This window comes from Podarcis muralis, chromosome 10 (assembly GCF_964188315.1).
Source record: "Podarcis muralis chromosome 10, rPodMur119.hap1.1, whole genome shotgun sequence".
NCBI classification, from domain to species: domain Eukaryota; kingdom Metazoa; phylum Chordata; class Lepidosauria; order Squamata; family Lacertidae; genus Podarcis; species Podarcis muralis.
This window is the reverse complement of record NC_135664.1, coordinates 73,159,092-73,285,828: the sequence shown is the minus strand read 5'-3', so window position 1 is coordinate 73,285,828 and position 126,737 is coordinate 73,159,092. Positions and strand designations below refer to the sequence as shown.

At 47.3% G+C, this 126,737-nt stretch overlaps 7 protein-coding genes and 1 long non-coding RNA gene across 10 annotated transcripts in view; 5 read left to right on the top strand and 3 right to left on the bottom strand.

The window, feature by feature from the left end:
- The window catches only part of LOC114605290 (lithostathine-like), a 10,075-nt gene extending 6,493 nt beyond the window's left edge, over positions 1 to 3,582 (top strand). The window contains exons 2-4 of the mRNA XM_077935406.1: positions 649 to 727; positions 1,910 to 2,022; positions 3,406 to 3,582. Of these exons, the coding sequence (XP_077791532.1) occupies positions 649 to 727; positions 1,910 to 2,022; positions 3,406 to 3,567 (354 nt within the window). The 3' untranslated portion in view covers positions 3,568 to 3,582. The remainder of the gene's footprint in view (positions 1 to 648; positions 728 to 1,909; positions 2,023 to 3,405) is intronic.
- Positions 3,583 to 5,825: 2,243 nt separating this feature from the next.
- On the top strand, positions 5,826 to 7,938 carry LOC144329077 (regenerating islet-derived protein 3-alpha-like). Its single transcript, XM_077935585.1, has 2 exons — positions 5,826 to 5,953; positions 7,363 to 7,938. Exons 1-2 carry the CDS (start codon positions 5,845 to 5,847, stop codon positions 7,434 to 7,436), a joined length of 183 nt encoding a protein of 60 aa, XP_077791711.1. The 5' UTR covers positions 5,826 to 5,844; the 3' UTR covers positions 7,437 to 7,938.
- A 2,165-nt stretch (positions 7,939 to 10,103) lies between these two features.
- HDAC8 (histone deacetylase 8) lies at positions 10,104 to 33,313 on the bottom strand. 2 transcript variants are annotated; one of them, XR_003708545.2, is made up of 11 exons: positions 33,160 to 33,313; positions 31,267 to 31,319; positions 30,219 to 30,349; positions 28,374 to 28,515; positions 25,694 to 25,806; positions 22,959 to 23,036; positions 21,085 to 21,193; positions 19,885 to 20,057; positions 18,962 to 19,060; positions 17,816 to 17,921; positions 10,104 to 10,486 (listed from the first exon to the last, which is right to left on the bottom strand). XR_003708545.2 is itself a non-coding variant. In XM_028746335.2 (11 exons), the coding sequence occupies exons 1-11, from the start codon at positions 33,262 to 33,264 to the stop codon at positions 10,464 to 10,466; spliced, it is 1,128 nt and encodes a 375-aa protein (XP_028602168.2). In that variant the 5' UTR covers positions 33,265 to 33,313; the 3' UTR covers positions 10,104 to 10,463. The 2 variants fall into 2 exon arrangements, 1 of the variants encoding a protein (XP_028602168.2); XM_028746335.2 differs by having other exon boundaries at positions 18,962 to 19,056.
- Positions 33,314 to 37,621: 4,308 nt separating this feature from the next.
- Positions 37,622 to 50,841, top strand: LOC114605845 (ciliary microtubule associated protein 1A-like). 2 transcript variants are annotated; one of them, XM_077935405.1, is made up of 8 exons: positions 37,622 to 37,867; positions 38,525 to 38,667; positions 41,189 to 41,305; positions 42,526 to 42,729; positions 44,573 to 44,674; positions 46,432 to 46,553; positions 48,757 to 48,897; positions 50,660 to 50,841. In XM_077935405.1, the coding sequence occupies exons 3-8, from the start codon at positions 41,197 to 41,199 to the stop codon at positions 50,738 to 50,740; spliced, it is 759 nt and encodes a 252-aa protein (XP_077791531.1). In that variant the 5' UTR covers positions 37,622 to 37,867; positions 38,525 to 38,667; positions 41,189 to 41,196; the 3' UTR covers positions 50,741 to 50,841. The 2 variants fall into 2 exon arrangements, with proteins under 2 accessions (XP_077791531.1, XP_028603319.2); XM_028747486.2 differs by lacking the exons at positions 37,622 to 37,867; positions 38,525 to 38,667 and having other exon boundaries at positions 41,071 to 41,305.
- A 3,490-nt stretch (positions 50,842 to 54,331) lies between these two features.
- On the top strand, positions 54,332 to 80,458 carry TYMP (thymidine phosphorylase). The gene is made up of 10 exons (XM_077935460.1): positions 54,332 to 56,349; positions 61,307 to 61,474; positions 65,007 to 65,209; positions 65,418 to 65,516; positions 65,656 to 65,785; positions 66,553 to 66,671; positions 68,417 to 68,579; positions 69,351 to 69,581; positions 71,768 to 71,908; positions 80,102 to 80,458. Exons 2-10 carry the CDS (start codon positions 61,357 to 61,359, stop codon positions 80,269 to 80,271), a joined length of 1,374 nt encoding a protein of 457 aa, XP_077791586.1. The 5' UTR covers positions 54,332 to 56,349; positions 61,307 to 61,356; the 3' UTR covers positions 80,272 to 80,458.
- A 4,081-nt stretch (positions 80,459 to 84,539) lies between these two features.
- On the bottom strand, positions 84,540 to 90,470 carry LOC114606061 (ciliary microtubule associated protein 1A-like). The gene is made up of 6 exons (XM_028747835.2): positions 90,359 to 90,470; positions 89,202 to 89,405; positions 88,753 to 88,854; positions 88,033 to 88,154; positions 86,346 to 86,486; positions 84,540 to 84,722 (listed from the first exon to the last, which is right to left on the bottom strand). Exons 1-6 carry the CDS (start codon positions 90,465 to 90,467, stop codon positions 84,642 to 84,644), a joined length of 759 nt encoding a protein of 252 aa, XP_028603668.1. The 5' UTR covers positions 90,468 to 90,470; the 3' UTR covers positions 84,540 to 84,641.
- A 19,499-nt stretch (positions 90,471 to 109,969) lies between these two features.
- Positions 109,970 to 113,384, bottom strand: LOC114605643 (uncharacterized). Its single transcript, XR_013394457.1, has 3 exons — positions 111,550 to 113,384; positions 111,129 to 111,240; positions 109,970 to 110,656 (listed from the first exon to the last, which is right to left on the bottom strand). It is a non-coding gene; the product is annotated as an uncharacterized LOC114605643 (long non-coding RNA).
- A 10,006-nt stretch (positions 113,385 to 123,390) lies between these two features.
- LOC144329095 (uncharacterized) overlaps positions 123,391 to 126,737 on the top strand; it is a 5,058-nt gene continuing 1,711 nt past the window's right edge. Inside the window, exon 1 of the mRNA XM_077935615.1 lies at positions 123,391 to 126,606. Within this exon, the coding sequence (XP_077791741.1) occupies positions 126,123 to 126,606 (484 nt within the window). The 5' untranslated portion in view covers positions 123,391 to 126,122. The remainder of the gene's footprint in view (positions 126,607 to 126,737) is intronic.

Below are 126,737 nucleotides of genomic sequence, written 5' to 3'. Positions count from 1 at the left end.
CGCGCGCGCCCAACCTTCCACCTTCCGTCTAACCGTCTCTTCGCTCCCAGATGGAGGTGTGGCCACTCCTGACTCGTGCCCTCCCTCCTGTTGTGAGCTGCCAGCACTTGCCCCCTGGCTCCCTTCCTCTTCCCTGTTCTCTGGCGGTGACGCTGGTCCCGATCTCCAACTGCTCTCCTCTGAGTCCCCTCTGGCTCTATCTTCCTGGGGTGCCCCCCTAAACTCCCCCCTTGCCCTGGCCACTGGTGCTCCTTTCTGTGAATCCTCCGATTCACTGGAAAGGCTCGGAGATCTCGGGTCGTCGTCATCGCTCATCTTTTCTTCTGCCTCCTCCCCTTCGCTCTCTGTTTCCTCCCTTGCCCTTGCCTCTGCTCCTGAACCCCTGACAGCAGCTAACTTTGATTTTCATATGACTTGGAAAATACTGGACCTGGCTGCTGTGCTTCTGCAATATTTGATGTCGTCAAAGCAGATGAGATAGTCTGGGTCTTATAAGCAACTTAGCATTGCCTGTTTCTTGAATTTTCCCTACAATGATCACAAGCTCAAAGCCCAAAACACACACAGACACACACCCTGTGCCACACAATGGATCCATCATTTCTGCCCTTCGCTGGGATGAATGTTGCTGACACTTTCTTTTCCCAGGAGAACCAGAAGATGGGGCAAGTGGTCTACCTTGGACTCTGCCTCTTGGGCTGCCTGATCCTTAACCCTTTGGCGGAAGGTGAGCATTAGGAGAAGGGGCAGATCCAGCTGCTGCAGCTGTTGGTTTTGGAACTTTGCTGTGCGGTGCAACGGGTCAGTGCTTCTGGCTCTTAAGCAGGAGGTTGGGGGTTCGAGCCCAACTGTGGACAGGATCCTGCAGCGCAGGGAGTAGGGGGGTCTCTTCCAACTCTACAATTCTGTGGTTCTGTTTCTAATCGGTTCATTAGATCTGTGTAGGTTTGCCTATGTAAAGCTGGCAGCTTTTTCCTGGCCTTGCTGCTCTCGGTAGTGGCTCCCCATCTGTGGAATCTCCTCCCAGAGGGGGGATTTATTGGTCCCCGCTGTGGAAATTAAAAACATTCTTGCTTTATGCTTTAAGACTTTGCAGCATGTTTATTTTAAAGAGGCAGTTCTATATATTGTAAATTTTTAGAAGGTATGAGTTACCACTTTTGCTTGGATGAATAAATAAAGAGAATGATTGTTCCTAACTGGGAAAAGCACTGAGTCTCTTCCAATAAGCTGTCTGTCCGGAGCTGCTCTCTGCCCCTTTTTAAAATGATGGAAGAGCAGCACTCAAAGGCTGGGGGGGGGGGCCTGCACCAGCCTCCCATTCTCCTGAAATCCGTCCCCTTCTGGCATAAGTTTTGGGTCTTCCCTTTCGTCCTGTGCCTGTTTGTTAAATCACCGGTGCGCTTCTTTCATCACCATCACTAAGTAAATCATTCCCTCCCCTTCTTTCCATTAATCCAGAAAGAGTGCTCTTTTGCAATAATAGAAATCTTTCAGCTTGATATAACCATTTTACACTTAAGTGTATATGTCTGTGTTGTTGTTGTTGTTTTTTTAAAAAAATGTTTACTTTTTGAAAAATTGAAAAGAATATATAGATAAAGAAGTATAACAATTTTATTTGAAAGCACCAGCGGCGTCTTATCTTGCCACGCTAGTTGGACGGCTGTCACAATTGCACTGGACATTGGCTCCCAGTACATTTCTGAGCACAATTCAAAGTGTTGGTGCTGACCTTTAAAGCCCTAAGTGGCCTTGGTCCAGTATACCTGAAGGAGCGTCTCCACCCCCATTGCCAGAAGGAACCTCCCAATTCCTAACGCCAGGGCTTCCTCGAGGGGCTCCATCTGTCAAGGAAAGGGTTGGTGGTTTGGGGGATCTATTCCAGTCTCAATCCAATTCCTCACAGGTGCCGCCAATCGCACCCAGAGCGCTCGCACTCACTGCCCTGCAGAAGCCCTCTTCTACAGAAAGTACTGCTACCAGTATTTTAGCTCCTGCCTCTCGTGGGATGATGCCGAGGTAAGTTGGGGGAATGAGAAGAAATAAATGAAGAAATAAACAAGTTACTAAGAACTTCACATAGCAAAAGACCAGAAACATACCTTTTGGGAATATTGAATAGTGATATTTCTAGAGAAAATACTAAATTCTTTCTGTGGCGAGAATCCTGGTGGCTAAGTACTGGAAGGGTAACCAGGTACTGACCAAAGAGGAATGGTTATTTAAATTATGTGGATATTTGGAACTGGCCAAATTGTCGGACATAATAAGACTAAAGCCAGTGATTACAGTCAAGAAGGAATGGAAGTGTTTGAATGATTATTTAGAAAGACAAGGTTCTAATGTGAAAACTTGGATGTGTCTAGAATGACCTTGTGAATGGAAAAGGGGAAACATACATATATCATAGCTGCCAACTTTCTCTTTTTCTTGCGAGGAATCCTATTCGGAATAAGGGAATTTCCCTTTTAAAAGGAGAAAAGTTGACAGCTATGACATATATACATATCCATATATTAAGATGAAAATAATACTTAAATATAGATAAAATATGAAATGTGAAAGGACGTGTTGTGAGAGTGATGGAAGTCTATTACTACTATTATTTTGTAAAATAGTATTATTGTATTGAAATATTATACTTTTCTTTATTCTTTTACTGTCTACTTTTCTTTGCATTCCCCCCCCCCTTTTCTTATCCCCCCCCCCCTCTTTATATTACAGTTCAGTTGCTCGGGTTGCGCATGTGATCCATGCGGGATGCACATTCACAACCCACAGCACCCGCAACCTGCAGCGGTGCATTTGCACTCATGCAGGTTGTGATTATTGTTTCTGTGCATGCGCAAAGTGCGATTTAGCACTTCTGTGCATGCGCGACTGCTGAAACCTGGAAGTAACCCGTTCTAGTACTTCCAGGTTTCAGCAGTCTGTAACCTGAAAAAACGCAACCTGAAGCGTCTGTAACCCGAGGTTTGACTGTATTCTTTATGTATGGTTTAGTATTGATGTATTTGCCGTATTTTTTGCTCTATAAGACTCACTTTTTCCCTCCTAAAAAGTAAGGGGAAATGTGTGTGCGTCTTATGGAGCGAATGCAGGCTGCGCAGCTATCCCAGAAGCCAGAACAGCAAGAGGGATTGCTGCTTTCACTGCGCAGCGATCCCTCTTGCTGTTCTGGCTTCTGAGATTCAGAATATTTTTTTTCTTGTTTTCCTCCTCCAAAAACTAGGTGCGTCTTGTGGTCTGGTGCGTCTTGTAGAGTGAAAAATATGGTACTTTGCAATAACAAAAAAAGAGTTGTAAAAAAGAGAGAGCGAGAGAGAGAAGAGCAAGGGCCGACTCCTTGGGAATCCTGGCTGGGGGCAGCATCACTGGTTTCCCCCTTTCTTCTCCCTGCAGGTCAGCTGCCAGAGGAGACATGGGTCCCAGCTGGCCTCCATTCTTTCTGCAAGGGAAGCAAATGTGATTTACAGTTACCTGCGACAATATGGCTCCAGCAACGTCTGGATCGGCCTGGCAGCTGACCGTGGTACTTCGGTAGGTGCCTTTAGGACTCTCTGAAGATGCTGACTGTACGAGCTCCTCAGCTCCCTTGAGGTCCTTCAGATGTAGCTCACCGGCTCTCACTTCACTCTGAAGCCACTTCCTTCCCCAAACGTCAAACTTTGAAGTCCTCATTTGGAGATGGGATTATTTCTCAGAGTGGCTCTGTGGGAGGTTCTGGAACTCCAGCTTCGGATCCTCATTGTCTTTCCTCCTTGCCAACTCTCATTGCGCTATCTATAAAGTCACAGATTCTGTGACATCTCCCCAACTCCGTACAAATTGTCATTCACCTTTATGGCTCCAGCAAAAATAAATTAACACTGAAATCCTATGCATGTCCTGAGTGAAGCCCAGTTGAGTCCAGTGTTACTTACTCCCGGGTAAGTATACATGGGATTGCAGGTTCTGATCATGAAAATAAAAATATATGTAAATTCAGATGAATGGAAGGAGTGTTGGATGAGACCTTTTCTATCATCTTTGTGGTCTTTTATATCAATGTGGGACAATATAACTCTACTATAATTCACATTGCAATTTATAGCTTGCTCCATTTAATACATTTGCTTCTTCTATGATGCACACATTGAAGGGGGCCACCAGGGGGCGCATTGGAAGATGTCCGACAATAACATCTCTCTGACCCACACGAGGTATTTAAGAGGCTGATATGGGAGTATGCAGCCTCCCAAGCCCCCCAAGGGAATGGGGGGGGGACTGCCTTGCCTGCTGTGTCCATAATTCACCCCCAGATTCGAAAGAAGGGGGTGAGGGCACTAGGCACAAAGCCCTCAAGTGGAGTCCGGCTCTCCCTGACGCTGTCTCTGATCGTGCACTGGTTTGCATTACTTTGAAATATATATAATTGGAAAAAGAAGCAAATGCACATACTTCAAGTGAAGATTGGGAGTAAAGACTGCTGATTAATGGGATCTCTGTGATGCGGAGTGACAGGCTGGATAATAAATCAAGTGAAGACTCATCATTAAAAGACTGGTATGGCGGAGCGAAACGGAAAGGGGGGGAGGAAAAAACTTTTCTTTTTTTGTCTTATGTGAGTACCCAATAACCCTCCCCCCCCCCAGAGAGAAAGAATCGTTGCAAATTACTAATCACAAGCAGGAGATTAAGAACTGTGTGGAAATGAATTACTGAACAAAGAGAGGACTGGTGGGAACATTGGGAACGGAAAGAAAGTTTTGTGACACAGTTACAAATGGAGATTCGTTAAGACAGGCCTGCCCACAGGAGGACGAGGGGGAGGAGGACCATGGTCATTGGAATGTGAATGTATGTTTATCAGAATGTGAATTTGACCTGGCAGGGCCCCCTGAGATACAGATTGGCAGGCCTGTGGAAATCTACGGACAGACTATGGGAATGTTCTTTACGGAGGTGTGGAAATGGCGTCTGTCCTTTATGTGATATGGCTCTTGGAGAGTGTAAAATCCACACAGAATATGTTTGTTTTCAACCCGCTTGTGAAGATTATCAGAGATCACAAAGAAAGGAATATATGATAACAACAAGAAGATGAGGAAAATAACAAAGAGACTATCTGGACAGAACTGTATAATTAAGGCAGTAGCAAGAATGATCTTTGGACCCCTTTCGGAGCTTGAAGTATGGGTACCCCCAACAAAATTTTAAAAATTTGGCTGTATAACTTGGAATTAATGTGATTTGGAATTAATGTGATTTGATTGGCCTGTTAATAAAAATGATTAAAAAAAAATGATGCACACATTGAAGTATGCCCAATATCCCAATCAGGTACTGACCAGACCCAGATCCTTTTAGCAGCAGCAATGTGGGTCTTCTTAGCACGCCCTTAGACCTTATCCTGGGCAAAAGGTGTAATTCTGCTGACTTGTAGTTCATAGCCATATGAGAGCTGGTGTGGTGTAGGGACTACACCATAAATCTTTGTGGATATTCAAAACTTCCTGACTATAAAGCTAACTAGTTGGCCTTGGACAAGTCACTTCTTCCAGCCTACCTAACCAAGCGCTTGTCAAGCTAAAATGCTGCTCTGACCTCCTGCAGTGGAGGCCAGGACAGAAATAACAACATATAAAGTTTAAATAACTCTAGGCTCTGAGAGGAAGTGTGGTGGTTCAACAATATGTTCTGAAGGATGCAGCAACCTTCCTGAAACTAAGATGGGAACCCCTTGGCCTTGTCAGTTGCGCTGATTCCCCAGCTGTGTCCTCTCTGGGGATGTGGGGATCAACGGGCTTGCATTCCCCTTTTATCACAAGATGTTCTTTTCTCCTTCTCTCTCTCCAGTATATGATCTGGGAATGGAGCGATGGATCTGTCTTCACTCAACCCCTCTGGGATGGCCGGAGCATCAGCAACTCAATCTCTTCAAGTGAATGTGTCTCTCTTTCTTATTCAGGTATGCAGGAGGAGAGACTGGGGAAGGAGGAGGAAACCCCATTCTGTTCAAGGAATTGAGGGAAACTAAAACAAATCCATCCTCAGACACTCTGGATGTTGCAATGCAGTTCTCCAACCAAGTGTGAGCAAAAACATATACTTGGGTAAAGGACCCCTGACAGTTAAGTCCAGTGACAAACGACTCTGGGGTTGCAGCGCTCATCTTGCTCTATAGACCGATGGAGCTGGTGTTTGTCCACAGACAGTTTTTCCGGGTCATGTGGCCAGCATGACCAAGCTGCTTCTGGCGAACCAGAGCAGAGTATCGAAACGTTGTTTACCTTCCCACCAGAGCGGTATCTATTTATCTACTTGTACTTGATGTGCTTTCGAGCTGCTAGGTTGGCAGGAGCTGGGACCGAGAAACGGTAGCTCACTCCGTCGCAGGGAATTGAACCGCTGACCTTCTGATCGGCAAGCCTAAGGCTCAGTGGTTTAGACCAGTGTGCTTTAAAATGCTAAGGTCTGCAAAAGTATCATGCAAAGGTCTGTTGTATATCGGGAAATTGCCCTGCAAAAGTGTGTTGACTGGTTGATAATAAAGGTAAAGGGACCCCTGACAGTGAGGTCCAGTCATGGACGATTCAGGGGTTGCGGCGCTCTTCTTGCTTTACTGGCCGAGGGAGCCGGCATACAGCTTCCGGGTCATGTGGCCTTAAAATGCTGGTGAATGATCAGGAGGAGATAAAATATGGTAACCAAACCCACCAAGAATCCCAAACTGATGTGGAAATATAGAGAACTCAAGAATGGGGAAATGGGAAACTGGCAAAAAATGAAAAGGACAGACTTACTTATTCCTGTGTGGAAAGGACTTGGCAAGGAAACTGAGGACAGGGAGAGATGGGGCTCCAGAGAGAGAAGCCCCCCCCCCCTTGTTTCCTCTTTATACTTGGCACTTCGTATTACCTGGGCTGCATTTTTGTTTTTGAACTGTCACCTCCATTGGGGTCGGTGGGCAAAGTCTAGAGTGGTTCTTTGGCTCAGAATAGGGCACAGGGAACTCTGCCCTATGGAAAAAGTTGGAACTTAATTTAAATGCAGAATTCAGCTTTTTGATGGGTGGCTTCAGTGAAGTTTCATTCATGCAGGCATGGGGAATGCTAGAAAACATCTCAACTATCACAAAGATCTCACAAACCAAGGGTTCCGTACGACACACAAACACACCCTACTGGCAAAAGCAGAATGGCTTGTTCAAAATACTTCTGCTTACGTATTTATCAAATCTCTTCGTTGCTTTTGCTCGTAATTGTCTCCCTCTCCAAAACAGGGAAGGAAATACTTGATTTACTCAAAAGGAAGTCTACATTCTCTCCCAATTTCTGGACACTCCCTAACATTCTCTCTCAACCTTCTGCTCTGCAGGTTACCAGAAATGGATCCAGCATTCCTGTACGACTTCCTTGCCATTCCTTTGCAAATACAAGGCCACCTATTAGGCCTGAAACCCTGGGCCTGAGAGGAACACCCAAAGACCTCCAGCTTCCCAACAGGTCCAAGGGCAGCCCGCTTTCATAACTACTCTGTCCACCTGCAGGAAATCTATTCTCTCCCCTCCTCTATTGGCCTGGAGCAGAAAAAACAAGAGGGGCTTCCCCAAGTAAATCCAGTTTGGACTCTTGATTCCACTAAGACCTAGCCAAATCCAGAGTTGAGGGTGTGAGCAACAGTACATCCCCCCCAACTGGGAAGTTTGCCCCATGAGATATGAAACCTGTCTCCCTTTTCTGCAAAGAGATGAGATGCTTTTGTGGACTGGTTAGCTGAGTAAACGAAGCTTTCCTTGTGCTTTGCAAAGTGATGGGGCCGACTTTGGAACCCCCTTTCCCAGACCACATCATGGAAATGCAAACCTTTGCAAGCTGTCTGCCCCCCCCCCCTCTCTCTGGCCAGCTCCCGTCTTCCTCCGTAGTGACAATAAACCTCCTTCTGTGCATGCAATTCTGCGTCCATGTCCTCTGTATTCTTGAAATAGTTGTTTATTGTGACATTCAGATCCCACCTCTCCCCCCTCCAAAGGTCCATGTGGCAGGCATGGTTCTCCCCAACCCTAGTTTGGAGAGTCACTCCAGAAGGATATCACAGTTGATGGTATTGAAAGCCACTGAGAAGCTGAGGAGAATTAACAGGGACATGTTTCCCTTCTCTCTCTCTCGACGGAGGTCATCATACAGGGAGACCAAAGCAGTTTCTGTGCTGAAACGGGGCCTAAACCCCAATTGAAATAAATCCAGAAAACCAGTTTCTTCCGAAAGTGCCTGGATCTGGTCTGTGAACATTTGCTCCAGAACCTTGCCCAAGAAAGGGAGATTAGCAAGTGGCCAGCAGTTGGTTAGGTTTTCTGAATCCAGGGAAGGTTTCTTAAGGAATACAGTGGAACCTTGGTTCTCAAACCATTTTACTATCTAACGAGACCAGATCCATAAAAAGAAATCAATAAGCAATGTACTGCAGTCACACAATCAATCAATCAATCAATCAATCAATCAGTAGCTGAATTGGGTTCCACTAAGTCACAAAACAAAACAAAAAGAACCATAAAAACTCAAAATAAATAGCAAAAACAGACAGACCTCAGCGTAACACTCAAATCGGAAGCGTAACACTCAAAACGGAGGATGTTCGGCTACCGAAAACAGTTCGCAAACCGGAACACTTACTTCCGGGTTTGCAGTGTTTGGGTTCCAAGTTGTTTGAATACCAAGGCGTTTGAGAACCAAGGTGCCACTGTAGTTTTACCACTGCCTCCTTCAAACAGGCAGGGACCTAGTACTTACAGGAATTACCGTATTTTTCGCTCTATTGGATGCACCGGACCACAGGACGCACCTAGTTTTTAGAGCGGGAAATCAAGGAAAAAAATATTATCCCCCCCCAGCCCCGAAGAGCAATGGACAGGCTGCGCGCTTCCTCTTTAGCCTTGAGCAGCATCTTTAGCCTTGCACAACGGGATGGATCGTGACCGCTGTCCACCGGGGCTGGACTAGATGACTCCTGGGGTTCCCTTCCAACCCTGCAATTCTGTGACCTCGGAAGTTGTTGGGGGTCTCCACCACTGGAGGTTTTTAAGCAGCAGTTGGGGGACCATCTGCCTGGCGTTCTTTAGCTGTGATTCCTACATTGTGAGGGGGCTGGGCTAGATGACCCTCAGGTGGCCCTCCCAACTCTATACAGTCCTACACTTCTGCGGCAAGAGATCCACAGCCACTTCACACAATGCCCACTCCCAATTTTCATTGGAGAGACATGTGTCTTCACTGTCTAGGTAGGTACCCCCCTACCTGCCACTCTTCCCTCACCCCACTTAAGCCGACGGAATTCCTGCCCAGAGAAGCTCCCAGGTGAGGCAAGGGTTAAGATCTACCTCTGGTAAATGGCTTTGTATCCTCCCTCTTTCCCTTTTCTCTTCTTCTTCTATGCTAGTTCCTTCTCTTGGGTTTTGTTTAATCTGTTTTTATTGTATACTAAAATAAAAGCTGCAAAGTTTCCTTTTTTATAATATTCCCCCCCTCCAAACTAAAAAGTTAATCTAGATAAAAACACTGATCCAGAGGAAAATAAGGGGGTGGAGAAAGGACGAAAAAAGAAAAAGAGGTAGAGATAGATTTTTTAAAAGTTGGCTTCTTTAGCCTTGTGCAGCCTCCCGCGGCTGGAGAGGCGTGCTAGGCAAAAGAGGAAGCCCAGGCAGCGAGCAGGATGGATCGCACTCGCTGCCCGGGCTTCCTCTTTAGTCTTGCGTAGCCTCCCGCGGCTGGAGAGATTACGCAAGGCTTTTCTAGAGGAGGGAGAAGGGACTGAGGTTTTTTGGGCAGGAGTTTGAGGCTCAAAAGGGTTTGAGAGACAAAATGTTTAGAAAACAACAACAAAAAAACCTTAAGAGTAATCCAACCTCTTTTTATCAGCGCATTATTCATATTCTAAACCTAAATCACTTAGGTCTAAACTGTTGGAGGCAAGCATGTAACTGTAGCCTTCCTTAAAAGTTGAAAATTCACTTTGGGATGAAGAGAGTAGAGACAGGAGATGCTTAGACTTTTCGCTGCTGCAAATCATTTCCCCAACCAACTGGGGAAACGGCAGAGAACCGAGGAAGAACGAAAAGGAAATATATCAAACACTTTTATTTTCAGAGCAGAAAACCAACAAGAAGACACAACCCACCTCGGCTGCGCAGGACATTTTAGTTAGCTGAGGGGGAGAGAACGCTTTTCTAACAGCCAAACCAGGCCATGGAAGGAAATGACCCCTCTGTTAAAAAAAAGAACCAGCTCCAACCCCATCGAACTCCTACCAAGAACCAGCCGCTTTATAAAAGGGGGCAATGAGTCGGAGCCGTGATGGGTTGGTGGCCAGGGGGCTTCCTGAGACCCCCAGAGGATTTCTTCAAGGATCTGACAGCGGCAACCAGCGAATTTGCTCTCCCAGGAGGCCTTGGCAGGAGCGAAGGCAGGATCCATCCTCTTCCGCTACACAACATTCTTCAGGTTGCCTGCAAACATTATTATTATTATTATTATTATTATTATTATTATTATTATTATTATTATTAATTCAACATATACACCGCCGCATACCCGGAGGTCTCAGGGCGGTTCACAACAAGACCACAACATATAAAATCAAACCAAAAGTAATAACCCAATAACCCCCATAAAGCCACATTCTAAAAGGGTGTTGGATGTCAGTAAGATCTGTTGGTTTCTGCTTTCCTTCACTGTGCAGCGAAAGGGCTTGTCACGAGACAGGTGTTTACATTCCACAGTCTGTACTGTTGGAGTTTCTCACGGGAAAGGGAGACTGGATGTGACGTACACTGGTTTCCTGTTTTTCACTGTGTGATTCTCTCCAAGCTGTCGAGGAGAGAGGATGCATTATCTGCTCCGGCAGAGGCAAGATGTCTTTCTGTAATATATCAGCTTTGAACTGTAAATAAAGCAATATAGAGTATGTAGTACGTACTCCTCATCCTTCCGCTGGGCACGGAACTCTGCTTTACACCAACACGTGGTTATGGGCCCAGGAGTCGAATCGGAGTGCCGGCAAAGGATCGGAATGCGGAGGGACAGATCGGATCGGAATCTGCTCTGCGCGTAAACATGATTGATGAGGTATGTACTACTGCTCCGGGCAGCCTGCCAGCTTCCAGTTAATGGCTTTATGGCTGGACTTTGAACTTTTAAAGCCGTTTTGCCGGGAATACGCAAAGGGCTCCCAGGCACAAGTTACTATGCTGGGGAAATCGAAAGTAACTTTTAAAAGCGCCTTTGGAATGAAGGCAGCTGCAGCAGTGACGCAGCAAGATTTAAAGCAGCATATATGACGCTGAAGGCTAATGCCAGAGTCATGATGGCCCTTCAGTATGCTTGTGGGATTCCTAAGCTCAACAAGAAAAATTATGCGGACTGGGTTTTGTATGCAGAGGCAATTCTGCGGAAAGAGGGTTTGTTTGAGGTGATTACAGAAACCCCCCCAGCTCCAGTTACAGATGCATGGAAAGCTAAGGATTCCAAAGCACGGGGAACACTTACATTGATAGTATCCCCAGAAGAGCTCTGTCTATTGCGTGATAAGACCTCAGCCAGAGAGATTTGGGAATCTTTGAGAGAGGCTCACTTAAGGACAGAAGCTGGATCTACTATGTTTTACTTTAACAAGCTGCATAATATGGCTCTTGCTGAAGGTGGAGATGTGCGTTTACATCTGATGGAGATGCAAAATCTGAGACATGAGCTGCAACAGAGAGGACTCAACTTTCCAGAGGCTGTGTATTCTTTCATGATACTACAATCTTTGGGTTCAGGTTGGGAGTCTGTTGCAACCCAGATTGCTGTGCAGCCAACAGCTCAGCTGACAGTGGACTTTGTTACTGCCGTGATTCAGAATGAAGCAGATCGCCGGGGTGCTAGCTGCATGGGCAAGGGGGAGTCTTCACAGACGTCATCCCATAGTGCAGTGGAACCACCAGATGGCGCCAAAGCTTTGAAGGCAGTGAAATGCTACTCATGTGGACGTCTAGGCCATATGAAGAGGGAATGCAGATATCCCAGGGCCAAGACAGAGCAGCGCAGCGAAAGCTCATCGCGTGGAAAAGGCCGAGGCAAAGGCAAAGGTCCGGTGTCTAGGACAACGCAGCACAAGGCTATGGTTTCACGCTTCACTCCAAAGGTTGCAGAGGTCCAGAAGAAGTCTAGATCTTTCTTCGTTGTTGATTCGGCGGCGACCCACCACATGTGCAATGATAAGAGACTGTTTGTGTCTTTTACACCGCAGGAAGGTGCGATTCACCAGGTGGATGACCACACTATTCCCAGTAAAGGCTACGGAACTGTTGTTCTTCACAGTTTGGACTTATCGATACAGAATGTCCTATACGTGCCAGACGCCAAACATAATTTGCTCAGCGTTGGACAGCTAATTGAGCGGAACATTGACGTGTCCTTCAAGAACAAGAAGTGCATCATCACAAAGAAAAATGACTATGAATTGCATGCTGAATATGTTGATCGTTTGTTTGTTTTGTATTATGATGATGTTGTGCAGGATGACACTTGTTGCATTGCAGGTTCTAACAAAAGTTTGCATGCAGAATGTATTCATGATTTTCATCGAAAATTTGGTCATTTGCATTTTGAGGCAGTATCTAAAATGCCTGCCTTGGTTGAAGGTATGACTATTAAACCCTGCAAGTACCACATGAAGTGCAAAGCATGCGCAGCAAACAAGGTGAAAATGGCTGCGAAAGGTAAGGTGTCTAGTAGGCAAGCTACGGAACCATACCAAATTGTTCTTGCTGATTTGGTTGGACCACTATTGCCCTCTTTGGGTGGAAATAGGTACTTCATGGTTCTCATTGATGCATTTTCTAGATATATTTTTGTGTACAATCTCAAGCAGAAATCAGAGGCTTTTCCTAGGTTCAAGGAATTCTGTGCTTGGTTGGAAAATGTGCATGGTAAGAAGATAAAGACTCTTTTCAGTGATCGCGGGGGAGAATTCACTTCTCAGCAGTTTGAAGCTTTTCTGACTGAGAAAGGAATTCAACACGATTTGTCTAGTCCTCGCTCGCCATGGCAGAATGGACTTGCGGAACGGGCAAATCAGACATTGCTTCAAGGGTTAAAAACCTTGCTGCATGATGCCAATCTTCCAGAGAGTTATTGGGCCGAATCTCTCTCGTGTTTTGTTTACAGTTACAATCGCAGGTTATCTTCAGCGATTGGTTGTACCCCCTATGAGAAGATGTTTGGCAAGAAGCCATACATCAAACACATGAAAATTTTTGGTTCTGACATGTGGGTTCATTCACCACAAAACTCCAAGTTAGACAAGCGTGGATTGCATGGTATCTTTCTAGGTTATCAGAAAGGGTCTTACAGAATAATGATGACTGACTCTAAGACAATTAAGCTCACGAGAAGTGTTGAGTACAATGCAAAGTGGGGGGAGAATGTGGGAATTTTCCAATGTTATCCTGATGACAGTGATGAGACTGAGGATAGTCAAAAGCAACCACAACAACCCACACCCACTGATGAAGGTTCTGAGTCTGAATCTGAAACTGAATCAGGTGATTCAGAGGATTTCAAGAGTGCGAAAGCCTCTATGCGACCCTCTGAATGCTCTGATCGAGAAGAATTGGAGGAACCATTGTTCACAATAGGTCGTTTTTCTCCTAAGAAGGAAGAGGAGAATGTTGAAGACTTAAGGCTAATTCGTAGGTCACAGAGAGCCACAAAAGGCAGACCTCCAAAGAGATTTGCTGATGAGTTTGCTACGATAGCAGTAACAGCTGTTAAAAGCTCCAAGAAGGTATTTGAACCTTCAAGTTTCCAAGAAATCCAGGATTTGGATTCAAAGGAAGCTGAGCCATGGTTAAATGCCATGAAGGCTGAGCTTGATTCCTTAGAAAGGAACAAAACATGGGAGCTAGTTCCAGTAGTTCCAGGAATGAAACTGCTTGGAAGCAAATGGGTCTTCAAAGCGAAGACAGATCAAAATGGCAAGATAGTCAGACACAAAGCCAGATTGGTAGCCAGAGGTTTTGCACAGGTACCAGGTGAAGACTATCACGAGACCTACTCACCCACAGTGAGGTATGAAAGCATTAGGCTTATGCTCAAGCTAGCTGCAGAGGAAAATCTACACATTAGTCACCATGATATTAATACAGCTTTTCTGTACGGATCTCTAGATGAATCACTTTATATGCTTCCACCTGATGGCGTACAGGTAAAACAGGGATTTGTTTGTGCTCTGAAGAAATCCCTTTATGGTCTCAAACAAAGTGCACGGTGTTGGCACACAAAACTCACTGAAGTATTGTTTTCTCTAGGTTTTCAGCAAGGGAAAGCTGATCCATGTGTGTTTGTCAAAGAGGAGGGGCAAAAGAAACTGTACTGTTTGTTTTATGTTGATGATTTATTATTCTTTTGGAAAGATGTCGCAATGTACAATAACGCCCTAGCTCAACTGAAAGAGCACTTTGACATGAAAGATCTTGGTGAGGTAAACAACTACCTATCTCTGGAAATAGAGAGAGATCAAGATGGTAACATTCTAGTACACCAGTCACGGAAAATTGCTGATGTGTTAAGCAAACTAAACCTGATGGATGCTAACCCTGTAGACACACCGATGACAACAGGTTATCAGGTAGATGACACTGAAGAAGCATTTTCTGACACTACACTGTACAGAAGTGTGCTAGGCAAGCTAAACTTCATTGCCAGATGTTCAAGACCAGACATTGCTGTTAGCTGTAATTTGCTAAGCAGACAAGTCAACAATCCTAGTGTCAAGGATTGGAAAGCTCTGAAACGCATAGCGCGGTATTTGAAAGGCACTATGCATTACAGACTGAGATTTAACAATCAGAAGTCTGGTGGTCTTGAAATATTTGCAGATGCAAGTTTTGGAAGTGACACTACAGACAGGAAAAGTACGTCTGGAGTTTGCTACATGTACAATCAGGGTCTGTTTGATTGGTCATGCAAGAAGCAAACAACAGTTAGCTTAAGTACTTGTGAAGCTGAACTGAATGCACTGTCATATTCACTTAAGGATTGTGAATGGTTAATACAATTGTGCAAAGATATGAAAATTCCTGTCAAATGTCCAATCCAGGTTTACCAGGACAACAAAGCATGTTTGGCTTTGCTGAAGTCTGAAGGTTGTAAGCAAAGCACGAAGCACTTGCAATTAAAGTTGCAGCATGCTAGGGAATGTATTCAGAAGGGACTCGTAACGGTGTCCTATATGCCAGGTAATGAAATTCCTGCTGATGTATTGTCCAAGATTGTATCAAGGGATCAACACTGTACCTATGTGCAGAAGTTGGGTTTGTACTGATATTGTACGAACACGCTGCCCAGTGATGTTCACAGAAAGGGGGAGGATGTTGGTTTCTGCTTTCCTTCACTGTGCAGCGAAAGGGCTTGTCACGAGACAGGTGTTTACATTCCACAGTCTGTACTGTTGGAGTTTCTCACGGGAAAGGGAGACTGGATGTGACGTACACTGGTTTCCTGTTTTTCACTGTGTGATTCTCTCCAAGCTGTCGAGGAGAGAGGATGCATTATCTGCTCCGGCAGAGGCAAGATGTCTTTCTGTAATATATCAGCTTTGAACTGTAAATAAAGCAATATAGAGTATGTAGTACGTACTCCTCATCCTTCCGCTGGGCACGGAACTCTGCTTTACACCAACAAGATCAACCAAAGGCCTGGTTTAAAAGGAACCTTTTTGCCTGGCGCCTCAAGGTGTATAATGAAGGCACCAGGCAAACTTCCTTGGCGAGAGCATCCCAGAGACGGGGAGCCACTGCAGAGAAGGCCCCGTTCTCGTGTTGCCACCCTCAGGACCTCTCAAGGAGGAGGCACAGGAAGAAGGGCCTCACAAGATGACCTTAGGTTCCGGGTAGGTTCATATGGAAAGAGGCGGTCCTTGAGGTATTGCGGTCCTGAGCCATTTAAGACTTTATATGTCAAAACCAGCACTTTGAATTGGGCCCAGAAACTAATCGGTAGTCAGTGCAGCCAAACCAGGATCGGTGTAATATGCTCAAACCGTCTTGCTCCAGTGAACAACCTGGCTGCTGAATTCTGCACCTGCTGAGGATTCCAAATCATCTTCAAAGGCAGCCCCACGTATAATGCATTGCAGTAATCTAACCTTAAGGTTACTAGAGCATGTTGTTGTTGTTTAGTCGTTTAGTTGTGTCCGACTCTTCATGACCCCCTGGACCAGAGCACGCCAGGCCCTCCTGTCTTCCACTGCCTCCCGCAGTTTGGTCAGACTCACGTTTGTAGCTTTGAGAACACTGTCCCACCATCTCGTCCTCTGTCATCCCCTTCTCCTTGTGCCCTCCATCTTTCCCAACATCAGGGTCTTTTCCAGGGAGTCTTCTCTTCTCATGAGGTGGCCAAAGTCTTGGCGCCTCAGCTTCAGGATCTGTCCTTCCAGTGATCACTCAGGGCTGATTTCCTTAAGAATGGATGCGTTTGATCTTCTCGCAGTCCATGGGACTCTCAAGTCTCCTCCAGCACCATGATTCAAAAGCATCAATTCTTCGGCGATCAGCCTTCTTTATGGTCCAGCTCTCACTTCCATACATCACTACTGGGAAAACCAGAGCTTTAACTATACGGACCAGAGCATAGACAACAGTAATTTGGCTATCCCTGTCCAGATAGGGCAGGGATAGCCAAATTGGGCCCAGAAACTAATCGGTAGCCAGTGCAGTCGGATCAGGATCAGTGAAACCGTCGGGTAAGCAACTTGGCTGCTGAATTCTGCACTAGCTGGAGTTTCCGAACCGTCTTCAGAGGCAGCCTGGCATTTAAGGCATTGCAGTGATCTAACCTTGAAGTCACCGGAGCATAGACAACAGTAGTTAGGCTATCCCTGTCCAGATAGGGGCGTAGCTGGGCCACCAGCCGAAGCTGATGGAAGGCACTCCGGGCCACTGAGGCCACCTGGGCAACATTCGCAAAGCCCTCCCTTTTACCTGGGGAAGAAAGGCGGGAGGTTTTTTAAAGGAGGGGCTGGAGCAATTCTTTAGCTGAGACTCCTGCACTGCAGGGGATTGGACTAGATGGCCCCAGGGACCCCTTCCACCTCTACAATCCCATCTGGAGACACTGGTGTCAGGAGTGCGTGCAGGAGCCAGGCCCTGTGACCAGTAGGGCTTCGCAGGACTGGGGCTTTCCTAAGTTTGTTCTGAAGAGGCAAGGCGCAACTGCACAGGTGAGGCTGCTTGGTAACTCACAGCACCTTGTGGCAAGAGCCGGGAAGAGCTATAAGGTCAGTATTTCCCTTCGGCTTTTTGCCACAGCAACACGTTCCCTGCGTTGTTGTGTTTAGTCCTTTACTCCTTGATCCTCAGACCCCTGCCTTCGGCCTTCGTGACTCCTTGCCCCTTGATCCTCGGACCCTTGACTTCGTGACTCCTTGCTTCTTGATCCTCGGACCCTTGACTTCGTGACTCCTTGCTTCTTGATCCTCGGACCCTTGACTTCGTGACTCCTTGCTTCCTGACCCTTGGCTTCCTGACTCCTTGCCTTCTGACCCTCGGACTTTTGGCTTCCTGACTCCTGGCTTCTAGCTCCCCGTTCCTGCTCCCTCCCCACCATCTTGCCCCCGGTCCCGACGTCCCCAGCCAGGACTTCGATCACCCATGAACTGGACTGTGACAACTGGGACTTGATCCCTTCTGCGCACAATTGAGGTGCTCTGCCAGGGGGCGGCGCCCCTGTGCTGGAAGCCAAGCTCGTTGGCAACCGGCAACCTCCTTCTCCCAGGAGAGGAGGGCAGGACTCACCTTTAATGCAGCCCAGGATTTCTTGGATTCTCTGCGGCTCGTTACGGTCCAGCCTGCAGCTTGGTGTAACTTCCAAGACGTAATCAGGGCCGTATTCCGTGAAGTACTGCCAGAGGAGGAAGGAAAGGGTGAAGGAAGGAAACAGGAGCCGCTCCTGGCAGATCTAAGTGAGGCAAGGCGCACCCAGGGTGGTAACCCATGTTGCATGCGAGCCTCTGACTTCACAAGCAAAGGGCTGTTTCCTCTCCCTGGGAAAAGAAACATACCCTCTTGCCCTAATCATCCACCGACCTTACATATGGCAAACTCTTATACAATAATAATAATAATAATAATAATAATAATAATAATAATAATAATAAATTTATTTACACCCCGCCCATCTGGCTGGGTTCCCCAGCCACTCTGTGCGGCTTCCAACCAAATATTCAAAACATTACGGCATCAAACATTAAAAACTTCCCTAAACAGGGCAGCCTTCAGTTGTCTTTTAAAAGTAAAATAGCTGCTTATTGCCTTGACATCTGCTGGAAGAGCGTTCCACAGGGCAGGCGCCACCACCGAGAAGGCCCTCTGCCTGGTTCCCTGTAACCTCACTTCTTGCAGGAAGGGAACGGATTAATTCATTTTGCATTACTTTCTATGGGAAAGCGGGCCTCGGTTTTGGAACGCTTTGGTTTTTGAATGGTGTTCCGTAACGGATTAAGTTTGAGAACCAAGCTACCACTGTATTCTTACTGAGGTCCACTTCCAAGAGCCTTCTGGCAGTTCCCCTAATGTGAGAAGCGAAGTCACAGCGAAACAGGCAGAGGGCCTTCTCGGTAGTGGCACCTGTGTTCTGGAATGCCCTCCCATCAGATGCCAAGCAAATAAGCAGCTGTGTTACATTCTGAAGCCATCTGAAAGCTGCCCTGTATTGGGAAGTGTTCAATGCCTGACACTTCACTATTTTTATATATGTTCTGTTGGAAGCCACCCAGAGTGGCAGGGGCAACCCAGCCAGATAGGCGGGGTATAAATAATAAGATTATAATATTATTATTGTTACTAGAAGGACTCTTAGCAAAAGGCTGGGAGGGGTTTCTGCCCAAGAGGAACGGGTCGGTTCTTCTGCGCAGCGAAGGGACCGGCTAGCCAAGGCCTCACCTTGTGATCCGGGATTTCGGAGGGCAGCGTTTTCCCTAAGATGACCGCCGTCAAATACGCCCAGCAGCGAGCCGTGTTGGCGAGATGGTAGCCTCCTGCCTCCAGGAGCGAAGCAGCAGGAAGTCCAGAAAGGGAAGAAAGAGGAGTTAAAGAATGAGTTAAAGAAATTGTATAAAAGCACATTTGTTAAAAAAGCCAGAGGCATTTCTATTAGGTATAGCAGTAGGGGAAGAAATTTCAAAGTGAGACCAAAAACTGTTCATGTATGCAAGAACGGCAGCAAGGACTCTTTTAGTCCCAAACTGGAAGCAACGGGAATTATTGACGATAAAAGACTGGCAGGTGAAGATGACGGAATATGCAGAACTGGCGAAACTGACGGGAAAATCCAAAACCAGCGCGATCAAGCTTTCCAAAAAGACGGGGGTAAATTTGTACAATATTTGTTTTTGGTGTTTTTTATAAATCTTTTTTATTAGTTTTCTAATAAGAACATCCAATTAACAAATCCATCAAATCAAAATCCGATTAAAAAGAATAAAATAAAATAAACAGCCAAATTATTAATTAAAAAAAATGTACAATATTTGAAGGACAATTGCAAACAATTAACAACATCAGCAGGGTTGAGCTAAGACGACTTGTGATGTTAAGGATTCTTACCTTTTTATATTTAATTAGAAACGTGATAATTGGAAGGAATGAAATGTAAATAAGAAGAGGTACAAATGCTATGACAAAGAAAGGAATTATGAAAACCACGAGGCAGGAGGGAGGGAAGTCGACCAGCTCGTACGAGCAAAAACCAATGTGATTAACAAGGATGTATTCAACTATCATGAAATGGAAGCCTGATAAAAATATTATTAAAAAGGTTTTTTCATGTGTGCTAAAACTCAGCCCTCCTGGCCTCCTCCACTCACCTCCTCCCAGGACGAGGGTTGGACGCTGCCATTGCAACACATACTTCAGGCACCGGCCGACCCCTTCGGGGGTCAAGTTGAAGGAGCACATGGGGTCACCAGCGATGGTGTCCGCCCCCAACTGCAGGACGATGGCCTCAGGGCTGAACGCTGCGTAGACCTCCTTCAGGACACTGCAGGGAAAGGAACGAAGGCCCCTGTTACATGGAGAACAGCCAGGCAGGGAGCCACTGGCAGCAGAGGTTAATGTTTATTATTATTATTAATTATTATTTATACCCCGCCCATCTGGCAGGGCTTCCCCAGCCACTCTGGGCAGCTTCCAACAAAACACTAAAATACAATAACCTATTAAACATTAAAAGCTTCCCTGAACAGGGCTGCCTTCAGATGTCTTCTAAAAGTCTGGTAGCTGTTTTTCTCTTTGACATCTCCTGGGAGGGCGTTCCACAGGGTGGGAGCCACCACCAAGAAGGTCCTCTGCCTGGCTCCCTGTAACTTGGCTTCTTGCAGGGAGGGAACCACCAGAAGGCCCTCGGAGCTGGACCTCAGTGTCCAGGCTGGATGATGGGAATGGAGACGCTCCTTCAGGTCTACTGGGCTGAGACCATTTAGGGCTTTCAAGGTCAGCACCAACACTTTGAATTGTGCTCGGAAACGTACTGGGAGCCAGTGTAGGTCTTTCAAGACCGGTGTTATATGGTCTTGGCGGCCGCTCCCAGTCACCATTCTGAAGCTGACCGGACACGGGTTAGAGCTCAATGTTGAGCCTACCAAGTGGCGGTAGCGACGGCGAGTAAGATGTGAAGGAAATAAGCAGCTATCTTATCTTTAAAAGACATCTGAAGGCAGCCCTGTTTAGGGAAGTTTTTAATATTTAATGCTGTATTGTTTTTAACACTTGATTGGGAGCCGCCCAGAGTGACTGGGGAAACTCAGCCAGATGGGCGGGGTAAAAAATAATAAATTACTATTATTAGTTATTATTATTTATGCTAAATATGGCCCTGCTTCCTCGTGGAGCCCGGACGTGTTTCAAAAGCCACAGGGCCGATTCCAGCAGCTCGGCTAGAACAATCTGATTGAGAGACAGAGCGAGTCCCAAGTGTGAGTTATGCCAGGTGGGGCAGAAAAGAGGAACTGCAGGAGAACCACCGAAAACCTTTGCTCCCAAAGGGCCACCGGGTGGTGGGTTCTTACGTCTCGCAGATCTGGAAGTATCTGTCGTCCTGGATGCCGTCTTGAATGGGGACGTTGACGCTGTAGTAACGCCCCTTCCCCAGGCCCACGTCCGTCACATCGCCTGTTCCTGAGCAAGAGGCAGAAGAGAGGGTTTTTTTACTGACTTGGGACCAGGAAGCAGGACTGTGAAGGATGCTTTGTGCCTCAGTGTAGTGATCAGGTGGGAGTGCTATGAGGAATTATGAAACTATGGAGCAAGCCATTTTGTCCGCAATGAAAGCATTGCGTTGACTGGGCTTCAGCCATTGACAATAATTTCTGATCAAATCCCACAAGCCTCTACATTTCTGCCATTTTCTCTGCTGCCCATTTCTCTATACCTGACAGGCACGTATAAGCATTCTAAAACACAGAACAGTTGCTTCACCAGGCATCCTCAGTACATAAAGGTAGTAGTTAGCTTTGATGTACCTTTCCTTGGTTTTGTTAATCTTAGGGCCAGGAAATAGTTTCACATAGAGGTGATAATGCTTTTGAATTCTGGTGCTGGAGGAGACTCTTGAGAGTCCCATGGACTGCAAGAAGATCAAACCTCTCCATTCTGAAGGAAATCAGCCCTGAGTGCTCACTGGAAGGACAGATCCTGAAGCTGAGGCTCCAAGACTTTGGCCACCTCATGAGAAGAGAAGATTCCCTGGAAAAGACCCTGATGTTGGGCAAGATTGAGGGCACCAGGAGAAGGGGACGACAGAGGAAGAGATGGTTGGACAGTGTTCTCGAAGCTACCAGCATGAGTTTGACCAAACTGCAGGAGGCAGGGGAAGACAGGAGTGCCTGGCGTGCTCTGGTCCAGGGGGTCACGAAGTGTCGGACACGACTAAACAACAACAACAATCTTTCCTTGCCATCCTTCCTCTCCTGTTTACGGCCTCTGGGGTTCGCTAAAAGCATTCCTCACGGATTCCTATTTTATTTACTCTGAACTACGTATGCATGCTCAAGTAGGAAATAGTTTCTTTGTAGTTAAAAGGATTTCTTTGATCAACTTTGTACCCACATGGTAGGTTTTTTGAAACGCCCAGAGGACATCTGATTGGTTCTTACAAGCACTGTGTTAAAAGTTCTTTTGTTAATAAAAGGGACCTTGGCCAGAGTGTGACAGATTATTATTGGCACTCCTCCCAGAGTCTTGCTGGTCAAGCCTCGTGTGTATTTTATTAATCAGGGTCCAATCCTTCCTTACTTTTGGAACGCAACACCTCAGGTGGTGCCTGTGGACTGCCCATCGAGGGGCCTCCAGTTGGCCATTACGATAGCAGGATGCTGGCCATCTGGCTTTTCAGGTTCTTATGCCTCTCGGGATTCAGAGAATGATATGAACAGAGAACAGGGGAAATAAACAGTGGGTACTGTTTGTGTATTTACATACACAAAATATAAATATACAAGGTGTATAAAAAACTAATAAGGTAAAAAGGTAAAGGGGGACGCAGGTGGCGCTGTGGGTTAAACCACAGAGCCTAGGACTTGCCGATTAGAAGGTCGGCGGTTCGAATCCCCACAATGGGGTGAGCTCTCATTGCTCAGTCCCTGCTCCTGCCGACCTAGCAGTTCGAAAGCACGTCAAAGTGCAAGTAGATAAATAGGTACCGCTCCAGTGGGAAGGTAAACGGCATTTCCGTGCGCTGCTCTGGTTCGCGAGAAGCGGCTTAGTCATGCTGGCCACATGACCCGGAAGCTGTACACCGGCTCCCTCGGCCAGTAAAGTGAGATGAGCGCCACAACCCCAGAGTCGGTCACGACTGGACCTAATGGTCAGGGGTCCCTTTACCTTTACCTTTAAGGGAAGCAATACTCAAGCACAGTAAAAGAAATAAATAATAATCACTTGCCTGGGAAAAACCCTGGAGAGAACTTATGCAGAGACACCGTCATCACTTTGGAGGTGAAGATGAAGGCATCTTCTACACCTGGGTGGGTGGAAAGAAAGAGAGAGAGAGAAGTGAAATAATTGTGACAGGCTCCTTGCCCATCAGCCGCAGAGTCTAGTCCTGGAGGCCAGAGACCCTATAGCCAGAACAGAAGGGAAGGAAGCTGAAAGACAACACAATCTCATAGCTTTTTTTTGACAGATTTGCAAGCTTGATGGATCAGGGGAATGCTGCGGGGACATAGTGTATCTTGATTTCAGTAAGTCTCTGGACAAAACCCCCCATGATATTATAATAATAATAAATTTTTATTTATACCCCGGCCAAGACCGGGCTCAGGGTGGCTAACAAGAACTAACTTAGTTGGTCTTTAAGGTGCTACTGGAAGGAATTTTTTTTGTTTTGACTATGGCAGACCAACACGGCTACCCATCTGTAATCGAATATAAATACAGTAAAAACATTAAAAACAAAACATCCCCCCCCAAAAAAACCCAAACAAACAGTTGATTAAAATATAATGATGATACAGATGATACAACGGTGGTTGGTTTAAGAGGGGGAGGCGGCGTATAGGAAGGAAGTTGAGCAGTTCGGGGAGTGGTGCAGGAAAAACAACTTACTCCTTAACTTAAATAAAACAAAAGAGATTATTGTGGACTTTAGGAAATGTAAATTGAATATTCAGCCACTCATTATTGAGGGGAAGTGTGTGGAACAGGTCTCAGTGTTTCGTTTTCTGGGAATGGTGTTGAGAGATCGCTTGACCTGGGGAGAAAACAGTAACCTATACCATATGTCTTGGATGTGACACACGGATATTTGCCTTTGCGGGGAGAAACCGAAAGTGGCGTCACTGAGGACTTTGGATTACAATAGGAAAATAAAGAAGAAGAAAAGTAAACATATTTCACACAGAACTACAAACCTGCTTGCTAAATCAATTCAGTGACTGTTAAAAATAAATGAAGGATCAACATCGGAAATGTTTTATTTGGACTATTTGGAATAATTAAGAAATGAAGTATGATATTAGATCATCACTCCCCAAACTTCAGAGCATGGGAAGTTACCCAAAAGATATATAATTTGGCATTGAATATTTGGCTTTTTTATTGTATTATAATTTGGAATGTTTGATTGTGTTTTTATTGGATTGTTAAAATGGAAATTTTTAAACTATATATTATTTAAAATAATAATAATAATACCACCCTTAGTCAATGTATAACCTGTGTACAATGAAATTAACTGAGCCTCCCTCCCCATACACTCAATCTCATTGCACTCTGTGTGCTTGTCGCACAACACACCAACCCTGAAAGTCAGTTGCACTATATTATTTTCCGTTCAGCAGCCTAACAGCCCACAGATAGAAACTGTTTTTTAGCCTATTGATACAGCTGATTAAACTTCTATATCTCCTGCCCAAGGGTAGAAGATTAAAGAGGTGCTGGCCGGGGTGTGAATTGTCCCTGAGAATTTCCCTTGCTCTCCTAAGGCAACGATCCCTTGCGATGTCATCTAGTGGGCTCAGGGGACAGCCCATGATATCATGTGCTGTGTTCACCACCCGCTGTAAATACTTTCTGTCCGTGGCTGTCAAGCCAACGTACCACCCTGTGATACAATATGAGAGGGCACTTTCTATTGTGGACTGGTAGAAGGAGGTCATCAATTGTCGTTTAACGTTGTTCTTTCGCAAGACCCAGAGAAAATGGAGTCTCGGTTGGGCCTTCCTAACCACCTGAGTTACCGTGTTTTTCACTCCATAAGGTGCACCTGACCATAAGATGCACCTAGTTTTTAGAGGGGGAATTCAAGAAAAACAAAATTATTTAAAGGGAGCGCTGAGCAGAGCCTGTATGCATCCCAGGCTCTGCTCAGCGCTCCCTTTCATGAGCCGCGTGGTGTGTGTGTGTGGCTCTTGGGGGCTTTTCCCCAAGGAGGGAGAAGGGAGGCCCTCCCACACTCCGCGCAGCTCTTTAAAGGAGGCGCGGCTCTTGGGGGCTTTTGCGGGAGGTGGGGGAAGGGAGAGAGCCTTGCTCTCTCCCTTCCCCCACCTCCCGCAAAAGCCAGGGATAGCCGCGCGAAGCCTCCGCAGGGCAGCGGGATGAGTGCGGAGGCTTTGTGCCACTAAGGCAGAAGCTAAAACTGCTAGAGGGAGCACTGCGCAGCACTCTCTCTAGCTGTTCTGGCTTCTGGGGCAGCCCGCGAAGCCTCCGCAGGGCAGTGGGGAGCCTTCATCCCGCTGCCCTACGGAGGCTTCGCGGGCTACCCCAGAGCTGCTCAGGAGCTTGTCGGGGCTGGCGGGGGAAGCCCGGGTCCGTCCCCCCCCCAGCCCCAGGGACCACACATTCACTCCATAAAACGCACAGACATTTCCCCTTAGTTTTTAAGAGGAAAAATGTGCGTCTTATGGAGCGAAAAATACAGTGTACTCTTTCTCCAAGTAAGGTCTTCGCTAAGGTAAACTCCCAGGAATTTAAAGGGAGAGACTCTCTCCACACAACACCCCCTGATATACAATGGGGCTAGTTCCCCTCTCTCCCTCCGAACGTCCAACACCATCTCCTTTGTCTTGCTAATATTTAGGTGCAAGTTATTCTCTAAGCACCACGTAGAAAAAACACAACAAACCAAAGCAGCAGGGACAAGTCAAGCCAGGTCAACCCGTGTGTAGGAAGGAACCTTACCATCCCCGTGATGCAGATCTAAGTCCACATAGAGAACGCGGCCAAATTTCTGCCGGAGCCGCAAGATGCCCAGGACGGCGTCGTTCAGGTAGCAGAAGCCGGAAGCTTCGTCCCTGCAAACAAAGCATGATAGGTGAAATGTGAAGGTTCAGAAGCTGCCAAACAAAGCTGGCCTCAAGCCAAGAACGTGGCGCTCTTCGCCGCTCCGGCAGATTTTGTAGAGGAAAATTAGGCATAGGGAGAGGAAGAAGTTATAGTGACATTAATCTTATAGTGATATAAGATTTCGGATAAAATATCCAGTTAGAATCCTGGGAAAGGTTGTGGAAGGAAGGTATCAATTTTACTGCAGGCAGCGCACTTGAAGAAAATGTTATGAAAATGATGTACTGATGGTATTTAACACCAGCTAAATCGGCTAAAAGGGACGCGGGTGGCGCTGTGGGTAAAAGCCTCAGTGCCTAGGGCTTGCCGATCGAAAGGTCGGCGGTTCGAATCCCCGCGGCGGGGTGCGCTCCCGTTGCTCGGTCCCAGCGCCTGCCAACCTAGCAGTTCGAAAGCACTCCCGGGTGCAAGTAGATAAATAGGGACCGCTTACTAGCGGGAAGGTAAACGGCGTTTCCGTGTGCTGCGCTGGCTCGCCAGATGCAGCTTTGTCACGCTGGCCACGTGACCCGGAAGTGTCTCCGGACAGCGCTGGCCCCCGGCCTATAGAGTGAGATGGGCGCACAACCCTAGAGTCTGGCAAGACTGGCCCGTACGGGAAGGGGTACCTTTACCTTTTAAATTGGCTAAAATGTACAAGACAACTAATGCGTACTGGAAATGTAAAGAAAAGGAAGGTATCTTCTACCACATGTGGTGGTCTTGCAAAGAGGTAAAGGCTTTCTGGGAAATGGTATATAATGAGTTAAGGAAAATGTTTAAAAATACTTTTGTTACAAAACCTGAAGTCTTTTTACTGGGTAAAGTGTATGAAGAGATACCAAGGGAAGATAAAAGACTATTTAGGTATGTGACAACTGCTGCGTGAATTATTTTAGCCCAAAAATGAAAACAACAAGAAGTACCAATGAAAGAAGAGGGGCAGATGAAGACGATGGACTTTGCAGAACTGGCGAAGCTGGCAGGAAAAATCCGAAACCAGCACGATCAAGTATTCCAGAAGTACTGGAGTAAATTTATACGGTATTTGAAAGATTATTGCAAGCAATTAAACATCAGCAGCAGGGTTGCCCGATGACTTGCAAGGAGAAGTTTTCTACCTTCCTATATTTATTTAAATTTTTAGCCATTTTGTAACGAGTGTCATTAGAATTGGAAAATGCATAAAATGCTATGATGTAAAGGTTAAATTTGAAAGCCGTGAGACGGGAGGGAAGGAAGTCGACAGGCTCTAGACAGCTAAAGTGGATAATAATGATGTGATTAAAAGGTAAAGTTAAAGGGACCCCTGACAATTAGGTCCAGCCATGGCCAACTCTGGGGTTGCGGCACTCATCTCGCTTTACTGGCCGAGGGAGCCGGCGTACAGCTTCTGGGTCATGTGGCCAGCATGACTAAACCGCTTCTGGCGAACCAGAGCAGCGCACGGAAACACCGTTTGCCTTCCCACTAGAGTGGTACCTATTTATCTACTTGCACTTTTGAGGTGCTTTCAAACTGCTAGGTTGGCAGGAGCAGGGACCGAGCAACGGGAGCTCACCCCGTCGCGGGGATTTGAACCGCCGACCTTCTGATCGGCAAATCCTAGGCTCTGTGGTTTAACCCACAGCGCCACCTGCGTCCCAATGATGTGATTAGATATCGATAAATGGAAATCTCATAAAAATTATAAATATATATAGTGACAAACCAGAAGACGGAACATTTTTGATGGCAAGTCTCCTCCTCTGGTAGGCAAGAGGAACATTCCCAGAGCTGTTTAGCTAGCTGAGAGGAAATATGATAGACATCTTCAGGTATCTCAAGGGGGCTGCCCCATGGAAGATGGAGCAAGCTTGCTTTTCTCTGTTGAGATTCTGACTCAACATCAGGAAGAACTTTCCGACATTAGGAGCCCTTCGACCGCAGAACAACCTCCCTCGGACGCTGGTGGGAGTTTTAAAAATTATTATTAGGTTTTTACATTAGCAGGATTATTGTAGTAACCTGTAGTTTTATAAGAGTATCTATTTACAGTCAATAAATCAAACGAGCAAGTCAAATGAATTTGGATATGCGGAAGGTATTAAAAAATAAATTTAAGGAACTGTAGAAAGAGGGGGAAGGAAGTCAAGTTTTGAAATGTTAAATGGATTGTAAAACAAATGAAATGTATAAATTTGAAAAGCATAAATAAAAAATTATTAAGTTTTTACAAAAGGTTTAAGGTGTGTGAAAGTGAAACGGACAGAACGACAAACAACCAAAACAGGCAAATGAAGGACAATCAAATTTTGAATCAATGGCAAGTAGGTTCCAAATCTATGTCAAATTTAGAGGTTGGAGGGACACCTGTCATGGATGCTTGAGATTCCTGCCTTGCAGGCGGGTTGGAATAGATGACCACTGGGATTCCTTCCAACTCTACAGTCCTGTGATTTTGTGATTCCTCTCCCCGCAGGCCTGACGGATGGCAAGGTAGAATAGGCCTAACAGGCTCTGGGAGAATCAACAAGACAAGGCAGAACTTCCTTACTTCTTAGCGTGATGCCAGCCTCCGGGCCAGTTGATGGCAATCTGGCAGTCGCCATTCACCAAACACTGGGCAGCTGTGATGGTGGCTCCTCCCACGGCGGCCGCGTAGTCAAAGATCCCTTCAGAGGTCGGGCAGTCGTAACCTGGAGGGAGCAGGAGAAAGGGGTGAGCACGATAGAAGACTCAGAGACACCAGGTGTATATTTTTATTATTTGGACCATTTTCCCATTTTAATTGCGTTTAACCTTTTACAGTGGGGCCTTGGTTCTCAAACGCCTTGGTACTCAAACAACTTGGAACCCAAACACTGCAAACCCGGAAGTAAGTGTTCCGGTTTGCGAACTTTTTTTGGAAGCTGAACTTGCTCTGCTTTGAGTGTTACGCTGAGGCCTGTCTGGTTTTGCTATTTATTTTGCGTTCTTGTGGCTCTTTTTTTTTTTTTTCGTTTTTGTGACCGTGTAGAACCCAGTTGTTTCCAGCTGTAATGCTTTAAGAGAATATGAAAAAAGGGTTATAAATAGGTAAAAACTTAATGGTAAGGATTTGCTGAACCAATAATTTGAAGTGGAATACAAAAAAGGGAGGTATGACGAGGTCTGGGAAACAAGCTAAAGGAAAATAAGCAATGGAAAATCTGTGTGTTTTTAACTATTTTTATTTTGTATTTTTGTTTTTTTTTTCATTTTTATTGTAATACTTTAAAAAATCTTAATATCTTATAAAAAAAATAGAACCCAGTTCCACTCCTGATTGATTGATTGTGTGACTGCAGTAACATCGTTTATTCCAGAGGGATACGTAAGCAGAGGTACGATTGTACTTCTTAATTGTATTTCAGTTCGACAATTACTTTGATAAAATACGTATTTTGTTATGCGCAAATGGCTTTATTATTATTATAAACTCCATCTCCTCAGAGTCTTGCAGAAGAACAATGTCAATCAACATCTGATGATCTCCTTCTACCAGTCCACAATAGAAAGTGTCCTTTCCTACTGCATCACGGTGTGGTACGCTGGTTTGACATCATCTGATAGGAAGTGCCTACAGAGGGTGGTGAATACAGCACAAGATATTATGGGCTGTCCCGTGAATCCGCTGGATGAAATAGCAGAAGAACGTGGCCTCAGGAGAGCGAGGAAAATTCTCAGGGATGATTCACACCCTGGCCGGCACTTTCTTGATCTCCTGCCCTCAGGCAGTAGATACAGAAGCAGGATTAGTTGCGCCAACAGGGTAAAGAACAGCTTCTATCTGTGGGCTGTTAGGCTCTGAATGAAAAGATAACAACAGGGCAACGGACTTTCGGGTTTGGTGGGTGTGCGTCAGTAAACGAGGGGAATTAAGACTTAGAGAGTTGAGTGGGGGGTGCTCGTGTAATCTCACTGTATACAAGTTGTACAAGTGACAATAAAGTATTTCAATTCAATTTAGATACCTGTTAGGTCCATAAATTTCCATAGAGCATATATTCCACACAAAAAACAGTGACCATTTGTTGTTGACAAAGGACAGATGGACATATAAAGGGCCCCATGACCTCCAGTAGATTAAGGGAAGGCATCCCCAACCTTCGGCCCTCCAGATGTTTTGGACTACAATTCCCATCATCCCATCATTCCCATCATCCCTGACCACTGGTCCTGTTAGCTAGGGATCATGGGAGTTATAGGCCAAATCATCTGGAGGGCCGCAGGTTGGGGATGCCTGGCTTAGGGCCTCATCAAACCTAAATCCGGTCCTGGCTGTGGGCCAGATCTTGGCACCCCAAGCCTGGCAGCAGATCTTCCCTGGCCCCTTGTCTGGAGTTCTCCAGGAAAAAAACCCAAACGGCCACCTCCTCACCTAGTCCGAATCCCACCGATTCCGGATGGTCATCGTCGCCTTCCTCGCTCACTTTCTGCAGGTGCTGCAGGTAGGCATCAGTGTGGAAGCCAGCCATCTCCTCCATGGAAGCTACTTTGGGCGGGACAATCCTACGGAAATGAAGAACTTGGTGGGTGGGGCAGACCCAGAATATGGAAGGCAGCACCTCAACCGCTCCAAGGACTCGCCCAAACATCCCCTTGCCTTCCTCCTCTGCAAGGAAAACCTGCTCTTTGGCTATAAATTGGAATAAACGGCAATCCATTAAAAAACCCCTAACAGCTGTTTGCTCTGATTGAGCGCCAAAGAGCAGTTTTTTGCTCCGATTAAGCACCAAAGAGCAGTTTTTTGCTCCAACTGAGCACCAAAGAACATTTTTTTGCCCCGATTAAGCACCAAAGAGCGCTTTTTTGCTCCGACTGAGCACCAAAGAGCGCTTTTTTGCTCCGATTGAGCACCAAAGAGTGATTTTTTGCTCCGATTGAGAGCCAAAGAGCGGGGTTTTTTGCTCCAATTGAGCACCAAAGAGCGGTTTTTTGCTCCGATTGAGCACCAAAGAACAGTTTTCCCAGGAGGAAAACCATGGGACAAGAAGAAGGATGGATAATTCTCAAACCGAAAAGGTGTTGGTGCTATGGGATGGGTTAGGAGCAGAAGAGAAGTCCTCTGAGGCTGCCCCTCTGTATCTCCTGGACTACAGCAAAGTTCCCCCCAAGGCAACGTCCCCCTGTTGTTAGTCAAAGAGATCTCAGCTGCTTAGCAAGCATTCTTCCAGAGTTCTGAGAAATGTGGCCTAAAGGAAATATTTTTATCATCAATTTCATTTCTACACCGCTTTATATTTTTCAGGAAAAAATCCAAGAGGTTTGCAACCGGCCTTAAAGCATCAAACAAAACAAAATGCCTCTTTCCAGAACAGGTGAAAGCTGCAGGAGCCCCTGGCAGAGACACCCCTCCTTGCCCAAAAGACCCCCTTGCCCAAGAGACCCCCACCTGCCCCATGGCAAGATGTGCCGCTTGCGCCTACCTCATGTGATCAAGCAGCGAGTAGGATTCGATCAAGGAATGCACCATGCTGGCCTGCAGGGAAAGGGAGGGAGGAAGTAAGCAAGCCAAACCAAACCATCCTCACGGAATCAGAGACCTGAAGCGCTGGAAGGGACACCCGGTGGTCATCTAGCCCAACCCCTTGCAAGGCAGGAATCTCTACCATAGCATCCCTTGTGGGCAGCCACTGGACTTCTGCTTAAAACCCTCTAGGAAGGAGAGGCCATAGAATCGTAGAGTTGGGAGGTATCCTCCCCCCAGGGGTCATCTAGTCCAACCCCCTGCAAGGCAGGAATTCTGTTTTAATTTTTTGTTTTCTTTTCATTTTTTATTTTCAAAACTTCCACAGAAAAGCATAAATATAAGTTGATTTTACATGAGATATTCTTGAGACTGAAACAAATGTTACATTGTACATAAAATTAATTAAAAATCTAAGATACAGTGGATGCTCGGGTTGCGAACGTGATTCGTGCGGGAGGCACGTTCACAACCCGCAGCACCGCGTCTGTGCACGCATGGGTCACGATTTAGTGCTTCTGCGCAATGCCGAAACCCGGAAGTATCCCGATCAGGAATTCGCTTAGGAATTCTGTTTTTAATGTTCTGTTGAAAGCCACCCAGAGTGGCTGAGGAAACCCAGATGGGTGGGGTAGAAAAAGTAAATTATTATTATTATTACTATTATTATTATTATTATTATTGCAGCAAAGGGATCCCTGACGAAGCCCCCCCCCCCCCGCCAAACCCTCTGCTTTAAAACCATCCCACTGTCAAAAGCCTCTTGCCCTGAGGAACTCGCTGAGGACTAGCGCCTGGGGGGGGGGTTGTCTCCCCTTTCCCCATTCATATCCCCCTCCCAGCCCCCGCAGGACTGCCCTCTCCCCCTTCTTTGCTGGCCCAAAGGATCCCGCTGAGGACTAGCGCCTTGGGTGGGGGGGTTGTCACCCCTTTCCTCATGCATACCCCCCCTTTCCAGCCCCCCCCCAGGGACTGCCCTCTGCTCCCCTCCCTTCCAGGCCCAAAGGATCTCGCTGAGGACTAGCGCCTTGGGTGGGTGGGTTGTGTCCCCCCGCCCATGCATATCCTCCCCTTTCCAGCCAACCCCAGGGGCTGCCCTCTAACCCCCCCCCTTGCTGGTCCAAAGGATCCCGCTGAGGACTAGCGCCTTCGGTGTGGGGGTGGGTTGTCTCCTCCCTCAGGTTCCCCTCCCCGCCCCCTTCCTTCCTGGCCCAAAGGATCTCGCTGAGGACTAGCGCCTTGGGTGGGGGGATTGTCCCCCCTTCCTCATGCATACCCCCCCTTTCCAGCCCCCCCCCAGGGACTGCCCTCTGCTCCCCTCCCTTCTCTGGCCCAAAGGATCCCGCTGAGGACTAGCGCCTTGGGTGGGGGGGTTGTCCCCCCTTCCTCATGCATACCCCCCCTTTCCAGCCCCCCCCAGGGACTGCCCTCTGCTCCCCTCCCTTCCTGGCCCAAAGGATCTTGCTGAGGACTAGCGCCTTGGGTGGGGGGGTGGGTTGTGTCCCCCCCCCATGCATATCCCCCCTCTCTCAGGGACTGCCCTCTGCTCCCCCCCTTCTCTGGCCCAAAGGATCCCGCTGAGGACTAGCGCCTTGGGTGGGGGGTTGTCCCCCCCTTCCTCATGCATACCCCCCCCTTTCCAGTCACCCCCAGGGGCTGCCCTCTAACCCCCCCCCCTTGCTGGTCCAAAGGATCCCGCTGAGGACTAGCGCCTTCGGTGTGGGGGTGGGTTGTCTCCCCCCTCAGGTTCCCCTCCCCGCCCCCCCCCCTTCGCTGGCCCAAAGGATCCCGCTGAGGACTAGCGCCTTGGCCCGTGCGCCTCCCCCCCTCGCCCCCCCCCTCGGCCGCGCACCCGCTCGGGGACTTTGCAGAGGGCGTCGCATCGCGCCAGGTACTGGGCGCTGTGCACGTAGACCGGCGGCGGCGGCGGAGGCGGAGGGGCCGCCTGCTCGGCCATGGGCGCCACGGGAACCGCGCTTCCGGGCGCCGGTTGCAGCCCGGGCGCACTTCCGGGACGGGCTTCCTGCCGCCGCGCGGCATGACGGGAGTGGTAGTTCCCCAGGGGAGAAAGGACGCAAGCGAGCGGGGCGAGGGGAGGGGAGGGCGGAGCTGCTGCAAGAGAGGCGGGGCTTCCCCCCCGCTGTTTCTGGCGCAATGATAAAAGAAAGTAAAGTGAAATAATAAAATGAAATAAATACTGTAAGCGAAGCGATGCTCTCCCCGCTCTTTCTGGAGAAATAAAATAAAATAATAAAAAAAGAAAAATAAATGAAATATAAAATATAAAATAAAATATAAAATAAAATAAATAAAATAAAATAAAATAAATCCTGAAAGCAAAGCGATGCTCTCCCTACTCTTTCTGGAGAAATGAAATAAAATAAAATAAAATAAATCCTGCAAGCGAAGCGATGCTCTCCCCGCTCTTTCTGGAGACATAAAATAAAATAAAATAAAATAAATACTACAAGCGAAGCAATGCTCTCCATAGTTTTCAGTTTAGTGATAAATTGTAATTCAGCTCAATCTAGCCCAGCATCCTGTTCTTTCCGTGGTCTACCAGATGCTCGTGAGAAGCCCATAAGCAGGAATGGAGCCTGAGTGGCCTCTCCTCTCCTGTTGCTCCAGAGCTCATCCTGAGGTCAACATCCCTACAGAGAAAAATGCAGGCAGCTGCATTGTTGAGTCTCTATATTGCTGCAAGCTTGGTGTGTGTGTGTGTGTTAGTCTAGATGCCATCCTTTCTCACCCCATACGATGGGAATTCTGCTAGGAAAAATCTATAGTAGAATCTTGGTTCTCGAACGTCTTAGTTGACGAACAAATCGGCTCCCAAACTTCGAAAACCCAGAAATAAGTGTTCTTCCAGAAGTCGAACGTCCAATGCGACTGTCGGCTATTGTTTCTGGGGCACCTGAGCCAATTGGAAGCCGTGCCTTGGTTTTTGAACGTTTCAAAAGTCAAACGGACTTCCGGAACGGATTACGTTCGAGAACCAAGGTACCACTGTGCTTCTAAAATGGTATAATCAACACCAGGGCTTTTTTTTCAGCCAGAATGAGCTAGAACTCTCAAGTTGGCGCCATTGCCGTTTGAAGAGAATGAGGGGGGGTATTCACGATAAGTTCCGGCACCTCTTTTTCTGGAAAAATAGCACTGATTATTGTTATTTTGAACATATGTTTTGCTCCTCCCATCCAGAGGGAACAGGGTTGGGGAAAGCTGTCCAAATTCTTCCAAAATCAAGACACACCCCTAGCCAGGGCATGTTTCAATGCCAAGTTGTGGCAAGTTCTGTGGCATTTATCTGCAATAAACAAGCCCTGGCGTGAAGCCTCTGTTCCAGGAACATGGATTGAGAATCAGCACCCGACATGCACCTTGGGGATTTCCTTGTTCCTGGTCCTTTATTCCCTGTGCCCAGGTGCATAATCTGAGAACAACAGAGTGCTAAAACAGAGTGCCCACAGGTGCTAAAAACTGATACCATAATTGCCTGGTCCTCCATTCTTTCCACTGTGCTGTGTGCTTCTAAAGGCTCAGTTCAGGTAAAATCAGTATACATTCCAGCTGACCTGCCCTCAAGGCCGTGTCCCAACATGACCCAGTAGATGGCTCCCGGCCAACTGTTCTATAAAGTGGCAGAGGCATAAATCAATCAAGGCCATGATTTGATTCCGAAACCACCTGTCGTATAAAAGCCATTGCAAGAAACTGTACTAAAAATCAATAATATTAACTCACAGAATCGCCTAAAAATCAATCATATCAACTTACAGAATCACCTAAAAATCAATCATATCAACTTACAGAATCACCTAAAAATCAATCATATCAACTTGCAGAATCACCAGGCAGTGGTATGCATCACAATACATTGGCAGGCTTATTGCAATCACCTGAAGTTTTATAAGGTGTCAGTCCAGTATACCTGAAGGAGTGTCTCCACCCCCATCGTTCTGCCCAGACACTGAGGTCCAGCACCAAGGGCCTTCTGGTGGTTCCCTCCCTGCGTGAAGTGAGGCTACAGAGAACCAGGCAGAGGGCCTTCTCGGTGGTGGCACCTGCCCTGTGGAACGCCCTCCCACCAGATGTCAAAGAGAAAAACAGCTACCAGACTTTTGGAAGACATCTGAAGGCAGCCCTGTTTAGGAAAGCTTTTAATGTTTGATGCATTACTGTATTTTAATATTTTATTGGAAGCTGCCCAGAGTGGCTGGGGAAACCCAGCCAGATGGGCGGGGTATAAATAATAAATTATTATTATTATTATTATTATTATTATTATTATTAGGGTATATATTTAAAATAGATAGATAAATAAATAAATAAGCAAATTATATTCATTTGAATATACAGAAGACATTAAAAATAAATTTAAGGAGCTGCAGAAAGAGACGGAAGGAAGTCAAGTTTTGAAATGATAAAATGATTGTAAAATTAATGAAATGTATAAAGCCAAAAAGCATATATATATATATATATATATATGGAATGCAGTAGTTTTAATGACACAATGGGACTCACTTCTGAGCAGACGCATAGAGGGTTGGGCTTGAGTCTGCCTGTTGTTTCCCCAGAAGGTGCGTGTAGCACAGGCACAGGCAAACTCGGCCCTCCAGATGTTTTGTGACTACAACTCCCATCATCCATAGCTAACAGGACCAGTGGTCAGGGATGATGGGAATTGTAGTCCCAACACATCTGGAGGGCCAAGTTTGCCTATGCCTTGTGTAGCATAAGCCAGTTGTGGGATTGGGTGGGACCCCATGGGTCATCTAGACTAGCCCCCTGCAAGGCAGGGATCTCAGCTCTCGAATCCAGGACAGGTGGCCATCCAACCGCTGCTTAAAAACCTCCAAGGAAGGAGAGTTCGCCACCTCCCAAGGGAGACCGTCCCGCTGTCCGACGGCTCTTGCTGTCAACTGGGATGTGAGTTCATTAGCAAAGAAAACGGAAAAGGCAGTTCTCTGACCATGTGTAGAATGCCCTTCCCTCTCTGGGTAACTCCAGCCAGCGGATTTCGTTTCTTTAAATTCATATAGCGTTATTCACAGTGCTTTTCTTGGGGGGGGGGGGCCGCAGGGGGAAGCATTCCTCTAAACATTTTGTGAATCTTTGTACTTTTGTCCACTTACTGTATTTATTTCCCCCAATTTGAACCATAAAATGGTGGTTTTCTTGAGTCAAAAGGAGAGTTGTTGTTGTTGTTTAGTCGTTTAGTCGTGCCCGACTCTTCGTGACCCCCTGGACCAGAGCACGCCAGGCACTCCTGTCTTCCACTGCCTCCCACAGTTTGGTCAAACTCATGCTGGTAACTTCGAGAACACTGTCCAACCATCTCGTCCTCTGTCGTCCCCTTCTCCTTGTGCCCTCCATCTTTCCCAACATCAGGGTCTTTTCCAGGGAGTCTTCTCATGAGGTGGCCAAAGTTTTGGAGCCTCAGCTTCAGGATCTGTCCTTCCAGTGAGCACTCAGGGCTGATTTCCTTCACAATGGAGAGGTTGGATCTTCTTGCAGTCCATGGGACTCTCAAGAGTCTCCTCCAGCACCAGAATTCAAAAGCATCAATTCTTCAGCGATCAGCCTTCTTTATGGTCCAGCTCTCACTTCCATACATCACGACTGGGAAAACCATGGCTTTAACAATACGGACCTTTGTCGGCAAGGTGATGTCTCTACTTCTCAAGATGCTGTCTAGGTTTATCATTCCTTTTCTCCCAAGAACCAGGCGTCGTTTAATTTCGTGGCTGCTGTCACCATCTGCAGTGATCATGGAGCCCAAGAAAGTAAAATCCCCCACTGCCTCCATTTCTTCCCCTTCTACATTTTTAAAAAAGAAATAAAGTACAGTGGTACCTCGGGTTACACACGCTTCAGGTTACATACGCTTCAGGTTACAGATTCCGCTAACCCAGAAATAGTGCTTCAGGTTAAGAACTTTGCTTCAGGATGAGAACAGAAATCGCGCGGCAGCCGCGGGAGGCCCCATTAGCTAAAGTGGTGCTTCAGGTTAAGAACATTTTCAGGTTAAGAACGGACCTCCGGAACGAATTAAGTACTTAACCCGAGGTACCACTGTACTGAGTTATTCATAAAACCAAACTAAACCAGAGCCGCTTGCAACAATTGTTCATAAAACCATTCGATGGGGAAACCTTTTAAAAAGTTGGAAACTCAATTGCAATCACATTGCAACAAAAGAGAAACCCCGTAAAAATGTTACAATAAGAAACCCGAGACTTACTAGGAGCCCGCCTGACACCTCCCCTCCCCGCCCGCTCTCTTGAACCCAGGACAGACTTTACGCGGGCAGACCAGAGGCGCTGGTTAGGGACGCAGCGGGCGCTGCGCTGGAGCCGCCCGACGGAGCCGCCCCGGGACCGGGGAAAGGAGGAGGCGCCGTTGCCGGGAAACAGCGTACACACTGCGGGCCGGAGGGACGGAGGTTGGGGCAGCTCCGGGCCGGCTCAGTCCGGCTGCCTCTCTCTCTCTCCGGGGTCCGCCTTGCGCCGAGCGGGGGTCCAGCAGCTCTCCCTGCCGTCCGCTCCCAGCCTCAGGTCGGTGCTCCGGGATCCCAGCCCCGTCTCCCGCAGGATCCATCCCTTCTCCGCCTCTTCAGTGGCTGGGGATGAGACCTTTAAGTGCTGGGGATCCCACACCCCGTCGGGGATCGCTTTTCTGAAAGGCTCCCTTTCTCCTTCCAAGATCTCCCCACCCCCGCTGGATCTCCTGGGATCTGTCTTCCCCTGGCTGGAAAGGTGGTGGGGCCGTGTCTGGCCGGGATGAGTGGCAGAATATTGGGGGAGAAACTGGGGGGTGGAATCGAGGCAACTGTGTTGCCAGGGGTTCTTTAGCCGATATTCCTTCATGGCGCGTAGGGTGTGTGTGTGGACTAGATCAGGCATCCCCAAACTCGGCCCCTCCAGCTGTTTTGGGACTACAATTCCCATCATCCCTGACCACTGGTCCTATTAGCTAGGGATGATGGGATTTGTAGTCCCAAAGCAGCTGGAGGGGCCGAGTTTGGGGATGCCTGGACTAGATGGTTCTTGCGGGTCTCTTCCAACTCCACGATTCCCTGATTCTAGCGATTCATCGGAGGTTTTCCAGCAGAGGCTGGGGTTTTTAAGCTGTCGTTCCCGCATCTGCAAAGAGGTTGGGTTCCCTTCCGACGTTACAGTTCTACCATTCCTTGGAATGACTCTCCCTTGCAGGGACCTCCTCGCCTGGACCGTCCACGGAAGGGACTCATCCAAACCGCTAGGCGAGTCTAGCTCAGGCTGCCCCGGCGCCAACGCTTCCCTGCTTACTCCTGAAGACCTGGCCAGGTGATCCTCCAATAGCCTCAAGAGATCAGGTGAGGGGTCTTTCCGAAACACCGCCTTAGAACTAAATTGCAATAAGATCTATCTGCACTACATAGGGGTTTATCATGTTCCCTGCCTCTCTCTCTAGCCGTGATTCCTGCATTACAGGGTGGGAGGTGTGTGTGTGTGTGGACACTTTGGGTTCCTTATAACCAGTGCTTTTTTCCTGGGGGTACGCATACCCCTAAATAACTTGCAAATCTAAGTTTGGCCTCATTGAGGGGCAGCGTTTCAATATGAGTAGGAAAATGAGAGTACCCCTAAACATTTGTTTAGAGAGGAAGAAAGCACTGCTTAGAACTACTATGGTCTTTCTCTCATTGAAACATTTCCCTCTCTCACACACATGCATGAAGATGATTAGGAGTTTCTCATGGCCTCAGGCAAGGCCACCGTCTCAAACAGGAACCTGGTGCCCTCCATTTTTAAATTTATTTCCTACAGCTCTTTTTTTTTTTGTATTCCAGCTCCAAGAGCTAGGCTGGCTGGGTCTCTCTCTCTCTCTCTGTTTGATGAATTAAAATAAGATAGCACAAAATACTTTGAAGCAACAGAAAATCCAAGGACTTAAAAATGTGAAATAATTATTTTAATAATCACACTTGTCATTATTATTATTATTACTATTATTACCAGATAGGATCCTGGGGATTCCTCATTGCCTGGTATCCAAACAACTCACTTGTCCAGGACAGATCTGACTTTGGCTAAAAAAAAGACCTAATTTAGAGGCAGGAGAAGCCAAGTTGGGTCACGTCTTGCTTAGACTGCCTTTTTATTATTATTTTAAAAATAATAGATTCCTGCATTTCTGGATGGGTTAGACTGGATGGCCTTCGTGGCCCCTTCCAACTCTACAGTCCTGCGATTCCAGGAAGTTTTAAAGGGCAGGGCTTGGGTGGTCATCTGCCAGGCATTCTTTAGCTGTGTATGTGGGTGCTTTTGTGCAAAGAAGGACACTGCCCCCGCCTGCCACCAGCGCATGGTCAATCTCTGTTTTGCTGTCCCCGCTGGCATGGCAACTGGGCTAGAGAGAGGAGGGAGAGAGAGAGACCCAGACAATGGCGTGTGTTTGCTAGTTTTGTTTGGAAACCATGCGGGAGACTAACCTGGCAGGCACAGCGAAAGAAGCAAATACAAAGCGCATTAAGGAATATCACACTGATTATGGCACAGGCTTCTGTCCACTTCATCAGATGCCTGGAATTATCTTAGGGTCCCGGGCCCTAAGGAAGTCAGACTATCCTCCACCAGGGCCAGGGCCTTCTCAGTGATGGCTCCGACCTGGTGGAATGCTCTGTCCCAGGAGACCAGGGCCCTGCAGGATTTAACCTCCTTCCGCAGGGCCTGTAAGACAGAACTATTCTGTCTGGCTTTTAATTTGAACTTAGCCTGATCTTTTATTCCCCTTCCTTCCCTCCCCCTCCCGTTTTATGAAGATCACCTGCTCTGGGATCCCACAGCTAATTCTCCCCTGGTCTCCTCGCTGGCCCAAGTAGGACTAACTTAGCCAGCTAGCCCTGGTGATCATCTAATGTTTATTGGATGGATTTCCCCCCTAAATTGATTTTGAATTTATTGTTATTCATGTTCTATACTGTATTATATGATGTTTTTTCTTGCATCAATTGTTTTAAATTTGTTGTTAGCTGCCCTGAGCCCAGTTTTCTGAACCGGGAAGGACGGGGTATAAATAAAAAAATATTAAATTATTATTATCATTATGCATGCATAGAATCGTAGAGTTGGAAGGGACCCCATGGGGTCATCTAGTCCAGCCCCCTGCAATGCAGGAATCTCAACTAAAGCATCCAGGACAGATGGCATTTGTGTGTGTGTGTGTTACTATCTGTAGTGGGAAATTGTCGCCTGCTCTGGGACTGCTTCTGGGTCACGGCCTGATCTGACCCCACAACTAAGAGGCGAGGGAGCTGGGAGTGTCAATGAACAGCTGGAGCCAATTCATCAGATTTGTTGCATTAATTGAAATAAATAGTTGGATTTTGCAGCGTTGTTTGTTGGCAGCCATATTTCTCGGGAGGCAACAGAAGAGTGCGCCTTTGGGGGGTGAAGTCAAACTGAATGTAGTTTGTAGAGACCAATGCGGGAGAGACATGTTTTGTTGCAGCTGGGGCAGAGGAAGGTGTCTGATGTATAGCTGTGGGTGCACCATGACATTTCTTATCTTTGCGCTCCTCCCAGCAGTCATTCCTCCCCTGGTCACTGCTGTGGATGCATGACTTTGTGGGAATGTTGTGAGTCACAGGAGAGGATATATTGATTAGTATTATCCTTCCTAACTCACGCTAGCAAGTTTCTTCACTTAGCAGAGTGCATTCCCCTATTATACAGCAGGAAGAAGAAGAAGAAGAGGAGGAGGAGGAGGAGGAGGAGGAGGAGGAGGAGGAGGAGGAGGAGGAGGAGGAGGAGTTTGGATTTGATATCTCGCTTTATCACTACCCAAAGGAGTCTCAAAGCAGCTCACAATCTCCTTTCCCTTCCTCTCCCAAGATCGGAACATGTCGACAGATGTTTGGGTGGGGTCCTGGCGCCCCCACCGGCCCAGAGGGCCAATCGCTGCCCTCTACAGCAGCCCCGGGCCCAAATATGCTCTCCCATCAAACGTAGGTGAGTGAATTTGGGGTGGGGACAAAGTCCAGCTTTCAGACCCTAGAATGGGCCAAACCAGAGCAGTCTACCCAGCACAGAAATGACTTGTGGAACTCCTTGCCACTGGATGTTGCGACGGGCATGGGAATAAAAGGCTGAAAAAGGACAGGAGGTGTCAGCTCAGGAAGGAAATGTCAACCACTTGCAGAAAACAAAAATCAGTTCTCCAAGACAGCGTCGCTCTTGGGACAAGCAAGAGGGGGCGGCCAGTTGTCATTTCTCTCCCTGCTTTTGAGCTTTGCTGTGATTGCTCACAGGATTTAAAAAACTGGTTCTTGAAAAGTGGTGGCTGGGAAGAAACTGTACCAAAACAATATTTTATGCTAAAAATTCCCTTCCCCCATATATTTTCATTAGGGAGAATGCGTAAAAATATTTCTCATGCAATATCTCGTATCAAACTTAATTTTTTTTGAATTGACTAAATGCTTTCAATTCGATTTTGAGCAAATGTGCAATTAATTGTTACTGTTTTGAATTCTGTTGGGTTATTTATTATTTATAAATTATTATTTGTATCCTGCCCATCTGGCTGGGCTTCCCCAGCCACTCTGGGCAGCTTCCAACAAAACATTAAAATACAGTAATGTATCGAACATTAAACGTTTCCCTAAACAGGGCTGCCTTCAGATATCTTCTAAAAGTCTGGTAGTTGTTGTTCTCTTTGACATCTGGTGGGAGGGCGTTCCACGGGGCGGGCACCACCACCGAGAAGGCCCTCTGCCTGGTTCCCTGTAGCTTTGCTTCTCGCAGCGAGGGAACCACCAGAACGCGCTCGGAGCTGGACCTTAGTGCCCCTGCTGAATGGTGGGGGTGGAGACACTCCTTCAGGTATACTGGACCGAGGCCGTTTAGGGCTTTCAAGGTCAGCACCAACACTTTGGATTGTGCTCGGAAACATAATGGGAGCCAACGTAGGTCTTTCAAGACCGGTGTTATGTGGTCTTGGCAGCCACTCCCAGTTACCAGTCTAGCTGCCGCATTCTGGATTAGTTGCAGTTTCTGGGTCACCTTCATAGGGTTTGGGAGGGGGCCCTGGGGTGTGTTTATGGAACCTAGCGGGCAATGGCCCCAAAATGTTTGGAAACCAATGGGGTAGAGCATCACCCGCCCACCCCCGCCATGTCTCTCTGGCCCAACGTCTAACCTTCCTTCCCTGCTGCTGTTTCTCCTTGCAGGCTACCAACTGCATGACCCTTCTCGCACCCGGGCCCCGGCCTACAGCTTTGGCACTCGCCACTCCCAGGACCAAGAGAACTGCTCCCCCGGCCCGGGCTACCTCATCCCAACCAACATGACCATGAGGGGCAGGGCTGGGATTCCTGCTTATTCCATCTACGGACGCCCCAAGGACGTGCCGCCTTTTAGGACCCCGGGGCCAGGTCTGTCTTGAAATCTGGGCCTGAGGCATCCCATTTGTGCTGGTCCTGGGGGGGGGGGGGGTTACAGTGCGGCGTGGTCTAAGTCTGGTCCTAGGTTGAGGGTATGGAGGCTGTCCGTCAAGGGCGAAGCGAGGTCCAAAGCGAGGAGTCGGGCATGGTCAGGAACTCTGGCAGAAGAGCAGGACAGGGTGCAGGAAGGAACAGGCTACAAACAATGTTGCTCCCACAACCTGGGACTGGGTGGGCTGGCCTTTATCTCCTCTGAGGCCTAGGGCGGTCCCAGCCCACAGGTGACTCGCCTCTCCTGGCCTGGAGGCGAGCACTTCTCCTGCGAGAACTTAGTTCCCTCCGCCTCTCTGCCCTGAGCCTCTGCAGCTCAGGAGAGGCTGGAGGGTTACTGGACCCAGAGACAACCTCAGCTTCCTCTGACGGGGCTGAGAGAGGCACACCTGCAGGCAATGGGTCCTCCATCACCTCCCGAGACAGAGCGGATTCAGCTGGTGCCTGCTCTTGAGGATCCGGCACAGGTGAGGGCGCTTCAGGTTCAAGCCCCAGCCCAAGCTCAGCCGGCCCTGGAGGCGGGGACTACTGTGCAGGCTGGGATTCCTCAGGTTCAGCCTCTGAATCCGATTCCCAGGGCATCACACCACTGTAGGAATGACTAGGACGACGGGAGTTTGAATGCAAGTGAGCTGTGCAGAAGTGAAGGAATGGGTTTCCCAAAACCCAAAACTGACTGTGCAAGCAGTTTTAAACTGCACCAAAATCCCTATTTTCCCTTAGCTAAAATGCATAAACTTGAGCCGTTGAGCAAATGCTTAACAAGAACACAGCTCTCTCCTTTATCAGTTTGTGACGTCAAGGATGACCCTGACTGCACCAGTAGAACAGAGAAAACACGTTTGTGCCTTATCTTATGTTTTGACCACAAAGACGAACAGACCCAAGTCTGGGAAAAACACCAGAAGCGTGTTCCCGGAGATGATGGGGTCTTCCTCCAAGATAAGAGTAGGAAGAGGAATATCCTTTTATGGTCAGGAGTGCAGGAAGGAAATCCCTTTTATGGTTAAGAGTGCCGGAACAGGAACATCTGTGATGTCAACCTGCGTATACAAGCTGACGTGGCTGGATTCCTGGGGAAGGGGGAGAGGGTGCCTGGGGGATATATATACTGCATGAAACTTCTCATTTCTTTGGACTTGCTGTGGACTTGATCACGCAAGTACCTTCTGCTTTCCGGAGGGCAGAATAAACTCTTTCTTTGAACCAACCTCGGTGTCATTTGACTTCCTTCCTCCTGTCCCGGAGCAATGCAGACCCAATCGGTGAACTCCAATAAGGCTACAGAAGCACTCCGGCAAGCATGCTCCAAGCAAGCTGCCGACTAGCTCTGCAGAGGCTCCTTTTATTAGCAGAAGTCAACAATTGGAATTAGCAGTGAGACAGGGGGTTAGAGTTAGTGAAGAGGCACTTCCCATTTTCCTTTTGGGAAGAAAGGGAGCAGCCGCAAGACCAAAACTCCCCTTTCTAACTCAGCCGTATTCCAATGTTCTTCCATTGGGGAAGATGGAGCAAACTTGCTTTTCTGCGGCTCCATAGGAGATGCATTCAAGTTACAAGAAGGGAGATTGTGACTGAAGCTTAGGAATAACTTCCTGGTGGTAAAGAACTGTTCATCAATGGAACGGATTCCTTCAGAAGGTGGTGGACTCTCCATCAGAGGTTTATTAACAGGGGTTCGTACAGAGAATCATAGAGTTAAAGAGCTGGAAGGGACTGAATGTCAACCCTCCTCCGTGCCCTTCTGCATCCTGATCAGATTGTGGGTCTCTGCTTCCAACAGGCTGCTATTCCCCGGAGAAAGCAGGGAGATGGGCTTACCGCTCTGCCCCCATGTATTCCCTTGCCTACCGGACGAAGGAATTCCAGAACGACCAGACACCAGGTGAGAGAGAGGACGCCAGGTGGGAAGAGTGTTTGCAGACAAAGGTAAAAATGACATTTATTGGTTATAAGAAAAAAAATTGCTCCTTTTCCCTTATGGGGTATCCAAGAGCCCGTACAGAGTCCTTAAGCGGGCTCCCTATTGGTAAGAGAAAATAACAGAGGCCAACCAGAGAATATTGAGAAGAAAAGCGGCTGTTGTTGTTGTTTAGTCGTTTAGTCGTGTCCGCCTCTTTGTGACCCCCTGGACCAGAGCACGCCAGACACCCCTGTCTTCCACTGCCTTCCGCAGTTTGGTCAAACTCATGTGGTAGCTTCGAGAACACTGTCCAACCATCTCGTCCTCTGTCGTCCCCTTCACCTTGTGCCCTCCATCTTTCCCAACATCAGGGTCTTTTCCAGGGAGTCTTCTCTTCTCATGAGGTGGCCAAAGTCTTGGAGCCTCAGCTTCAGGATCTGTCCTTCCAGTGAGCACTCAGGGCTGATTTCCTTCAGAATGGAGAGGTTTGATCTTCTTGCAGTCCATGGGACTCTCAGGAGTCTCCTCCAGCACCAGAGTTCAAAAGCTTTGGCGATCAGCCTTCTTTATGGTCCAGCTCTCACTTCCATACATCACTACTGGGAAAACCATAGCTAGTAAGCCTGATTTTATTCAAGAAACTGTTGTAACAGGGTCCCCACTCACCACATGCAGAAGGGAGGAGAACCCTGAACAATGGTGTGCAAGCACCCTGTAGCCCAAGACCACCCCCAGAAACATCATATATGCATCACAGAAGGATGCAGTCTAAAGCGGAAATCCTGTTTGCCAGGATACCTGATAATGGTCACCGATTGCATTACCTGGGCAGCCTGGCCATTCTTTTGTGATGGTAAATACTTTAGTTCCTGAAACCAGGTCACAGGCTCACCTTATTCATACACAAATACACTCTTGAGACAGGTAAGCAAAAGACTTCCCCCATTTCCTACCTCCTTGCAGAGAAATATTTGAGGTCAATTTGGGGGAGTCCAAATGGCTTCAGGATTGCTCTCCTGTACTATTTCAAACACATGGTTTATATACAGTGGTACTTTGGTTTACGAACTTCATCCATTCTGGAAGTCCATTCTTAAACCAAAGCGTTCTTAAACCAAGGTGTGCTTTCCCATAGCAGCAGGGGACTCAATTTACAAATGGAACACACTCAACATATTCTGCTTCCAAGGCAAAGTTCACAAACCAAAACACCTACTTCCGGGTTTGCAGTGTTCTTAATCCAAGTTGTTCATAAACTAAGCTGCTCTTAAACCAAGGTACCACTGTACTTACATATGTATTTGCCTTGTACATTCATGAACATTTAATTTATATCTAAGACCTTAGAATTCTTATAACACCACTTTGGCCTGAGTTACATGGACCCAGTGGCGGACTATGGGCTCTCAAATTTCAGTGGTGCCCTGTGCAATGTGATAATTCAGTGCCCCCCCGCTTTCGCTCTCCGTTCTATAGCATTATGGTGGCGCCCCCAGCAGCACGGCGCCCAGTGCTGTTAAACTGGCCGCACTACCCTTAAAATACCTCTGTTGGACTTGGACCGGTGGTTTGGCTCAGTATGGGGTAGTTTCATACGTCTCTATTTTGGAAAGGCCATTGCAGCTTAGCAATAGAAGGTTTGCTTTGAGTGCAGAAGGTTCCAGGTTCTCACATGCTTCTATACATTCCCATATGCCCCACTGAATCTCTTCTTTCCACTTCCTGCCCCCCACCTCTAGGGCCTGCAGCCTACTGGCTCCCCCCCATGATGGGGCCCAATGTGGTTGGCAAGACCTCAGCCCCCAATTTCTCCATTTATGGGCGCAAGTCAATCGGCAGCTTCTATGAGGACCTCAGCAAGGTGAGTAGCCGAACGGACAGGTTTTGAAGACCCTGGAGTGAGAGATTTAGGAAATCCTCTTCCCCCTTGCAGGTGACCTTGACATTGTCTGAGGAACGCACAACCAAGAAATCCAGGGTACTTATTTTACTACATGCATCGATCTGGTTCTTAAACAAAAGAGTAACAATATTTTCAAATAGGAGATTATTTTCAAACACTTAAGTCAGAGGTCGGCAACCTAAGGCCCATGGGCCAGAAGTGGTCCATGGGGTCACTTAACCAGCCCATGAGTCGCCCCCGAACCATGCCCATCGTGGGGATTCGAACCGCCAACCTTCTGATCGGCAAGTCCTAGGCTCTGTGGTTTAACCCACAGCACCACCCGCGTCCCTTATGCTGTACATTAAAGCTTCTTTAGATTAGGAAGAAGCCGTGTACGGACTGTTATTTTTGCACCCACATAAGGCACACACTGAGGGACGCGGGTAGCGCTGTGGGTAAAACCTCAGTGCCTAGGACTTGCTGATCGTAAGGTCAGCGGTTCGAATCCCCGCGGCGGGGTGAGCTCCTGTCATTCGGTCCCAGCTCCTGCCCACCTAGCAGTTCAAAAGCACCCCTAAGTGCAAGTAGATAAATAGGTACCGCTTTATAGCGGGAAGGTAAACAGCGTTTCCGTGTGCTGCACTGGCTCGCCAGTTGCAGCTTTGTCACGCTGGCCACGTGACCCGGAAGTGTCTTCGGACAGCGCTGGCTCCCGGCCTCTTGAGCGAGATGAGCGCGCAACCCTAGAGTCGGTCACGACTGGCCCGTACGGGCAGGGGTACCTTTACCTTTACCTTTAAGGCACACACCGTTGCTGTGATGCTCTGCTTGCAGCTGGGAGAAGCACAAAGGCACAGAGGAAGCGTGCCGGATGCCAGAAAACTTCATAGGTCACGACAGTTGCCTGCGGAACCCAACAGAGTCTTCCCATCCCTTTGGTAACTTCACAGATAAGAATTAACAAGCAGCTGATAGATTTATAGTCCTTTTATTACAGCAACCATGCTGCAAGCACAAATGCACAGCTCTCTGCAAGAAGGGCAGTTGGCTAGTCTAATCCTCCTTCTGGCTTCCACAGCATTTGGAGCACCAATGGGAATTTCCTCCCTCCCTCTGACTCCTGTGCTCTCTGATACGTTTGGACCTCCGTGTCCTTGATAAGGGGGTGTTCCCCACGCTCTCAAGTGATGTCCTAGCTAGCTGCTCCCTCCCTTCTGGTTCTGTCTTCATTATCTCGTAACTGGGCAACTCCCCTATAAGCTGTTCAGCTTCTGCCTCTCTCTCTGTTTCTCAACACGCTGTGGACAAGGGGTGGGAGTGACTCTTCCCCCTCCAGCTCTCCATCGGAGAGAAGCTGGTCTGCTGTAATAAACCAAAATCTGCCCGTATTCCCTTATGGGGAACACAAGAGCCCTTATAGAGTCCTTTGTAGGTTCTCCATCGGTCGGAGAAAAGAACAGAGGCCAACCAGAGAATATTGAGAAGCAAAGCAGCTCGTAAGCCTGATCTTTATTGAACTGTTGCAACAGGGTGCCCCCTTCACATGCAGGAAAGGAGGAGGACCCAGAACAAAGGTGTGCCCCCCCCTTATATAGACATTTTAAATTGCCCACCCTGGAGTCCAAGACCACCCCCAGAAACACCATACATACATCACAGAAGGGGTGTAGCTCAAGACCACCCCCCAGACACATCATACCTACATCACAGAAAAGGCGGTCTACAACAGAAATCTGAGTGCGTTGTTTACCGCCTGTCTGGCAGACCTGTTAATGGTCACTTGATTGGATACCATGGGGAGCCTAGCCAGTCTTTTGTAATGATAAATACTTAGTTCTTGAGCCACAGGCTCACCCTATTCATACACAGACATACCCTAAAGACAGGATTTGTGAAGGAAAAGACATTGGGGAGGCTTTTCCATTTTCCCTCGACCTTGCAGAGAAAACATTTGGTCAGTTTGGGAGTCAAAATGGTTCCAGGGTTGTTTTCCTGTGCTGCTTCAGACATTTGGTTTGTATATTTATGTACGTATTTCCTTGGTACATTTATGAACATTTATTTTATATATAAAACCTTAATTTTTTTATTTCACTGCCATAGAAGGCATTCCCCAGTCCTTGTCTCCCGACCATTCCCTGACACCTAGTGACCCTTTCCCCCCCTCCTTGAACGACAGACGCCAGGGCCCTGCAACTACCGCCTGGTGGATCCCAGCGTCTACAAGAAACGGCCACCACAGTTCAGCATGCTAGCGCGCAACATGCCCCCAGGAGACAACACTCTGAAGCCGGGTCCAGGAGCCTACAGCCCCGAGAAGGTGAGGGCAGGTGGCAGCAGAAGGCATTAGGGGGGGGCTTTTTGGGGGGTGCAGCTGTCCTGCAGCAAAGATGTGGGTCTTATGGGTAGTGGGAAAGGGGGCTACCACAGCAGGAGAACTGGAGTCGTCAAGGTGAGCTTCATCAGCCTCTCCCTCCTCTGAGGAACCAACCTCTGCAAGCAGGAGCAGGTCCGCAGATGACCTGGCCAGGAACATGACACTTCATGTATTTATTAAATTTATATCCTGTATGGTAGGGGGTTGGACTAGATGACCCATGGGGGTGTTGTAAACAAAAGGGGTACCTTCCAACTCTACAATTCCATGATTCTATGATATCCCACATTCCCTCCAACAAGCTCAAGGTGGCACGCATAGTTCTCCTCTTTTTAAAATCTGAGATGCTGAGGTGAGTCTGAGATGCTGTGATTGAACTTAGATCGTACAATCGTAGCATTGTAGAGTTAGAAGGGACCCCCAGCGCTCATCTAGCCAACCCTCTGCAGTGCAGGTCACACCCCTGTGAGCTTCATGGTCAAGCAGGGGCAATTTGAAGCCTGGTTTCCAAGGTCCTAGTCTGATGCTTTAACTGTTAGGATATTGATGTTCCGTTCCACCTTAAAACAGATCTGTGGATTGTTGTATGTCACATGCCTGTTTACACTCCAGCACAGCTTGCTGGGAACTTCCATTTGTGTGTATAGCTTTTGCTGCTTGCTCTTGGACATGAAAGGGGGAAGACATGTTTTTCCTTTGTCCTGATATACGCGGAACAAACTGCCTGTAAATATGGTCTCTCAGCCATCTCCTGCTTGTGCAGTGTTATTTACTCTGCTGATTAGAGCGTGCTCCAGCTTCTGAAGCTGTGGGTCACTGTTTCATGCTGAGCCAATGACTGGAGATCACCCAGCTACCCTCATCTCCACCAAGCTAAGCAGTTGGCTCCTTACCTCTCTCGCCCTGACCTCGCCACTGTGATCCACGCGACGGTCACCACCAGACTGGATTATTGTAACTCACTCTACGTGGGGCTGCCCTTGAGACTGACCCAGAAACTCCAGTGGGTGCAGAATGCCGCGGCGAGGCTCCTTACAGGGTCCTCGCCGCAAGATCACATTCACCCAGTGCTATACCAGCTGCACTGGCTCCTGGTGGAGTACAGGATCAGGTTTAAGGTGCTGGTTTTAACCTTTAAAGCCCAATACGGTTAGGCTGGCCTCAACCAGAGCCAGGGCTTTTTCGGCTGTGGCTCCAATCTGGTGGAACGCTGTGTCACAAGAGACTAGGGCCCTGTGGGACTTGACATCTTTCCGCAGGGCCTGCAAGACAGAGCTGTTCCGCCAGGCCTTTGGCCAGGGCACAGCCTGACCCCCTCCTTTGGCAATCCTCACAGAACTCTAGCCCAATGGTTTCCATTAATTTGATTTTGAATTGATTTTAAAATGATTTGATTTTAGAATGATGTATCATTTTACTGTTGTTAGCCGCTCTGAGCCCGGCTTCGGCTGGGGAGGGCGGGATATAAATAAAATTTTATTATTATTATTATTATTATTATTATTATTATTATTATTATTATTATTACTGCCCGGTGGGCTGGAGCCAGCTGGGTGCTTGCAAATTGCCCCCTTTCCCTTGGAAGCATCCCAACACTAACCACTGCACCAGCTTTCCAGCTACTCTCCATTGTTCGGTGTCCCCACCCCTTCCTTTCCGCTGGCGGTGCCTAACCCTGCCCCTCCATCTCTCCTTCCTCCTGCAGCACACCCCGCAACGTGGCTTGACCTTCGGGATCCGCCACTCGGACTACGTGGCTCCTCTCATTGTGGAGGTGGCAGATTAAGCAGGCTCCATTGGCGAAGACGGTCTGGACAAGAAAGATTCCTTTGGAAATATATGGTTCTCTCAGTGCTTTGTGTTGCTGCTGGGGATTGGGGCCTGGGGAGGGAAGTAGGGTGGGCAGCATCCAAGGCCTGGGGGGGGGGTCCTCAGAGCTGGGGGGCCTGGGTTCAGCGAGGCTCATAGCCTACCCTCTCAGTTCCTTTGGGAAACTGTTGTAGCTTTGATTCTCCCTGTTCCCAGATCCTTTGACTGCATTGCTCTGATCCATTCACCCCTTAGTCACCCCAGTTTTCTCTAAGGATGTGTGAGCTGAGGAAGGTCCAGGAAGGCTGTGCAGTGAGATGGGGGCAGGAGGGAAATATCTTCCTATTTGTACCTCACAGCTATTACAGCAGAACCTCGGTTTTCAAACGTAATCCATTCCAGAAGACCATTCGACTTGCGAAATGTTCGAAAACCAAGGATCAATGGGTGGTTCCATTGAAAAAATGGAGAAACACACACCGGAAGCCGTTTGACTTCCGAGGCATGTTCAAAAACGGAAGCAATCACTTATGGGTTTTTGGCGTTCGGCTTCTGAGATGAGACGCTCGAAAACCAAGGTTCCACTGTACAGTCATACCTCATGTTACGTTTGCTTCATGTTACGTCTTTTCAGGTTGTGTCCTGTGGCGACCCAGAAGTACTGGAAAGGGTTACTTCCGGGTTTCGCTGCTCGTGCATGCTCAGCACTAAATCGCGCTTCGTGCATGTGCACAAGTACCAGATCATGCCACACACCTGCACAGATACGGCGCTTCAGGTTGCAGGCTTTTCATGTTGTGAACAGGCCTCCAGAACGGATCCTGTTCACAACCAGAGGTTCCACTGTATCTTGGTTTTGTGTGCTTGAATCCAAATTCTGTGCCCAGAAAGGCTGAATTCTGCAATCTGTATGAATTACATAGTTAGAAAACATTACGATCTTCCCCAGTTTGCATCCTCTGCTTTCCTTCTGCCAGTCAAGGGATCCCACCTCAGTTTTGTGCCAAACTGGCCTCTCCAGACTCCATGCCTCCGAGGTAGACTCACATCCCAGAAGTGAAATGACCTTTCCTTGGCTCTGACTCCCTGCATTCATCACCTCTAAGCCCAGTTGCCGGGTGCCAGCCCTGCAGCTGGCGAACTCTTCCTCCTGAGACTCTGCAAAGTTTGCTGCTTGTACAGTCCTCAGTTCATCGATTAAAAAGAAACAGTGCCAACAAAATTCTTTGCAAGACGATTGCGATGATACACATGGTGTGTGACTCTTTCTTGTCTTGGGCTTGTTGTATGAAAATCCTTGGGCTCACTTGGATTTGCCAAACAACGACACCAGCTGAGTCGAGAGTGGATTTCATGTTCTTTATTCAGCTCATAGTGGTGAGGAGGAATGGAAGTTCCCCTGAAATGTCTGCTTTATATACAACACCCCCAAGCTTTATAAAAATTCCGATAACAGTCATCACTCACATACTTGTTTGTTTCACAGATAACGATTTCTCTTCAACATGTTGATCCTAAAAGTGCCACAGCCACAGGGTTGCCCAGGGCCCATTGCGAAGGATGGGGCTGCCGAGGCTATGTGGGGAAAGTCCTTTTCCATGGGGGGGGGGGGGAAATGGTGTCCATCCTGCCTCAATTTTGTTCCTACAACATAGCAAACAAACCCAACAGTGGAGCAAGCCAATTGGGCACCTAGGGCGGCATGTGTGCCTTGCATGTTTTGCATCTCAAGATCTGATGAAATGTAATTTATGGATCTGAAGTGAGGTTTTCCTTCAGTAGGCCTTGGGCAACCAGCTCAGTTTATCAGTTTATCTTTCTTCTCAGATTCAGATGAGGCTGAGGAAGCTCAGGACCCCATTGCCTGGAACCACTAGGGGGCTGGATGAGGGCCACCAGGCTGAAACTCAATCCTGGAAAGAGGCAGGTTGTGTGGGATAGTGATTGGATAGATATGCTGTTCATAGGCTGGAAGTAGGCAAGCCCTCTTTAAGATGGCTTGAGATGGTGGGCTCATCATCCCAGAAAAGACCCGTTGGCCCCAAAGGTTGGAGTACTTACTCAGGTTTGATGAAGGCTCCAACATGTTCTGCTTTCAGTGAGCCCCCAGGGACAGATAGGTTCATAAGCAACATCATTTTATCAGGAACAACTTGGAGTACCCACCATACCTTAGAGACGAAGTGAGCAAGATCTCCAACACCCATTGAACACACATTTGTCAATTAACTTCCCTTAAGAATCCTGGGAACTGTAGATTGCTGTCCGCAGGGCTACAGTCCCCATGGTTCTTGGGTAAAACCTACATGCTCTGAATGTTTACTGAAGGTGCTTGAAATGTATGTTGTGTGGGTCACTGAAGCCCACCAGGAAAATAACAGCCGTGTCAGCACCCTAAGGGATGCTATCTGATGCACACAGCTAGTCTGCTTGCACTCCTCTGAACTCGAGCCTGTCCTGTCGCGACATAATTTTATCAGGGGCCAGCTGCCCATGGGGCAGGGCCAGCTGGGGCAGGATGCTCCACGGGGCCTCCGAGGAGTCTGCCTATCTCCTCCCACTCAGCTGCCCTACAGCTGGGGGGAGGCAGGGGGCAGACCATTTGAGGCAACGCAGAGCCCGTGGACACCCAAGCCACTGCATCACTCCCAGGAGAGACATGTGGCTGGGGCACGCTGCAGGGTCCGCAGTGATTGCCGCCTGGCATTTTGTCACTCCCCTCAGTGGTGAAACCCAGGGCGGCCCGCCCCCCCTTCCTTTGCCTGTGGACAAACCACCCCAGCCCTTTCCCTGCAAACTAACATTGCCAGTTTGGGAGGGCCGGCACGTGTGTTGAGCAGCTGTTGCTCTATCTTAAAGGTAAAGGGACCCCTGACCATTAGGTCCAGTCGCGGACGACTCTGGGGTTGCGTTGCTCATCTTGCTTTACTGGCTGAGGGAGCCGGCGTACTGCTTCCAGGTCATGTGGCCAGCAGAACTAAGCTGCTTCTGGTGCACCAGAGCAGTGCACGGAAACGCCGTTTACCTTCCCGTTGGAGCGGTACCTATTTATCTACTTGCATTTTGATGTGCTTTCGAACTGCTAGGTTGGCAGGAGCAGGGCCCGCCAACGGGAGCTCACTCTGTCATGGGGATTCGAACCGCTGACCTTCTGATCGGCAAGTTCTAGGCTCTGTGGTTTAACCCACAGTGCCACCCGCGTCCCTGCTCTATCTTAGAATCAGAGAATTGCAGAGTTGTCCACAAGGCTCCCCAGACATTCATTTTCTCCTTTCATGAAATGCTTGAGCAACGATAGCCAAGACCAGTGCAATGATTGATTGCGGTTGGTTAATCGACAGCCCAACCTCCTGGGAGCCAATGAGAAAAGGAGAAAGCAAGAGGTGGACTCCTGGCCACAGATGACCTTTGCTTTGTAAGTGACAGGACGGAACGAAGGCACTCTCGGGGGGTCGGTGCTGCAAGAGAAACTGTTGCCTTTTGCACTTTGCAACAGTGGCGTAGCGTGGGGGGTGCAGGGGGGCCGGCCGCACCGGGCGCAACATCTGGGGGTTAGGGGGCGCAAATCCACGGGTTAGGGGGCACAAATTACTTGCCTTGCCCCGGGTGCTGACAACCCACGCTGCGCCACTGCTTTGCAAGCAGACCAACTTGCAACCTTCTTTCCAGGTTGATGACCAGCTTGTGGGAGAGGGAATCTGGGGCTCAGAGAGGCTGAGAGAGCTGCAATGGGCCCCGGAAGGTCCTGGTGGGCAGTGCACTTAGGGCTGCTGCAGACTTAAAGCAACACCCTCTCCTTCCGTTGAACTTTGTGACCTCCCCAAATGAGCTGTTATCTCAGAGGGCTTGCAATGGCTGGGATTGTCATTGTTTAGTTGTTTAGTCGTGTCCGACTCTTCGTGACCCCCTGGACCAGAGCACGCCAGGCACTCCTGTCTTCCACTGCCTCCCGCAGTTGGGTCAAACTCATGCTGGTAGTTTCGAGAACACTGTCCCACCATCTCGTCCTCTGTTGTCCCCTTCTCCTTGTGCCCTCCATCTGTTGTCTTCTCTTCTCATGAGGTGGCCAAAGTCTTGGAGCCTCAGCTTCAGGATCTGTCCTTCCAGTGAGCGCTCAGCACTCAGAGGCTGGGATTAGCCTCTGGGAGAATTTGCCCTCATCAGAACATAAGAAGAGCTTGCTGGATCAGGGCAATAGACCATCATCTAGTTCAGCATCCTGTGTTCACAGTGGTAAGCCAGACGTCTGGGGTAAATCCACAAGCAGGGTCCAAGCACAAGAGTAACACTCATTCAGAGTGCTGGTGCTGTCCTTCAAAGCCCTAAATGGCCTCAGCCCAGTAGACCCGAAGGAGCGTCTCTACCCCCATCGTTCAGCCCAGACACCGAGGTCCAGCTCCGTGGGCCTTCTGGCGGTTTCCTCCCTGCGAGAAGTGAGGTTGCAGGGAACCAGGCAGAGGGCCTTCTCGGTGGTGGCTCCCTCCCTATGGAACGCCCTCCCATCAGATGTCAAGGAAATAAACAACTATCTGGCTTTTAGAATACAATCCTGGCAGCCGTTACTGCATGTGGAAAGACTCTTTTATTATCCTTTGGGATGTCTGTTGTGAATATACCTAACAAGAAAAACTCTTAAGACACACCTTTCTACTCCCATTTCTGGTCCCAAATCTTGTTTGGGCCTCGAATCTCATTCTGTTCGGACTCTAGCATTTTGCGGCGCAAGGGGAGAACCTGCTGCTGAGTGGACAAGCTTGGCGCAGAGCCAGCCACAAGTCACTGACCTGCCTTGGCTGCGTGTGGAACGAGCAGCTTGTTGCTTGAACAAGTAGGTGGGATCAAGTGCAAAGAGCAATCTGTTCAAGAGCCGTCATCTCCATGTCCTGGCAGGGGAACGGACTCTTTCAGAAGGTGATGGACTTGCCTTCATTGGGGGTGTTCTAAACCGAGGTCAAATGGCCCGCCACTGAGGATGCTTCAGCTGTGATTCCTGCATTGCTAGATGGTCCTTGGAAGTCCCTTCTGACTCTACAGCTCTATGATTCTAGGCTGTGTGCCTAGTCCTGAATGGGTACCAGGCCTGGAGACCTCGGAGGATGACAGCAGGTCAACAGCCTTGAGGAGGAAGCAGGGCCCTCTGAATCGAGTGCTGTGGAGCCCTCTGGGCTGACGTCTGGTGAAGAACCTATGGAGGTGGAGCTGCTGGAGAAGGTGGAGTCCCCACCACCCAGTCCTTGAGAGGGTGCCAGAAGCTTCAGGTCGGCGCTGAAGGGCGACCGCACAGCATGCGCCAACAGACCCAGGGTTCTGCACAAGGGAGATACTCCCGAGGAAGCAATCTCTGCCAGAACTTGTGACCAGGGTGTGGTTCAGGATGACAGAAGATATATGGTCTGCCTTTCGAGACTTCTAATTCTTGGAAATGCTACTGAGTCAAGGCGCCCAGGCACTTTTGCCTGAATTCCCCCAGGTTCTAGGTCTTGGACGGTTGTCTCTGGCTTCATCTCTGTTTGGACCTGGTCAGATTCTCTGTGCTTGACCACGCTGGGCTTGGATTGGGCTTCAGTGGCAACTCTGCCCTTGTTGGTGAGTACTTTAGGGAAGCATTGTATCCTCAGTGCCTGGAACTTTATCCCTGGGGGTATCCAAGTGGTCGATCGCGATCTACTGGTTGATCTCTGAGTGATCGCTGTCGATTGCGGGCTCCCTTCCCACCGCTGGCTCCCTTCTGATTGCTTGTTGGAAAAAGCATTGTGCTTAAAGTCTCCGTCACACCTCTGTCCTTGCTCTGCCTGTCTGTTATGTGAAATGGGCGGTCGTTATTGCTAGTATAGTTTCCTGTATTGCTGCATTCGCCTGTTATCGTCTGTGTTGGTTTTGTGCCTAAAAAAGCTAGACAACTTTGTCACCCCCTCAAAAAAGCTCAACAACTTTAAAGGCAAAGGTAAAGGGACCCCTGACCATTAGGTCCAGTTGTGACTGACTCTGGGGTTGCGGCGCTCATCTCGCTTTATTGGCCGAGGGAGCCGGCGTACAGCTTCCGGGTCATGCGGCCAGCATGACTAAGCCGCTTCTGGCGAACCAGAGCAGCGCACGGAAACGCCATTTACCTTCCCGCCGGAGCGGTACCTATTTATCTACTTGCACTTTGACGTGCTTTTATCTATTTATCTACTTGCACTTTGCTATTTATCTACTTGCACTTTGACTGCTAGGTGGGCAGGAGCAGGGACTGAGCAATGGGAGCTTATCCCGTCGCGGGGATTTAAACCGCCAACCTTCTGATCGGCAAGCCCTAGGCTGTACGCTGGCTCCCTCGGCCAATAGAGCGAAATGAGCGCCGCAACCCCAGAGTCGGCCACGACTGGACCTAATGGTCAGGGGTCCCTTTACCTTTTTATATCTGTATTGTCCCTGTTATACCTAATTGCAAATTCAAATGTATCCCTATCGTGTTTTATGACTTCCTTGATATTGTATGTGGGCTGGAACTGGTCTGTGACCGAAATAATAAAATTCATTCATTCACACCTCATCAAAATACCTGTAAAGGCTTATCACCCCAGGAGCAACCCCAAAATCTATTGCTGTGCATAACACTTCAGGGACAGCACCCCTGTTTCTCTGTGGGTCTCTTAGTGCTGGCAAATTGGGGAGACAGCTTCTAGAATGCTGCACCTTTCGAGCTCCCAAGCCGTGATATCTTGCTATTCTTTGGCTGTTGTTCTTTGAGGACGTTACGCTAGCATTTACGGCAGCAAAACCACATGTGTGACACAACAGCCCACAATTTTAACATATCTATTACTACACATTCTGGGCAAGACCTTCAGACTTCTGCAAGTCACTTCAGTATTGCTAACACAGCAGTTTATTTTCACCCAAATTATTTTTATTAATTTTCCATATTATTACAAAATAAACCAAATTATATGAATATAATTTCTTAAAATCAGGTTCCCCGCTCCTGTTCCGAACATACGATCATAATCATTCCCTCGCTTAGCTGCATCATTTCTTATTTAGAGTCCTGTTGACATCCTTCACTTGCCATTAAACATTTTTCCAGATCAGCCACTGTTGCCTTGCTTCCTTGGTAGCCTCCATTTCTATCTTTGACTGCTAGTGGACTTCAGGGGATCCTAAGTCCCTTGATGGGGAGTTGGGCTGTAAAGGTAAAGGTAAAGGTAAAGGGACCTCTGACAGTTAGGTCCAGTTGTGACCGACTCTGGGGTTGCGGCGCTCATCTCGCTTTATTGGCCGAGGGAGCCGGCGTACAGCTTCCAGGTCATGTGGCCAGCATGACTAAGCCGCTTCTGCCGAACCAGAGCAGCGCACGGAAACGCCGTTTACCTTCCCGCCAGAGCGGTACCTATTTATCTACTTGCACTTTGACGTGCTCTTGGACTGCTAGGTTGGCAGGAGCAGGGACCGAGCAACGGGAGCTCACCCCGTCGTCACGGGGATTCGAACCGCCGACCTTCTGATCGGCAAGTCCTAGGCCCTGTGGTTTAACCCACAGCGCCACCCGCGTCCCTTTTGGACTGTAAAAGCCAACGCCAATTTTCTTAGGACATCACTGTGACGTTAACATATATGAGAGAGTGCTGGAGGGGAAATAGTTAAATGGGTTGCACAGACGGGACCCAGGGGGGTGGAGTCAGTGGGTCTATAAAACTGGTTCTGGGAGGAGTTGTGGAAGTTAGTTCGTTGGGAGTTGTGGGTGGGTAGTTGGTTGGTTTGAGTGGGTTGGCTGGTTGGGAAAGGCAGTTGGTAACAGAGAGACAGTTAGGGCAGTTGGTCCGTGAGTGTGGGGAGGTAGCAGAGAGAGAGAGAGGAACATAAGACTAAGAAAGTAAAGAGGAACACCCTTTGGAATGCTGTACAAGTTTTGTTTTAAGTCTGAAAAAAAAAAATACACTCTTCTTTATGAACTGAAAAGCTGACTGAAGTGATTTTACCAGGGAGGACCTGGTTGGTGGCAGCGGATTAGTGGTGTACGGGTCAATAGTCTGTGAGACGACCAGATTTCCCTGACAGGGACTCAAGGCGGATATCTATCCAGACACACACACACACACACACACACACACACACACACACACACTATAGAATCTACTGGAGTTAAACTCAGGAAACAGACAAGGGGACCAGTTAGTCATTATTCACTAGGTTTATACTCTTTCCACTCCTCAAAGCAGAGCAAACATAATGAGAAACAAGCAGGAAGAAACAACAGAACAACAGAAAAGAGGTTTTATAAGAAATTAGTCATCCCAAAGACTAACTTCTCCTCCTCGTAACCTCTGAATAGTGTAAAATCCCTAGATTAGTGGTGGTGGGGGGGGAGAGGGGAAGTCATGAGTGGAAGCCAGGCTTCAGAAGAAGAAGAAGAGTTTGGATATGATATCCCGCTTTATCACTACCCGAAGGAGTCTCAAAGTGGCTAATGTTCTCCTTTCCCTTCCTCCCCCACAACAAACACTCTGTGAGGTGAGTGGGGCTGAGAGACTTCAGAGAAGTGTGACTGGCCCAAGGTCACCCAGCAGCTGCATGTGGAGGAGTGGGGAAGCGAACCCAGATTACGAGTCCACCGCTCTTAACCACTACACCACACTGGCTCTCCCAGCTGCAAAGAAGCTGGTGGTGGAGAGAACTTGTTGGTATTTTGTATTTTTATATTTTTAAATGGCAATAAGAATAAGCAGAGGGGAGGACTGTTCGGGCTCCTGGATGAGGAACAGTAAGAGGGGCAGCAAGCTCATAATAATAATATAATAATTTATTATTTGTACCCTGCCCATCTGGCTGGGTCTCCCCAGCCACTCTGGGCGGCTTCCAACAAAGATGAAAAATACATTAAAATGTCACACATTAAAAACTTCCCTGAACAGGGCTGCCTTCAGATGTCTTCTAAATGTCAGGTAGTTGTTTATCTTTTTGACATCTGATGGGAAGGTGTGCCAGAGGGCGGGCGCCACTACCGAGAAGGCCCTCTGCCTGGTTCCCTGTAGCTTTGCTTCTCACAATGAGGGAACCACCAGAAGGCCCTCGGAGCTGGACCTCAGTGTCCAGGCAGAACGATGGGGGTGGAGACGCTCCTTCAGGTATACTGGGCTGAGGCCGTTTATGGCTTTAAAGGTCAACACCAACACTTTGAATTGTGCTCGGAAACGTACTGGGAGCCAATGTAGACCTTTCAAGACCGGTGTTATGTGGTCTCGGCTGCCACTCCCAGTCACCAGTCTAGCTCAGTGACTGCCCCAGGCAGCAAAAACCCAGCTATGCCACTGGCAAGAACTTAGGTTTAGCTTGGAAAAGGGAAATAGAGGGGCGATATGAGAGCCATCTTCAAATATCTGCATGGCTGTCCCATGGAAGATGGAGCATACTTTTTTTCTCCTGTTCTGGAGGGTAGGACTCAAACCAATGACTTCAAGTGACAAGAAAGGAGATTCCGACTAAATGTTAGGAAGAACTTTCTGACGGTAAGAGCTGTTCAACCATGGAATGGTCTCCATCGGGAGGTTGGATGGCCCTCTATCAGGGATTCTTTAGTTGGGATTCCTGCGTTGTAGAGGGTTGGACTAGATGACCATTGGGAGTAATTTCCAGCTCTATGATTCTATGAATCCTTGCAGGGCACGTCCACTATAAGGACTTCTACCAGGGTCTACAATATCCTTTTTGACCCAAGGCAACCAGAACTGGACACAGTACTCCCGATGTGGTTGCACCATAGATTTGAAGAATGGCACTGAGATTTTCAATTCCTTTCCTAATAATCCCTAGCATGGAATTTGCCCTTTTCACAGCTGCCACACAATGGAAAAATGTCTTCATTGAGCTATTCACTACAACCACCTTGAGTCCCCGACAGGAAAGAATGCATAAAAAAAATATAAATTAAATGAAAGCCTAAGGTCTCATGTTAGAATATCTGCAATTAGCAAAACTGACGGGATCAGTTACAGGAATATCAAAACAAAAAACAACTAGAGAATGGATTATATTTAAGAATTATGTAAAACTTTATTGTACAAATAACTCCATATTAGCAGAAATTGAGTGATATTTGTAAAGAAAAAGATCAAAGGAACGTATACAAAGCAGAAAGAAATGATATTATACAATGTAAACCTGTGAAAAAAAGAATGTTATATCAAACAGTATAATGAGAAGAATGGGAAGGATTGTGCTGATGAGTACTTTTACTATGTAAATAACTTTGTCTCTTTTTAAAAAATTTGATTTCTGTTTCTTATCTTTGCTACTTCTTTATAAATTTTCTATTTTATATAATATACTTTTTTTTACCTGTTAAGAGATAGTACATCATGTTTGTATAGACATGCAAATCTTTTAATCAATAAAGAATTGATAGTTAAAAAAGAAAAGAAAAAGTAAAGCCCAAGGTCTCGTTCCTGGTCCACCAATTCCAGTTCGGGACCCACAAGCATATATGTGAAATTAAGATTTTTAAAATCCTCGCTTTACACTTGTTTCCATTGAATTGCATATGCCATTGCATATACCCCTGCAGTTTCTGGACGCACCACCAGCTCCGGCTCTGGAGCCCCCAATTCTGGCAGCATGCTCAGCATCCCAGAAATAATCCGGAAGAAGCGGGATAGGGAGAAGCTGCAGCAGGAGGAGATCGTCTTCTTTGTCCAGGCTGTGTCCAGGAAGGCCTTGCAGGAAGGGCAAATTGGTAAGGAAGGTTCTGGGGCTGGGGAATCAAGGGGGTGGGATTGTGGGTGGGGGAAAGAGGAGGGTGCATTCAAGAATGAGGAGGAAACTCTGCAAACAGGCACAGCCAAGGCAACCCTTCCCATGACTTCCTATGTGGGGATTTAGCCAGAACTTATTTTTACTGCTCTCCAAGAATAATGCTACAGGGTTCAAATGAGGAAGCACTGGAGACTTAAGATGCCTTCATAGGGTTTGCTTAACTTATAAGGAGGCCCTAGTGGAAGCAGACTCACATTCCTGCAGCAGAAAACACAACCACTGGTCCTGCCTTCTTGTCTCTCCTTGCTATTTTTTGGAAATCTGCATTCAATTTCCTGTATCTTTCACTATTGTTTCACTATGGTTTCACTATGGTTGAGAGCCAGTGTGGTGTAGTGGTTAAGAGCGGTGGACTCGTAATCTGGTGAACTGGGTTCCCGTCTCCGCTCCTCCACATGCAGCTGCTGGGTGACCTTGGGCCAGTCACACTTCTTTGAAGTCTCTCAGCCCCACTCACCTCACAGAGTGTTTGTTGTGGGGGAGGAAGGGAAAGGAGATTGTTAGCCACTTTGAGACTCCCTAGGGTAGTGGGACTTCCGGGTTAGCGCGATCTGGAAATGGCGGATTCCCTCCGAGCTGCGGAGGGAATCGGCTCCACGGAGGACGGGTCTTGCCGCGCCAGCGACGCGGGGACCCTCAGAAACCGCAGGCGCTGAAGCCTGCGGACGGGAAGACTCGGTGGGCGCCCTAAGCACCCCCCGACCCTCGAAAAGGGTACGGAGGGCGGTGTGGCGCTGAGAGTCGATCGACACCTCGGTGGAGCGAAGCCGTGAGCCACGACCGGAGAGCGCTGACTTCCTTCCTGGAAATTTGGACTGAAAGAACTAACCCGTGAGTAAACGGAATTTGGCTTTAAGAAATTCTTCCTTCGAATTCGAGACGACCGGAGGGTGTGCTAAAAGGGAGTCCGCACCCCCCCTAATTACAGACAATTTTTAAGCAAGGTCCAGAGAACTAAGGCAGAAAAGATACCCTTATACATTATAAAAGAAACTATCTTCCACGATTTAACAAAAGAAGTGTTGTGCTGGAGAGTGAGGAGAAATTTTTTGTGAAATCCCCCCCCCCCCCGGACCAGGGAGAGTCCCGTGTTTGAGTCTGGTGAAGAAGAATAAGGAGTTTGACAGCTGTCAAAAGAGCTGTCAAATGGACAGATTAAAAGTTTGTTAACTGATATCTCTCTGAACTAAAAGTTAAACTGAAACAAAGTTGTTGGAGACTTGATAGAAAGAAACAAAAAAAGATTTGGACTGTTGGAAAAAGTTTACAAAGTAACCAGAATCCCTCTAGGGGGATTCCAAAGTTACCACAATGGCTGCAGAAGGAAAATTACAGGCAGAGATAGACAGGATGTTCTTTCTCGTGGGAATATTGCAAGAGCAGAGTCTGAGTATGAACAAACAATTAATGACCTTGACTTCAGGAACAAGCAACTCTGCTGAATGCATGAAGGATCTGACAGGAAAGGAATCTGCAGCCGAAACAGAAGCGACATCTCAAGAATCGAAGGAAAGAGAGCAAGGAGAGGAGAAAGAACAAATGGAAAATACCAACAAAAAGTCTATAATGGTGGAATGCAAGGGAAAAGATCCTTGGATTACATGGATTACAACTCTGCAAAAGATGTTAAAGATGAAAGAGGGGGCCCCTGAAGTATCTGGAATACAGGAACTTAAAGGACATAAGAAATATGATTGGGGCTTCCCTTTTGAACATGAAAGACTGGTTGACTTTTGGCAGCAGTTGTTACCAAGTATCCTGGTGGGAAGAAAAATTGGAGTGATGGAGAATGGATTGCTTCGAGATTGGATGACCGATATAAGAGACCTCCAACAAAACCGACGGAGAGGAACTGAAAGAGATTTAAAGGCCTCGGACGTAAGGAATCCAGGCTAAAAACTATGGCTGACTTTTATCTGAAAAGGGACCAGAACCTGGGAAGGGGGGAGGGGGAAGCAGAAGGATAAGAATGATGATGAACTTTGGGTTGGGTGAAAAGGGCCTACATTCAAAAATGGGAAATCTGTGGAAGGGAACTTAGGCCGACCTTAGGAAAGAATATAAATGTTTATAAGAGATGGGGATAAGAGAAATGGGGTTAATCAGGAAGAGATATATTAAAAATATCAATTACAGGTTAAGGAGAAGAAACTAAAACTTGCTGAGCTAATTATGGGAATAGGGATGTATGAAGAGGGGGTGGGGGGGACTCCGGGGAATAAGGTTAAGAAAATAAGGCTTTGAGATTACATTTGTTTTGTTTTTGTTGTATTTTTGTGTGTTTGTCTTTAAAAAATGTGAAAACCCAATAAAAATTATTTTTTTAAAAAAAGAGACTCCCTAGGGTAGTGATAAAGCGGGATATCAAATCCAAACTCTTCTTCTTCTCTTCTTACCTCCCTCGCATTTTGCTTGCCTTCTCTCCCCCGCTATTTGTAAGGCCTCATTGGACAGCCACTTTGCTTTCTTGCATTTCCTTTTCATGGGGATGGTTTTCGTTGCTGCCTCCTGTATAATGTTGCGAGCCTCCATCCATAGTTCTTCAGGCACTCTGTCCACCAAGGAAATAATTAATTCAAAGGAATTATGGAAACCAAGAGCTGGTTGATTTCATCTTGAGCAGCTGGATTGCATTCTCCTGAAATCTTGCATGCTTTTCCTTATTATATAGTTGTAAGTAGAATATACGATGATTTCTTTAAAACTAAAAAAAGGGGGAAACTACCTAAAACTTGTGCAATCATATCTGTACAAATATCTCTTTTTAGCCATGTCTTTACAAATAGAGCTTTGGGTGAGCAGCCACAACAGAAGACTCTCTTGTGGCCTAGAATAATCACCTTGCTAGTGATCAAAAGAATGGATGCTTTTGAATTCTGGTGCTGGAGGAGACTCTTGAGAGTCCCATGGACTGCAAGAAGATCAAACCTCTCCATTCTTAAGGGAATCAGCCCTGAATGCTCACTGGAAAGACAGATCGTGGAGCTGAGGCGCCAAGACTTTGGCCACCTCATGAGAAGAGAAGACTCCCTGGAAAAGACCCTGATGTTGGGAAAGATGGAGGGCACAAGGAGAAGGGGACGACAGAGGGCGAGATGGTTGTACAGTGTTCTTGAAGCTACCAACATGAGTTTGACCAAACTGTGGGAGGCAGTGGAAGACAGGAGTGCCTGGCGTGCTCTGGTCCATGGGGTCATGAAGAGTTGGACATGACTAAATGACTAAACAACAACAACAAAGTGATCCAACACTTCGCTGTTCTCAGAATCAGAATGGTCAAGGTTCCACAGTATGGGCAGGTTCTTAAAACAATACAAAAACCTGCACAACCTGCTGTCCAAACCAAATCCAGCATGTGTGACATGCCAGGCCATGTCTGTGGCTTGTGCTAGCCCCTCTCAGAATATCTCTCTGGCTTAAGCACCTCACCCTCATCACCTGTTGTCTTCTAGGAGCGATGCTGATGGCCATCCGACTACAGGGCATGGAGCCTGACGAGACTCTGGTGCTGACGCAGGCAATGGCTACATCAGGGAGGGTCCTTGAGTGGCCGGAGAAATGGCAAGGGCTCCTGGTGGACAAGCACTCCACTGGGGGAGTGGGCGACAAAGTCAGCCTGCCTCTGGCACCAGCCTTGGCTGCCTGTGGCTGTAAGGTGAGTTGAGAAGGTTCTTCCAACCTCTCTGGTTCCCGGGCAAAAATGAAAGAGGCCCACAGCCCGTTCTCAAGCCAGGATGCTGAACTAGGTCAGCCATTCAGCAGACTCCTCTGAGCTTCTTAAAGAAACACCTTCCCCCCTACCCAACTTCCTATGCTGCTCATAACCTAAGACAACCCAGACTTTCCTCCTTTCCTTTCAACAGGTGCCCATGATCAGTGGCCGAGGTCTGGGCCACACCGGAGGCACGCTGGACAAGCTGGAGTCCATACCTGGCTTCATGGTCTCCCAGAGCCCAGAACAGGTGAGGTGTCCCAGGTTGTGATGGAGACAAAGGGGCTTATGTGGTATGTGTTGAGGGTATGTGGCTGCCTGTTTCTGTCGGCCGAGAACTCTGATGACGAGTGGCCCATGCAGACCGCCCAGGACTTGTTCCCTTGCAGATGAAGCAGATTCTGGAACAGGTTGGTTGCTGCATTGTGGAGCAGAGTTCAGAGCTGGTCCCAGCAGACAAGGTCCTCTATGCCCTGAGAGATGTAACAGCCACAGTGGACAGCTTGCCCCTCATCACAGGTATGGGGTGAGATCCAGTTGCAGGAGAAATCCCGGGTGGTGAGGCCCTGGCTATGGGCTTCTTCCAATCATGCAGCTGTCAGGGAACTGTGGGCTGAGAAGGGGGAAACGCTTGGGAAATATAGAGAGCAGCCTCCGATAATGAGTAGCTGCACCTCGTCAGAGAGGGAAGATGAGGAGGGGCTGTCAGGAAACAATGAATCAGGGAGGGAGGGGCAACTTCCAAAGCTTCGCTCTTTACATAAGGGAGGAAGGAAGAGGGGAGGTTTCAGGAAGTTGTTATGCTGGAGAGGAAGAAAGGAGGGGCCAGTCTTGGCAACTGACACCGAATGAGTAGGACATGCTTTTAAGAGCTCCATATTGTAAATAGTATAATGGACTTAATAAATCCTGTAAAGCTGGCTGGAGTCCCGAGCTGTTATCTCTTCTAGCACCCACCAATCATCCTGGCAGCAGCAGTTATGTGCCTGTAGCATAACTGACTTCATTATTCTTCATAATTGAAGAATTCATTACTTTGTCTAGCGTTTACCCCCCAATTGCACCCAAGGCTACTACCGCCCCCCTGGATTGTTCCAGCGCCATCGCCCCCTCCCCCAGGAGACGGTATTGCCCACTTTGGGAAACACTGGCCTAGATGAACCCAACAGTTTTTAATTTTGTGAATAAAAGCTGATAGCACTTCATGTCTCGAGTCCTCTTCCTGACCTGCGGATGTACCTGCTTGCCTGACAGCCCCTTGACACTGCCTCTCTCTTGCCTCACAGGCTCCATCCTGAGCAAGAAGGCTTCGGAGAACATCTCTGCCCTGGTTCTGGATGTGAAGTTTGGCAGCGCAGCCCTTTACCCCACCCTGGAGAGCGCCCAGCAGCTGGCTGAGAGCCTGGTGAGTCCTCAGAGAAGGGCCACTGGCTTCTGGGGGCTTTCAGCTCCTTCATGGAGGAGAGGGCTATCGGGGGGCTACCAGCCAGGACAGCTCTGCCCTGCCGCCATAGTCGGGGGCAGCAGTGATTCTGAAACCCAGTTGCTCTTGAATCCTGCTTGTGGGCTTGCCACAGGTATCTGGTGAGAAGAAGAACAACAGGATGCTGGTCTAGATGGGCCATTGGCCTGATCTAGAAAGCCCTCCTTATGTTCTGCTTCTTGGGATGGGGATTTGGAGACTGAATGTTCTCCTTAAATCCTTCCAGTGGCAGACAAAGATAATGGACTATGCGGAATTAGCCAAGTTGACTGGTAGAATCCGGAACCAAGATGACCAAAAAGTTTCAAAGATACTGGAGTAAATTTATTGGGTATATGAATAATTATTGCAAAAATGGGAAGACACTAGTGGGATTGAAATAAATCCTGAAATGAAATTCAAAACATTTTATAACTTTCTAGATCAAAGAGACAGCGTTGACTATAAGGACATAAAAGTCATAAGTGGAGGTTTTAAAGTGCAATATAAAGTCTTGAAAACAAAAAACCAGTTGAAGGGATGGAGGGACGTGGGTGGCACTGTGGGTTAAACCACAGGGCCTAGGGCTTGCAGATCAGAAGGTTGGCGGTTCGAATCCCTGTGGTGGGGTGAGCTCCCATTGTTCGGTCCCTGCTCCTGCCAACCTAGCAGTTGGGAAGGTAAATGGAGTTTCCGTGCGCTGCTCTGGTTTTGCCAGAAGTGGCTTAGTCATGCTGGCCACATGACCCGGAAGCTGTACGCCGGCTCCCTCTGCTAGTAAAGCGAGATGAGCACCACAACCCCAGAGACGGCCACAACTGGACCTTTACTTTTATCTTTATAAAGTCTTGAAAACAAAAAACCAGTTGAAGGGATGGAGGGAAGTAATTTTATTTGCTATTGTAATGTTGGAAATATTGTGTTAAAAAAGAAATTAATAAAAATTATATGTAATAATAATAATAATAATAATAATAATAATAATAATAATAAAAAAAAAAATAGGGGACGCGGGTGGCGCTGTGGGTAAAAGCCACTTGCTGATCGAAAGGTCGGTGGTTCGAATCCCCGCGGCGGGGTGCGCTCCCGTCGTTCGGTCCCAGCGCCTGCCAACCTAGAAGTTCGAAAGCACCTTCAGGTGCAAGTAGATAAATAGGGACCGCTTACTAGCGGAAAGGTAAACGGCGTTCCGTGTGCTGCGCTGGCTCGCCAGATGCAGCTTGTCACGCTGGCCACGTGACCCGGAAGTGTCTCCGGACAGCGCTGGCCCCCGGCCTATAGAGTGAGATGGGCGCACAACCCTAGAGTCTGTCAAGACTGGCCCGTAAGGGCAGGGGTACCTTTACCTTTAATAATAATAATAATCCCACAGAGGGAAGGCAGACAGAAAATGCCTCTTGCTGAGGGGAGTTTTGGCATAAGTGGCATCCAGGGACACCTTTGTGCCACATTCTCCCCTGGCAGCCCATTGAGGAGAGACAACATTTTCATAGAAGCAAAAGAATAATTCTGGGCGGTCGTGTCTGCGTTAACTTCCCATTAGTGCAAAGGAGTTTAACAATTTTAGGGATGTCTTTTCTTTATCTAAAGAGGGAGCAGTGCTTTCTTTCCTGGGTGTAAATCATAGAACACTTTATCCTTTACCATGTTCCGGTCTCATTCATTCATTCATTCTCTCTCTCTCAAAGGTGTGTGTTGGGACCCAGCTAGGGATATGCACATCGGCGGTGCTCAGCAAGATGGACGGACCTTTGGGGTCTCGAGTGGGTCACTCCTTGGAGGTCCTTGAATCCTTGGAGTGCTTGGAAGGACAAGGACCTGGGGATCTCCGTGAGCTGGTGACCACGCTAGGTCTGCACTGGGGGGGGGGCACCCGAGTGGGATTATAAAACGTTTCACTATGTTGTGTTGGGAGGGAGAGAGGGAACTTTTCTGCTGAATGTCCATCAAGGCTGTGAACAGCGGACCTGTTGTGGCGTCCAGTCCACTTCCATTGCGCCAATCTGCTTCTCCCAGCTACAGCAGAGTAGTTTGCGCAGTGGTGCCTGTGTGGAAGGAATATCAGCCATGCAGTAAAACTCTCGTACAACAGCTTCTTCTATTCTGTTGTTGTTGTTGTTGAGTTGTTTAGTCATGTCCGCCTCTTCGTGACCCCCTGGACCAGAGCACGCCAGGCACCCCTGTCTTCCACTGCCTCCTGCAGTTTGGACAAACTCATGCTGGTATCTTCGAGAACACTGTCCCACCATCTCGTCCTCTGTCGTCCCCTTCTCCTTGTGCCCTCCATCTCTCCCAACATCAGGGAGTCTTCTCTTCTCCTGAGGTGGCCAAAGTCTTGGAGCCTCAGCTTCAGGATCTGTCCTTCCAGTGAGCACTCAGGGCTGATTTCCTTCAGAATGGAGAGGTTTGATCTTCTTGCAGTCCATGGGACTCTCAAGAGTCTCCTCCAGCACTAGCAAATAACAAATCAGCCAGGAGCAAGTGAAGGCATGATGCTTCCATAGCTGTCACCGTTTCCCTTTTCTTATGAGGAGGGCATGAGGGTGTGAGTTGGGGCTGGGGAAAGGAAGCCTCTCTCTCCATGGACCACCCAACTCATCCATTTTTCTTCCATCTCTCCAGGAGGAACCTTACTGTGGCAGTGTGGGAGAGCCAGTTCTGTTTCCCAAGGCGCTGCCCGCATTGCCAAAGCCCTGGACAACGGCTCTGCCCTGAGGACTTTCCAGGCCATGCTGGAAGCGCAAGGGGTGGAAGCCAATGTGGCCCATGCCCTATGTGCCGGGGGTCAGGAAGAGCGATTCCGGGTGCTGGGGCAAGCCTCGGCACAGGAGGAACTGGTGGCTCTGTGTGATGGTAAGGATGGGGGTGAGCTGTTAGGATTTTTAACCACCTGTGCTGCTCCAGCAAGTAGCACTATGTTTGTTTATATCATGTGAGTGCCTGAGAGCGTGAGACAGAAAGTCTCAGCACCATTAAAAAGTTACCGTATTTTTCGCTCCATAAGGCGCACCTAGATTTTAGAGGGGGAAATCAAAGGGAAAAAAATCTTATTCCCCCCCCCCCCAGCCCCAAAGAGCAGAGGACAGGCATCAATAACATCAAATATTCTCAGACGCACAAGCACGGCCTCCATCTTGAGTGCCCAGCACCTGACACAAATTCAGATATAGGTCCTCCTTCAACTTCTCTGACTAGGGTATTTAGCCATTAAACAAGGGAGCAGGGCCTTTTCTGTGGTGGCTCCCCGTTCACAGAATGCTCTCCCCAGAGAGGCCCACCTGGCACCATCATTACATTATTACATGTCAGGCACCAGGCAAAAGCATTCCTCTTTACCCAGGCCTATGGCTCTTAAATAATCTATGGCCTGTGAAAGTGTGGGGGAGAGGACTGCTATTGTGGAGGAGTTTGGATTTGATACCCCGCCTTTCAGTCCCTTTAAGGAGTCTCAAAGCGGCTAACATTCTCCTTTCCCTTCCTCCCCCACAACAAACACTCTGTGAGGTGAGTGGGGCTGAGAGACTTCAGAGAAGTGTGACTGGCACAAGGTCACCCAGCAGCCTGCATGTGGAGGAGTGGAGATGCGAACCCGGTTCCCCAGATTATGAGTCTACCGCTCTTAACCACTACACCACACTGGCTCTCTGATGATTGTTTTATTTTTATGCTGTATTTTATTATGCTTTTTATTATGTTTTTATTATTAATGCTCTGTAATGTGTTCACACACACACACACACACACACACACACACACACACAGCTGGTCACCCAACCTCTACTTAAAAACCTCCAAGGAAGGAGAGCCCACTAAACATAAGTCAGGCTTCGTCAAACTCTGCCCTTCAGAATATGTTGGCCTACAACTCCCATGATCCCTAGCTAGCAGGACCTGTGGTAAGGGATGATGGGAATTGTAGTCTTAAAGCACCTGGAGGGCTGAGTTTGAGGAATCCACTGTCAAATGGCTCTCACTCTTAGAATGTTCTTCCCAATGTTCAGTTGGAATCTCCTATCTTGGAATCTGAGGCCATCGGTTCAGGCCCTACCTTTCAGAGCAGGAGAAAACAAGCTCGCTCCTTCTTCCATGCTAACCTAAGGTTACCAGATTTTCCCCCCAATAGATTCGGGGACACAATCAATCAATCAATCAATCAATCTACATGTTCGGGATGTTGATGTTGCAGCGATGCGGTGGCAGAGGCGCGGCTGCCGCCGTGACCTCAACCGCCACATTTCCCCTTCCTCCGAGGCTTCTATCTCCTTTCTCCATGAGCCTCGGCAGCCCCTGAGTTGTTGGTCCTTTGGTGGTGGTGGGGAAGCGGTGCGTGGCGGGTCAGGCATGGAAGGCGGAGAAGGAGGGCTAAGAGTGGTGGTGGCAAGGCTCGGGCAGCGCGATGCCTCCCTTCCCATCAGAGCAACCCCAATCCAGTGGCGTAGCGTGGGTTGTCAGCACCCGGGGCAAGGCAAGTAATTTGCGGGCCCCCTAACCCGTGGATTTGCGCCCCCTAACCCGTGGATTTGCACCCCCTAACCCATTGATTTGCCCTAACTCCAGATGTTGCGCCCGGTGCGGCCGGCCCCCCTGCACCCCCCACGCTACGCCACTGCCCCAATCCCATTCTCACTTTCGTGCAAGCAGGAGGGAGCAGGGATCCCTCAGCTGGGAGGGAGGCTTCCCGTTGCCTAACTGAGAGATCCCTGCCCCCTTCCTGCTTGCATGCAAGTTCTGATAGGCAGCATGAAGCCTCCCTTCTCAGCTTAGTTGCCGGGGTCAGGGAAGGTGGAGGCAACCCGGACGCTGCACCTTAGAACCCCTGCACCATCATCATATGGGGACTTCCGAGCAGCTCCTGAAGCCAGCCGGAGCCAACTGCTCTGGGATGCTGAGACTGCCACTGCTGCGTTTCCCGGGGACATTAGATGAAATCCAGGGACGGAATTTGTCCGGGGACTTATTTGCAAATCTGGGGACTATCCCCAGAAAATGGGGACGCCTGGTGACCCTATGCTAACCGCCGTCCTGACTTTCCTCCACAGGGACAGTTCAGCAGATCCTTGGCCTCCCCATTGCCCGGGTAATACATGGTCTGGGAGGCGGCCGCAGCCAGAAGGGGCAAATGATCAATCACAGAGTGGGAGCTGAGGTGCTGGTCTCTGTGGGGCAGAAAGTGAGGAAAGGTAAGAACTTCAAGTGGGGGGTATGTGTGTGTGTTTGTGTGTGTGAGAGAGCGTTCATCTTCTCGTACATGGGATGAGGCAGTCAGGTGTTATAAGAATTCTAAGGTCCCAAATATAAAATAAATGTTCCTAAATGTACAAGGCAAACACATACATAAGTATATAAACCTCATGTCTGAAACAGTACAGGAGAGCAATCCTAAAGTCATTTTGACTCTCCCAAACCATTTTGAGTCTCCCAAATTGACCTCAAATATTTCTCTGCAAGGAGGAAGGAAATGGGGAAAGTCTTTTGCTTACCTGTCTTAAGGGCATATTTGCGTATGAATAAGGTGAGCCTATGACCTGGACTCGGGGACGCAGGTGGCGCTGTGGGTTAAAGCGTCAGCACCTAGGACTTGCTGATTGAAAGGTCGGCGGTTCGAATCCCTGCGGCGGGGTGCGCTCCTGTCGTTCGGTCCCAGCGCCTGCCAACCTAGCAGTTCGAAAGCACCTTCGGGTGCAAGTAGATAAATAGGGACCGCTTACTAGCGGGAAGGTAAACGGTGTTCCGTGTGCTGCGCTGGCTTGCCAGAGCAGCGATGTCACGCTGGCCACGTGACCCGGAAGTGTCTGCGGACAGCACTGGCTCCCGGCCTATAGAGTGAGATGAGCGCACAACCCTAGAGCCTGGCAAGACTGGCCCGTACGGGCAGGGGTACCTTTACCTTTACCTTATGACCTGGACTCAGGAACTAAAATATTAACCATTACAAAAGAATGGCCAAGCTGCCCAGGTAAAGGAATCAGTGACCATTAACAGATATCCTGGCAAACATGATTTCTGCTGTAGAGCTTTTGAGATGTATGCATGATATTTTGGGGGGTGGTCTTGGGCTACAGGGTGGGCAATTTCAAAAGTCTATATAAGGGCTTGTGCACCATTATTCTGAGTGGAATGAGTGGGGGACCCTGTTGCAACATTTTAATAAAGATCAGGCTTACTAGCTGCTTTGCTTTTCATTATTCTCTGATTGGCCTCTGTTATTTTCTCCTTCCGATAGGGGACCCACTTAAGGACTCTATACGGGCTCTTGGGTACCCCATAAGGGAAAAGGAGCAGCTTTTTTCTTACAACACAGGGGAGGCACAATCTTGATTCAGACAGCAGAGTTTCTTGGTCCAGCCCTGCCAATAGGGTGTCCTCCAAGTGTTTTGCATCACAACTTCCATCAGCCCTAGCCAGTGTGCATAGGGGTCATGGTGTTAGAATTCCTGCTCCATGATTGCAGTCATGGGATTGTTGTCTTTCACATGACAGTATATGTTTTGACTCCACAGAGTGGGAAGTGATGGAAACAGGATGTTTGTGTTACTGTGTTCCATGAAGTGGGACTATTGTCCTTTGTTCTTTCTCTTTGCTGTCTGATGCTAGAGAGAGAGGGAGCCATGTTGCAGTGCTCTGGGTGTGTTTATATGTAAATAAAGTAGATTAGCCAAAATGCTGAGTTAGTGAGGTCCAAAGTCTGTTGGCATCGGTCGCTGTGATGTTAGGGCTGAAGAAAGCTTTTGAAGTTCCTGAATGATCGACCAGGAGGGAGAGAACATGCCAGTTGGGCATGTGTCTCTGTCAGGGTCCTACTCGAGTGTAGGCTGAGCTCTTGATACATGGATGATGGGATTTGTAGTCCATAACATCTATAGCATACCCACATTAGCTAGATCTAGGGAATGGAACTTGTGGCCCTCCAGACATTGCTGAACTACAGCTCCCATGAGTCTCAGCAAGCAGAGGACCAGCTCCTGTGACATCAGCCTCCCTTTTCTTTCTTGGCCATAGTTTCCATACAACTCCTCCGGTACGGGATCTGTGACTCACAGAACCTGTGAGCCACGCATTAGCAGAGATACGCAGAAAGCGAGGCTGTGCAGATATGTGGCGTCACAATTTTTTTATTTACAGCAAATCAAAACAACAAAACATGGCAGGTGTGAGCAGCGTCTCTCGCACACGTCTTCTCTGTCAGAACAAAGAGCAGAAAACAAAATCACAAAGAACAGAAGTTCTGTATCTGAGTTTCCATCCCCAGACTTCCAGCAGTGTGGAATGTAAATAAGGATCACATGATCCAAGCAATGGGAGAATCGAATCCTAACACATAGGACCAGGATGCCGAGTCAAAAAGCACCAACTTAGAAGGTTTTAAAACAGGATTGGACGAATCCATGGAGGAGAGGGATATCAATGCTATTAGAACCACAATCACTATTCTCTGCCACCCGTTGCTAGAAACCTTAGGATAGGAGATTTGCTCTTGTGCTTGAATCCTGCTTGAGGCATCTGTTTGGCCCCAGTGAGAACAGGATGCTGAGCTGGGTGGGCCATTGGCCTGATCCAGCAGGCTCTTCTTATGTCCTTACTGTGGGAATGTTTAGGGATGCGAGGGAGGATATATTGTCTAAGCTCTCCTATCCCAACTTATCTCTACAAGTTCAACAAAATCAGCAGAGGTAACTCATGGAACTTTGGAGTGTCAGGCATAGCCCTACTGGCTTTAGCCCAAACGTAGCAGAGTTTTCCTGCACAGCGAAGAAGCTAGTTGCGGCAGTAATGACAAGTCAGCTAGACTCAGAATAACTATTTACAGGATTTATTAAAAGGAAAAATAAAACCAGCAGAGTTTCTGCATACAAATCAAAGCAAAATAAACCCTCTCTTTCTCTCTCTCAAAACCATACACAGCACTTCTACTCCTAACACACCTCACATCAAACTGAGCTAGCAATCCCTTGATAACAGAGCAGAGTGCTGGTCGTTAACCAATCAGAGTGAGTAGTTTCTAGGTCAAGCAGACCTGGGCTTTCTGCCAAGAGTAAATTGACACCAGCCTGAGTTAATTGTGCGAAGCTAGAATCTGCAAGTTTCCCACGAGAACCAATTAACAGAAACTGAACACCCCCTCACAGATTCTGCTGAACAATTAACACCAAATGTAGGAGATCATTTTTCCAGCAAACCTAAACCCTTGCACATTCGCTTGTTCTTTATCTTTGCCAATGGTTTAGTTAACACATCTGCTACATTTTCTTCACTTGATACATAAGTACAGGTGATTATATTGTCTTGTACACAGCAACGTACATTTTGGTATTTTACAGAGATATGTTTGGAACGCGATTTGAAACCCTCTGTTTTACTTAAGGTTATACAAGCTTGATTATCAATGTAAACTTGTACTGGTTCTCCACAATTTACATTTAAATCTGCTAACAAATGCTTGAAATAAATCACCTCGTTGCACAATTCACTCAATGCGGCGTACTCTGATTCCGTTGATGACACACTTACAACGTCTTGCTTGCGTGACCGCCAGCTGATTAAAGCTCCACCGACCATTATGACTAGTCCTGTGACAGATTTTCTATCCGGCAAATTTCCCCAGTCACTATCACAGTAGCAACTCAACATTTCATCCTCTGAAGAATTTAATTGTAACATATAGCCAATTGTCTGTTTGAGATACCTCAGAACTTGTTTTACCCCTTTCCAGGCATTTAGTGTGGGTTTTGAGACCAATCTACTTAATATGCCTACTGCATAGCTAATATCAGGTCTGGACCACTGTGCTAGATACAATAAACTTCCAATTACAGAGTGATATACATCAGGATGTTCAAATTCAGGACTCTCATCTACATGAAGTGTTTTTATGAAACCTGGATCCATAGGCACCACTGCCCCTTTGCAATCCTGCATCCTGTATGTAGTCAGTAGTTGTTTAACTTTGTTCTGCTGACTAATTAGGCAGCTGCCATCTTGGGCCCAGCACACTTCCAACCCTAGATATGTCCTAACCGGGCCTAAGTCTTTCACTTTGAACTTACTGGACAATTGTTTGGCAAACCTTTTAGTTTGTTTATCTGTTTTGCATGCATACAAAACATCATCTACATAAATCAGACAAAACTCTTGATCACTGCCTGTACCACGTACATAAACACAATTGTCAGCTGTACTCTGCTTGAAACCAAATGACACTAAGGCCTCATGGAAACATTTGTTCCAAGATCTTACAGCCTGTTTGAGACCGTATAGAGCTTTGTTTAATTTCAACACTCTATTGGAACCTGTCTCATAACCAGGCGGTTCGGCTAGATACAGGTCTTCTGATATTGATGCATGTAAATATGCAGTTTGGATGTCAAAATGGTTTAACAGGAGTTTTCTCTTTGCTCCAAGCGTTAAAATCAGCCTTACACTGTCCCCCTTAGCAGTAGGGGGAAAAGTCTCGTCATAATCTTTTCCAGGCCTCTGAGAGTATCCTTGAGCCACTAAACGAGCTTTGTATTTGTACTCTCCTGTCACCAGAGGTTTAAGTTTGTACACCCACCTGCAGCCTACAATCTTTGCCCCCTCAGGCGCTGCTGCTGGTGTAAAAACCTTGTGCTCATTCAGAGAGGACATCTCTTCCTCCATTGCCTGTTTCCAGAGCTCTGCCTCCTCTTTTGGTAACTTTAACACCTCCTGAAAACTCTTGGGTTCTGCACTTACACTAAACACATTTGCAGTATCTGGAGAAAAACGCACCGGAGGCACTCCTTTGTTTTGTCTTTTAGATCTTCTGGGAGAAAATTTTTCTTCTGACCCACTTTCCTCCTCAGAACTACGACCTCTCTTTTGTTGCTTAGCAACTGGTCTTTGGCTAACTCCACTTTCTTGAGAGCTCTTATCTGAACTTTCCTCCCCCTCAGACTCTGATTCCCAGTGTCTACCTTCAGAGTCATGAAGCTCCTGGGAAGGTTCAAACCAAACCTCAGTATTGGCATGTAGTCTCTCCCAGCCACTATGTTCACAAAAACTGGCATTCCTGGAGATCACAATGCCATTTGTCCCTTCAGCAAAGCGGAAACCTTTTCCCAGCTCCTGGTAACCCACAAACACTAACTGTTTGGTCTTAGGATCTCCCTTCTTCCTCATTTGTTTCGGAATTAATACCCAGGCTTTTGATCCAAACACATGCAAATGGTCAATTTTGGGTTTTTTCTGAAACAATTTAAAGTACGGGGTTGTACCTATTGTTTGATGAAAGAGCCTGTTTTGGAGATAACACGCGGTGAGCATGCTCTCCCCCCAATAAGACATGGGCAAATCAGCATCGTCAAGCATGGCAAACATCATGTCTTGTAAAGATCTGTTTTTTCGTTCTGCAACGCCATTCTCCTCTGGGGAAAAAACGTTCGTTTTTCTATGCCCAATGCCACGCTTTTGTAACCAATCTTTAAAAGCATTTGACATAAATTCGCCACCTCTGTCCGTCTGAATCCTTTTGAGTTTAATGGACAGAAATCTTTCCACAGATGCCACCCAGCCTTTAAACTTAGTGAACACGTCACCCTTATTCTTCATGGGAAAAACCCAGGAGTAACGCGTGGCGTCATCCACAATTGTTAATGAAAAGCGCAATCCACCCCTGCTTACAGCAAATGGACCAATTACGTCCATGTGAACCAGCTGTAGCGGTGCCTCACTAACTCTGTCACTTCTGGGGTAAGAGACTTTGTGGGTTTTAACCTTTTTACAAATATTACAATCAAGGTACTTGTTACAACGCTTTAAATTACCCCCATCAGCCAATTCAGACATTTTTAGTACACTTTTCCAGCAAGCATGCCCCATTTTCCTATGCAATAAGTGCACACAGTTGTCATGTATAGCTTTGTTATTCACTGCAGGCTGAGATTTACTGACTACTGCTGCAACTTGAGATCCTGCTTTAAGCCAAAACAAGCCTCCCTCTGACTTAGCAGTGCCTAAAATCTCACCAGCCTTCTTAATAATGCAACTGTCTCCTTCAAAATGCACTTTAAACCCAGCTTTTAGCAAACAATCTACAGACATCAGATTGCTCCTTAATGAAGGCACACAAAGTACATTTTGCAGGCATTCACGAAGACAAGGAACAAAAACTGCACCCCCCGAAATCACTTCGGAAGTACTTCCGTCTGCTAGAGCCACCTGGCTGCGCTGTGCTGAGTTCTTGGAAACAAACAATTCATCTGAATTTACGATGTGGCGAGATGCTCCCGAATCGACCACCCAGACCGCTTGTTTCTCATCAGCAATCTTGACCTCGCCGGTCACCAGCTGAGCCGACTGTTTTTGTTTGAAGAATTTCTTTTTACGCTGCTGCTGCTGCTGATCTCGTCTCTGCTCCTGCACCGGCAACTGAGACTTGACCAACTCCGGACATTGTCGTTTTAGATGCGCTGAAGACCCACATCGGAAACAACGCCTAACAGCAAACGCTGACTCCTCACCGGTACGCTGCTTTTGCGTCACCTCTGGCTCGGCATGAGAACTCCTTCCAAACCGCCCGCCTGTAGAAGCCTCTGCAGCCAACGACCTTTCTTGCCTCTTCTGCCATTCTTCAATCAAGCGCCCAGTAACGTAACTGACTGATAAATCACGCTCCTGTATGCCTTCTAGAGACAAAACTAAATTATCCCAGCTTTCCGGGAGAGAACTCAAAATAATAGCCACCTTCTCCTGCTGGTCTAACGCACAGTCTCTTTCCTGTAGCGCTGCAAACTTTGACTGTAAACTGTGTAGGTGTTCCTGCATTGTAACCCCAGGCTGTAACATTGCCTTGTACAATGCCTTGCGAATGAACAGCTTGGAAACCGCTGTCTCACGCACATGGAGTTCTTTAAGTGCTTGCCACACACCTCTAGCTGTCTTGATTCCCCTCACATACGGCAACTGGGAATCTTCCAGCCCCAAGACAATTGTGGCCCTTGCTCTTTGGTCTTTATCGAGGTCTTCATCATCAGGCTTCGCAGGAAACTTACTCACCACTTGCCAGAGACGATCCCTCTGCAGCACTGCCTGCATGCGTTCCGACCACAGCAAGTAATTGGAGTCATTCAGACGCTCAAAAGCCATCTGAACTGGTTGTGAGGTCATCTTGAGAGCGATGTCCCTGGAACCCGGAACCAGCTACTCACGACCACCGAGAGAGAAAACAGGAACCACAGCACCCAGCACTCACACGCTGCAGCTGTTGTCCTTGTGTCCACTGCGTCACCAGCTCACCACGGTCAGGAACCAGCCAGGAACAACAACCTCTGGAACTACTGGAACCAACGCCGTTGATGCTGACACCACCGCAACTCAGGCTGGCAGCACAATGCCCATAACCTCATGGAACTTTGGAGTGTCAGGCATAGCCCTACTGGCTTTAGCCCAAACGTAGCAGAGTTTTCCTGCACAGCGAAGAAGCTAGTTGCGGCAGTAATGACAAGTCAGCTAGACTCAGAATAACTATTTACAGGATTTATTAAAAGGAAAAATAAAACCAGCAGAGTTTCTGCATACAAATCAAAGCAAAATAAACCCTCTCTTTCTCTCTCTCAAAACCATACACAGCACTTCTACTCCTAACACACCTCACATCAAACTGAGCTAGCAATCCCTTGATAACAGAGCAGAGTGCTGGTCGTTAACCAATCAGAGTGAGTAGTTTCTAGGTCAAGCAGACCTGGGCTTTCTGCCAAGAGTAAATTGACACCAGCCTGAGTTAATTGTGCGAAGCTAGAATCTGCAAGTTTCCCACGAGAACCAATTAACAGAAACTGAACAGTAACATTCCCCTTTTAAAACCACACACACAGCACACACACAACCACACACACAGCAGATAGCTTCCTCAGACTCGTTAGAGTCTCTGTAAACATTTCCTGGTATTTTCCCTGTTTAATCCCTCCTAAAATAAGATGATACGTAGTCTTCTGTAAAGTTCAAAATGTTTACTCTCAAGTAATCATCTGTTCACACAAAGTTTCCCAGAAGGCAGACTTAAAAGGTTAGAACATAGTTTAAATGTGGTGACTATCTCCTTATGGGAGAAAGCCCCCTTTTTCTTCTCTTGGCCTGGAGCCAAGGGTGCATCTTAGTAGTGCTGTTGTTAAGATGGCGTCGATAGAGACAAGAGAGACAAGATGGTCGCCAGCCTGTGGTTCTGCTTCATTTCTACATCAGGAGAGGCCGTGTCTATCTCAAGTTACACGTAGGAAGTTTAGTCTCAGTCTTGGAAAGCAGGAAGTTCTAGCTGGAGGACTGAGACAACCTTCATGTCTACTCTAGCAATGTTGTGTTCGACTGCACCTGATTCTTACACCCCACACTTACAACTGCTTCTTTCCCCTCCCTTCCAGGGGATCCGTGGATCCGGATCCATTATGAGAATCCAGAGTTGGGTGACACTGGCCGGCGTGAGTTGCAGGAGGCATTGATCCTGGAAGACTCTGAGCCCTTCGTTCCTGGCTCAAAGGTGGCAAGGACTATTCTCCCACAGGGCCAGTGGGCCAGGCCAGAGAAAGATTAGCAGGACTTAAGAGGGCTGAACAAAGTCAGCCCCCTGTCGACTGTCCACAGGATGCGGGACGAGATGGGCCATGCGACTGATCATGTTAGGATCACTGCGCTTAGCTCTTGAATCACCTACAGCCTTGGAATGGGGAGCTTCTTCTATTTTTTACTGAACCCATGGCAGGATGAGAGAATGTGAGTTTTGATTTCTGGGTAGCGACTCTCAGCACCGCGCTCACTCCCGATGCCGCTTCGGAGCCTTTAAAAAGGCTCTTTCACAGTACCGGGGGGCGCAAAGGTGCCCACCGAGTCTCCTTGCTCTCAGGCTTCAGCGCCTGGGATTTTAGGGGTCCCCCGCTCGCCGTAGCGGGTAAGACCCGAACTTGTGGAGCAGTCCTTCTCCGGAGCTCGGAGGGAGGACCGCCATTAAGTGCTGGCACCGACCGGAAGCCTGTATCCTTTCGACTTGACAGCTCAGGGAAGTTATCTAGCTTTAAAAATCATATAAAATCAACTCCTTTGCCAGTTTCCTTCATTCCACCGCCAATTTGCGTCATTGGCTAAGAGCTTTGAAACCACTCGGTCCCCACCATAATCCCTCAAGCGGGAGGTCACGTATTTACAGGGAGGTACTCATTTGTGACAATCGCTGGGCAAAAGCTCCACTCCGGACTTGCCCAGGTGCCAGACTATGCAAACCAAAGTTCTATTGTTCTTTTGCAGTAGGTGCTTAGAATGTACTCCCAATACATATCCTGTGTTTGCCTGTTACCCTGAGACATTCCTCCTATGTGAATCATGTATAACCCTCCCCTTTTCTGATGTAGTGATGATGCTCCACGAACTGCATGCTGGGGTAAGATAGAAACTTTTAAAAGTCCTCGTCACCCCATCCTCAGGGTTCAATTCCTCTTTGGACCTGTTGCGCAATAAACTTTGGTCTACAGCTATTTGCTCCGGTTGGTGGCTGGACTCCTTCTTTATTCCGCAGGGACCCATGGGCTCTGCCCAACCAGCAGGGGGACTGAGCAGCCTCACACCTAGATTTTTCCCTAACAGTACTAAAATAACTAAGGTAAAAATGGAATTCTTTCAGAAAAATGGAGAAATTATATGATGCAGTAGACAAAGTTTGATGGTGGAAACCAGGGAGGGGCGGAGGGAAGTCTAGGGAATCCTAAATGTTGATGATTATGATTACCATTTGAATTCAAATGTATAGTGTAAAACTGAATAAAAAAATTTTAAAAAGAGAAGATGTGATATTTTGCAATGCCCCCCTTTCCCTTATAGAGGTGGCACAATGCAATTTTTGTTGCATGTTTTGAAATTTGCAGTATATTTCCATGTCCTGTGTCGTCATAATGCCCATTCTTGAATGGCACTCAGGTCCATTTCTGAGAAGTTTCTGCTGTGTATGCTTAAGAAAACCGTTATTAGGGGCACTTTCAGAATTCTGCTACTATGCGGGTGGAATTTAGTCATGTGCTGCTGTGATAAGATTTTTAAGGTCTCTGATATATATTAAATGTTCATAAATGTACCAACCAAGCACATACATAGATCAGCACAGGAAGACCTGAAATCATTTTTGATTCCCAAACTGACCAAATGTTTTCTCTGCAAGGTCAAAGGAAAATGGAAAAGCCTCCCCATTGTCTTTACCTTCACAAATCCTGTCTTAAGGGCACATTTAAGATATGAATAGGGTGTGAGGCTGTGACCTGGCTCAGGAACTAAGAATTTATCATTACAAAAGACAGGCCAGGCTCTCCAGGCAATCCAGTCAAGTGACCATTAAACAGGTAACCTGTCAGACGAGATAAACAACGCACTCAGATTTCTGCTGTAGACCACCTTTTCTGTGATGTAGGTATGATGTATCTGGGGGGTGGTCTTAGGTTACACCCTTCTGTGATGTATGTATGATGTATGGAGGGATGGTCTTGAGCTCCAGGGCAGGGAATTTAAAATATCTATATAAGGCCTTGTGCGCCATTGCTCTGGGTTCCTCCTCCTCTCCTGCAGCTGAGGGGAGCACCCTGTTGCAACAGATCAATAAAGACCAGGCTTACCAGCTGCTTTGCTTCTCAATATTCTCTGGTTGGCCTCTGTTATTTTCTCCTACCAATAGGGAACCTACGTAAGGACTCTATAAGGGCTCTTGGATACCCCCTAAAGGAAAAGGGCAGAGTTTTGTTTACAACACTGGCAAATTCAGGTTGTGTACTTTAAAGGACTTTCTAGCCAAGTTTGTGGATAGGCCCTGGATTCTACAGAGCAAAAAGAACAGATGGTGCTGTTAGGCACACAGTTCAGCTTCTTAAGAAACTCGCTTTCCGTTTGAAACAATCCCAAGAACCTTGCCCAAATGGCTGTGGAGATATTCTTAGGAGCACTGGAGCCATGGCAAGCACATTGTAGGAAGCCAGAGGATTGGCTGATTAAGGCTTCCTGCGGTCAGAGGTGTGGGAAATATGACTGCAGTGCCCGATTTATGTATAAGCTAAACGAGCTACAGCTTAGGGCCCCACTCTCTTGGGGACCCCAAAAAATTTAAAGGAAAAAAAACCCTGGATGCACATTTCCAAAACATAAGATAAAAAACAAATGAAATAAAACCTACCTACAGCAACAATATGGGACGCGGGTAGCGCTGTGGGTAAAACCTCAGTGCCTAGGACTTGCCGATCGCATGGTCAGTGGTTCGAATCCCCGCGGCGGGGTGAGCTCCCGTCGTTCGGTCCCAGCGCCTGCCAACCTAGCAGTTCGAAAGCACCCCCGGGTGCAAGTAGATAAATAGGGACCGCTTACCAGCGGGAAGGTAAACGGCGTTCCGTGTGCTGCGCTGGCTCACCAGATGCAGCTTGTCACGCTGGCCACGTGACCCGGAAGTGTCTGCGCACAACCCTAGAGTCTGTCAAGACTGGCCCGTATGGGCAGGGGTACCTTTACATTTTTACAGCAACAATGTTTTGTGTTGTGTAGGCTCCTATGATGCAAGTCATGGGCCCTGCCTGCTAGCCTGCTCCCTAAAATATCACTGCTTTTCTCCTTTCTATATATAGGGTGCCTACATTCGGCTCTTTAGAATTATTAGTAGTTTGCATCACATATTTACACCTATTATTATTTCATGTTATAGCAAGTTTCTAGAGACTAGATTACGAGTCTTTGTAAATTGTGTTTCTAAAGGAACTTTTGTTATTGCCAAATGCCAATGTGTTTGCATTATTAAGTTCGTTATTAATAAAAAATCATTTTAAGTTAGAGCCTAATAATTATTTCTCTATTAATATACTTCTTAATTGTATTTCAGTTCAACAATTACATTGATAAAATACATTTTTGTTATGTGCAAATGTCTTTAGAAACCTATTAGGTCCATAAATTATTGTATAGCATATATTCAAGACAAAAAACAGTGACCATTTGTTGTTGACAAAGGACAGCTGGACATATTATGGGCCCCATTACCTTCAGTAGTTTAGGGCCTCATCAACCCTAAATCTGGCCCTGTGTGATTGGCAGAAGGAGAGCACATGATGCAAATTGGGAAAGATATGTACAGTTTTCTCAGGCTCCTGAATTTATAAAGGTTGCAGAATTTCGCCATTATGGGCACAGAATTTTGATTTACAGTGGTGCCTCGCAAGACGAAAATAATCTGTTCCGCGAGTCTCTTCGCCTAGCGGTTTTTTCGTCTTGCGAAGCAACCCTATTAGCGGCTTAGTGGATTAGCGCTATTAGCGGTTTAGCGGCTTAGCGGCTATTAAAGGCATAACGGCTTAGCGACTAAAAGGCTATTAGCGGCTTAGCGGCTTAGAAAAAAGGGGGGGGGAGCGAAAAAAAATCGCAAGGCTCGCAAGACGTTTTCGTCTTGCGAAGCAAGCCCATAGGGAAAATCGTCTTGCGAAGCAACTCAAAAACGGAAAACCCTTTCGTCTAGCGGGTTTTTCGTCTTGCGAGGCATTCGTCTTGCGGGGCAGCACTGTATTTTTGCTTCAAGCTCACAAAACAGGGAAATTAGCAAATATTACAATCATTGAGATCTTTGCCTCCCTGCCCCCTGTAAAGCCCACCATGCAGAAATGGGAAAACCCACAGTTCCCAGCCCCGCTTCAACTCAACTACACTTGGATAGACTTAGGGGTGATTCAGCCAGGGGAATCCAGCCAAAGAATTCGGGAACAGGGAGACCCAAAGGTGCAGCCGCCTCACTGAACCCAGCTCCCCATCTCTGAGGACCTTCCCCGGCCTTGGATGCTGCACACCCCAGTTCCCTCCCCAGGCCCCAATCTCCAGCAACAACACAAAGCACCGAGAGATTCACGTGTTTCCAAAGGAACATTTCTTGTCCAGACCATCTCCGCTGGTGGGGCCAGCTTAATCTGCCACGTCCACAATGAGAGGAGCCACGTAGTCCGAGTGGCGGATCCCGAAGGTCAAGCCACGTTGCGGGGTGTGCTGTGGGAGGAAGGAGAGAGGGAGGGGCAGGGTTAGGCACCGCCAGCGGAAGGGAAGGGGTGGGGACATGGAAGGCTCTTGGCACGCCAAGATCTCACATCACACTCTGTACTGTCAGACCACACCCAGAGTACTTAGTCCAATTCTGAGCACCACAATTGACAAGCTGGAAGGTGTGCAGAGGAGGCCGACCAAGAGTATATTTAATTTCTGGTTAGGTTGTCAACATGCATGCTCCTGCTTGCAGAGATTGTGGAGGGATAATAATAATAATAATAATAATAATAATAATAATAATAATAATAATAATAATAATTTTATTTATATCCCGCCCTCCCCAGCCGAAGCCGGGCTCAGAGCTGCTAACAACAGTAGAAGGAACACGGTTTACATAAAATCACAACCAATTAATAGAAATACATTCTAAAATCAATTCATCCTAAAATCAATTGAGAATCAAATTAATGGCAACCATTGGGCTAGAGTTCTGTGAGGATTACCAAAGGAGAGATGGGGTCAGACTGTGTCCTGGCCAAAGGCCTGGAGGAACAGCTCTGTCTTGCAGGCCCTGTGGAAAGATGTCAAGTCCCGCAGGGCCCTAGTCTCTTGGGACAGAGCGTTCCACCAGATCGGGGCCACGGCCGAAAAAGCCCTGGCTCTGGTCAAGGCCAGCCTAACCTCCGTGTGGCCCAGGACCTCCAAGATGTTTTTGCTTGAAAACTGTAAGGTCCTCCGTGGGACATACCAGGAGAGGCGCTGTATAGGGCTTTAAAGGTCAAGACCAGCACCTTAAACCTGACCCTGTACTCCACAGCTCATCACAGCTATCTGCCAATCACCCATTCCCACCACCCTTCTGAGTAATACCCCTCCCCACCTTCTCACTATATAGAAGGATCTGGCAACTTCTGTTTCAGTGTATCTGAAGAAGTGTGCATGCACACGAAAGCTCATACCAAGAACTAACTTAGTTGGTCTTTAAGGTGCTACTGGAAGGAATTTTTGTTTTTGTTTTTATATATGTTTGTTTGTTTAGTCGTTTAGTCGTGTCCAACTCTTCGTGACCCCATGGACCAGAGCATGCCAGGCATACACACACACACACACACACACTCATTATCATCAGAACTGCATCTGTTTGGGAAGCCAGTGGTGCCATGTGGATGGGTATGCATTTGCCATTTGCAAAGGAATGATGGCATCATTGGAGGGTTCATCAGGGTAGCTGATCACTGATTAGTGTTGATACAAAGATTTTATCAACAAAGATTTTGTTTTGACTATGGCAGACCAACACGGCTACCTATCTGTAACCTGTACTCCACCGGGAGCCAGTGCAGCTGGGATAGCACCGAGTGAATGTGATCCTGCAGCGAGGACCCCATAAGGAGTCTCTCCGTGGCATTCTGCACCCGCTGGAGTTTCTGGGTCAGTCTCAAGGGCAGCCCCACGTAGAGTGAGTTAGAATAATCAAGTCTGGAGGTGATGCTAATGAAGATCACCTTGCCCATCACATTTGAATGTTGGGGCAAGAGCTGTCCGCCTCTCCCACCATCCCATAAGACCCTTATCTTTGGGGCAGAACAACTGCACCCCTCGCCTTCTGGTGCCACTTGTCCTCACCTTCTCGGGGCTGTAGGCTCCTGGACCCGGCTTCAAAGTGTTGTCTCCTGGGGGCATGTTGCGGGCCAGCATGCTGAAGTGGGGTGGGCGGTTCTTGTAGACGCTGGGATCCACAAGGCGGTAGTTGCAGGGCCCTGGTGTCTGTTGAGCAAGGGGAGAAAAAGGGTCACTAGGCCAGGCATGCCCAAGAGCAGTCCCAGCCACCCACCTTGGACCTCTCCAGCCCTTTCTAGGGTGCTTCAATGTCCTCTGATTATGGGCATGTGAAAGTCATTGAGCAGAACCCCATTTCCCTTCTCATCATGGTTGGCATCTGTCTGTCTTGAGAGACAATGGACTGCACTTTTGAGGGTGAAGCCAAACCGCTCCGTTAGCAGCCCCAAAAGGACTGCTCTGGGGCGCAAGCCTGGGCTGTGTGTTTGGAGGTCCTAGGCTGCCCAAGCGACAAGACCTCTCAGCCTCGCTATTGTGGTCCGAAGATGTTTGGTCCCAGCTTGGATGCAGGAGGTGAAGAAGGAGGTGAAGAAGAAGAAGAAGAAGAAGAAGAAGAAGAAGAAGAAGAAGAAGAGGAGGAGGAGGAGGAGGAGGAGTTTGGATTTGATATCCCGCTTTTCACTCCCTTTAAGGAGTCTCAAAGCGGCTCACATTCTCCTTTCCCTTCCTCCCCCACAACAAACACTCTGTGAGGTGAGTGGGGCTGAGAGACTTCAGAGAAGTGTGACTAACCCAAGGTCACCCAGCAGCTGCATGTGCAGAAGCAGGGAATCGAACCCGGTTCACCAGATTACGAGTCCACTGCTCTTAACCACTACACCACACTGACCACAAGGCACTATCCAACAGTCTTGGAGTCTCCACACTGGATTGTATAAGGCATGCTTGGAAAATCAACACCGTGATCAACTCCTGCCTGGAAACCTGTGTCCCCACTGTGGAAGGACGTGTGGATCCAGAATTGGCCTCCACAGTCACTTATGGACTCATTGTTAAAACCGTGTTTATGGAAGACAATCTTACTTGGCTACGAGTGATCGCCAAAGAAGAAGGAGAAGAAGAAAGAAGATTCTATTCTATTCTATTTTCTATTCTACAGTCATACCTCGGGATGAATACGCTTCAGGTTGAGCATTTTCGGGTTGCGCTCCGCGGCGACCCGGAAGTAACGGAAAGCGTTATTTCTGGGTTTCGCCGCTTGTGCATGCACAAATGCTCAAAATGACGTCACGCGCATGCGTGGAAGCGGCAAAATGCGACCTGCACGGTCGCGTCTTACGTTCCTTTCAGGATGCGAACAGGGCTCCGGAACGGATCCCGTTCGCATCCAGAGGTACCACTGTATTCTATTCTATTCCATATTCTACTTATTCTGCTTTAGTTTTTTTGTCTAGCTTTTTTAAAAAATTAGTTTTCTATATCTTACTGCATTATGAAAGATTCAATAAAAAAATTACATGCAAAAAAAAAGAAAGAACATTGAATGCAAAGCATAGTCCCCCACTTTGTCCTGCATATTCCTCACACACCAGCCCCAAGAAAACTTCACGCTTGAGCCCCGCGGTTGCCGAAGAAGCAGAAGATGACTCCTCAGCACATATTTAAAGAAGTCCCCCCGTTTTCTTGATTTTGCTTTCATCAAATCGTTTCCGGGTCTCCTAAATCTCCCACTCCTGGCTGTTCAGCTGCTTACCTTGCTGAGGTCCTCATAGAAACTCCCAATCATGCTGCGTCCAAAAATGGAGTAATTGGGGGCGGTGCTCTTGCCAATCACCTTGGGCCCAAGCATGGGAGGGAGGCCATAGGCTGCAGGCCCTAGAGGAGGAAAAGGGGAGGTTGAATGGGAGAGAAGGGATTCAGTGCGTTACGGCATCTGGGGAACTTTCCTATTCCTCTACCCCCTGCATATTGCTCTGTTTATCTCATCTCTGGAAGAGTTCCAGAAAACTTGAATGCTTGCACAGTATTTTGTCGAAATATATATACAGTCATACCTCTTGTTACGTTTGCTTCATGATATGTTTTTTTAGGTTGAGTCCCGCGGCGACCCGGAAGTACCGGAAAGGGTTACTTTCGGGTTTCGCCACTTGCGCATGCGCAGACACGCAAAATGATGTCACACGCATGTGCAGAAGCGGAGAATCGCGACCCACACATGCAAAGATGTACAGACACGGGTTGCGTTCCTTTCAGGTTGTGAACTGGGCTCCGGAACGGAGGTACCACTGTATACCTTTGCAAAGGGATCTTGTTGCAGCCTATAGATGGGGCTGTTTTGCAATAGATCTTGTTCTTTCAAGCTTAGGTAGTATGCATTTATAGATCTGCATTGATGCACATGCACCCTATATTAGTATAACAGGAGGTCAGCAGCCAGATGGAGGGAGCTTCTCTGTGGTTGCTGCTCTCTCACCTGGTGACTGGTCATAATCGAAGTTCTTTGTCCGGGAAGCGAGAGAGTAGTTGGGGGCAGAAGGGTAGGCCAAATTCTTTGCTTTCTCTGGTGAATACCGACCTGCAAAAAGCAAAGCACACAGGGGAAGGCTGAATTCACAACACCGCCCTGCATTTCTGTTACTATTTTTTATTAAATTTATACACCGCTCTTCATCCTATGATCGCAAGAGCAGTTTACAGTACAAAAACACAAACACACATAACATAACAATGAACAAAGCAACAACTCCCCCCCACAACACATTAAAAAAGGTAAAGGACGCCTGACAGTTAAGCCCAGTTGCGAACGACTCTGGAGTTGCCGCGCTCATCTCGCTTTACTGGCCAAGGGAGCCTATTGTCCTTTATATTCATAAGCCAGTTTTGGTGTTGTTGGTTTGTTGTATAACAGATTTCAAGACTGACCTGGGCCTGGAGTCATAAAAGACATCACATCCCTGGGGCGTCCGTAGATGGAGAATGCAGGGATTCCATCCTTGCCCCTCATAGTCATGTTGGTTGGGATGAGGTAGCCTGGCCCAGGGGAGCAACCCACTAGCTCTTGGGGCCGGCGGATCCCAAAGCTGTACGCGGGAGCCCGGTAGCGAGAAGGGTCGTGTAGCGGGTAGCCTGCAAGGAAGAGCGAGCACAGAGAGAGAAGAGGAGAACTTGAGATGGATAGAATCCATCTTGTCCATTAACAGCAACCAAGGGCAAAATGGCAACTTCCAACCCCCCCCCTTTTTTTCTCCATGAGATGGAGGAGCTATACTGCCTCAGAGCAGGGACAATCTTTTCATTTTTGCAACTAGTAGACCTTTCCACCCTCTACTATTTGTTCAGCCTTCTATACCCCTGCGCATCACAACATTCAGTGGTGAGGAGTTCTATGAGTTGATTTGATGCTGGGCAGCTGTTAAGTATATTTGCTTAATTCACACTGAAATGGAGAGTGCCTGTGTGTTTTGCTGAAAGGGTTTAACTGGAAGATTCCGTTGGAGCTAAAGAAGAGCTCTCTTTGCACCTAGATGAGCTGATAACTGTTATTGTTCTCTGCCAACTAACACTTGAGTGTTTAACCTTAGATCAGGTGATTAAAGTATTCATTTGCAAATCAGCATCTTGGGGAGTTGGGCTTTGGTCTTTTGTTCCCAGCCAAAGTGGGAGTAAGATGTGATAATGAAGCTCTCCAGGAGATGCATAGCCTTAGGCAGGTGAATGCAGGCTAGAATGGGAGAGAGATACGGTTTTGATTTCTGGAAGAAATAAAGTTATTTCTTATAAAATGCTGAGCTTGTGCTGGACATGCTCTCGATATTAAGGAACTGTTTGGATGTATCATTTACTGCTTTTGATCTGTTTGGAAGAAAGTTCTGCAAGTAAAGCTTTGAATCAAGCTGGACAATGTTTTATCCCCAAAGGACTTGTTTTTTATGCATCCAGTTGCTTCAAGCTGCACAATATTAATATCTGCAAAAGCAGCAACCCAGACTTCTCCCATTCTAGGATTTTGATGCTGGACTAGATCACCTCTTACAGAAACAGGCTAGGGCCAGTATCTGGACTCCTTGCTTTTCACTTACCTACATTTGTTGGGAGAGCATATTTGGGTCCGGGGCTGCTGTAGAGGGCAGCGATTGGCCCTCTGGGCCGGTGAGGGCGCCAGGACCCCACCCACACATCTGCAGACATGTTCAAATCTTCTTCTTGCCCTGAAAGGAGATCAGGAGGAGAAATGAGATTATGGGGGCCGTGCAACTAATGGATGCAAATCCTGAACTGAATCTGATCTATTTGAGTCAAATGCATATCATTCTGAGGCAGCTACAGTTGCTGCAGAGCAGGACGAATGGACCCAAATCAACTTGTCATGAATTATGCTGATAGAGAACTGAAAAAGCTTTCTGGGGGGAAATAAACAAGATTGTTGTAGTTATTAATCACATCCTGTAAGGTGAATCCTGGGGTAGGGAGATGGGGAAAAGGAGGTGAGCTGGATTTTGCTTCCAATCTAGTTTCTAATCCAGGCCACACTCTCATGAAACAACTTTGACTCACAATGCTTGCTGAAATAGATGGTGGGACACATCTTTCGTTCAAACATCTCTTTGGGATTTCTTGATTTGTACCATATACATGAACGGTGATATGTTGGGAATCTGAATACGTGCAGCTACTCACACAGAGTCAATTATGGTTTGGCAGACAGCCAGAAGGCAATCTGAAGGAGTACGTCTGCCTGGTGATAACAGAAACATGGAGACAGCCTCCTGATTGGTCAAGCTCTCTCAAGGGAGTGATAATTAATGGTCCACTCACTGGAATGTGTTGGTTCAGTAGTTCAGAGTTCAGAGTTCTGTGTATCGGTGTAGGAGTTGTGAGTCGTGTATGAGAGAGCTAGCTAAAGATCCGTGTTCTGTTCCTGTAAATAGTCCACTGTGTATAATAAACACCTAAATACAAGTTCCTGGTTCCTGCTTCGTCCATCCTGTCTGCAGCCAAGTAGCCAATTGTTTCCGTGGATTCTGCGTTTACTCTGCTAGGTCTGGCTAAGGTCCTGCAACTAGTTGGAAAGTTGCAAAACACCAATAGGTTTTGCCAATAGATAGTGCTATCATTGCACATCATCTGTAGGTTAGGCTGTGGTCCAGAGTCACACACCACCAATGGGCCAGAGGACCACAGAGTGCCGGGATTCCACTTCAGTTGTGCTCTGTGCAGAACAGAGGAACACCAGAAGAGCCTTCTGAATTAGGCCAACGGCCCACCTAGCCCAGAATCCTGTTCTCACAGGGGCCAGCCAGCCACATGCCTGGGCAAGTCGGAGCCAAAGCAATAACAACTAATTGCACATTTATTCCAAATCCAGTTATTCAGAAGAGATTCTCATGGGCAATTTGCTTGCCTTTACAAGCTTTTTGGCTGTATTGCTGGTTTAAAATATTCAGCCTTCTCTTCCCCACCCACTGCCCTGGGGTTTTTTTTGTAAATAATATTTTGCTTCCCTTTTCTTGCTTGTGTTAGAATATTTCTTTTCCAAAGGGAGGGGGGAAAACCTTCAACATCTTTTAAAAAAAGAATCCAACCTCAGTCACAGCAAAGAAGATGGTCGTGTGCTCTTAGAGTTGCCCACCTCAGTTTAGAGACTGTTCCCGTCCACTCTGGCCTGTGCCTGCCTGCTTGCCAGGAGAGGTGCTTTGGTCGCATTGTGACCTCATGCTGATGACACTTCCCTGAAAAAGGACTGGCCTGCAAATGGACACCTGCAAGTAAAGGTAAAGGTAAAGGGACCCCTGACCATTAGGTCCAGTCGTGACCGACTCTGGGGTTGCGGCACTCATCTCGCTTTACTGGCCGAGGGAGCCGGTGTACAGCTTCCAGGTCATGAGGCCAGCATGACTAAGCCGCTTCTGGCGAACCAGAGCAGTGCACGGAAATGCCGTTTACCTTCCCACTGGAGTGGTACCTATTTATCTGCTTGCACTTTGTGCTTTCGAACTGCTAGGTTGGCAGGAACAGGGACCGAGCAATGGGAGCTCACCCCGTCGCAGGGATTCGAACCGCCGACCTTCTGATCGGCAAGCCCTATGCTCTGTGGTTTAACCCACAGCACCACCCGCGTCCTGCAAGTAGGAAGTACCATAGAAAGCTGCCAGGCACTGAGCCAGACCCATTGGTCTATCTAGCTCAGTCCTTTCTATGCCGACTGTCAGGGGCTCTCCAGGATTCCACACAATATTCTCTCCCAGTCCCAGCTGGAGATTGTGGGACTGAACCTGCGAGCATCTGAATGCAGGGCAGATTCTCGGCCGCTGAGCTATGTGTCATTGAAATTCTACTCAGTATGACCCAGAGAAGAACTCCGGAGTATACCGTATTTTTCGCTCCATAAGTCGCACCTGACCATAAGACGCACCTAGTTTTTAGAGTGGGAAAACAAGAAAAAAAATATTCTGAGCGAAACAATGGATGTATGATTTTTGTGGTTCATGCTGTGGCCACAGACATGTGATTTGACGGTGAGTTTGGGGTAGCCCAGTGCAAAAATCCTTAGAATCCATGTGGATCTGTGCTTTGTAACCACGTTTTTGCGCAATTGCGGCCCCACGAAACAGTGGATGTGTGGTTTTTTGGGTGCAGGCTGTAGCCATGGACATGCTATGAGATCTGATGGTGAATTTGGGGTGACCCAATGCAAAAATCCTGAGGATCTGCTTTTTACCCCTGGGCAAGTCAGCTCCAGGGACTACACATTCGCTCCATAAGATGCACAGACATTTCCCCTGACTTTTTAGGAAGAAAAAAGTGCGTCTTATGGAGCAAAAAATATGCAGAGTTAGCAGAGCAACAACTTTAACACATTGCAGTATTCCCAAAAACAGACCAGAGGCAATTGTAATTCGTCCAGCAGAGCTTTACTGCTACTGAAGGCAAATGAGCATAATGGTAACAAATCCAATAGAATCAGGATTGGCACTGACCACAAGAAATCCAGTTGCAGCAGACTTCACTTAAACTTACAGTTTACAGTTAACACTAAGCATACAGTGGTACCTTGAGTTAAGTACTTAATTTGTTCCAGAGGTCTGTTCTTAACCTGAAACTGTGCTTAACCTGAAGCACCACTTTAGATAATGGGGCCTCCTGCTGCCGCAGTGCCGCTGAAGCATAATTTCTGTTCTTATCCTGAAACAAAGTACTTAACCCAAGGTACTATTTCTGGGTTAGCGGAGTCTGTAACCTGAAGCGTATGTAACCTGAAGCATATGTAACCCAAGGTACCACTGTACTGTGGACAGAACACCACATCAGAAGGAAAAGAGTCCTGGACCATGTTTCATGGGTTACCCCTGGGCCCATCACAATTGTGCTCAAGGAAGATTCTGAGAATGCAGAGAACATGAATGTGTGCATGGAGCTGGGAGGCCCAAATGTACAGTACCCTCCTCAGGTAGGGATGGGGGGGCCTCTCCATTTTGGTTCTTCTCCGGTTCTCATTTTTCAATTCTTAAATTCACTTCTCTGCATGTCTGCAGCCAGTTCTCTCTCTCTCTCTCTCTCTCTCTCTCTCTCTCTCTCTCTCTCTCTCATATCCTCGCCTGCCCTGTGGAACGCCCTCCCATCAAATGTCAAGGAAATAAACAACGACCTGACAGCAAACCAAGCCTTATGAGGAATGGTTGAAGGAGCTGGGTATGTTTAGCATGGAAAAGAGGAGACTGAGAGATGATAGCTATCTTCCAATATCTAAAGAGCAGTGCCTATCCCCATGGCACCACTGGCTGTTGTGGTTCTGGACAGTCAGGAATTAACACTCCAGGAGCGTTCTGATTCACTGGGTGCATTGCCCACATGACCCGGGCATTTTCCTTTGATCTGTGCTCTGTGGGGGCTGAGCTCTCTCTGGAGAGCAGTCTGTCTGTCTGAGAGCAAGGTAGCTTCATTTTTGTTAGAGACAGAAATCTGCGAACATGCAGCTAGATTCTGTCGGTTTTCTTTTCTGTTTGTTATGCTTCTAAATAAAGAGTGTTAGATTAGAAGCACTGGTGTCGAGCTGAGTTATTGAAGACACCACGTCGACACAGACAAGCCATTTTACGCTGCGTGTGAACTCTGCTATTATCAGGCAACTGAGAAGAGTGGCAGCGTGCGAGTGGAAGCATGTGGGCGCCATTTAAGTTTGTCGGAGTGGCAATAAATCAAATTTATTGCAGGGCCGTTGCAGCAGACTCAGTGGGTCAAAGGATTTACGACCCACAAACTTTAACACTGGCTTCCCAAATACAGTTCTGATTTTGGGGATACTTGAAGGGGAGACTCCCTGAGATGCCTCCGAGGCGTTCCCAAAGCAAAGGAAGGATTGAACTCTGATTAATACACACAGAGGCTTGAAGCAGCAAGACTCTGGGAAGGGTGCGTATAATAATCTGTGTCTACCCTCCGGCCCAGGTCGTTTTATTCACAAAAGAGCTTTTTACAGAGTGTTCGTAAGAACCAATCAGATTTCTTCTGAGCATTTCAAAAACCACACGTGGGGACAAAGTTAAACAACAAAAACTAACTAAGCTTGCATATTTCTGTGGTAAACAAAACAGAACTACAAAGGAGTGCATTTGGCAACTCCGGAGGTGATAAACAAGCAATATACATGATAAGGAGGATGGCCAGGAGGACAGCGATCATTATCACCTTCAGGTGAGACCTGTTTCCTGGCCCTAAGATTAACATCCTAAGATTAACATATCAGAAAAGCTACATCAAAAGAAGCTGTCCACTGTCTTTGATGATCCAGGATGCCTGCCTGTCTAAGTGGGTACCTGACTTGTGAAGAAAGAGAAATTGAACAGGGATGCAGAGGTGTAGATTGATCAATAATCATATCAAAATAGTTTAAACCCAGTCAACGCAATGCTTTTATCGCTGACACAGATGGCTTACTCTATATTTGTTATAATTCCTCATAGCAATCCCACCTGATCACTACATGCCTCCACGAGTATCATAGCTTATAGAAGAGTAGATTGCCCTCAAGGCCAACGTGTTGAAGGCCCTAACCAGCACTTTGAAGTGTTTGAACAAATGACAGAGAAGCCACTGAGGCTGATGCAATGTAGAAGTATTTATTTCTGAAGCATATTTGTAGAGGCATGCACACATTATAGACAGTTATGTTTCCCTATCAAAATGACTTAAAGGTCAAGGATTTGCAGAGGAGGGTTCCTTCTTCTGCTCATTGTCCAGTAGATCCAGTGTTAGGTGTGGAGCAGGTAATCCTATGGGACAATTGGGAGCAGAAAGTGAGCTCCTAATTAATCCTTTGCAAGCAGGACTTGGGGATAGCAAGCACTCCTTGAGTTGGTTGCATTACAGATTTCCCCCCATAGATTTCCCTTCCAAATTGATGAGAAAGTGCACCTCAGAGGCCCTCTTCTTCACCACTGATCGGTGCTAAGAGCAAGCCCCATAGGGAACGTCCTACTGCCTTGCTCTCATCTAATTAGTGCTGGACTGAAGCCCCTTTGGAGACACCCTTTCAGCAACAAGCAGCTGGTTTGCGCTGAGAGCACAGCTGCAAGGGGCTGGCTGCAAGTCCCACTTTGTCTTTTTGCAGGTGTGGTTTGAATTCAAGCTGCACCTGCAAACAGTCATTTCTCCTCTGCAGAGGGCTTGCTTTCATTAAGGCTTCACCCTTCCCAGGCCTCTAGAAGACACTGCCATAAAAGTGCATTGGTTCTTTGCAAACTAAAAGAGACCAGTTGAATGTCCTAAATGGCTTTCAATCTGAATCAGGATATTGGAGACCAGTGAGCTGGGAGGGGCAGAAAGTAATAAAGGGAAGTAATTGACTGCTGTTTCAGGGGCATGTGTTTAAATTCACAATGAGCCGAGGCATCTATTAGGGATGGGGAGACTGTTGTCCTCCTGACGTTGGTGGACTCCCACACTCATCATTCCCACTCATCGTGGCCAGTTGTCTAGGATGATGCTAGTGGTGCTCAAGCAACATCTGAAAGGCCACAAAGGTTCTTCATCCTGGGCTCCCAGGGAAGGGGGCTCTTGCTACTTGCAGTATTCAATTAGATATATTGCAGGCTACAGTGAGAGCAGGACGCTGGAATAGAAGGGCCATTGGAATGGGGCAGCAGGGCACCTCTGACGTTTTCATATTCTGAAAAAGGCGCAGGTAGAAGCCTCTGAGATTTGATGGGGTCAGCCAGGGAGAGCGAACAGGTCAGGAGGATCCGTAATTTCGCCTATGTTTGCAAACATAGGGCTCTACATTCTTGCAGCTCTCTGCTCTAAATTTCTCAAAACCTGGAAAAATGCAGAGAAATGGTCTTAGACAGAGTCAACATCAGACACCAGGAGCTCCTTGGCGTGCTGCTGCTGCTGGGACTCCCACACCCTCAAAACACATGTACCCCCCACCGCACGGTAGCCACAGAGAATGTCCCCACAGAGAATGTCCCCATTCAAAAGAAACCCAGCCACTCATCCAATACTAAACTGGCCAAGGTGGGTGGTGGGATCTATGGGGAGGATCTTGAGTGGAAAGCAAAAGTGGATTAGGATGGTGTTCCCTGTCAGTCTGAGCCACCTTGGGAAGGCAGCTTGGAAATATCTCTACCAAACAGATGAAAGGGCTCTAAAGGAAGTCCTTCACTCACGACTTCTTAGCCTAAGAGCAGGCAAGGAGCACATCTCATACCTGCAGTAGAAATCAAGAAAATACTGCAACCCGCATTGCATTGAGCATGGCAGCTCCAAAGTACCAGCCCTGAGAGCGGACTCCTTACCGTCCCCACGAAACAAGGAGGCACATGAGTTGATGCCATGTTTATTAGGTTCTCCCTCAGCCCATGGTAAGAACTCGGGAACAGAGCCATCTGTCCACGCCCAATTTCCATCCTGCAGGGACAAGGGAGTTGATATGCTCTTTAGAAAGAACAGATCACAAGGAGACACTTCCAAAACACAACACGCTCCTTGATTATTCTACCCAAACGAACCACAGACAACATTATTTGCGTTGCAGGACATCAGCCAGGAGCCCACCATGACTGTTTTGGCCTCAAGTATGTTGAGTCCAGAGAACCTTCTCATAACATTTTGAGGACATCAGCTGGGGAAGCCCCATAGAAGAATCTTCCCACTGAATTCATTTACTATCAGCTCCAACAGTGCTGACAGAGGAGGAGGAGAAGGCCCCGGAGACTCACCCTATCCTTGTCTGACAATCCAATCCAGACACTTAGTTCCATCGATCTTTTAAGGTCTTTAGCCAATAAATCCAGTTCTGTTGCTTCACGGATAGAGACAAGCTCAGAAGTCGTGTCAAATACACGGCAGGCTCTCTGAGAGGTGGAAAAAAGAATGAGTTTTATGCAGCTAGACTTACCTTTGAATTCTCCTCAAAGTCAGGTTCAAGGTTGAATGTTGCAGTTGCAATACATGGAAATCCAGTTCCGGACATGTGACTGATTGAAATGCAAGCTTTGTTTGGCCACCTGAGATCCAGCATGATGCAATATCCCCTTTTGTGTCTTGCTCAGTTTCTTCATTATCTGATTTTTAATTAGAATCTCCACTTTTAGTTTGTGATTTTGTTTATAAAGTTATAAGTTCTCGGGAGGACTGAGCAGCATTTGAGTGGTCATTGCCCCAGTATATAAACATTTGTTTGCAATATCACTTGATATACTACAGTTTAGGGTGTTATTTTTAATCATACCGTATTTTTCACCCTATAGGGCGCACCGGCCCATAGGACGCACCTAGTTTTCAAGGGGGGAAATCAAGGGAAAAAAATATGATTTACCCCCCACAGCTCTGGGAGCAGCGGACAGGCTGCACGCAGCCTGTGCGCTACTCCAAGACCTTCCACCTGCTTTTGCGGAAGGTGGCGGAATTCCCCCACCGGCAGAAGCCACACAGCCTTTAAAGAGCGCGTGGCTTCTGGGTGCTTTTGCGGGAGGTGGGGGAATTCTCCCATCTCCTGCAAAAGCCCACAGGAGGGAGAAGGGACTGACTCAGCCAGTCAGTCCCTTCTCCCTCCTTGGGGAAAAGCACCCAAGAGCGGCGCGCTCCTTAAAGGCTGTGTGGCTCCTGCGGGCTTTTTGACCAGCTTGTGGGGCTGGCAATGGGGGGGAAGTGCTGCTTTCCCCCACCACCAGCCTCAAGCTGGGTCGGGGAGCAGCGCGAAGGCGTCGCACGCCTTCCCGCTGCCCCCCGATCCTCTGGGGCTAGCGATTGGGGGAAGCGCTGCTTTCCCCCACCGCCAGCCTCAAAGAGCAGACTCTCCTGGCTTCAGTGAAAGCCACGCGAAGCCTCTGGAGTGCAGGCTTCGGAGGCTTCGCGTTGCTATCGCTGAAGCCAAGGAGCCTGCATTCACCCCATAGGACGCACACACATTTCCCCTTCATTTTTGAAGGGGAAAAAGTGTGTCCTATAGGGCGAAAAATACGGTACACTTTGCCACTGAGGGGGGGGGGTGACAAAATGCCGGGCGGCACTCACTGCGGGGCCTGCAGCGCACCTGAGCCATGTGTCTCTCCTGGGAGTGACACGGTGGCTTGGTTGCCCGCAGGTTCTACACTGCCCCAAATGGTCTGCCCGCCACTTCCCCATCAGCTGTAGGGTGGCTGAGTGGGAGGAGGCATGCAGATTCCTCGGAGGCCCAGCGGAGAGTCCTGCCCCAGCTGGCCCCGCCTCTGGACGCAGGGCATGTGCGCCACCCCAGGCACCCAATTGGCTTGTTCCACTACTGCATCTCTGCTGTTGATCTGACAGGGCAGGCGTGCGACAGGACAGGTTTGAGTTCAGAGTAGTGCAAGCAGACTAGCTGTGTGCATCAGATATCATCCCTCAGGGTGCTGACACGGCTGTTATTTTCCTGGTGGGCTTCCGTGACTCCCACACCATACATTTCAAGCACCTTCAGTAAACATTCAGAGCATGTAGGTTTTACCCAAGAACCATGGGGACTGTAGCCCTGCGGACAGCAATCTACAGTTCCCAGGATTCTTAAGGGAAGTTCGTGTTCTTCAAATGTGTGTTCAATGGGTGTTGGAGATCTTGCTCACTTCGTCTCTAAGGTATGGTGGGTTCTCCAAGTTGTTCCTGATAAAATGATGTTGCTTATGACCCTACCTGTCCCTGGGGGCTCACTTGAAAGCAGAACATGTTGGAGCCTTCATCAAACCTGAGTAAGTACTCCAACCTTTGGGGCCAACGGGTCTTTTCTGGGATGTTGAGCCCACCATCTCAAGCCATCTTAAAGAAGGCCTGCCTACTTCCAGCCTATGAACAGCGTATCTATCCAATCACTATCCCACATAACCTGTATCTTTCCAGGATTGAGTTTCAGCCTGGCGGCCCTCATCCAGCCCCCTAGTGGTTCCAGGCAATGGCCCTGAGCTTCCTCAGCCTCATCTGAATCTGAGAAGAATGATAAACTGATGAACTGAGCTGGTTGCCCAAGGCCTCACTTCAGATGCCTAAATGACATCTCATCAGCTCTGGGATAAAAATCATGGCCATGGGATTGAGATTCATAACAGGTCTTCTGCAGAGACTCTCAAGCATATCTTGTGTTTTGTGCCCTTGCTCTTTCTGGACCCACCCAAAGCACCTAGATGCCCCTCTTACCACTGCCTCGTGCCATGTTAGCCGGCTGGAAAAGCCACGATAGCAGCTTTCCATTTCTCCTTTCCAGCCCCAGAGGCAGCCTTGAGGTAACAGAGAGGGAGAACATTAGCATTCAACATGGTCACGTCAGCACATGAAACAGTGGAAATAAAATATTTTTGGGGTGTCATAAAAGCCAAAGGGAAATTGAACATCCTCAAAGACGTCCCAGGTCATGGGGTCCTCCACTTTATTGGTGTCCAATATGACATATATTTTCATTGTATTAAATTATTTACCTGCCAATTTTCCAGCCTAGGAAAGCTAATGAGAATAACAGCAATAGATAATCTTATTTGAACCAATAATAAAAAAAACCCACTAGGAAATAAATACTACTAAACCCAGAATGATTCTGAAAAGTGTAGCTGGTCACTGCAGCTATACTGAGGGTGCGGGTTCCAAAGGTGTGGAGCCTACTGACAGATGAACCTACTGACAGATGAAGATGGTGGACAGACCAGTATCCAACTGGAACGTCCGTGTGCAAGGAAGAGGATACAGGCACAAACAAGTCCACAGATTTCATAGGTTCATCCCATTCAGGGGCCTGAAGGTTAAAGTCAGCACATTGAAATGCACTGGGAGACATTAAAACTGGTACGATCTAAGTGCTATTCAAGCTGCGTGCTGTAAACAGAACAGGATTCTGTCATTTTGAACCAAACAGTCTACAGGGCCAGACCCAAACACGACACATTACAGTAGTCTAGCCTGGACCAAGACCAGCACATGGATCACAGTGGCTAAAACTCACCTCTTCAGAAAGGGATACAACTATTTTACCCTAGGAAACTGATGAAATACAATATGCATCATCAAAGACTGGCTGGAATCAGTGGCGTAGCGTGGGGGGTGCAGGGGGGGCTGGCCTCACCGGGCGCAACATCTGGGGTTAGGGCAAATCCACAGGTTAGGGGGCGCAAATCCATGGGTTAGGGGGTGCCAATCCACGAGTTAGGGGGTGCAAATTACTTGCCTTGCCCCGGGTGCTGACAACCCACGCTACGCCACTGGCTGGAATTGCTGGATCTGATAATTTAACCAAAATGGCACACGAGAGACTGGGCAAAAATGCCAGTGGATCTGCACTTGGTTTTCTAATGCTGCCAGAAGCTTCTCTTTCTCTAAGGAGACATGAACCACCTCCGAGATGAAATGATACCTTACCATTGGGACCGTAGTAGTTTTCTGCTTCTTTTCTTTTCATTGCGAAGCCAAAGGAGAGCTGCCATATCAGAACAAGGCAGGTGCAAAGGAGGCTGAGCCTGGGATCAGAGGAAGGCTGCATCTGCTTCTGGAGACAGAAAACACAAAACATACAATTGCTAGGCTGAGTTTCCTCTATCCATCGCTCAGAAGGCAAGGCGTTCTCTTTCTTTCTAACAGAAAAAACACTCATTATCTCACCCAGGCAGTGACCCCTTCATGGATCACTGCCTTGCCGTGGCGAAGGGGCTTGAAGAACTCAGAGAAGCTATGAACTACGCCGAGCAGGGCACACAAGATGAACAGGTCATAGTGGAGAGTTTTGACCAAACGTGATCCACCTGGAGGAGGAACCAGCAAGCCACTCCAGTATCCTTGCCAAGAAAACTCCATGGACAAAGACAACAGGCATATAAAAGTTATGACGCTGGAAGATGAGCCCCTCAGGTTGGAAGGCGTCCAACATGCTACTGGGGAAGAGCGGAGGGCAAGTACAAGTAGATCCAGAGCTGATGAAGCGGCTGGGCCGAAGCCGAAAGGACGCTCAGTTGCGGATATGCCTGGAAGCGAAAGGAAAGTCCAATGCTGTAAAGAAAAATATTGCATAGGAACCTGGAATGTAAGAACCATGAACCTGGGTAAGTTGGAGGTGGTCAAAAATGAGATGGCAAGAATAAATATTGACATCCTGGGCATCAGTGAACTAAAATGGACGGGAATGGGCGAATTCAGTTCGGATGACCATCACATCTACTACTGTGGGCAAGAAACCCGTAAAAGAAATGGAGTGGCCCTCATAGTCAACAAAAGAGTGGCGAAAGCTGTACTGGGATGCAATCTCAAAAATGATAGAATGATCTCAATACGAATCCAAGGCAGACCTTTTAACATCACAGTAATCCAAGTTTATGCACCAACTATTGGTGCTGAAGAAACTGAAACTGACCAGTTCTATGAAGACTTACAACACCTTATAGAAGTGACACCAAAGAAGGATGTTCTTCTCATTATAGGGGATTGGAATGCTAAAGTAGGGAGGCAAGAGATAAAAGGAACAACTGGCAAGTTTGGCCTTGGAGATCAAAACGAAGCAGGGCAAAGGCTAATAGAGTTCTGTCAAGAGAACAAGCTGGTCATCACAAACACGCTTTTCCAACAACACAAGAGACGACTCTACACATGGACATCACCAGATGGGCAGCATCGAAATCAGATTGATTATATTCTCTGCAGCCAAAGATGGAGAAGCTCTATACAGTCAGCAAAAACAAGACCTGGAGCTGACTGTGGCTCAGATCATCAGCTTCTTATAGCAAAATTCAAGCTTAAACTGAAGAAAGTAGGAAAAACCACTGGGCCGGTAAGATACAATCTAAGTCAAATCCCTTATGAATACACAGTGGAAGTGAGGAACAGGTTTAAGGATTTAGATTTGGTGGACAGAGTGCCTGAAGAACTATGGATGGAGGCTCGTAACATTGTACACGAGGCAGCAACGAAAACGATCCCAATGAAAAGGAAATGCAAGAAAGCAAAGTGGCTGTCCAACGAGGCCTTACAAATAGCGGAGGAGAGAAGGCAAGCAAAATGCGAGGGAGATAGTGAAAGATACAGGAAATTGAATGCAGATTTCCAAAGAATAGCAAGGAGAGACAAGAAGGCCTTCTTAAACGAGCAATGCAAACAAATAGAGGAAAACAACAGAATGGGAAGAACCAGAGATCTGTTCAAGAAAATTGGAGATATGAAAGGAACATTTCGTACAAAGATTACCATTAATAAAGGACAAAAGTGGTAAGGACCTAACAGAAGCAGAAGACATCAAGAAGAGGTGGCAAGAATACACAGAGGAATTATACCAGAAAGATATGGATGTCTCGTACACCCCAGGTAGTGTGGTTGCTGACCTTGAGCCAGACATCCTGGAAAGTGAAGTCAAATGGGCCTTAGAAAGCACTGCAAATAACAAGGCCAGTGGAAGTGATGGTATTCCAGCTGAACTATTTAAAATTTTAAAAGATGATGCTGTTAAGGTGCTACACTCAATATGCCAGCAAATTTGGAAAACTCAGCAGTGGCCAGAAGATTGGAGAAGATCAGTCTACATCCCAATCCCAAAGAAGGGCAGTGCCAAAGAATGCTCCAACTACCGCACAATTGCACTCATTTCACACGCTAGCAAGGTTATGCTTAAAATTCTACAAGGAAGGCTCAAGCAGTATGTGGATTGAGAACTCCCAGAAGTGCAAGCTGGATTTAGAAGAGGCAGAGGAACCAGAGACCAAATTGCAAACATGCGCTGGATTATGGAGAAAGCTAGAGAGTTCCAGAAAGACATCTACTTCTGCTTCATTGACTATGCAAAAGCCTTTGACTGTGTCGACCACAGCAAACTATGGCAAGTTCTTAAAGAAATGGGAGTGCCTGATCACCTCATCTGTCTCCTGAGAAATCTCTATGTGGGACAAGAAGCTACAGTTAGAACTGGATATGGAACAACTGATTGGTTCAAAATTGGGAAAGGAGTACGACAAGGCTGTATTTTGTCTCCCTGCTTATTTAATTTATATGCAGAATACATCATGCAAAAGGCTGGGCTGGATGAATCCCAAGCCGGAATTAAGATTGCCGGAAGAAATATCAACAACCTCAGATATGCAGATGACACAACCTTGATGGCAGAAAGTGAGGAGGAAGTAAAGAACCTTTTAATGAGGTTTAATGAGGAGAGCGCAAAATATGGTCTGAAGCTCAACATCAAAAAAACGAAGATCATGGGCACTGGTCCCATCACCTCCTGGCAAATAGAAGGGGAAGAAATGGAGGCAGTGAGAGATTTTACTTTCTTGGCCTCCATGATCACTGCAGATGGTGACAGCAGCCACGAAATTAAAAGACGCCTGCTTCTTGGGAGAAGGGCAATGACAGGCCTAGACAGCATCTTGAGAAGTAGAGACGTCACCTTGCCAACAAAGGTCCGTATAGTTAAAGCCATGGTTTTCCCAGTAGTGATGTATGGAAGTGAGAGCTGGACCATAAAGAAGGCTGATCGCCGAAGAATGGATGCTTTTGAATTATGGTGCTGGAGGAGACTCTTGAGAGTCCCATGGACTGCAAGAAGATCAAACGCATCCATTCTTAAGGAAATCAGCCCTGAGTGCTCACTGGAAGGACAGATCGTGAAGCTGAGGCTCCAGTACTTTGGCCACCTCATGAGAAGAGAAGACTCCCTGGAGAAGACACTGATGCTGGGAAAGATGGAGGGCACAAGGAGAAGGGGGCGACAGAGGGCAAGATGGTTTGATAGTGTTTTCGAGGTTACCAGCATGAGTTTGACCAAACTGCGGGAAGTAGTGGAGGACAGAGGTGCCTGGCGTGCTCTGGTCCATGGGGTCACGAAGAGTCGGACACGACTAAACGACTAAACAACAACAACAAATCTCACCCAGATAGAATAAAGTAAAGGTAAACGGAAAAAAGTAAGGAGTTACAAACCCTCAAGATCAAATCATTTCACTTTATAGATTTATCAGCCCTTTTATTTCTTGGGGAGCTGGTCCCTGAGACGCAAAGGCACCCCATTGTTCGTGTGCTGCTCACTTTCAAAGTGCTCACTTTTATAGCTGCCTTTCAAAGGCCAGCATGGAGAGTCAAAGAGATCAGAAGGGGGGAGATAACTCACCTGGTTTTTCAGCTTCTCTCTCTCTCTCTGAGCTGCTGATTCTTCCTTATTCAAGTGTTCCAGTTGAGCTACGCCTGGGTGGGAAGCTGGTCTTTATGTGTCATTTATAGTCTGATAGGTAAGCAATGGCATGTGGGAGACACTTGGCAGCACAAGGGAAGCCTAATGGTTCAATGCAATCATACACTGAGATCTTTTGAATCAGAACACAAAAGTACAGAAAGATCTCTTTCACCTGAAAGCCACTGTGGATTGAAAAATATCCACCTGCTATGAAGTGGAAATTAGCAAGGAGGAGGAGAGTCATGCTAGGCAAGGAGAAAGTAAGAAGGTAGGAAGAGTGCTGCTGGATCTGCCCACCCATTTTGCCAAATGTGGTCATTGCTGCTTCTCCCCACATTGCCTCTTTGTTGTTGTTTAGTCGTTCAGATGTATATGACTCCTCATGACCCCATGGACCAGAGCACGCCAGGCACTCCTGTCTTCCACTGCCTCCCGCAGTTTGGTCAAACTAATGCTGGTAGCTTGGAGAACACTGTCCAACCATCTCGTCCTCTGTCGTCCCCTTCTCCTTGTGCTCTCCATCTTTCCCAACATCAGGGTCTTTTCCAGGGAGTCTTCTCTTCTCATGAGGTGGCCAAAGTATTGGAGCCTCAGCTTCAGGATCTGTCCTTCCAGTGAGCACTCAGGGCTGATTTCCTTAAGGATGGATCTGCTGGATCTTCTTGCAGTCCATGGGACTCTCAAGAGTCTCCTCCAGCACCATAATTCAAAAGCATCAATTCTTTGGCGATCAGCCTTCTTCATGGTCCAGCTCTCACTTCCATACATCACTACTGGGAAAACCATAGCTTTAACTATATGGACCTTTGTTGGCAAGGTGATGTCTCTGCTTTTTAAGATGCTGTCTAGGTTTGTCATTGCTTTTCTCCCAAGAAGCAGGCATCTTTTAATTTCATGACTGCTGTCACCATGGATCCGTCATGGATCACTGCCTTGCCAGGGCGAAGGGGCTTGAATAACTCAGAGAAGCTATGAGCTATGCCGTGCAGGGCCACCCAAGATGGATAGGTCATAGTGGAGAGTTTTGACCAAACGTGATCCGCCTGGAGCAGGAACCGGCAAGCCACTCCAGTATCCCTGCCAAGAAAACTCCATGGACAAAGACAACATCACCTCTTACTTTGAGTGTATTGTGTCAGCTAATGAAGCCCCATCTCTTTCCCTCACTTTAAGGAAGAAAAGTGGTGTGTGTGTGTGTGTGTGTGTGTGTGTGTGTGTGTGTGTGTGTCTTCAGAGTGAGACAATCTGGTTGAGATGGACAAGGAGAGTGTCTGTTCCACATCTCCAAGGTGATCATGAATGGCTGGGTGAGATTTTGTCCTGTTTCCTGATCTGGAATGGGAGGGGGGGAGATCAACTTCTGCACAGGGTGCAACTGAAGTGGAATGGCAGGGCTGTGTGGTCCCCTGATCCACTGGGTCTCTGGGATTGTGGGACAGTGGTCAGAGCTTGCCGTAAAGGTGAGGGGCTTGCTATAACAGCAGTGTCAGTGAACACCTCTTACTTGATGAAAGGCAGGGAGCTCTTCCGGGGTTGGCATAACTCTGTGGTGGAGCCTCTGCTTTTGGAGACAGAAGACTCCAGATTTGTTTCCCCACCCTCTTCCAGTAGGGCTAGAAGCCTGGAGAGCTGCTTCCTTTCAGAGCCAGATGTAGCTGTGCGCCGACCAAACATGAAGGAGTGAGATCTGTTCTTCGGAACTTCATCACTCTGGCATGAAAACTGTTCCTGGCCAAGGTGTCGGCCAGAATGGCACGTTCCTTCATGCTATCCTCCTTCCTTGATATCCTCTTCTGATCCAAATGCACAAATGCATGACCGGCGCATACTTTCCCACATGTCATCGTCATCAGGAAATGTTCTTGCAACTCAGTTGGCATCATCAAGAGGAATCCATTCTCCACCATCTGATAAGACAGGGCATGAAACACCATGTTCATTTGCCTAATCAGAGTACAGATTGAAATCCTGCCCACCAGCTAATGCTGTTTGTGGGCTGCTATGAGCACATCCTGATATACCCAGGAGGAGTTTAGTTTCAGAAGAACTGCCTCCAGTCTTCTGTAGCAGAGGTACAGAGTGTTCACCCCCCAACAGTGAATTTCAAAGGCCACATCTTGCTTTTCAAGGTATATGTAATTAAATAACCTCAGGGCTGTGCACCTTAGGGGGGAAGGTGGTGCAAGGGATCGGAGGTGGAGGTGAGTGTGGTGCCATAGTCCCACATAGTAGAGGGCGTCATCAAATGTTCACCTATTGGCACAAATTCCAACTTGGACCAATTAATAGAATTCCCTGGTATTTTACCAAAGGCATCTACTGTTTTCATCAACATAGGAACAGCAGTCTGAGGTTTCAAAATAAGCAAAAGTGTGTAATCGGCAAATAAAACCAATTGTGATCCATAGCTGTCAACGTTTCCCCCTTTTAAAGGGGAATTCCCTTATTCTCAATAGGATTCCTTGCAAGAAAAGGGAAACGTTGACAGCTATGTTGTGATCTGCTCCGTAGATCTCACAATGTTGTCTAATAGCAGAGGCCATGGGTTCTAGGCAAATATTTAAAAACAAAGGTGAAAGTGGACATCCTTGTCTTGTTTCTCTAGACAGTGGGAAAGTAGCAGACATGATGCCATTAACTTTCATTCTAGATGTAGGCGAGTCATGCAATATTTCAATTGGTGTTTAAAGCCCAAAGGAAATCCAAATTCACTGAAAGCTGCCTTCATATACCGTTCCCTTTCAGCATCTAATGATAAAGTTAGGAATTGATCTTTACTTTTGTTTAATTCTATCAAAGCCATACCAATCTGATATAATCTGCTGCTTGTCTCATTTTTATAAAACTGGTTTGGTCATGCATAGCTAGTGACGCTATGGCTTGCTGGATACTGTTTGCTATGGTTGCTGTTAAAATCTTTGTATCAACACTAATCAGTGATCAGCTACCCTGATGAACCCTCCAATGATGCCATCATTCCTTTGCAAATGGCAAATGCATACCCATCCACATGGCACCACTGGCTTCCCAAACAGATGCAGTTCTGATGATAATGAGTGTGTGTGTGTGTGTGTGTGTGTGTGTGTGTGTGTGTATGCCTGGCATGCTCTGGTCCATGGGGTCACGAAGAGTTGGACACGACTAAACGACTAAACAAACAAACATATATATATATATATATATAAAAAATTCCTTCCAGTAGCACCTTAAAGACCAACTAAGTTAGTTCTTGGTATGAGCTTTCGTGTGCATGCACACTTCTTCAGATACACTGAAACAGAAGTTGCCAGATCCTTCTATATAGTGAGAAGGTGGGGAGGGGTATTACTCAGAAGGGTGGTGGGAATGGGTGATTGGCAGATAGCTGTGATGAGCCTGTTGACGACTCTTAACGACTGCAATAGGTCTTACAGGAAAAAGCAAGGAGTGAGAAGGTGAAAAATGGCTTTGTCATGTATAATGAGATAAGAATCCAATGTCTTTGTTCTCTCCATGGTCTCTCCATGGTTTTAAGTTTGGCAATGAGTTGCAATTCAGCAGCTTCTCTTTCCAGTCTATTTCTGAAATTCCTTTGTAGTAAAACAGCTACTTTGAGATCTTGTATAGAATGTCCTGGGAGATTGAAGTGTTCTCCTACTCGTTTCTCTGTCTTGTGATTCTCACTATATAGAAGGATCTGGCAACTTCTGTTTCAGTGTATCTGAAGAAGTGTGCATGCACACGAAAGCTCATACCAAGAACTAACTTAGTTGGTCTTTAAGGTGCTACTGGAAGGAATTTTTTTTGTTTTGACTATGGCAGACCAACACGGCTACCTATCTGTAACTGATACATATATAAATAATGCAATTGGAGAGGGCGCATCGGAGCTAGACAGTCGATAGCCCTGGTTAACTCCACATTCCAGCGGGCCACCAGGGAATCAGCTGAAAGGCCATCAACATGTGAATAAAACACCCCCTACCACTCTCTGGAAACCACCTGGATCCATTAAGTGGTGGGGGCGAACCATCCGAATCGATCCCACCTCCCTGCAGAGTGGAAGGGTCACGGAGAAGTCCAGTTGCACCAGGAAGTAAGGGGGAGACTCCCTGAGATGCCTCCATCTCAATATCAAAGCTTATAGAGGAGTCAATTGCCCTCAAGGCACCTTATTGCCAACGTTTCAAAGGTCTTAGCCAGCACTTTGAAGTGGGTGCACAAATGACAGAGAAACCACTGAGGCTGATGCAATATAGGAGTATTTATTTCTGCAGCATATTTGTAGAGGCATGTACATATTTTAAAAATTATGCTTCCCCATCAGAATGATGAAAAGGTCAGGGATCTGCACTGAAGGCGGATTCCTTCTTCTGCTCATTGCCCAGTAGATCTCTTGGCATCTCAAAATGGTTGTGACATTTCTTTCTGCAAGTGCCTCTGTTGCCCTCAGTCCCCATCATGTTATACTTATTATACGAGGGATGGGGCACCTGCAAGGCTGTTCCCCTCCCAACGATATCCTCAATGGATTCAAGTTAAAAGAAAGGAGATTCCAGCTAAACACAAAGAATAACTTTCTGAGTGTAAGAGCTATTTGACAGTGGAATGGACTCCCTCAGAAGGTGGTGAATTCTCCTTCCTTGCAGGTTTGAAAGCAGAGGTGGGATGACAGCCTGCCAGGGATGTTTTCGTTGTGATTCCTGCATTGTAGGGGGATTGGCCTGGATGACCCTCAGGGTCCCTTCCACTTCCACAATTTTATGGTTCTGTGTAACATTAGGGGTGGAAAACAGGACAATTGGGAGCTGATAGTGAGCTCCTAATTAATCCTTTGCAAGCAGGAATGGGGACAGCAAGCACTCCTTGAATTGGTTGCATTACAGATTTCCCCCCATAGATTTCTCTTACAGATTGGAAAGTGCACCTCAGAGGCCCTCCTCTTCACCACTGATCAGTGCTAAGAGCAAGCCCCATAGGGAACGTCCTACTGCCTTGCTCTCATCTAATTAGTGCTGGACCCAAGCCCCTTTGGAGACACCCTTTCAGCAACAAGCAGCTGGTTTGCGCTGAGAGCACAGCTGCAAGGGGGCTGGTTGCAAGTCCCACTTTGTCTTTTTGCAGGTGTGGTTTGGAATCAAGCCGCACCTGCAAACAGTCATTTCTCCTCCGCAGAGGGATTGCTTTCATTAAGGCTTCACCTTTCCCAGGGCTCTAGAAGACACTGCCATAAAAGTGCATTGGTTCTTTGCAAACTAAAAGAGACCAGTTGAATGTCCTAAATGCAATCTGAATCAGGATATTGGAGACATGTGAGTTGGGAGGGGCAGGAAGTAACAAAGGGAAGTAATTGGGTCTTGTTTCAGGGGCATGTGTTTAAATTCACAATGAGCCGAGGCATCTATTAGGGAAGGGGAGGCTGTTGTCCTCCTGACGTTGGTGAACCCCAAGTTTCTTCATCCTGGGCTCCCAGGGAAGGGGGCTCTTGCTACTTGCAGGATTCAATTAGATCTATTGCAGGCTACAGTGAGAGCAGAACGCTGGAATAGATGGGCCACTGGAATGGGGCAGCAGGGCACCTCTGACGTTTTCATATTCTGAAAAAGGCGCAGGTAGAAAGACAGCGCTGGATGGAAGCCTCTGAGATTTGATGGGGTCAGCCAGGGAGAGCGAACAGGTCAGGAGTATGCAGATGCTGGCTTATGTTCACAAATAAAGGATTCTTCATATCGGCAATCCTCAGCTCTAAAACTCAAAAAAACTGGAAAGAAAAAGAGAAATGAGCTTAGGCAGAGTGACATCAGGGGCTCCTTGGCATGCTGCTGCTGCTGGGAGCCCCACACCCTCAAAACACATGCACCCCCACACCCCATGGTGCGTGCAAAGAATGTCCTTTCTTCTTCTCCCTTTCAGAAGAAACCCAGCCACCTATCCAATACTAAATTGGCCAAGGTGGGTGGTGGCATCTATGGGGAGGACCTTGAGTTGAAAGCACAAGTGGATTAGGATGGTGTTCCCTGTCAGTCTGTGCCTCTTTGGGAAGGCTAGATTCTTGTAAGGCAGTTTGGGAATATCTCTACCAAACAGGCTTTAAAGGAAGTCCTTCACTCTTGGCCAAAGAGCAGGCAAGGAGCACATCTCATACCAGCAGTAGAAATCAAGAAAATACTGCAACCCACATTGCATTGAGCATGGCAGCTCCAAAGTACCAGCCCTGAGAGCGGACTCCTTACCGTCCGCACGAAACAAGTAGGCACATGAGTTGATGCCACTACTCCTAGGTTCTCCCTTAGTCCACGGTAGGAACTCGGGAAAGGAGCCATCTATCCACTCCCAATTTCCATCCTGTAGGGACAAGAGAGGTGGGATGCTCTTTAGAAAGAACAGATCACAAGGAGAAACTTCCAAGGACACAACACGCTCCTTGATGATTCCACCCAAAAGAACCACAGACAACATTATTTGAGTTGCAGGACATCAGCCAGGAGCCCACCATGACTGTATTGGCCTCCAGTATGTTGAGTCCAGAAAACCTTCTCGTAGCATTTCATCAGCTGGGGAAGCCCCATAGAAGAATCTTCCCACTGAATTCATTTACTATCAGCTCCAACAGTGCTGATGGAGGAGGAGGAGGAGAAGGCCTTGGAGACTCACCTTATCCTCGACTGACAATCCAATCCAGACACGTAGTTCCTTTGGAATTAGAAGCATGTTAGACACCCTACGCAGTTCTCTCATATCATGGATAGAGACAAGCTCAGAAGTCGGGTCAAATATGCGGCAGATTTTCTGAGAGGTGGAAAAAAGAATGAGTTTTATGCAACTACACTTAACTTTGAATTCTCCTCAAAGTCAGGCTCAGGGTTGAATATTGCAGTCGCAATACGTGGAAATCCAGCTCTGGACATGTGACTGATTGAAATGCAAGCTTTGTTGGGCCAACTGAGATCCAGCACGGTGCAATATCCCCATTTGTGTCTCGCTCAGTTTCTTCATTGTCTGATTTTTAATTAGATTCTCCACTTTCAGTTTGTGATTTTGTTTATAAAAAGAAAAGTTCTCGGGAGAACTGAGCAGCATTTGAGTGGACATTGCCCCAGTATAAAAACATTTGTTTGCAATTTCACCTCATATACTGCAGCTTTGGGTGTTATTTTCAAGAATACATTTTACCCACAATTTCCTCTAATACAGTCACGCCAACTGGTGGGCAGGGGGCCAAGAACCCCACAAATCTTCAAGAATGTGCCCGGGGCCCCTCAAAATTCTGTGGTGTCTGTGTGTGCATGCCTCCTAACATGCTTATCTTACTCACGTACACTGCATGTCGTGTGAAGTGTATGTATGTTTGTTCAAACTATTTTGGGGGAGAACCAAATTTCAAATGATGCCTCTGTTTCGATGTGTGTTATTTCAGGACATGCCAAATCGAGTTGCTCTCATTAAGACGTGCTTCAAAGCCAAATTTCCCCCATCATGCCCATCTAATGAATTGCATGTGCACTTTTAAGGCTGCCAGATCCATCATGCAGCATGCTTGGGCAATGTCCGGTGGTGTAGTGGTCATTTTATGTTTGTGCAGAAGCTGGACACAACAGCCAACCTGTCCCCAAGGAGAACTGAAAGCCTTGCCTTGAAAGAATGAAAAAGTGCAGGTAGCTGTGTTGTTAATATATTCCTTCCCAGAAGGAGGAACAGTACCTGGCAAAATACCCATTCTATTCGGATGAGCTTGGCTAATCAGGACATGGTAGGAGAATGCCAGGGACGTGCCCTACCATAGCAGGAACATCATTGTTTTTTATTTAGACAGGGCAGCCTTGAGTTCAGAGCTCAGCAAGCCAACTAGCTGGTGCACCAGATGGCATCCCTCAGGGTGCTCACACGGCTGTTATTTTCCTGGTGGGCTTCAATGACTCCCACACCACACGTTTCAAGCACCTTTAATAAACATGGAGCTTATACCCAAGGACCATGGGAACTGTAGCCCTGTGGACAGCAACCTACAGCTCCCTGGACTCTTAGGGGAACTCCATGTTCTTCAAATGTGTGTTCAGTGGCTGTTGTGGATCTTACTTCCCTCATCCCTTATTGCATAAGCTGTTCTGACTCTCTCTAACGTACTTTGGGTTCTCCATGCTATTCCCAACAAACGGGCATCATTTATGAACCTACCTGTCCCTGGGGGCTCACTTGAAAGCAGAACATGTTGGAGCCTTCATCAAACCTGAGTAAGTACTCCAGCCTTTGGGGCCAATGGGTCTTTTCTGGGATGATGAGCCCACCATCTCAAGCCATCTTAAAGAAGGCCTGCCTACTTCCAGCCTATGAACAGCGTATCTATCCAATCACTATCCCACAGAACCTTTCCAGGATTGAGTTTCAGTGGCCTTCATCCAGCCCCCTAGTGGTTCCGGGCAATGGTCCTGAGCTTCCTCAGCCTCATCTGAATCTGAGAAGAAAGATAAACTGATAAACAGAGCTGGTTGCCCAAGGCCTACTGAAGGAAAACCTCACTTCAGATGCCTAAATGACATCTCATCAGCTCTTGAGATGCAAAAGATGGCCTCCTGGGATAAAAAACATGTCCATGGGATTGAGATTCATAACAGGTCTTCTGCAGAGACTCTCAAGCATATCTTGTGTTTTGTGCCCTTGCTCTTTCTGGACCCACCCAAAGCACCTAGAGGCCCCTCTTACCATTGCCTTATGCCATCTCAAAGGGTCGGAAAAGATTCGATAGCAGCTTCCCTGTTTTCTGGTCCAGCCCCGGAGGCAGCCTTGAGGTAACGGAAAAGGAGCACATTAGCATTCAACATGGTCATGTCAGCACATGAAACAGTGGAAATAAAATACCTGTATTTTTGGGGGCTCAAAATTGAGAAAAAGGGGGGGGGATTGAGCTTTTGGGGAGGATTATTTGGGGGGAATGCAAAAAATCTCTCACCCACCAGAACACAGCACACAACCCCCTCGCATCGCTTACAATTGCCGCTTACAATCTCGGGCTTGCACTTCGTTCCGACGAATGAGCGATTTTTGCCATCTCTCCCCCACAATCAAGTGGCCAATCGCCACTTAAAAACTCAGGCTCACGCTTCGTTCTGGCAGGTGATCAATTTTCGGCATTGGCCACCTGATTGTTGTGAGCATGGGGAATCCCGAAAATCGCTTGTGCACTGGAACGGAGCACACAACCGCTCGCATCGCAGCTGCCTGATCGCCGCCATTAGCCCTCCTGCTTGCCACTGCGGCAGCCAATAGACAGATGCCCTTGTCGCAGGAAGTGGGAGCGTGATTGGTGGCCGCTGGCAGGTGGTTTCTGCAACGTGAGTGGAAACCACTTATCAGCTCCTTGATTGCTGCCAGTGGCCGCCAATCATGCTCCCACTTGCTGCGACAAGGGCAGCTGTCTATTGGATGCCGCAGCGGCAAGCGGGGGGGCTAATGGCAGCGATCAGGCAGCTACGATGTGAGTGGTTGTGTGCTGTGTTCCGGCGGGTGAGCGATTTTCGGGATTCCCCCCTCAGCACTACCCGTGTACAAGACGAGCCTAAATTTTGAACCTCATTTTTGGGTCAATAAAGCTCATCTTATACACCTGAAAATACGGTATCCTTGGTGTGCCATAAAAGTCAAAGGGAAATTGAACGGCCTCATAGACGTCCCAGGTCACGGGGTCCACCACTTTCTTGGTGTCCAATATGACATATAATATTTTCATTGTATTGTTTTAAATTATTTACCTGCCAATTTTCCAGTCAAGGGAAGCTAAGGAGACTAACAGCAATAGATAATCTTATTTCAACCAGTAATAAAAACCACTAGGAAATAAATACTACTAAACCAAGAATGGTTCACAGCAAAAAAAGTTGAAATTCTAATAGCAAAAAGCTGTTCCAAAAAATAGGGAGAAATAATGATTCACGGGAAGGCTCTTTGGCACTTTAAGGCCTTCTGAAAAGTGTAGCTGTTCACTGCAACTATACTTGGGGTGGGGTAACCACAGAAAAGACCCCCTCTATTGGTGATAGCTCAACTGACAGATGAAGATGGTGGAAAGATCAGTATCCAAGTGGAACGTCTGTGTGCAGGGAAGAGGATACAGGCACAAACAGTTTAACAGATTTCATAGGTCCATCCCATTCAGGAGCCTCAAGGTTAAAGTCAGCACATTGAAATGCACTGGGAGACATTAAAACTAAGTGCTATTGAAGCTGCGTGCTGTAAACAGAACATAATTCTATCCACTGCATTTTGAACCAAACAGTCTACAGAAGGAGACCCACACATGACACATTACAGTAGTCTAGCCGGGACCATGACCAGCACACGGATCAGGGTGGCTAAAACTCACCTCTTTAGAAAGGGATGCAACTATTTTACCCTCGGAAACTGATGAAACACAATACGGATCATTCAAGACTAGCTGGAATTGTTGGAATTAATGCTTTAACCCAAAATGGTACACGAGAGACTGGGCAAAAATGCCAGTGGATCTGCACTTGGTTTTCTAATGCTGCCAGAAGCTTCTCTTTCTCTAAGGAGACATGAACCACCTCCGAGATGAAATGATACCTTACCATTGGGACCGTAGTAGTTTTCTGCTTCTTTTCTTTTCATTGCGAAGCCAAAGGAGAGCTGCCATATCAGAACAAGGCAGGTGCAAAGGAGGCTGAGCCTGGGATCAGAGGAAGGCTGCATCTGCTTCTAGAGACAGAAAACACAAAACACACAATTGCTAGGCTGAGTTTCCTCTATCCATCGCTCAGAAGGCAAGGCGTTCTCTTTCTTTCTAACAGAAAAACACACACATTATCTCACCCAGATAGAATAAAGTAAAGGTAAAGGTAAAGGGACCCCTGACTGTTAGGTCCAGTCCTGGCTGACTCTGGGGTTGCGGCGCTCATCTCGCTTTACTGGCCGAGGGAGCCGGCGTACAGCTTCCGGGTCACGTGGCCAGCATGACTAAGCCGCTTCTGGCAAACCAGAGCAGCGCACGGAAACGCCGTTTACCTTCCCGCCGGAGCGGTACCTATTTATCTACTGGCACTTTGATGTGCTTTCGAACTGCTTGGTTGGCAGCCTCATTTTTAATAGTAGCCCATAAATCAAAACCATAAGGGGAGGGAAACATAAAGGTCAGACTGAGCCCAAATGCAAGTTCTTATGAAAGGGGAGAGGGAGTCAGACTGAACCCCGACCAAAGGCCTGGCAGAACAGCTCTGTCTTGCAGGCCCTGCGGAAAGATGTCAAGTCCCGCAGGACCCTAGTCTCTTGTGACAGAGTGTTCTACCAAGTCGGGGCCAGTACTGAAAAGACCCTGGCCCTAGTTGAGACCAATCTAAGCACCTTGCGACTTGGGACTTCCAAAGTGTTGTTATTTGTGGACTTTAAGGTCCTCCGTGGGGCATACCAGTAGAGGCAGTCCCATAGGTACAAGGGTCCTAGGCCGCATAGGACTTTGGAGATATAGCTGCCATTTAAAGACCAGCATGGAGAGTCAAAGAGATCAGAAGGGGGGAGATAACTCACCTGGTTTTTCAGCTTCTCTCTCTCTCTCTCTGAGCTGCTGATTCTTTCTTATTCAAGTGTTCCAGTTGAGCTACGCCTGGGTGGGAAGCTGGTCTTTATGAGTCATTTATAGTCTGATAGGTAGGCAATGGCATGTGGTGAGAGACACTTGGCAGCACAAGGGAAGCCTAATGGTTCAACGCAATCATACACTGAGATCTTTTGCATCAGAACACAAAAGTACAGAATGATCTCTTTCACCTGAAAGCCACTGTGGATTGAAAAATATCCAATTTCTATGAAGTGGAAATTAGCAAGGAGGAGGAGAGTCATGCTAGGCAAGGAGGAAGTAAGAAGGTAGGAAGAGTGCTCCTGGATCTGCCCACCCGTTTTACAAAATGTGGCCATTGCTTCTTCTCTCCACAGCGCCTCTTACTTTGAGTATTGCTAATGAAGCCCCACCTCTTTCCCTCACTTTAAGGAAGAAAAAGGGTGTCCTTCTTCAGAGTGAGGCAATCTGGTTGAGATGGACAAGGAGAGTGTCTGTTCTACCACAAACAAAGTGTGACGTGGCAGCTAAAAAAGCCAATGCAATTATGGGCTGCATCAATAGGAGTATAGGAGTATAGCAACTAGATCAAGGGAAGTAATAGTGCCACTGTATTCTGCTCTGGTCAGACCTCACCTGGAGTACTGTGTCCAGTTCTGGGCACCACAGTTCAAGAAGGACACTGACAAACTGGAACGTGTCCAGAGGAGGGCACGGAGCAATGGATCCAAACTACAAGAAAGAAGATTCCACCTAAACATTAGGAAGAACTTCCTGACAGTAAGAGCTGTTCGACAGTGGAATTTGCTGCCAAGGAGTGTGGTGGAGTCTCCTTCTTTGGAGGTCTTTAAGCAGAGGCTTGACAACCATATGTCAGGAGTGCTCTGATGGTGTTTCCTGCTTGGCAGGGGGTTGGACTCGATGGCCCTTGTGGTCTATTCCAACTCTATGATTCTATGATTCTATGAAACACATCTCCAGAGTGATCATGAATGGCTGGGTGAGATTTTTGTCCACTCAGTTTCCTGATCTGGAATTGGGGGGAATATCACCTTCTGCGCAGGGTGCAACTGAAGTGAATTGCAGGGCTGTGTGGTCCCCTGATCCCCTAGGTCCTTCCTTCCTTCCTTCCTTCCTTCCTTCCTTCCTTCCTTCCTTCCTTCCTTCCTTCCTTCCTTCCTTGCTGTCCTCTTCTGATCCAAATGCACAAGTGCATAAGACTGGTGTACACTTTCCCAATGTCGTCAACATCAGCAAATGTTCTTTAAACTCAGTTGGCATCATCAAGAGGAATCCATTCTCCATCAGCAGATAAGACAAAGCATGAAACATCACATTCCTTTGCCTAATCAGAATATAGATTGAAATCCTGCCCACCAGCTGATGCAGTTTGCAGGCTCCTATGAACACATCCTGATATACTTGGGGGAAGGGGGTGTTAGTTTCAGAAGAACTGCCCCTGGTGTTCTGTAGTAGAGGTACAGAGTGTTCACACCCCCAACAGTGCACTTCAAAGGCCACATCTTGTTTTTCAAGGTTGTTGTTGTTTATTCGTTTAGTCGTGTCCGACTCTTTGTGACCCCCTGGGCCAGAGCACGCCAGGCCCTACTATCTTCCACTTCCTCCCGCAGTTTGATCAAACTCATGTTGGCACCTTCGAGAACACTGTCCAACCATCTCGTCCTCTGTCGTCCCCTTCTCCTTGTGCCCTCCATCTTTCCCAACATCAGGGTGAACCTCAATATATCCCTTTGCCACTCCTTGAAGCATCCTCCCTCTCCCCTGAATCGACTGAAACAAAAAAAGCTTCTTCATTAGCACATTCATTTTGATTTCAGATATCCTTCCCCAAAATGTGAGATTCAGTCTACCCCAAATCTCTAGGTCTTTTAAAATCTCTTTTCACGACCTTACATAATTATCCTTTAATAAATTAATGTTTTTCGTTGTAAGCCAAATTCCCAGATATTTAACTTTTTTACTGATTGTAATACCAGTAATTGTTTGCAGATCATCTCTATCTTGTTCTGAAATACTTTTCACCAACAATTTATTTTTATTTTTATTAAGTTTGAATCCTGCCACCCGACCAAACTCATTAATTCTTTCCAAAACTTTTGGCAGACTTTCTAATGGATTATCTGTTGTTCTTATAAGATCACCTGCGAAAGCTTTTAGCTTAAATTATTCCCCCCCCCCCACTATCCCCTTTATGCCTTCACCTGCTCCTATCCTCCTTGTCAACTTTTCTAAGATCAAAATAAACAGTAATGGGGACAGTGCACAGTCCTGTCTTGTTCCTTTAGTTATTTTAAAGCTTTCTGTTATTCCATTGTTGACAATTAGTTTGGCTTTTTTATTCCCATAAATGGTGTCTGTGCCCCTACTAAAAGACTCCCCCAGGCCTGTTGATTTTATCGTTTTTTCATAAAATTCCATGACACATTGTCAAATGCCTTTTCTACATTGACAAACATTAATACCGGCTTCAGGCCTTGTTGGTCTGACGCACTCAAAAAAAAAATAAAGAGACCAACTAAGTTTGTCCTGGACAATTAATACCGGCTGTTTGTCACTTCTTGCCTCCAAGTACTCCAATATGTCAATTATAGTTCTTATGTTATCTTTCATTTGGCGTCTCAGTAGGAAACCTGTTTTATCTTCATTTATTTTGTCTTTTAGTATACTTTTCAATCTATTTGCCAGAATATGTGCAAAGAGTTTATAATCATTATTTAAGAGGGATATTGGTCTATAATTTTGAACGGTTGCTGAATCTGTACCTTGCTTTGGGATTAGTGTTATGAATGCATCTTGCCACAATTCTGGCAATTTCCCTTTACATAGTATCTCATTCATAACCTCCTTAAGCGGTTGTGCCAGGGATTCTTCCATTTTTTTATAAAAAGAAGCTGGTAAACCATCTGGACCTGGTGTTTCCCCAAGTTTTGCATTGGAAATTGCCTGCTGAATTTCCATCATAATAACTGGAGAATTTAACTATTTAATTTTCTCATCTGGTATCTTTGGGAAATTATTTTGACTTAAGTATTTTTCTGTTTTGTCTTGGTTTTCTTTCCCTTCTTGATATAATTCCCTAAAGTAGTTTTCAGTTTTTTTTAGTTATTTCCTTTGGATCATCAATAATTTCCCTCTATCTTCGAATTTGTTTATCACCTTTCTTTTTGTTTTTTCCTTAATTGCCAAGCTAACATTCTTCCCAGTTTATTAGAGAATTCAAAGTTTCTTTGTTTTGACATTTTTATTTTCCATTCAGTTTCCTGGTTCAAGAGTATTGAAATCTGAGTTTGTAACATTTTAATGTTTTGTTTCGCTTCCACGTTTCCTGGAGTTTGGCATAAATCTTTTTCATTTTCCTTTATCTCTGCCAAAATTTCCAATCTTTTCTTTGTCCTTGCCACATCTACGGCACTGAACTATCTTAGCTAACGCTTTTTTATGCAACCATAAAGGGGTCCAATAAACACTAAATATTATTTTCTGTTGTATTAGTCCTAATTTTAAATCTAATAACACCTTCGGTATTGGAGCTAATATATTTCCCCAATGAAAGTTACAGTTCCTTATTCCAATCACCTCTTACAGTCTGCATATTGAACTTGTGTGTTGTTATGAAAAATAAAAATCTTCTTGTGCTCAATTGCTGGCCCCACCTGGAGACTATTTCCCATTAATGCTTGGATATAGGCCTCTGCTTTCTTTGGTACTGTAAATTTGTGTGTTTCCTCACCCCTTCTGACACAGAAAATAGCTGGGAATCTGACGTAGAACTCCAGATTAGCCTCTTTTTGCCATGCGTCTTGCTTGGAGGGTTTCGGGTATACTTGAAGGGGAGACTCCCTGAGATGCCTCCAAGAATATCAAAACTTATAGAGGAGTTGATTGCCCTCAAGGCACCTGTTATGCCTATTGGTGTGGTTGCTCGAGAGCGAACAGGCAAGATCCCTCACTGGTCTTTTCAAAGGCTTTATTATTGGTGCAAAAACGTTTACAATGCAGAACGTCTCTATTCCATGTCTGACTCAGTCACTAGCAGAATCTGAGAGTGGGCGGTCCTTAAACTTTCCCCAGCAGAGTAGTCTCTTGACCCCCAGCCGACGCCTCTCTGCGTGAAAACCTACTGCGCAGGGAGGGCTTGGGTAAAGGGGGACCTCCCTCCTCCCCGCTTTGCTCAGGCAAGGTGTCCTGGCACCGCCTTGCATCTTCCGAGCCCTGCAGCTCTTCCCCACTTGAGGCAGGGCTTCCCTCCTCTGCTGAGGAGGTGCTGCTTCCCACGATCTTTGGAGGCTCTCTGTAATCCAGCTGCCCTTCCACCTCTTGCCTCTGAGCTGATGGCAGTTCCTTGACAGCACCATATTGCCAATGTGTCAAAGGTCTCAGCCAGCACTTTGAAGCGGGTACACACATGACAGAGAAGCCACTGAGGCTGATGCAATATAGGAGCATTTATTACTGAAGCATATTTGTAGAGGCATGTACATATTTAAAAAGTTATGCTTCCCCATCAGAATGACAAAAAGGTCAGGGATCTGCTCATTGTCCAGTAGAACTTTTGGCATCTCACCTCAGTCCCCATCATGTTATACTTATTATACGAGGGATGGGGCACCTGCAAGGCTGTTCCCCTCCCAACTATATCCCCAATGGATTCAGGTTAAAAGAAAGGAGATCCCAACTAAACACAAAGAATAACGTTCTGAGTGTAAGAATTATTTGACAGTGGAATGGACGCCCTCAGAAGGTGGTGAATTCTTCTTCCTTGGAGGTTTCAAAGCAGAGGTTAGATGACCGCCTGCCAGGGATGCTTTTGTTGTGATTCCTGCATTGCAGGGGGATTGGCCAAGATGACCCTCAGGGTCCCTTCCACTTCCACAATTTTATGGTTCTGTGTAACATTAGGTAAAGGTAAAGGGACCCCTGACCATTAGGCCCAGTCGTGGCCGACTCTGGGGTTGCGGCGCTCATCTCACTTTATTGGCCGAGGGAGCTGGCGTACAGCTTCCGGGTCATATGGCCAGCATGACCAGAGCAGCACACGGAAATGCCGTTTACCTTCCCGCCGGAGTGGTACCTATTGATCTACTTGTACTTTGACGTGCTTTCGAACTGCAAAGTTGGCAGGAGCAGGGACCGAGCACCGGGAGCTCACCCCATCACGGGGATTCAAACCACCGACCTTCTGATCGGCAAGTCCTAGGCTCTGTGGTTTAACCCACAGCGCCACCCACGTCCCAGTTGTGTAACATTAGGTGTGGACAATGGGACAATTGGGAGCTGAATGTGAGCTCCTAATTAATCCTTTGCAGGCAGGAATGGGGACAGCAAGCACTCCTTGAATTGGTTGCATTACAGATTTCCCCCCATAGATTTCTCTTACAGATTTGAAAGTGCATCTCCTCTTTACCACTGATCGGTGCTAAGAGCAAGCCCCATTGGGAACATCCTTCTGCTGCCAAGGAGGGGGGCTTGCTCTCATCTAATTAGTGCTGGACCAAAGCCCCTTTGGAGACACCCTTTCAGCAACAAGCAGCTGGTTTGCGCTGAGACCACAGCTTCAAGGACGCTGGCTGCAAGTCCCACTTTGTCTTTTTGCAGGTGTGGTTTGGATTCAAGCCACACCCGCAAACAGACTTTTCTTCTCTGCAGATGGTTTGCTTTCAGCAACTGACTTCCACGTCTTCATGTACTTGGTGGGGGAGGTTGGATCCAGCCCAACTATCAGAAGTGGTTTCCCAGGGCATTGACACAAGAGTGCATTGATTCATTACAGAGTAAAAGGGACCAGTTCCATATCCCAACCAGCTTACAATCTGAAAAAAGGTACAAAAGACAGAGGGGGAAGCGAGTGAGGATAAGTAAATAAAGTAAATAAAGTAATTGACTCTTGTTTCAGGGGCATGTGTTTAAATTCACAACGGGATGAAGCATCTATTAGGGAAGGGGAGAGTGCTGTCCTCCTGACGTTGGTGGACTCCCACACTCATCATGGCCAATTGTCTAGGATGATGCTAGTGGTGCTCAAGCAACATCTGAAAGGCCACAAAGGTTCTTCATCCTGGGCTCCCTGGGAAGGGGGCTCTTGCTACTTGCAGTATTCAGTCAGAGAGAGTGAAGAGGTTACTCGGGCTCAGACTTTGGCTCATGTTCACAAATGTAACCATATTTTTTATTGCAATGCTGAGCTCTAAATAGCATAAAACCTGGAAAGAAAAAGCGAAACCAGCTCAGGGAGAGTCAACATCAGACACCAGGGGCTCCATGGCATGTGGCTGCCAGTGGGACCCCACACCCCAAAACACATACATGCACACCCACCCCATCGTTGCCACAAAGAATTTCCTCATTCAGAAGAGGCCCAACCACCCAGCCAACACTATGGTGGACGCTATGGTCTTTGCAGTCAATATGAGTTGTCTTGGGAAGGCTAGATACATGCTAGGCAGTTGAGAAATATTTCAATCAAGCAGATGAAAGGGCACCAAAGGAAGTCCTTCTCTCATGACTTCTTGGCCTAAGAGCAGGCAAGAAGCACATCTCATACCTACAGTAGAAATTAAGAGAATACTGGCACCTCCCTGCATCAAGCATGGAAGCTCCAAAGCACCAGTTCTGAGAACTAACCCTTACCATCCACGCGAAACAGGAGGCACATCTCCTGAGACCAGGATGTTCAGCCCATGGTTTGAATGCAGCTGGAGAGCTATCTGTCCACTCCCAATTTCCATCCTGTAGGGATAAGAGAGGTGGGATGCTCTTTAGAAAGAACAGATCACAAGGAGAAACTTCCAAGGACACAACACGCTCCTTGATGATTCCACCCAAACAGGAAATGTAAAGAGAAGGATGGAGATTTTTTCCCCACATGTGGTGGACATGTGAAAAAATGAAACAATTTTGGGAATTGATTTACAACGATCTGAAAAAGATGTTGAAATATACCTTCCCAAAAAAGCCAGAAGCCTTTTTGCTAGGCTTGATGGGAGAGGAAATAGAAAAGGTAGATCAAAGACTATTTATGTACGCTACAACTGCCACCAGAGCTTTGTTAGCCTAAATGGAAAGTACAAGAATTACCAACAGTGGAGGAGTAGCAGACGAAGATGGTGGATTATGTGTGTCAGGGAACTGCCATCGGAGCTAGAGGCGGAGGGAGGGCTCCAGAGGGATGCCGGAGAGGGTCCTAGTAGGGAGAGAGGCAGCCCATCTGCTGGGGAAGGAATTCAGCGTAACACCAGTGGAGAAGGGGGGCAGATGGGGGAATCGGAGGGGAGGCTCCAGGACTCCTCACCGGTGACCAGCGGAGAGAGTACGGGTACTCCGCTGCCCACACCCTCCCTGCGCAGGAGACTTCCGCGCAGGGAAAGTAGGAAGAGACTTGGCGTCAAACAGCTTTTATGCTGGAAAAGGTTCAAGAGACGCCCACGGACAGATTCTGACAGTGACTGAGACAGCCACGAAACTTGAGGCTGTCCAGAGAGAGAGGGTTCAACCAGGCAACCTAGCCAGGAGTGGCAGTAACTTACGCACGAGCAACCCCTAGAAGCATTACAATGTGGAACTAGCAAAACTGACCTACAGGATTCGTAATCAGGAGGAAACAAAGTTCCAAAGAGATTGGAGTACAGTGGTACCTCGGGATGTGAACGGGATCCATTCCGGAGCCCCGTTCACATCCTGAACAGAACGTAAGACACGACTGCACATCTGTGCAAGGGCGGGTCACATTTTGCCGCTTCTGCGCATGCGCGTGATGTCATTTTGACCGTCTGGGCATGCGCGAGCAGCGAAACCCGGAAGTAAAGTGCTCCATTACTTCCGGGTCGCTGCGGAGCACAACCCGAAAATACTTATCCTGAAGCATATTTATCCCGAGGTATGACTGTAAATTTGTGGACTAGATAAGTAATAACTGTAGAAATCTAAAGATGTTAGCAGGATTGAAATAAATCTTATGACGTGGACTGGATATTATTAAAGAATTGTGGGAAAGGGATTAAAGTAAAAAAACCTACTGAAGGGAGGGAGGGAAATCAGTGCTCCATAGGGCGTTGAGAAAGAAAGCGGGTATATGATTTTGGAAAATTATTGTATTTTGTTTGTTTATGTGAAATGAAAAACTAATAAAAAGCATATTAAAAAAGAAAGAAAGATGATTCCACCCAAACAAACCACAGACAAGATTATTTGAATTGCAGAACATCAGCTAGGGTCCCCCATGACTCTTTTGTGGTCAAGTATATTGAATGCCGAAGAATGGATGCTTTTGAATTCTGGTGCTCCTGGAGGAGACTCTTGAGAGTCCCATGGACTGCAAGAAGATCAAACCTCTCCATTCTTAAGGAAATCAGTCCTTCAGTGTTCCGGTTTGTGAACTTTGCCTCAGAAGCCAAACATGCTCCGTTTTGAGTCCCGAGCTTCCGATTTTACTGTTGCGCTGCACATTTGTGTGTCCCCCTGTGACGTTACCATATATGAGAGAGTGCTGGAGGGGAAATAGTTAAATAGGTTGCACAGACAGGACCCAGGGGGGTGGAGTCAGTGGGTCTATAAAACTGGTTCTGGGAGGAGTTGTGGAAGTTAGTTCGTTGGGAGTTGTGGGTGGGTAGTTGGTTGGTTTGAGTGGGTTGGCTGGTTGGGAAAGGCAGTTGGTAATAGAGAGAGAGTTAGGGCAGTTGGTCCGTGAGTGTGGGGAGGTAGCAGAGAGAGAGAGAGGAACATAAGACTAAGAAAGTAAAGAGGAACACCCTTTGGAATGCTGTACAAGTTTTGTTTTATGTCTGAAATAAAATACACTCTTCTTTATGAACTGAAAAGCTGACTGAGACTGAAGTGAGTTTACCAGGGAGGACCTGGTTGGTGGCAGCGGATTAGTGGTGTACGGGTCAATAGTCCGTGAGACGACCGGGGGCTCCGTACGAACGCCACAAAATTGGCGGCAGCGGCGGGATTTCATAAGTCTAAGAGCCTGTGAGGGGAAGCAGTACACCTGGAGAGGGGCAGGGTAAATCGGTGAAGAGATTACCTGGCCCGAGGGTGTGATTGAGGATAAACCCCAGATTGCCGTGTGGCCGAGATAACAATAAGAGCAAGAGATCTCAAAAGACTGATCTGGCGGAGGCTTAGGCTCAGGGTCAGAGGAAGTAAGCTTGAAAGGTTAGGGGGGAAAAACCTAAAGCTATACTTTGGGGACCAGGGTCTTGGGAAGCCAAGCCGGGAGGAACAGTGCTGAGAGTGAAAGTCTCTTATTTAATTAGTGCAAAATACTGACTCAACCAAGAAGACCAAGCACCCCGTGAGAGAAAACCCACATGAAAGCTCTGGAGAAGAGAATGGGAATCCCCAGGGGGAAGAAACCAGAATAGAAGAGATGACTAAAACCCCACCTGAAGTAGAAGTTCCACAGTTTTCAGAGGATTTTGAAAAGTGGAAATTAGTTCAAGAATATAACTTGAAATTAGAGCTTGATAAAAATAGAACTGAGCAAGAAAAATTTAGGCTGGAGCAGGAATTAGAAAAAGAAAAATTGAGGGCTGAACAATTGAGAGCTGAGCAAGAAATTGAACAATTTAGGCTTGAGCAAGAATGGGAAAAAGAAAAATTGAGGACTGAGCAGGAAAGGGAACAGTAGCGGTTTCAGTTAGAGATGAGACGGTTGGAATTAACGGTTTTAGAAAATCGTAATAATAGTAATAACACTGATGGGCAGAATCAAATGAAGATAGATTTAAAACGCTTTCCTGAATTTAGAGATAGGGATAGCCCAGAAGCTTTTCTAGTATCCTTTGAGAGGGCCTGTCATGATTTTCAAGTGAGAGAGGAAGAAAAAATGATGATCTTGAGAGTGAGGATAAGCGGTCCTCTAGCCGAATTATACGCTCAAATGACTGAGGAACAATCCCGAAATTTTGAGGTGTACAAGCAGTTAGTATATACACGCTTTGGGATTACCTCAGAGCAGTTGAGGAAAAAATTTAGAAGTGTGACAAAGGTGAGGGAGGAAACCTATGCGCAGATGGGCGCAAAGATAAAAACTTACCTCACAAGATGGTTAGAGCAAGAGAATGCAGACACGGTCCCTAAGATTAGAGAAGTGATGGCGTTGGAGCAATTTTACGACACAATAAATGGCCAATTGAAGTAAATAATAATAATAATAATAATAATAATAATAATAATAATAATAAAATTTTATTTATATCCCGCCCTCCCCGGCCGAATAAAATCAGAGAATCAATTAAAATACATCCTCAAATCAGAT

Coding starts and splice junctions, on each gene's coding strand:
- LOC144329077 (XM_077935585.1), top strand. CDS start 5,845: ATGATCTGGGAATGGAGCGATGGATCTGTCTTCACTCAACCCCTCTGG. Junction 5,954..7,362: donor TGTCTCTCTTTCTTATTCAG/GTATGCAGGAGG, acceptor TCTGCTCTGCAG/GTTACCAGAAATGGATCCAG.
- HDAC8 (XM_028746335.2), bottom strand. CDS start 33,264: ATGGCCGAGCAGGCGGCCCCTCCGCCTCCGCCGCCGCCGCCGGTCTAC. Junction 31,320..33,159: donor TCTGCAAAGTCCCCGAGCGG/GTGCGCGGCCGA, acceptor CTTTCCCTGCAG/GCCAGCATGGTGCATTCCTT. Junction 10,487..17,815: donor AATCCTGGGCTGCATTAAAG/GTGAGTCCTGCC, acceptor TAATGTTTGCAG/GCAACCTGAAGAATGTTGTG.
- LOC114605845 (XM_077935405.1), top strand. CDS start 41,197: ATGTCGACAGATGTTTGGGTGGGGTCCTGGCGCCCCCACCGGCCCAGA. Junction 44,675..46,431: donor CCAGAACGACCAGACACCAG/GTGAGAGAGAGG, acceptor CCCCACCTCTAG/GGCCTGCAGCCTACTGGCTC. Junction 48,898..50,659: donor GAGCCTACAGCCCCGAGAAG/GTGAGGGCAGGT, acceptor TTCCTCCTGCAG/CACACCCCGCAACGTGGCTT.
- TYMP (XM_077935460.1), top strand. CDS start 61,357: ATGCTCAGCATCCCAGAAATAATCCGGAAGAAGCGGGATAGGGAGAAG. Junction 65,210..65,417: donor TGGCTGCCTGTGGCTGTAAG/GTGAGTTGAGAA, acceptor TCCTTTCAACAG/GTGCCCATGATCAGTGGCCG. Junction 66,672..68,416: donor AGCAGCTGGCTGAGAGCCTG/GTGAGTCCTCAG, acceptor TCTCTCTCAAAG/GTGTGTGTTGGGACCCAGCT.
- LOC114606061 (XM_028747835.2), bottom strand. CDS start 90,467: ATGTCTGCAGATGTGTGGGTGGGGTCCTGGCGCCCTCACCGGCCCAGA. Junction 88,155..88,752: donor CGATTATGACCAGTCACCAG/GTGAGAGAGCAG, acceptor TTCCTCCTCTAG/GGCCTGCAGCCTATGGCCTC. Junction 86,487..88,032: donor TCTATGAGGACCTCAGCAAG/GTAAGCAGCTGA, acceptor CTTGCTCAACAG/ACACCAGGGCCCTGCAACTA.